Here is a 144,179-nt window from a genome sequence, read left to right on the forward strand (position 1 = left end):
AGAGGAGTGACCGCAGATCAGGTCGTTGGTGCACGGACCCTTGAAGCTGACAGAGAGATTGGGGAACTACATAAAAGAAACGCTGAACTGGAGCAGGAAATCAAAGCCATAAAGTGTGTTCCAAATCGTGCCCCTTTGTATCAAAGCAGTATGTGCAATTTTTTTGTATGTTGTCTTGATGAATGTTTAATATGTATGGTTGGTTATGAAGGCAGCAGCAGGCTTTACCCCGTGATGCTGCAATGGAGGATATTACCATCAGGAACCGATATCTTGAGGAGAGGATTCACTCCCTGGAAAGTCAACAATCCAAAGAGTCTCCATCCAGACCATCTGTAGGTGCAACACTTTCCATCTTGCCATCTTTTAACACTTTTTCATGAATTTCACTCTGCTAATATCACTCTCATGCTTCCTCTCAAACCCGTTTCCTTCTCCATACTTCTATTACATCAATGATAATGAAGGACAAACATCTGGCATCACCATCTCAGCTCAGTTCTTCATCAAAAGTTCGTTCTATGACTTTTGATATCAGTGAAGCTGAGCAAACTCAGTCTCCATTATTAAATGACACAATCCCTGGATCAACTGAAATTGAAAAGGAAGAAGCAACTCAAACTTTCTTCACAAGTGCAGCAGAAGTGAGTCGAGATGAGGAACAAAACAAGGAAAATTGTGTTGTTGATTCAGAACCAGAAGATGTGAATGAAATCGAAAAAGAGGAATCTGTTGAGAAAGAAAAAAACGAATCAGATGAGGCTCAAGGAGGACAAGATATAGTAGTTTCGGAACATGCACAGGAAGAACTGAAGACTAACAGAGAGACAGAAGAGATAAAGTCAGGGCTGACACATCAAGAAAAGGATTTGGAAAAAGATCAGCTGGAAGATAAACCAACTGATAATGGAAATACAAATCCAGAACAAATGTTGGACAACAGTTGGACTCACACAGAGCCAGAGACTTCAAAGGTACAACTGGAGGATGATCCACAAGACAGAGATAAGGAACAAGATCCTGAAGATCAACATATTGAGATCACAGAGTCTTTCAAATCTGAAGGTGATCCAATACATTTGAAAACTTCTGCAGGGTCTAAAGAGGTTGAGGAAGAAGAAACGGTGCTCAGGAGCTCAACCACATTTGATGCCAAACTGATGCCTGAAGAACCAACAATGGAGGAGACCATGTCCTTCATACCTGTGGAAGATGTTGACCCTATTTTAAGTGAGGATGTTAAAGGTTCCTCCACTAAGGCGCTGAACACTGATATTGTTGGAAGTAAACTTGATGTCTTGGATATTCTTCGACCTGTAGAATCAGACTTCACCGTCTTTCATGAAAAAGAGCAGACAATGAAAAGCAAAGTGAAAGCTCGAAAGGTACTTGACGCGTAGGAGTTCCCACTGAAGTGCTAGCACAAAGCTTCCAGTTGTCCGCCCTATAGCAGTGTTGAGCTTTGAGCTTGTGGCTTTGCATTTCCAGAGCTGGAGTGTCGCTGGAGTGTCTGCTCTTGTCCCATAGCAACTTTGTCTTTGTATTGCACCCTCTCCATCTTGCATCGAAAAAAAAAATTTTTGTCTGTGTGTTATTTAGCTATGTGTTTTCTATGGCTTTAACATCTATTTGTTGTTTCTGTAGACGTCTGGCCGTGGTTCTGGTACCCCATCTCAAAGAGAACACGAGTTCCAAAAAGAGAACCTCAAGTTGTCCACTGAAAACCTGGAACTTCGTTTCCAACTGGAGCAAGCAAACAAGGACCTGCCTCGATTAAAAGTACAGTAAAATAAAAATTATTAATAGCATGTTTAAAAAAAAAAACATTTAAACAACCTACCAACTGCATAACATAATTTAACCTGAATTATTATTCAATCTGTTGTACTTACTTTCCTCTCCCTGTAATGAAAGGATCAGGTGTCTGACCTCAAAGAGATGTGCAGTGTTTTGAAGAAGGAGAAAGCTGAAGTGGAGAAGAGACTCAGCCATATTCGTGGGGTTGGTAGCAGCATGTCTGAGCTTTTAAAACACTGATCCTCTCATCTCCTTTATTCATATTTTTTGCTCCTCTCATACAGTCTGGCCGCAGCGGGAAAACCGTACCTGAGCTGGAGAAGACTATCGCACTGATGAAGAAGGTTGTGGAGAAAGTTCAGAGAGAGAATGAGAGCTTGAAGAAGACATCAGAGGCCAATGTGCGGGAGCAGCTTGCCAAACTGGAACAGGACCATGTGAAACTTAAGGTACATTTTTTGAACATGTTCAATGACACACTACCAAGTTGGTAAGATTTTTTTTAATGGTTTTGAAAGAAGTCTCTCATGCTCACCAAGACGGAATCAAAAATACAGTAAAAAAAATTTTTTATAATTTAAAATAACTGTTTTATATTTTAACATATATTTATATTTATATTATCAAAGTTGAAAACAGTTGTGCTGCTTAAAGGGATGGTTCACCCAAAAATGAAAATTTGCTGTTAATTTTGTAATGTTGAAATGTAAAGAAGATTTTTAGCTGAAACCTTGGTTCTTGGTGGTTGATATAATGCAAGTCAATGGCTACCGTCACTTTGGGATTAAGAAAAAAACATACAGGCAAAACCAAGTTGATACCCGTGGCTCCTGATGATCCTTTGAGGTCTTATGATGCGAAACGATGAAAATTTTGCTTCAACTGTTTAATTTGTGGAAACAATACAAGATTGTGATAGTTTTGTATCTGAAGACAAGTACATAATTATTTTCTACATCCTGTAATAATGTGTACCCCAATTTTTTTATTTTTGTTTCAGTCAGAATATGAAAAGCTGAAAGGAAAACAAGAGGAACAGCTAAACGCAAGACTTGAGTCAAAAACCAAGGGCATTGAGAAAATCATGATGGAAAATGAACGCTTGCGTAAAGATATTAAAAAGGTTGTTTTTTTTTGAGTAATTTCCATTACCTTCATGTCAGTAAAAACTTTCATCTATGTGCCTTTAATACATCACATGTCTAAGATACATGATTTTTTGGTAAATTGCAGGAAGCAGAAGCTGTAGAAAAGCTGAGGGTCGCAAAGGCCAGCCTTGAAGTCACCAATGAGAAACTAAAGGCGGAGCTCGAGGAGACAAATCAGAGTCTGTTATTAGCTCAGTCAAAGGGGTCATCTTTAGATGGGGGAGACAGCAAAACCTGGAAGTCTTCAGTTGTGACTAGGTAGTATATTTACTTGAGTACTACTTTATCAATTCCGTATTCATGTAAGGTCATTATTCAGTTTTCCCTTCACAGGTTATTTGAAAAGAAGATGAAAGGTCTTGAGAGTGAAATCGCTAAGAAAAGCTCTAGCATATCAGAACTGAAGGTGCAGCTAAAAGAGGCTAATGAGAAACAGCATGCCACACAAATCACTGTCAACCAGCTGCAGGAACAAGTGAGACACCCATCTGTATAATAAAACACTGTGTCCTACAAGCTGAAATACACTAAAGGTCTTTTGCACAGGTTTTTTATTTGATTTGAGGGCAAAAAGGGGCTTTGAAGGTGTGTTAATGTGTTTTTTTTTTGTGTTCGGAACGACTTGAAAGTCTGGTAGTGTCTGGAAGTCGTCAAATGGATTATTGAGTGTTTTATCTGTTTTTAAAAGCTGTGTAGTGTATTCCAGCTTTAACATGGGCAGTTCCCTTTTTCCCAGAGAACTAATAACCTAATGTGTATCTACAGGTGGAACTTCTTAAAAATATCCCAGTGGAATCGACCATTGACAAAGGGCTTGCCAGAGAGTTTCAGTCAGTGAGGTGAAGCACTCAACAGGCAGAATATCCATAGACTTCAAAGTACACAAAACAACTCAAAACTTATTAATTGCCAAATGTCCCATTTAGATTGGCCAATAAACAACTTGAGAGAGAGAAAGCTCAACTTCTTCGCCAGATCCAAAGGTACGATGAGCAGCTTGGGACCAGCAAAGTAGGACCAGGTAAGATCACCATTGATTTTTTGAAGAATTTCTTCATATTGTACAAGACGACATGATGCATATATCATCAGCCTGGCTCCCGTTTTGTAGGATTCAATGAGCTCCAGGAACAAATTAAGGCCGCAAATACTGAAAAGAAGAAATTACAGGTATCCCTAAATTTTTTTTTTTGAAATCTAAATAATCTGCTGTTTTTAAACCAAGTCACATTCTAAATGCTTTCATTTTAGGATGAAGTGAGGAAACTGACCCAAGAGCTGAAAAGCTTTGACCCGACATTTTTCGAGGAACTTGAGGATCTTAAATTCAATTACAATGAGGAGGTGAAGAAAAACATCATCTTAGAGGAACAGCTGAAGAAGCTGTCGGATCAGTTTGGTGTGGCGATTCCTGTAGACGTGTCTATCAGCTAACAGACATCAGATCATTTTTCAGGTCATTAGATTTTATTGCTACTGCTTATTTAGAGCCAAATATGTACATGTAACAATGTTACTTCACTTAATATTCAAGTACAATTAAGTTGAAATGTTTTATAAGTAGACGTAGGTGCATATTTATTTATTTTTTGTCAAATATTAAGACATTTTCATACAAAGTTAGGTTTTACAGTATTTGTGATTTGTGGCCTTACTAGCAAGAACTGAAACTAAATGTTATTTTTTTCTTTTTGCATGTATAATTATCAATCACTGCCTCATTTTTGAGACCCATTAGATGTAATAAACGTCAGTTTGCTTTGTTTATTTATGTACATATTCCTCAACGTCCTCTTAAACCTATTTAAACAAACTAAAAAAGGAAAAAAAAACTACCATTCTCTTAAAGAAATGAAAAAGTGCAAAATATATAGCAATCACAGCATTCGCATACATCACATACCCAAGTGCAAATATGAGGAAGGTGTCAATGGGAATTCGGAACAGGCAGTTTTGGCTAATATTGAGTGTTAGGAAACCAGTCTTCACTCTGGTTAAAACCAGATGTAGTAGGAATGTTTGGTAGTTATATTTTATGGGATCAGGGTTCAAACTGAATGTCCTGTATGCAGCTGAAGGGTTGTCCATTTATGTTGGAGAATGATCTGAATAAGTCCTTCTCGGAAGCATCTGGATCACATGTTGTATCATCAACGTGGACGACCACTGGTCTGGTGTTCAGGAAGGTGTCACCAACAGGCCATTTCAGACCGAGATGATGGCGGTGTATCTGAAGATAAGATTTAATATGACTTAATCAGAAGAAAATGTGGATAATGGCTAGGGGTGCAACGGATCAAAAAACTCACGGTTCGGATAGTTTCTCGGATCAGAGTCACGGATCGGATCATTTTTCGGATCAAAAAAAAAAAAAAGACAAGACAAATAAACACAAGTTTTGTCTTTTTGTTTATTAACATTTTTAAAATATTAAATTAAAATATATAAAATCAACAGTGGGTGTGCGACGGGTTCATTCCATGAAGCGTGACTATAAACACACTGATAGCGTTTGTGATGGCTTTAGCCCGGTCTGATTGTGCAACGTTGAGCTCCTGTCAGTGAAACACTGAGGTGATGTCGCTTCAAATGCGTGGCCATGCTTGATGTGTTTCCACGGATGTCCCGATACTACTTTTTCACTTCCGATACGATACCGATGCCGCAGCATATCGGCTATTTGCCGATACCGATATCAATCCGATATTTTTATTTTATTCTTGAACTAATACTACTAATAATAAAATATATGGAAGCACTTTGCTCAATTAGCCACATAAAAACATCTCACTCAAATGGAGAACAAATACTTCTCCAGTATATCCACAACAACAGTTGATAATGAAAGACTGTCACCCTTTATTCAAATGACCTTGAGATATGTTTGGTAATTGTAGGCTACCTGAATGAATTTAAAATTAATTTGCTATATTTCAGATCAATATATTTGTTTCCTTAAAATTTTAATTTACTTTAACGTTATTCTCATCTGAATTATAAATCATTTATTTCTGTATAAAATGATACTACCATTAAAAACACATTTGATTTTCTTTTTTAATCAATGTAGAATGTGTAACTTCAAAATAAACAGATTACTCTGTTTGAGGACAAGAAATGAAAACCAATGCAATATAATGTCCAAAAGATGAGATAATTTTTGCTTTTAAACAGCGTGTGTGTGATTGTTCGATCGCGCCCGTGCCTCTCTCTCTTTCTCTCTCTCTCTCTCTCTTTCTCTCTCTCTCTCTCTCTCTTTTTCTCTCTCTCTCTCTCTCTTTTTCTCTCTCTCTCTCTCTCTGTCTGACACACACACACACATTCCAGCATACATCGCAGCCTGTTCATTTTGCCGCGTTCATATTTTTTACAGTCTATGGTTCACACCATACGCGAATAGAGAGTCAAATTCGCGTCTAGTTCGATGCTTGAACAGCTTGAATCCTTTCGCGCGTCCAAAGCGAATAGGACGCGCCGCGCGCGTATAATGATAAAGCGAGCGTTTGAAGCGAAATAGACGCGTGTTCCAGGGAAGCCAAAATGCTCCCATACAGGGGATTTATATGACGCGGGGCGTTCAAGCTCCTCCGTTCCTCCGCTCGCCATGACCACGCTGTGTGTGGACTGAACATGCGCACAACTTTTTTTTTTTTTCATAAATTAATCCGCGGATCACGTGTGTGCCGAACCGAAGATATTGATCCGAACGGATCACGGATCAATGATGATCCGTTGCACCACTAATAATGGCAACAGCAGCAGAATGATGTTTACTTAGGCCTTGTCCACACTAATACATTTTTGTTGGAAGACTCATCTTTTTCTTTTTGGCCTTCCATCCACACTGAGGGGATGTTTACACGACACGGTTTTCAACTAAAAACGTAAAACTTTTTATGCGTTTTGGCCATAAGTTTACAGGATAATGGTGTTTTGCGTGCCTAAAAACGCAAACCTTTGAAAACGGGTTTCAAAGAGCAAGTTTTTGAAAACGGTCTCCGTGTAAACAACAAAAAAACTGAATCTCTGAAAACAATGACGTCGTGCACATGCGTATTACCTGTTCAGTCTATAGTTTTTCACCGCCATCTAATGGCCTGGCAGCAGAATACAGGCTTTTTAGTCGTTTTCGCAGATCCGTGTGAATGGGGATCGTTTTGACAATGGTCTGTACGTGGAAAACTCAAAGGAAAAACTTCTCAATTTTAAGCATATCGTTGTCGTGTAAACTGAGATAATCGTTTTTGTCCTGCGAAAACTGAGATTTTGAAAACGCTTTCCCAAGTGGATAAATTTGTAGTGTGGACAATGAAAACAATGACGCATGTTCCTTTGGCTTCATGCTGAAAATGTACTCGCATTTGCTGTCCTGCGACAAAACATCAGCGCAGTCGCATTATAGACCAAATTATAGTTGCATCTGGAGAGTGAGTGAAACCTGGACGCATCAGTGAATGGTGAGATATTTTGCTGATAGCAGGATAATTTATGTCCGTTCCATCTGTATCATCTCAGTGAGCTTTTATGGGGTGTTACGTATATGCACAGTAAGGTGAATTCAGCGTTTTCCGACGTTTCAGTGTGGACTATAAACTTTTGGAAAACGCTAATGTGGACGGAGGGCGTTTTGAAGCCAAAACGCTGTTTTCAAATATATCCGGATTAATGTAGATGTAGCCTTATAAACCCTTCGTTTACCTTAACCAGCGTCCCGTCATCACAGTGCCAAACAATTCCCTCCACCCGCCCCTCTTGGCATTCCTGAAACCAGGAAAACAGCTGCTGGAATTCCACTGGAGGAGCGTTCCGGATGCGCAGGACCCCGTGAGGCACCAGAACATGGACTGGATGCTTCTTACTTCCCAAACCTACAAAATCCCACAGTCAGTTAAGCAAACCAAAACCCAACAGAATTCCAGTTGGTTTCTTACTTCCTAAATTAAACACTTACACTACCATTCAAAAGGTTTTTGAAAGATATTATTACTTTTATTTATCAAAATTGACAAAACTGATACAGTATTTCTATTTCAAATACTCCTGAAAGAAAGTGTATTACAGTTTCCACAAAAATATTAAGCAGTAGAACTGTTTTCAATAATAAATGTTTCTTGAGCAACAAATCAGCATATTTGATTGATTTCTGAAGGATAATGTGACACTGAAGACTGGAGTAATGATGCTGAAAATTCAGATTAGACATCACAGGAATAAAATACATTACAATAGAAAACATTTATGATAAATGTAAATACTATTTACAATTACTGTTGTATTTTTGATCAAATAAATGCAGCCTTGGTAAACCTAAAGAGACTTATTTCAAAAACATTAACCCCAAACTTTTAAACATTATACTTGCCATATGGATTTCCGTTAACATTGGTCCCGATAAGTTCAAGGGTTTGCTCCATGAGGTCAGCCAGAGGAACGCTGACAATTTCAAGCAATCCTTCATCATCCACATGTGTCTTCAGGACAAGGGCAACACCAACATCATAGTTGACCACAGAGGCGTGCCAGCAATACTGCTTGTTGGTTTGATCCACCGGAACCCAACCTTCATAACAAAGAGATATAACTACTATGCCATCAGCTGCCTTTATTTTCAAGTACAGTATAACACTGCAACAAGAAGATGAGATACAAGAGTGTGTTTCAGAGACACCAACCCACCGGGAATGTGTCCATGTTCGTCAGGCACTGGATGGCCATTCTCATGCTTGACTCTATGAGCAGCGATCCAGGATTCTGGCACTTCTCGGAAATCTTCATCCATGTTCCACACAAATCCTGTTATTTAACAGAGAATCAAAAATATTTGATGTTTAGCTCTTTTCATTCTCATTGACTGCTTTGAGACCGTTTCTTGTTAGCCAGTGAGTGAAAATAACACTATTGTGTTCGTTCTAATATTTATATAAGTTAAATAGCAAGACAAGATTTATAAAAAAATAAATTAAAAAAAACTCACATAAAAATGATTTAGATCGAAATACCTTTGCAGGTCTTCTGTGAAAACTGATACTTTTTGAATCTCTTATCCGCCTGCTTGGTGGGTTTCCGATCCAAGCGAGCCCAGAGATAAGGTTCCCCTTAATAAAAAAATAAGTGATTACTTTTACTTTTGTATATATACAAAACTTTTACTTTTGTACATATACCGATAAAAATAAATGATTACTTTTATTTAGCAAGGAGAAATTAAATTAGTCGAAAGTGACAGCAAAGGCATTTATAATGTTACAAAAGGTTTCTGCTGTTCTTTTGAACTTTCTATTCAATAAAAAATTGGGGGGTGGGGTGGATATTAAGCAGCTGTTCTGACTGTTCTTCAACATTGATAATGATAAGAAATGTTTCCTGAGCACAAAAATCAGCATATTGAAATGATTTCTGAAAGAAGTTAAGATTCAGCTTTGCTATCACAGGAATTACATTTTAAAATATATTAAAATAGAAAAGTTTTTTTATTTTTATAATACTTAGTAGTACTTGTCTTACTGTATTTTTGACCAAATAAATGACGCCACAGGTTATGACTCGTTTATGAGCCAGATTCTACCTTTGTAAGTGGTGACATAGCAGCATGTCCCGTCAATCTTCTCAGTTGCTTCAGCACAGTGAATGCCTGAGGCAAGAGCAGTAGGGTTCACTTTCTCAGTGGCCACCACCTGGAACTGCTGTACGAGAATAAGAGAACGAGAGCATGTACAATCTGATAATCAATTCAATCTACCATACAATGCATGATGACATGTTATGTCATATGTTTTATGTGATTGTATAGCACTTTTAGATCAGCCCGTTGACATGCATTTATAGTTTCGGGTGCAGTTTCTCCCTCCAATGCACCGACTAAAATAATAATTAAAATATGTATGAAAAATTATGACGCTGACAGTAAGCATGCGCCATATTGTGATGCATTTACAATGTTTATAGGGTTTTGGTGATAAGTAACAAAAATGCAGCTGACCTGACAGTCGCGTTTTCTGGATGGTTCGTTTCTCACTTCCGTCAGGAAAACACATGGGATTTTCTGTTGCACGGAACCCAGACGCCGCATTATCACCGCTGTTAATCCGCTTTAATAAGGAGTGTGTTGCTTTACAGACTGAATAGGGACTGGTGAGATCAACACATTATCAGATCAGCCATTTACATGCGCCTAGTGCTATTTTGTTCAGATTTCCTCTCATTCTGTAGAGTTAAGTTGATCTTTGTCGCCATCTATTGGAACGGAGAGTAAACGGTTTGTTTTTTTATTGAGCGGGTTTTAAGGGAATGAAAGTCCGTTTCTGCCTCTTTTTAATATTTTATTTTTAAAACCGTTTTACACAAATAAACGAAGAAAGATTTAAATAATACGCTTTCATCTACATGGAGCGGGTCGTCTCATGGGGGCGCCATGTTGAGATTCACTGACTCTAGTCGGTAACCATCGTACTTTAGCACGAGGATTAAATCAATCTATCATTGCTGACTGAATCAAATTTCTACGTTGTCATTTTGAAACAATGTTTTTGTTTTGACTTCATGCTCCATCATTTCAGTTTTGAACTCAAGATAAATATATCCAGTTTATTTAACCTTCATATCTGAGAAGAATTCACATTCGCAGGCATATTTACGATCCTAACATCACATAATGTTATAAAAGCTTTGAAAGAAAATCTGTCCTCCAAAAGTATTATTTTTAATAAATCTCTTGAGTAAACAGAAAGTGTTTAAACAATTTAATGCCAACAACTTTAATGACATGAGTCTATGGACAGCCTCTCAAGAGCATATGCATGACTTCTCATTAAATAACATTTTATATTACAAAGGCATAATGTTATCTTCTCGTGCCCCTTGAAAGCTCACAATTAAGCCTATTAATATATACACATATTTACCATTGCAGTATTACAGTTTAAAATTTTGTACCATGTAACTTGTTTTAGGCCAGAAAATACCATATCCAGGCAAAGTGCGGTAACGACCAGAGGTGGGTCTATAAAGCACAAGTTAATCAGTATGAACCCACTATGAACTCTATTTTTTCTAACTGATGCCAGATTCTATTTAATGTCTCCATCAGGCTTCATGCTGAAGGCTTCCAGGCGCTCGCTCTCGGGCAACAGGTTGTTGAGACGCTCCATCAGTGGGATCGTCTGGTCGATGCCCATCTGGATGCGTCTCAGAATCATCGACATCTCATTGACCTTTTGGATCTGTTCAGCGTACTTGGCGTAACGCTTTTGCCTCTCCTGCATGATGCTGAATATCGCCTCCACTGACAGATCCATCTGAGAGAGAAAAAAGTTTAGCAACAGATAGCTTGTAAACAGAATAATTCAGTAGAAATAATGGTGAATACCTCTTTGATCCTCTTGACCAAAGCATTCTGGTCAAAGGCAACGGCCTCTGCACACTGGTGAAGATGATCCTGATATCGGACGCACAGTTGCAGTACCTGTGCGGAATCCAGCTTTTCTAAACAGACAGTGCTGGGGGAGGTTTGCCCACTGAGCACACCTAAGATGATGACACCAATATTAGGCCCAAACTGAGATTCATAACATTATTAACTAATGGTGAATTGATACAGATATCATGAATCGATTCGATTCCAATTCATTTGAGTATTTCAATTAACTACAGAGTCCAAATACAACTGCTAGTTAATTTTAGACAAAATAATCAACACTTACATAAAATTATATAACTTGAGTTGTATACAAACATTTTAATGCACATAAGGCAGTTTTTGTATCAACTTTTTAATGATATAATTATGTTCCTATGGAAGCTTATCTCCATCACGGAGTAAAGGTAATTGCAACTTTTTATCTCACAATTCTGACAATTCTGACAAAATTCTCAGGAAGAAAAAATAATTCTGAGAAATTTTTCACAAAATTGTGAAATATAAACTCGCAACTGAGAGAAAATGTCTGAATTGTGAAATAAAAAGTCACAAACATTTATATTTTTATTCTGTGGTGGAAACAAGCTTCCATAGGTTTCACACTCCAATTCGTTATTGAAATATAAATGACTGTGACTGTAATGCTCATTAAAGATTTATTTCAAGATAAAAAAATTTAAATAATGAAGACATCACTAACAGGTTAAGAAAAATAATAATGAATATGTTATATATTGCATATATTTATCACAATGCTCCTCTTTAGATTTTTTTTTTTCTAGTTGACTGATTGGTTAAACTGTTCAGTTGAACTGAGGAAGCTACAGTGATCTGTAAAGCCACATTAAAGAATGTCAAAACGACATTTATTGGAATTTCATGAAAAAATTTAAAGATTTTGGAAGCTTAGACTGTTTTATATCAAAAGTAACAAAGCACAAAGCTTATTGTGATTTATTAGATGGGAGGTGCACTACAAAGTTTTGATCATTCATCAACCGAAAAGAGCATAGACAAAAAAAAAAAAAAAATCGATCTTGGGATTTATAAATCGATATAAGTTCATCAAAATTAAGATAGATTAATCAATATTGTCAGCACAGCCCTATTCTAAACAATTTATTTGCTTACAAAATACACCTAAACTAACAGCGTGGTAGTTAGCATCAGATTAGTTGGCATTTGGACTGCTGCTTACCTTTCAGAAGAGGCTGAAAGGTGGGAATTTCCTGCAGCTTTATTACATCTGGATCATTATGGATATTCCGTAATGACTGAGTTCCTTGGGTAACAACTACTATGTCATCCATTTTGGCTCTTTGCTTGGCTGGAGAGGGTACGACTGAAACAACAAGACAGAACTTACTGACAGGTAATGCTGAGAGAATATACACAACATAAGAAGCATCTCCTTTTTAACAGATTTATATCTTTAATAAAACCTGACAAATTACAGATAATGATGCCATTCCCATGTATAAAAATCAGCTGATATAATGTTGATTACCTGAAGCACTGAAGTCTGAATGTTTATGTTCAGCATCTCCACTCTGTTCAGCACCCATGGTGCACTTAAGAATAAAGACAACACAATTTGATTTATATATATTGTAATATTTACAATATTTAATATATATATACAAGGATAATCTAATAATCTCATACAGAAGTACGTTTTATTTTTTTTAATTACGATAAAGAAACTACATATGCTTTACTTACCTTGATGTTGATGTTTTAGTTGTTTAACGGCTGTCTATACGTGTGGCGATTTCATTCGGCTGACCGTTTTATTGAATTAAAGGTTTGCTAATGTGTTACATTGTAGCTTACGTAAATTAAAGACATCGTGAGATGCCAAACCACAATACTGACTGCAGATAAGGTGTACGTTGCTATATTTTAAAGTAAATAAGGTTACAATCACTGGAGGTACAAATGAAACATCCGGTCTAATAACATGAGACGCGTGATGATGACGTCAGGGGTTTGTTTTCATGTGACCATTCAAGCATGTACGATTTTATTTCACTAAAACCCTTTTCACTTTAAAATAAAAAGCACTTTTCCCACACTTGTATCTCCCTATTAAACTTACAGAGAAAGAGAGAAGAAAAAAATTCTGGCAGTTTAAACAATATGCTTAAAATGACCTGATTTGCTTTTATATGCTTATAATGATGATTGAATTATTTATTTTTTTATAGCCAACTTTATGTACCCAAAAGTGATAATGTACATCCCAATATATATTTAGAATTATATAAATTATATATTACAATTAATCTTTCTAAAACAGATTTTTTTTTTTTTACCTTCTAAATGTATTAACCAGTCATAATTTTAAATTATAATTTTACATAAGTTATTTTTAAACATTCATGTGGTGTGACAAATAAGCTGCATTAATAATACATTTAAAAGAATTAGCCAAATGTTGTTTTCAAAACTTTTTGATGGTTGGACACCTTTCCCTGATCCCGCTTATAAGCAACACAATAAATTATTAAATTACTAATGTGTAGATTTATTTAAAAATCCACCTTTTTTATTAAATAATATAAACTATTAAGAATACTAATACTGTTACATATGGGGAAAATCCTTTGGAATTCTTCCCCTTTCGTAGTTTTATTTGTTTATATATCTTGCTTGTCTCTGCTACCTTTGTTTTCCTCAGGATGGGTTTTGAACACATTCATATTCCAAATGTTAGCTTCATTTATTAAAATTCGGCATTTCTCTCAAATAAATAAAAAGCTCTAGATTTTAAGCATATGATTCTCAACAATCTCATCCATTTTTCCATTAAGCAAGAACATGAGCAAGAACATTAGACAATGCAGCAACATGCGATTGAGAACCACCCCTTACTGGGATCATCAGCCATGTCGGTGAATCGCAATAAACCCTGTCTGATTGGCTATTCTGTATGCCAATCATTCTGCCGTGAAATGTAACCTCCATTCCGATTGGCCAAAATAAGTGCAACTATTTATCCAGAGATCTTATTGGTGGAAAATATAGGTTAGTGGTCCGACAGTCATACGAAGGAAAGAAAAGTAGGTCAGAGACTGATTCCGTTTATGTCACAGTTCCTCACGGACCGGACGTCAAATAACCGAAATAAACTGTGATGATCAGCTATTCCTCCGGTAAGTGTGACGTTTTGACGTTTGACAATTATCTCTAAGTATCGCGTAATGCTTATCGATGTATTATGTGCGGTTTTTTGTCCTCTCGAATATTGATTTCAGTAGGAGGGGCGTCTGTGACATATCTCAGGTTGAATACCTTAGAACCGATGCAGCTGCCACCACAACAAAATCAACCATGGTGTCAGTGATTTAGTAAGAAAGCCAGCAATCATAGCAGAACGCAGCCACAAAAAGACACCCGTCATCGATGTGAGGTTAATGATCTGCGTCGCCTTTAAGTCGGTTGAATACAGGGAGTGCAATTGTGCTTGAGCCTCCTGTGTGGGTTAACGTTAGTCACTTCAAAAGCTATTTGCATTTACATTATGTCTGCTGTATTCGCCTTCTAAATTGGGGCTCTCGGATCCTTATGGGTTGGCTGTCTATTTAGACAGCATTTTGTGAGGCTTAGTAGGCTGTCACAAGTGATGCTTTCTAGGTAGGCAGCTCGCTATATGGGTTGAGTCAGGGCTACATGTTAATCAGTAGCGTCATTGTGCTTCCGATTGCGGTTTACCCAAGTCCGTTTTACTATCGTTGTAAAGAGAGCAGTTTAAAGGTTGTGAGGTTGGCCACCAACAGGTTGTGCTTTTTTAACCAGTCTGCGTAAGGAATAAGAGCTAGAGACAATTGACTTATACATATATATACACACACACACACACACACACACAATATGGCTATATATATATATGTGTGTGTGTGTGTGTGTGTGTGTGTGTGTGTGTGTGTGTGTGTGTGTGTGTGTGTGTGTGTGTGTGTGTACATTTATTTATTTACATAATGGGGTCCAAAAATCCTAAAAAAATAAAAAATCTGTAATTTTCAACCTGGAATATTTAAAGGGATAGTTCACTGAATAATGAAAATTCTGTCATTAATTACTCTCTCATGTCGTTCCAAACCCTGTAAGACTTTCGTTCATCTTTCGGAACACAAATGAAGATCTTTTTTGATGAAATCTGAGCGATTTCTGCCCCACCGTTGACAGCTATGCAACTACCACTTTGACGCTTCAAAAAGTTCATAAAGAGATCGTAAAACTAATCCATATGAATTGAGCGGTTTGAACCAAATTTTCTGAAGAGACTCGATTGCTTTATATGATGAACTGATTGAATTTAGGCTTTTATTCACATTTAAAGACTGATCAGCGAACATAAACAGAAGCTCAACCGAACCTGCTTGATGCGTGAGAACAAACCTCTTGCTGAAGCTCAAACGTGCTGCGTAACACGAGAATGAACCTCATTGGTTCTCATGCGTCATGCGAACATGCTTGAGCTTCCGTTTACCACAACAACTGATGTGTGAGTTGATGAATGAATGTTTATATGTTAATAAAAGCCTAAATTCAATCTGTTCAGCGTATGAAGCGATCGTGTCTCTTCTGAAAATTACCTGTTTGTGACACTGACCTGGTAAACTTATTTTTACAAAAGGTCAGATGTTCTGTGCATCACTCATAGGTTATGTCGGGTAAAGTTTATGTAAATTTTTCAGTTCAGCTTTTCCCTTACATTTTTATGCTGATAATATAATGTATCCCAAAGAGAGGGAAAGATCCGAAATAGAAGTTTGCAAACCACTGTATAGTGCAGGCAGGGCTAGTTGTCACATGTTTGCTTTAGTGAATATTTCTGAGCATGGGTTTCTATTTGAAAGATAATTTCTGTATAGGCATTTAAACTATTAATTATTTTAAATATTTATATTTATTATAAAAAAATGTAGTTAATATATTTGTATTTATTTTGAATATTTTAGAATATTAAATATAGTAGTAAATGTAGTAATATAGATAATATTGGAAATGTAATTTTTTTAATATTAAAAAAGTAATTAATATCGATAACAAATAGTACTTAATGAATTTAAAACAAGTGTGACAACTGATATTTGTAAAAACTACTATACCTTAAAAGACAGTTTGCTTTCAGTCATGACAAATCGAACAAGTTATTATTATGTAAAAGTGCTGCTTTCATATTGTAAGATGGGTGTGCTGCATTCCTAAAGTACAGCATCAAACTCTCATCATTGGGGCGTTCATCACTATTGACTTCCAGTTGTTTTTCCTTTAACCACATCTGGACTTTCTTCCATTCATCCGCACGTCACATTTCTCCTGAATTTGTCTGTAACTGTAAGAAAAACTTGAGGCTCATAATTGGGATGAGTAACACATGTATAAATCAAGGGACGTTTAATATGCATAGTTGGCTTTCGTCAAACTGAAATCATCTTGAATTCAAAGAAACTGAGATGACCTACTTTTATCTTTTTTGCTCGTCACTTTCTTCCTCTTTTTTTTTCTTTTTTTTTTTTCTTTATCTCTGGCAGTCTGAAGGCAAGCCCACGCATTCAAGAAAAGATCATTTAGAGATGGGTAGAGTGCCGGTGATGCATGAGCTATGCATCCATATGCTTGAATAAAACCAGTTTTGTTATATACCCAGTAACACTTTTGTTTAACTATGTGAATTTGAAAAATGACTGATGCGTTGACGCATGTAAAACTGTGCTCTTGCTCCAGAGTGGGCATTTAAACGGCTGATTGAAGGGTCTGTGAACACTATTTCAGCAGAAATTCCCGTTTGAACACGGGGGAGTCCTGTTTCATTTACGGCTGGAGAAAATCGGTCTTCTGGTCCTTTCTTTCTGCCAGTTGCGTTTCTGTAATCTAAATGTGGCCTAGATTGCGAGCTTTCCAAGGGTTTCCTGGCAACCAGAGCAGGTCATTGATGAAGCTCAGTCATTCCTCCTGGTGTGTGTGTGTGTGTGTGAGGGAGTGTGGGAGTATGAGCGAGATTGTTTTTCCTCATTTAAAACAGCCCAAGCTACCTATTAACAACTTAAAGGGATAGTTCACCTAAAAATAAAATTCTGCCATCATGTTTTCACCCTTAACCTGTATGACTTTTTATTTTGAGAAATGTCTGTTTTTTTTTTGTTTTGTTTTTTGTCCATATACAATGGAAGTCAATGGGGTCCAAAACTGTTTGGTCAAAAAAGAATGGTCCTCAGACAGAGTGAAGTCAGCTATTTTCTATTAATGAATACTGACTAGTCTTGACTGTAACTCATAACCTCAAGTGTGACGTCTATGTGAAACTGAAATATAGTTTTTCGTTGTTCGAAACCCGTTTGGTAAATGCAGCTATATTTTTTCCACAGGATCTTGCCACAGGTGGAATGCCATGAATTGAACACAGCTGATTGACTGAATCTGTGCAGTAAGCATCTTTTGTTTTCTATACACACACATTGATATAATTTATAGCATATTGTCGCCATTTTGAAGAACTGTAATGTCATTTTTTTTGTTTTCCTGTTTCTCTTAAGATGATCTAATGGCAGACCAAAGAATGGACATCTCCTCCACGATGAATGAGTTCATATCCCAGAGCTCGGCAGATCTCATCAGCAGTTCCATTGGCACCACGGGCATGGACTACACCCGCAAGAGGAAGGGCAGCACCACCGAATACCAGTGAGTAAACCCTGATGGTATAGGATATAGTAATAGTAAAAAAACAAAAAAACATTTATGGGTTATTGTACCTTGCAAACTAGGTCTAAGCAGTTCCGCTTTTTTTTTTCTTTCTTTTTTATAAAAATAAAATAGTTCCAGAAAACAGTGATGGGGACGTTTTTTAATTATTTACTTGGAAATTAGACAATGTAAAAAAAAAAATGGAGTAATTTTAATATAATAAAGATGTCGTGAGATGAAAAGTGGCCTGTTTTTCAGCACAAGCATCTTTTTTCCTCCAAAATATCTGAAAAAAACAATGTCTTTTTCACTCATTGTCTTGATTATAAATAATATGTAAGTTATAAAATCATTTTATTTTAAAGTAATATATTGGAAACACAGTAAGGTCCCATTAGTTAAATAGTTAATGCATTAACTAACAATGAGCAAAACATTTGTTATAGTATTTATTAGTCTTTGTTAGCGAAATGTACTAAAAATACAGCTGTTCATTGTTACTTCATATTAACTCTGGTCTTTTGATTTTAATAATGTATTATTACATGTTAAAATTAACATTAACTAAGACTAATAAATGCTATAGAAGCATTTTTCCTTGTTAGTTCATGTTAACAAATGAAACCTTATTGTAAAGTGTTACCAATATTTATAAATAATAATGTTTTTTTTTATTTTGTTTTACAGAATTGATGGCTTTTCATTTGAGTGAGTACAATTCTCACATAAACTTTGCCCAACTGAGGTCATTAAAAATAATTTACATAATTTGATGTAAAAGCTTGTTTCATTGAACTCTGTGGTGCTGTTCATTTTCACAGTGATAGCATGGACACAGACAAAGATAAGACACTGGGAAGGTAAACATGAATTACAGTAAATTCACAGTTCTAATACATAACGAGGTTAATACATGAATGATTAATAAGTAATAAATAAATAAATATTTTCTCCTAAATCCAGGGATGAACAGCAGGGCCGGATAAAAAATGCCAGGTAGAGTGAAGATGAGGCTTTTCTCTGCTTAGTTAATATGTTGAATGTAAATGAGATGTGTTGCTTGTATCTTTTCAGCTGATTTATTGTATTTTATTTTTTTAGGGAGGCTCACAGTCAAATAGAGAAGAGGCGCAGGGATAAAATGAACAGTTTTATAGACGAGTTAGCATCGCTAGTCCCCACTTGCAATGCCATGTCTCGCAAGTTGGACAAACTCACTGTACTGCGCATGGCCGTCCAACACATGAAGACGTTACGAGGTGAGAGTTTTCTACCACAGCATGGGCCAAAATGGATCTAAATGAGCTTAAAGTAAACTTTTTCCATATTAATTATGCTTGACTTTTCCCTTTCTTTCTTTTTCTTTTAGGTGCCACCAACCCATACACAGAAGCCAACTATAAACCAGCATTCTTGTCGGATGATGAATTAAAGCACTTGATTTTAAGGGTGTGTTTAAAATATCAACTCCAAGGCTTGCGAGATTTGATTATATGGAAAACTGGTGAGGATCTGTTTTAAAACTCTTCTTCCCCCTCTTTCTACAGGCTGCTGATGGCTTCCTCTTTGTAGTTGGTTGCGATCGTGGAAAGATTCTCTTCGTCTCGGAGTCTGTTTATAAAATTCTCAATTACACTCAGGTATATTTTCTTGACACTGAACTCTTGCTGCTATGCAGTAAAGCTTTTTTGATGTTAATACAAACTGTTTTGTTTTGAACCATCAGAATGATCTGATTGGCCAGAGTTTGTTCGACTACCTGCATCCAAAAGACATTGCCAAAGTGAAAGAGCAGCTGTCATCGTCAGACACGGCTCCACGGGAACGACTCATCGATGCCAAAAGTAAAGTTTGTTTTATTAAGTGTTTGCAGTCATTTGATTCACAGTTAAGCCAAAGGCACTTGGACTGATGTTCAGTTCTCTCTGAAGCTGGTCTACCAGTGAAGACTGACATCACTCCCGGCCCCTCCAGACTGTGTTCAGGGGCCCGCCGATCATTCTTCTGTAGAATGAAATGCAACCGTCCTTCTGTCAAGATGGAGGACAAAGACTTTCCCTCAACGTGCTCCAAAAAGAAAGGTATTACTAGCTTTGCAGTTTGTTTGCATGAGATAAAAGGCATACACACACTCTCTCTCACCCACCGGCCACTTTATTACACCTGTTCAAGTGCTCATTAATGCAAATATCTAAATTCACACTGATCATCATAATGAGGAAGAAAGGAGATTTTAAGTGACTTTGAACGTGGCATGTTGGTTCCAGACAGGCTGGTCTAAAACTTCCTGGACTTCGGCTTCGGTCTATCTATCGCAGTTTCCATGTTCGTGGCGTAAATAAATAGGCTATAAACTGTATTTGCACAGCTTTTTAAAAATAGCAGGTGCCAATGTTTTGCATGCGTTCGGCCAATCAACATACACAACACTGGTAGATCCTATTGTGCTGGTTTAGACCCTACTTAGTCTCAGCTTCATACCTCACGCCCATGGTCTGTAGGCTGAACGTCTGATGCATATGGCACTCTTAACTGGAAACTCTTCAGGATTTTCGAAGTCATCATCTGATTGGTTGAATTCTACAGGATGTCCGGGAGACGTGTGAGTTGCGTTCTTTAACGGTCTACCTGGAGACCAAGATGCCGTGGCGCCAAACTCCCTCATGGAAGAACGCCATCGTGTTTACACCTGTGACAATAAGCGCTTATTAGGATCAACTAAATGCTGGATTTTCAAAAATATGTAAAGTTTGCAGCATAAACTCTTTAAAAAACGTCGTGGAGATTTGCACGCCGGTCTGTTATTTTACCGATGTTACATTTTCACGCCCCTAAACATGACGCGGAACAAAACGAACTGTGATTGGTTGCTTTACATGTCAGTCAGATGGCCTCTGGGCGGTCCTTGGCCAATGAAAGGTGCGATAGAGTCCAGTGCCCGGTTGCATAAAGCACCTTAAGTGTAATTTTCCCTTAAGTTCTTCCTTATGTTTCCCTTAAACCTAAGGGTGTTGCAGAAAAAAACCCGTAAGTGTTACTTAAGGGTTTCTTCAAGTGAAACGTCATAAACACTTAGAATTTCCCTTAAACGCTGTTTTTTCACTTAAGTAATCCCTTAAAAACCATCAAGTGTTGCATAAAACCCCTTAACGGTCATTTCCCTAAGTATAACTTAAGGTTTGGAAATCGTAACCTTAAGAGTAACGCGGACAAAAATAAGACGAAATGGCTGAATTTATGGAACCAGCTGAAGATCATTATGTGCCAAGAATAATTTTTAGGGATAGGGAGAACCCTTTGGACCATCTTAGCGATAAAAAATTGTTGCAGGAATACCGATTTGATCGACGCGCAATATTAGCGGGAGATGTTTTCCACGTGCATAAATCGTCTGTCAGCAGAGAGGTTCACCGGGTTGCGGGGGCTTTCCCGTCATTTAAACGCAACGGTCAAAAATTGTTTTTCTTTTACCATATTTGTCAAGAAGAATGCATTTCTCCTCCTCTGTCCAATTAGGCTCTCTTTTTTTGTTTTCTTTATCCATTCCGATATCCTAGCCTACTTTATTTGATTGCGAAAGTGTTAGTGTTTTGCGTATCTATGGCAACAACAGACTTTTATAACGTGAATCCAGGATCGCTGTCGTGAAACACTTAAATGTTTCCCTTACCTAAGAGAACCGTTTAAGAGATTATATGCAACACCCTTAAGTTATTCTCTTAGGTAAGGGGAAATCGCCCCTTAAGTATCATACTTAAGGTGCTTTATGCAACCGGGCACAGTCCTTCTGCCATTAGTCTGAAGGTTTGACTACGCGAGAATAGACCCTACTCTGAGCTAATGTAGCTCCCCAAAAGGCGTTTTTGTCCCCTCTGTCTGTGCGGATGTCTCCACTCTTTTTTCACACAAGAAGAACATCAACAAGAAGAGAGACAGGGTCACTGAGATAATGATCTGAATTTGGCTTGACCAATTAAAAAGGTGTAATTTCAAGCATTTCCCTGATCAGAGTGGGCTGGCAGTTTTGTGTCCCTTTATACTCTGATTAATATAACAAGCATACAATGCATGTTATAAGGAGGTGATGTACACCAATGTGCCGAGCGTTTAACAAGGATTATTTTAATATGATGCATGCTACCAATAAGGTTTCATTATCTAATAGTTCTATCATAAGGCCCGCAGTATACAAAAACAATAATACTCGCAGTGTCCTGGGGATATGCATGTTCATTCATAGAAGGTTTGTCTATGAATTAGTGGAGAGAAGCCCTTTTTATAAATATTGGGAGTCTGTCTTTGCATGCGGCCACCGTCCCCGACCTGCAATGTCTCTGAGGTCCACTAGTTTCCTGGCTAGTGTCAGCAGGGGGAATAAAAGTTTATAATGATCAGTGGGAGACCAGACTTCTTGGAGCCTGCTTGGACCGTTGTTCTTTTAAATACTTCAAATGCATCGCTTCAAAGACTGATGGGTAAATCTCTCCTCTCTACAGCAGACCGCAAGAGTTTCTGCACCATCCATAGCACTGGCTATCTGAAAAGCTGGCCGCCCACCAAGATGGGTTTGGACGAGGATAACGAACCTGATAATGAGGGCTGCAACCTTAGCTGTCTAGTGGCCATCGGCCGCCTTCATCCGCATATCGTCCCTCAGCCCATGAACAGCGACATCCGCGTTAAACCCACAGAATACGTCTCCCGCCACGCTATCGATGGCAAGTTCGTTTTCGTCGACCAGAGGTGAGAAGATGCCTTTTGCTCTATTTCACATCATCTACAAGAATGGTTCGTTTGTGAGATTTCCTGAATGTTTACTGAATCTCTAATATGCAGTTTAGTATACACTTTTAAGGCTCTTACTCTAATAATGCCTGAGGTGAGCAGATTTGGTTACTCTCTAAAATGAGACTTGAATTGTCACAGAAACCTCAAGGGTCTACAAGTATTGATTTCAGTTCTCACATCAGTGAATTAGCGTCTCATCTAATCTGTTAGCTCATCACTACAATTCATTGTTTCCATTTAGGGCGACAGCCATCCTGGCGTACTTGCCCCAGGAGCTTTTAGGGACGTCGTTTTATGAGTATTTTCACCAGGATGATATCGGTCACCTCGCAGAGTGCCACAGACAAGGTTTCGGTTTTATTTAACTTGATCCTCTCATTCATACCATTTGTAAATAAATGGTTTATTTTACTGTTATAATGCCAGTCAGTATCACATTTGTAATAAGTGCTCACTTTTTTATTTCAGTGCTACAGATGAGAGAAAAGATTAATACAAACTGTTACAAGTTTAAGATTAAAGACGGCTCTTTCATCACTCTAAGGAGCCGCTGGTTCAGCTTCATGAACCCCTGGACCAAAGAAGTGGAATATATAGTCTCTACAAACACTGTGGTTTCGTAAGTGTCGCGACACATTTCAGTTGTGAATGTTTCATTAAGAAGGTGCTAGGCCAAAATGATTAAAACAGCATATTCCTTGAATGCTTTTTAAAGGCAGTTTAAGTAACATTTAACAAAAGATTTCTGATGACATAATGAAGAAAATAATGTTTTAAAATAAATCTATATTTATTAAAAACTAAAAATACTAATATATATATATATATATATATATATATATATATATATATATATATATATATATATATATATAATACTATAAAAATGTTTTGATACTAATAATGTTAATGTGTTAATACTATGATACTAATAAAACAAAAGATAGTATTATTTAGTATTTAGCATTATTTAATTTACTACTTTGTGTGTGTATACGTGTGTATACGTGTGTGTGTGTGTGTATATACAATTTTATATTGATGTTTATTCCTGTTAATGGAGTTACTACTACTACTAATGCATATTATTGATATAATATTACATATATGAATTAATGCAATAATAACTTAATTTATTATTATTAATATAGTTTTTTCCTAATAATAATAATAATGTAATAATTTAATATTATTAATTGTGTGTATACATATAATCTGATATTATTTATTAAATAGTACTAAATATATTTAGTTTTTTATATATATATATATATATATATATATATTAAAAGAAATTCAAATCCTGCTAAATATTGTTTTACACAGAAACGTCTTATTTCGAATGTAAATGGATTTCAAAATCCATTTCTTGTTGACTTTAACACAGAATAATATTGTTGCTTGTTTCAGGGGCAGCATGCTTGAAGGAGCAGATCCTAGTTATTCTCAGACAGCCTCGTCCCCTCAGAGCATGGACAGCGTTTTAACATCAGGAGACGGTGAGATCATTGTCCAGCTGTTTGAACAGCAAACTCTCTTACACGCCTGTTTTTAACAATTGTGTATGTTTATGTCAGGCGGAGGGAAACGCCCTCTCCAGACGGTTCCTGGTATTCCGGGAGGGACAAGAGCGGGCGCTGGCAAGATAGGACGCATGATAGCTGAGGAAGTGATGGAGATTCAGAGGTACTTGCAGCATCTGGCACGTTTAGGTTACACTATCACAAAAATGATCTTGATTCTTTAAAATGATGTCCCGCCCCCAGGATTCGAGGCTCCTCACCCTCCAGCTGTGGCTCAAGTCCTTTAAATATCACTGCCACTCCCCCACCGGACACCTGCTCTCCAGGGGGCAAGAAGGTGAGACACTGTCCTCGTAAATAGGTCCTTGACCACATAGTATAAAGGCCAAGATATACTCACGGCGAAGGGGTAAACAGAAGTTTGAAAGATCTTTGTAGCTGTGATCGATATACTGTGAGCGATGTGTGAGAACACAGAAAGCATCTGATCGAAGTGATGCGAATAGGAGAAATGAACTGGTGAACATTTCCACGTCAAAGAAGGCGGAGTCTCAGAGCCACACCTTTACATAATCGCCATGGACCAATGGCAGTTCGAAGGTTTTTACCAGCCAGAGCGAACTTTCCTGCAATGTTCGCTTTGGCAATTTGTTTCTTCGAATCGGAAACACTTCTTGTTTTTCTTTAGCATTTATCTCTTGTGTTGTAGATTCAAAATGGTGGAACTCCAGACCTGCCGTCAGCAGGAATTGTGCCTGGACCCGATTCGATAGGATACCCATATTCAAATAATTCATTAATGAGTGAGTACACGAGCTTCAATGAATCGCATATAGTATTCTCACGCAAGTGCAATAAACGAATCTCTCCGCCCGCAGGTGATAACTCGCATCTTAGCATTGACATCATGGAAGAGCCCGGATCCAGCAGCCCCAGTAACGACGAGGCAGCCATGGCTGTAATCATGAGCCTCCTGGAAGCGGACGCTGGCCTTGGTGGACCTGTGGATTTCAGTGACCTGCCCTGGCCCTTGTGAAACCGCAGCAGACTCCGACCACAGGATGCTTGTTGGGTCCAGGGCTAAACGGGTCTAAGCGCCGGTCACCACAGCAGAGGCTCATGGGACAGGAAGTGCACCGCGGAGGCTAAAGAGGCTGTTGTGTTAGAAACAGGACCTCATACTCAAAGCACACCAAATGGTTCAGCTGCATACTTCCTGCCGAATGAGGATCTGTGCATTTCCCATCTCACACGGTTTTATTCCCGACCTGCCTGTTCCTCTGTAGATATCGGCCTGGATTATTCCTGTGGTACCCATCAGCAAACATGGATATCTTTCTATACATATATATATATATAAATATATATACCATTTTGTTTGTGTTTTAATGTTTTTACACTACAAAAGTTGTTGAAATGTTAAATATTCTATATGCAGATTGTAACTAATATTGTAATTCTATTATGTAAGATTTCTTTATGCAAAATATATATGGTTAAAGTGTAACGTATCAGCAGTGGATATTTTTAAAATAAAAAAAAATCTTGTCTTCAACAGTGCTTTTTAATTTTTTTTTAGATGGGCACTTTACTACCTTCTATTAATATTATATGATTAATTTTTATCTTGATAAATAATATATATACTGGCTGGCACAGATTATTGATGTTCTTTGGAAAAGTGCTGGAGATTTTTCCTCCAGCTCTTCTCATGCCTGCTTTGGCCAATGTCTCTTTCTCTGCCTTTTGATTGGTCCTTGCCTGGGATATTTTTGTTCTATGTTGCCATCCAGTGGTAAAATCTTTGAGGAAATGAAATGTGTTGTCAGGGGAAAGAGACTATAGCTTGGCAGTTGAGTTCTGGATTATAAAATCAATTAGAGCTATTTTTAATTATTTTGTAGGTCGAGTAAAAATTACGCGCATGGTTTAGAGCATTCTAAATCAATTTAATTAGCATGGCGTTCATTTGAAAGAACTTTAATAGGATTTTTAAAGGTGATTCTCAAAAATACCATTTAAAAAATGTGGGGGTCATTTTTTTTATTATTATTTTTTTAAGAAATTCAATTTATTTGGTTAGAATGCATTAATTTGATTAAAAGTGACTAAATATTTGTACATTGTTGCAAAGTTTTCTGTTTTAAAAAATTGTTTCAACTTTACAATAAATAATCCTGAAAAAATACCTCTCTTCTAAAATATGAAGCAGAATGACTTTTCAACATTGATAAGAAATGTTTCTTGAGCAGCAAATCATCATATTAGAATGATTTCTGAAGGATCATGTGACACTGAAGACTGGTGTAATGATGCTGAAAATTCAGCTTTGCATCACAGAAATAAATTAAAATTTTAAATATATTCCAATAGAAAAAGTTATTTTAAATTGCAATAAAATTTTACTGTTTTGAACAGTAGCATACTTATGTATATAAATATTTTTATTTGTTTTAAATATTTCAGAATGCATTCAGATTCAAGGTGCATTTACACGACAATGTTGTGCTAAAATGGAAAAGTTTTTCCTTTTCTTTTTGTCTAGACGACAACGTTTGTCAAAATCTCCGTTCACACGGATCTGCAAAAGACAATAACGATATAGTTTTCAAAACTTGCACTTTGAAACACGTTTTCAGGCCCCTAAATGTAAATGACCGGCCAAAGCGCATAAAAAGCTCGCCGTTTTTAGTCGATGCTGATGAGTAAACGGCCCCTCAATTTTAAAATGTTTGCATGACATTTTCATGACAATCTTTGCATTACATGAGAATATCAGGGGGCAAATGTGCTTAGTTGTCAAAAGAATGCATATTTTAAAATGGTTTAATTTTGTTTTTGAATTTTGAAAACATACAGGATTCACCAATAAAATTGATAAATGAGTGGCATATAGTAATTTCCATATTTAGAAACAACTCTAATGAACAAAGCAAGCTGATTTCATCATGTTTATTAAAATAACATTTCTCAAGTGGTACACAAGAACTTTTCTCTCGATGCACCGCAATGCAGCTACAAATAACAATAAAATGAAAAGTACGGTACAATAAAAACATGACATCACTTCAGTATCATTCAGAGGAAATGCATCAAAGTGAGGTTCCACAAGTGCTCCGTCACATGACGTAACAAAACCAGAACGCCTAAAGACATTAATGGAAGCATTCTGATCTCATCGCATGATGTCGCTCACTTGCAGGGGTGTTCCAGATGGTTGTGCTCCTTTTTATTGCCAAGTTAAACAGCAGTAGTCTCACAGCACCACAAACATAGTACAATCTATGGAAGCTTGTTTCTGCCACCAGATAAAAAAATAAAAAGGTAATTGTGACTTTTTATCTCACAATTCTGACTTTTTTTGCTTGCAATTCAAAGTTTTAAACATGTAATTGCAAGTTTGCTGTACACAATTCTGACTTTTTCCTCAGAATTCCAAGTTCACATCTCGCAATTCTGTTTATCGTTTCCGCCACAGAATAAAAAAATGTAATTGCAACTCATTTTTCATCTCAGAATTCTGATTTATCTAGTTTATATCTTGCAATTAAGTTTATATTTTGCAATTTTGAGTTCATCACACAATTCTGACGTTTTCTAAGAATTGCAAGCAAAAAAGTCAGAATTGTGAGATAAGTCGCAATTACTTATTTTTTTTCCGTTGGTATAAAGATGCTTCCATAATAATCACTTCAGATACTAATCAAAGGAGTGACTACCAACTTTGAGTGTGTTCTTAAATAAAAAACCTCCTTTGGTCAAGTTCTGTGGGAAAGAAAGGCATAGTGTACAAAGGTCATGTGCTGCCGCAGCGATCAGTTTGACACTCGTAAGGCGGGAGAGGACTTGAAAGGCAACGTGGTCTTGGCTGACCTCTCTCTGCAGTGCTGAAGTGGCGGGTGTGTGTGTGTGTGTGTGGGGGGGGGGTCAGATGGCCGGGGACGAGGCATCGGGGTCTGGCTCGTAATGGGGGCTGGGCTGCGGGTGGTTGGGGAGGATGTCGAGTTCGTCCACCTGAGGTCCAGGGTGCATGACCACCAGCTGGTCCTGAGGAATGTCTGCAGCGGCTGCAGCGAGGTTTGTGATGGACTTGCTTTTCACGCACTGAAAGTCCACGTGTCGGCTTTTGCCTTCCTCTTTCTCCCAGGACATCCGGATGAAGGGCCGCTGGACGTAGTTGTAAATTACCTCCGGACGCCCGCCGGGTCGCTTCTTTACTTTCTCTTTGTAGGTTGGGTATCCTAAGTGCAAACACAGGTGCGGCATTAACAGGAATGCTAATACAAGGGATAGTCCACCCAAAAAAGAAAATTCTGTCATTAAAGTTCCAACCCCGTAAGACGTTCGTTCATCTTCAGAACACAAATTAAGATATTTTTGATGAAATCTTAGAGCTGGATCACGCCTTCATAGGCTTCTAGGTAATTTCATCTGCCATCCCAGAAAAGTTAGAAACGACATCGTTAAAATAGTCCAAGTGACTATAGTGGCTCAACCTTAAGTTTATCAAGTGACGAGAATACTTTTTGTGCGCAAAAAACCCCCCAAAAAAGACTTTATTCAACACACTCTCCTCTCTTCCCTGCCACTCTCTTGCGCTATTCACTTTGTTGGGCTATTCACAAAGTACAACTCTTCCATGTTTTACGGCAGAACCATAGACTGTAAAAAAATAGGGCAGAACGCTGGTTCACTATTGGCTGAGTACAATCACATGATCTCGTGAATCGCGTAGCAGACTGGCATGGAGGAGAATAGATTGTTGAATTAAGTCGTTATTTTGTTTGTTTTTTGCGCACAAAAAGTATTCTTATTGCTTCATAACATTAAGGTTAAACCACTGTAGTCACATGGACTATTTTAACAATGTCTTTACTGCCTTTCAGGGGCTTGACCGTGGTAATTACGATGCAGTCTGTGGATGGTTCAGAAAGCTCTCGGATTTCATTAAAAAGATCTTAATTCGTGTTCCGAAGATGAACGAAGCTCTTACACGTTTGGAACGATATGAGGGTGAGTAATTAATGACAGAATTTTCATTTTTGGGTGAACTAACCCTTTAATGACCATTTTCATTTTTGGGTGAACTATCGCTTTAATGTGTGTAAATGCGTGAACGAGGAGAAAGCAGCCGAGTGAAAATCTTTTCTTACCTTCGATGCCTAATCGAATTTTCTTCAGTCCTCTGTCCTTCAGTACAGACTTGGCAACGTCTCGGTTTTCAATGTATTTGAAGAACCGGTATAGTTTTGTGCTGTATATAACTGCGTTACACAAAAGACACAAAACCATTGTAACCTCGAGTGCAAAAATTACATATAATCCTACTAATACATTCCTTACAAAGCTACACTGATCTTTGATAGAGCCGGTCTTTTCTGGCTAAAGAGAAAAAACTCGCCCTTCTCTATGTTAGCATGTTGCTAGCTTTTGCTTCTGAGAAGTTAGTAGCGTGCTGCCATATGCTATATAATGTTGTTATGCAGTGTTCTATGCTGTTATTAATATTGTAATGCAGATGCTAGAGTGTTCTATACAGCTATTAGTGTTCACCCATTTTATTGTCTACAAGGGCAAAATCTTAACACAAAAGATATCATTCATGCCTGTACAAACACTAGGGTTAAGGTTGTTCAAAAACCACAAGCACACACCACTAATGACCACGAACACTCAGTTCTCATAAATTACCCATAATGCAGTAGCACTGTGATTGACAAATAGGTAATAGTGTGTAATTGAGGTGCAGGTGAAGTAAACTGACTCTGTGAGTATTCCTCTCCCATCTGCGGCGGATACTCCTCATCCCAGTCGACCACGTCGTCATCCGTCAGCACCACCACATGACACTCCCTCTCTCCGCTCTGAGCGCTGGCCACCATCAGGGGCAGCACCATCTCCTCCAGATAGAACTCAAACTGCCGGCGGGCGCCATCATTAGACAGCTCATGCATGAGCGCACCTGCAGTTGACATGTTCCAGAGCGTTATTCAAATCGACTCATTACGATTCGGCAGCTGACTCGCTGATTCAATTTAGCCATATAAATCACACACACAAGATACTTTAAATAAACAAGCCATAACATAAATGCTTACAATGTAAACAGTTCACACTGACAGCGTCTAGTGACCCATCTCTGGCAATCACATTGGATATGGCACTGACCTACTTCTGTTCTCTCGCATCTACCATCCTCAGACATCCAAAATGCTTGGAATAATGTCCAGTTTCCCCGTTGCCGAGACAATCAGAGGGTTTTCCAGCACAAAAAGCCGAATCCGTTTAGTGCATTTGTCATGTTAATGAGTACTCACTGAGGTCTCTGCACTTGATGGTGCTGTAGTCGAAGGCGATGCAAAGGTAGTCGCATGCCTCTCTCAGCTCCGGGATGGATATCCCATCAGGGCAACGGATTATCCCTGATTTGTAGTAATCCTGCCGGTTAAAAGGGAAAGACGCAGAGGAAAAACAAACAGGCGGCCATTACTGAAGCAGCACTTATTCCAAAGATAAGCAAATGGCTCCGATGCCAGAGACACACACACACCCCCCCTGCTTTTCCAACTCTTCACACGCACTGATCCATTTAAAGCCAGCCAAACGTGGAAAGAGCTCAGCACACAGACAGCATGAAAACGCTGAACAAAACACTTCACTGAAAAAAGGGAAAGATTCAATATGGCTGTTATTTCTGTAGTGCCGTCCTGATTTTTCCACTGAGCTGAGCCTCATGGTAGAAGCTTAACTCTTTCAATGCCGCAGAGACAGGCTTGTAACAAATGCCATGGATGTCCAAATAATGCTGGCTGTGACGGTCAACTAATATCCAGCTTATTATTATTTTTATTATTATTATTATTATATGCAATAGTTTATTTATTATTATATTTATTATGTTAAAATATCTTTACACAATGTAAGATACTATATATAAAACGTCAATTCAGAATATGTAAACATATATATATATATATATATATATATATATATATATAATATGTCTACAAAATAAATTTGATAAATTTAACATATTTATAGTTTATATAAAATTTTACATGTATTTTTCTTTAATCTGACAATCCTGAGATTAAGAAACTTTACTATCATAATTATTACAATTATCAATATATTATTCATAAATCACATTTTAAAACATTATACACAGCTCTATGCTAACTTTTAGATAGGGATGCAAGATATATCGGCCACCATAACGGTATCGGCCGATATATGTTCATTTTTAATGTTATCGTTATCGGCCCGATAAGAAAAGTTGGACGATATATTAAAGCTGATAAATAATGGATTATTTCCTTCAGCTGAGACACTTTAGATGCGCGCTGTTCGCCATGATGATTTTGAATTGCTTGAAATATGATTGGAATCACTTCAAAAAGGAAAATATAGTTAAGTGCAACATGCAAGTCTGACATATCGGCTATTAAAATTATAATGAGAACATTATAATTGTGTGCTTGGGATGTGGTTTTTAATAGTGAGACTAATCAGGCTCTCAAAAAATTTTATTTATCAGCCAATATATCGGTTATCGGCTTACAAATATAAAGAATTATGCCCTAAAACCTCTGAAAATCTCATGCAAATACCACTTGTGTTGGGAAATTTCAGGAAAGCGAAAAAGAAATTCAGAGTATTTGCAATATTTCCCAATTAAATTCATCCCCTTTAGAAACATTGCCCCACTACAACCTTCGAAAAATCGCTTTGTAACTTTTTTAATAAACAAAACAATTAAGGCTCACTGCTCAAGTCCTGAATGTTTCTATTATTATACAGAATACATTTGTACATTTTTGTGAGGACCGTGCTAGTTTTGTGCAATAAATAGTTATATACTTATTTATATATAATTAATTTGCTGAATTTCTGTCAGTTACAAAAAAGAGCTGCATTTAGTGTCCATCTGTCTGATAGTGATGAATATAAACAACTTCAGACAACCTTCAACTACTAGTGGATCTTGAAAATGTGTAGTTTTGTACATTCATAATATAAAACCCCTGCAATTTCTTTCAAGACCAATAATCATCCAGGATCAGAACTATTCGTTTTATTACATTTTAATCGATTTTAAGGTCCGTAAAGTGACGAGGCCAGAAAGGGGGACTAAACACTTTGAAGATAATAAAAGAAAGCAAAGAAACCAGACATTCTGCTGAGTTGTCATTTCTATATGTGAAATATATCTTTAACAAAACAGTACGCTTTATGCTGAAGTCACGTGAATTTTGATACTGCAGTCTAATACAACACTTAATCAATATGTGGTACACTAGGCCAAATATATATTTATAACCTCAATAAAGCTTTTAAAGCATAGTGCACTCACCAAAATGGCTCTGAACATGGTGGAGCTGATTCCCTCAGCAACCTCATACTCTCCCTTTTCATTAGGACGTGTGAAGTTGTGTTCCCGTCCAGATCCGAACATCCTTCAAGACAACGCCCACCAGTTACAACATTGACACAATATGTCAAAATGAATGTTTTTATATTTAAGTAATAACAAGCAGACAAATTGAAAGAGGTGACCGAAGTTTATCCTAACCTGCCAAGCATAGTGTTGGGTTGGGCAGTAAAGATGGATGGGTCGACCACAAAACGTGTGTTATCTACAATCAGAGTAACTCTCTCGGCAGTCCTCAAACTGCGCGGTCCCTCCTTGACGTTTTCACACACGTAGATCATGTCAGAGCTGTGGGTTTTACCGTGGGAGTCGCCATAGAACAGGATGGAGGTGCATGATTTCTGAGGCCTGGGACTCGTGGAGCGCGATGAGCAGCCAGAATCCCGTTCACGGTCTGAGGAATCAATGTGAGATAGACAGGAGTCAAACAATATCAAGTGAACCTTGCCAATACAGACTTAAGTAGGAGACGGCATTAATAACAGACGCCGACCAACAAGGACAATCACCAGATTACAGTATGCCACTTCTCAGACATTCCACGACCCGACAAGTGCGGATTCGATATGTTCAATCAGCGAAAAAAAGCTCTGACAGACTCCAGGAGACGCCGGGTAACAAGTGGTAACAGTGAACTGACAAAACCCAAAGTGTCTGTTGTCGTCTGTCTGCATCTTTCAGTGCAGTGTGAATTGGCTTTTATAATCCGTCATGTATACAAACAAAACAATAATTCAGTGACAATTTTTCATAGTTGTAGCTAGAGATTGTAATAATCTGATGAATCGGATTAAATAAATGACAACCATTCAAAACTCTGGAGTTGCTACGTTTTTTTAAAATTGTAAATTAATACTCAATTGAGCATGGATGAATTAAATTGATCAAAAAGTGACAAAGACATGTAATATGTTACAAAAGTATCCAATTCCAATAATTTCTGGTCTTTTAAACTTTCTATTGATCAAATACTCCTTAAAAATGTATCACAAAACTTATTTTAAATAATGTTCCTTTTCCTTTGTGTCATGGAGATTTGATTGACCTTCTCATTGATAATGATAAGAAATGTTTCTTGAGCAGCAAATCAGCATATTAGAATAATTTCTGAAGGATCATGTGACACTGAAGACTGGAGTAATGATGCTGAAAATTCAGCTTTAGCATTTTAAAATATATTTAAACAGAAAAGAGTAATTTTAAATAGTAAAGATATATTTGTTTTGATATTTTTGATCAAATAAATTCAGCCTTAATGAGCATAAGGTGCTTATTGAAAATACTGAAATGCTGTAATGTGTAATACATATATACATACTCTTTATTCTGTTTTAATTCATTTGTATTACAGAGAATTCATTATCTGTCAGTGAATTTATAAAACATGTATGTATGTATGTATGTATGTATATATATATATATATATATATATATATATATGTATGTGTTATATGTATGTGTATATATATATATATATATATATATATGTATGTGTATATATATATATATATATATATATATATATATATATATATATATATATATATATATATATATATATATATATAAATTCACAGACAGATAATGAATTCTCTAATACAAATGAATTAAAACATTATATATATATATAATTTATTCATTCATTCATATTATATATGTTTAATATTAGAATAATAAAATCAATATATTTTGATAGAGTTTGTAATAAAACTCAAATGCATTTAAATTGGTACAGAATGAGGAAGCTAAAACTCACCAGTGAGGTGCTGGCGTATGGGCGAGGTGACGTTCCTGATGCAGGGGGTCAGCTGTCCTTCACCTCTCTCGTGTGAAGAATCCCTGGAGCGATCTCCAGAACGCCGCCTCTCCCTGGGGTGGTCCAGGGGTCCTCCGCTGGCTCCATGCAGGCTCATTTTCACCAGCTCACCCTCCAGCTGAGCTCCACGCGGCTGACCACTGCCAGGAAAAGCCAACACACAGTCAGACACACACGTGAGCATTTCGACTGCTGAGGGAGGGGAGGGGTGGCCCGATCTCCGCAACGTGAGGAACTCGGCAAGCGCTTACAACAAACTTGGATGAACTCTGGGCTCTAAAAGAGATGCTGAGTGCAGGAAGTGTGATGACAGCAAAGCGCAATTTTACACTACTTCCTTAAAAAACAGAGACAGCAGCGCAGGTCCACTTTCAGCACAGACTCATCCGTCAACAAGCCACGGTATTGACCCGTGTAATCACAGAGGATTCATTCCCATTTGTCTATTTCATTCACCTCACGTGCCGTGCTTGTGAGAAAAAGTCACTGGGGTTTAATTTTAACCAAATCCCTTCAGGTGATTTTTAATACATAAAAAATTCAATACTTCATATATAACTGAATTTGGAAATCCAGGACAAAAACGGTGCTGAACATTTGTATATTAAAACTGAACTATATTAAATAATAATATTAAAACAATAATAGCCGCCCTATATAATACAAATAAATCCTTTATAAACACAGACTGTATCATCCAGACTGCTTATGACCAGACCAGGTGCTGTTAATTTTTTCTCATTCCCCAGGGGGCTGAAACAGGATCATTACAAGACAGATGCCCTTGAAGCAAGGAGACTGGAGTACAGCATAGACCAAAGCAGAAAACACGGTTTTAAAAAATGGTCTTCGCATGGAGCTGATATGCCTCTTTCTTCCCCTGCACTAAAAAAAACATAAAGGGTCCACTGAAGCGTGCACAGGCAGAATATTCTGTTTGTATAAATGATTAATAGGCTGGAAATAGGGCTTGATTTATCCCAGCAAAAGTGCTGCCCAATTTGGACCCCTCGATTCATTTTGACTGTCATGACTGTACCAGCCAAGAGCTTTGTGACCCCATTAACCAACTCGAGCGTGACCAGTGCCCACAGCACCACCATACTCAACAGCAGCAACAAATTCAATAAGTTGTGCTGCATCTGTTTTGCTGCAAGTTCCATTATCCCACATGCTTCAGAGCACACATACAATGACCTATAGTATCCCACTGATAAAACTGAATAAAATCAGACTGTTTCTCCTATTCAGTGTAAAGTGTGGTCACATTAGTCTTTGAGCATGCAAAATTCCTCAGGTCCAAGAGGTCACTATGTGATGTTTAGATGGTTTTAATGGTCAAAAGTCTTTTGGGAATCTTTAACGTCTTTGCATGTGCTTGTATTTCCATAAATATGCATAGAAATTGAATGGACCGCAAATAATAGTGTGTCCTTCACAGTCCCTGTCAAACATAGATCATTTTACAGACACTAACACTTCTCTATTTAATCTAAAAACACCGACATCATGGTTTCTAAAGAACTGCACACTGTGTTTACAGATAAAGTAACTTGTTTCATGTATTGTTTGCATAATTAGTGATAACTATTTATTCTCAAAATAAAAGAGTAGACTTTTTTACATATATAAAATAAGTTATTATTATTATTACTGAATCAATTAAATAATGACAATAACAATAAAATATTACTAATATTGGTATAATATAAAATGTTTAAAAAATTAATGCAATTATTAGTATTTTTATAATTAAATAAATAATATGAGTAAATAATAATAGTAGTAATAATAATAATAATTATTATATTACTATTAATTATATTTTTATTACAAAATGGTTATTTTATATACAAACTGCGTTGTTTTACTGCTATAGTCTACAGATTATTTAATTGTGCAAAACAGAATAAAGAGATTAAACAAATCATATTGTATATATAAATAATATAAATAAATTGTAGAGAATACAATGTAGCAAAATAACTAATGCTATACTATTAATAAGTTATTATTATAGTATCAATTAATTAATAATAAATAATTTGTATTATAATGGTGATTATTCAATAAGAAAATGATGATGATTATTACTAACATTGTTATTATTAAATCATTATATATACAAAACGCATTAATTTATTGTTGTTATAGTCTTAAGATTATTTAGTTGTGCAAAACAGACTAAATGGTTAAAATAATGGTTTTGGATATTGCTTGTAAGACACTTCAAATACAACAAAAATCATCTGATTCGTCTGTTAAAAAATAAATAACAGTCTGACCTCTAACTCCTATGCAAACAATTGATCTACCAACACTTCTCAGCAGCTTCCTCAGTCCTGCTGTCTGATTGATGTTTTAGCACAGCCATTAATGTGATGGTGAAACCTGAACTTCAGCTGCAATGAGCATCTGAGCAGTCTGACAATTCCCTAAGCGGTTCACACAGAAATTCATTCAGCTCACAGTCTCGCATTCATTCAGCTTCTGAGTATTGTGCTGCGTAGAGATCATGCATCCACTGCCAATCATATCCACAATTCTCAGCAATATAATTACAAGTCAAGATCTTGTTTTGCTTCTCTATTGCATCAGCCCATAAATGTGCCAGGCAAAAGTAGCCCACAATGAATTCGGATGAAGGCATGTCTGTGGTGGCACCGGACCCCTTAGGGGACAAGAACATGTTCTTGACAAGCCAAGCCAATTGATGATATGTCTTTCTTCATGACAATCAGCATGAATAAAAAAAGACCAAATAAATGCATTTTTAAACTTCCAAGTTCCAAGTAACTAACGGTGCACAATCCGTTCTGTTACTTACAGAGAAAGTAGCATCAATAATTCAGTGCACTGCTGACACCGCTCCTCTAATGTTAAACAGCAAGACAATGCGTTTCTGAAGGGCACTGCATGCAGATACGGTTAAAATGACGCATACAACTCATTTCTAAACGATAGAATATTGATGAGGGAACTGCATCGGGAATATTCTCTACAAATAAGACTTGTTACGCAGAGGTAACATTTTCTTATAATCTCACGACTTCCTTTCTAAAGCGAAGCGACACTCTTTTGAGATTCAATCACACAGAGAGGCGCGTATACGTACCCGCCTGTCTTTAAAACAAAGCAGAAGGGCAGCAGCTGATGAATGAACGCACAAAGGATGCGCGCTCCTTCGCACAACGAGGGCTTGCCAGGCGACTTAGCATCCTCGGGCATTACTTTCAAACTTCAGCATAATGCGAGCACTCCGGTGTAACTTATTCGCTGCGAACACAGCCTGTAAATGCTGTTGTCCGGGAAGAAAGGACGCCCTCAGGTAGCATCGGCGCGAGACACTGCCGGACGGTAGCATAGTAACCTGACTGAGACGTTCGCGCGAGCATGAATGGCTGGTCGCTTTTTCCGCTACTGTGGCACGCGGAGGCTGCCTCGATGACGTAGCCCGACCCTTATAATATCTCCTGATACTGTAGATTCTCTCACGCACGAAAACACAATAGGCTGATGAAAGGAAAAGCGTGATGGGATGGAGCACGGCAGTCATGCCAATGCGAAACGAACTCAGTGAACCTCTCCGCAACCGCACGAGTGTCAAGGAAGGTAAAAAGTGTTATCCAAGACTTATTATTACGACCTATCCTGGGTATATAATAAGCAAATTTAAAGGTGAAGAAAATGCGGGTGTTGTAATGCACAATCTGCTATCAAGTAGACATAAAATTAATCAAAATAGTACTTTGATATAACCTTTGTCAATAAATGGTGCTCTTATAATGAAAATTAGCATACATATATACATACATATACATATATATAAATATATATATATATATATATATATATATACACACACAATTTATAGAGAGAGAGATTTATATATATTTACATATGTAAATATATATAAATCTCTCTCTCTCTCTCTCTATATATATATATATATATATAAATTGTGTGTGTGTGTATATATATATATATATATATAGAGAGAGAGAGAGAGAGAGAGAGAGAGAGAGAGAGATTTATATATATTTACATATGTAAATATATATAAATCTCTCTCTATATATATATAATTTGTGTGTATATATATATATATATATATATATATATATATATATATATAACACACAGGTACGAATACATAATCTCTCTCTCTCTCTCTCTCTCTCTCTCTCTCTCTCTCTATATATATATATATATATATATATATATATATACACAGTTTATATATTCATACGTGTGTGTGTGTGTGTGTGTATATATGTGTGTGTGTGTGTGTGTGTGTGTGTGTGTGTTATACATCATAATGCAAAGTTCCCTATAGAAATCAATATAAACACTTAAACAACCAGCTTAATGCATTTAAATATAATATAAACTAGGACTTTTTTGCTTTAAATGAAAGTTCGTAATGTTGTATATATAAAGTGTGTGTGTACACACACACAGGTACGAATACATTCTCTCTCTCTTTCTCTCTCTCTCTCTATATATATATATATATATATATATATATATATATATATATATACACACATATATATATATATATACACACATATATATATATATATATATATACAGTCGTGCTCAGAATTAATCATACCCCTGGTAAATATGATCAAAAATGGCTGTAAAAAATAAATCTGCATCGTTTATCCTTTTGATTTTTCATTCAAAAAAATTTGCAAAAATCTAACCTTTCATTGAAGTAAAATAATTGAAAGTGGGGGGGAAATCACATTATGAAATAAATGTTTTTCTCCAAAACACAATTATTCATACCCCTAGAATTTTTTATGAATAAAATATCTCTGAAGTATATTCCCATTAATATTGACCTTTTTTAGCACACCAGGGTGACTAGGAACATGAAATTGTCTAGCTATGACTTCTTGTTTCACAGGAGTTTAAATATGAGGAAACACAAAGGCCAAATTCCCTTAATCGTCCATCACAGTGAGTAAAACCAAAGAATATAGTTCTGATGTGCAGCAAAAGATTGTTGAGCGTCACAAAATAGAAAGTGGATGTAAGAAAATAGCTAAAGAATTGAAAAATCCTCATTTTGACCATCAGGGCAATAATTAAGAAGTTATAACCAACTGAAGATGTTACGAATCTGCCAGGAAGAGGACGTGTGTCTATATTGTCTTAATGGACAGATAATCAATAATCACAGATGGAGAATTGCAGAGATTAGTTGAGTCTTGGGGTCAGAAAGCCTATTAAAAAATAAAAATAAAACAACCCCTACATGTTGTTCAGGAGGTTTTCAAGAAAAATGCTCCTCGCTCCTCCAAAAACAAACTCCGGCATATTCAGTCGTCAGACACGACTGGAACTTCTAACAGCACAGGATTCTGTGGTCAGATGAAACAAAAAAAATAGCTTTTTGGCAGCAAACATGCTAGATGGGTTTGGTGCACACAAGGATAAAAAGTACCCCATGTGTACAATTTAATATACCATTGGATCTTATATGTTGTGGGCATATTTTTCTGCTGGAGGTCTTGGACTTCTTATTCAGATACATGGCATCGTGGATTCTATCAAATATCAAAAGATAAAAAAATCAAAACCTGACGGACTCTGCTAGAAATCTTATAATGGGCCGTGGTTGGATCTTCCATCAGGACAACGATCCAAAACAAACATCAAAATCAACACAAAAATGTGTTAGGGAGCACAAAATGAAGCTTCTGCCATGACCGTCCCGGTTCCCTGACCTGACCGAAGAGAAGAAGCACCAACATGGATCTGGGAATCTGAAGGATCTGGAGAGATTCTGTATGGAGGAATGGTCTCTGATCTCTTGTCAGTTATTCTCCAAACTCATCAGGCATTATAGAAGAAGACTCAGAGCAGTTATCTTGGCAAAAGGAGATTGCAAAAAGGTATTTAATAAAAGGGTATGAATAATTGTGGCCAACGTGTTTTGGAGAAAAACATTTATTTTATAATGTGATTTACCCCCCACTTTCAATTCTTTTACTTAAATGAAAGGTTAAGATTTTGCCAATTTTGAAAGATCAAAAGGATAAACGATGCAGATTTATTTTTTACAGCCATTTTTGATCATATTTACCAGGGGTATGAGTAATTCTGAGCACGACTGTGTATATAATATATATATATATATATATATATATATATTATATATATATACACACATATACACGCCATTGTTTCCAATTACATCTGACAAGCTGTCTATTTCTCAACGGCCAGCAGGTGGCTCTGACACATAAAGACATGCAAGTTGTACATTATGTACAGAGGTGCTCTCAATCCTTTTTCCTCATTTTTTTTTTTTTTTTTAAATAATAGTTAAAAATAGTAATAGTAAAAGAAGCATGACAAGAAAAGAAAAGTTTAAAATCACGTACACTGGCGTAATCATATCAGTGGCGTATAACAGCCATTTAATTTTACATGGAGCGGGTCAGCTAATGAGAAGAAACCAGATGAATACTGCAGGCTTTCGGTCACTGAACATTTGCTAGTATGGTGACAGTGAATAGTGTATTTCTCCCATGGAATTGCCCATTTTTTTATTTTGCATGATGCAGCATGAAAGTCACTAACAGGGTCACAAGATGATCAAATAAATAAACATTTAAAACGTGTCAGTCATGAAAACTTTTTTCACATCAAAAGTAACAAAGCTGCAATTATTACATATTTTTGTTCACACATCAACAGTAAACAGCATAGAGGAGGACCAAAAGACTGATTTTGGAATTTGAGAACAGACCTCAAAATGAAGATCGATTAAAATCAATGAATTCATATAATCATCAACCCAGCCTTAATATACAGTGGGGAGAGCAAGTATTTGATACACTGCCGATTTTGCAGGTTTTCCCACTTACAAAGCATGTAGAAGTCTGTAATTTTTATCATAGGTAGGTACACTGAAAACTCTTCTCTTCCGTGAGCACTTAACCTCATAAATTATTTTTATTTTTTTTAATAAAAAATTGTTTTTATATATATTTTTTTTCCTGTCAATTCTCGCTTATCGGGCTTATGCTACTCTGAATAATGCCTGAACTTCGTATTTTGAGCACTTCTTGCGTTGTTTTTTGCCTCTTCACGATAACTTGCTTAATTTAGTCCCAATTTGTAAGTCGCTTTGGACAAAAGTGTCTGCTAAATGACTAAATGTAAATGTACACTTCAACTGTGAGTGACGGAATCTAAAACAACAATCCAGAAAATCACATTGTATGATTTCTAAGTAATTAATTTGCATTTTATTGCATGACATAAGTATTTGATACATCAGAAAAGCAGAACTTAACATGTGGTACAGAAACCTTTGTTTGTAATTACCGAGATGATACGTTTCCTGTAGTTCTTGACCAGGTTTGCACACACTGCAGGAGGGATGTTGGCCCACTCCTCCAAACAGACCTTCTCCAGATCCTTCAGGTTTCGGGGCTGTCGCTGGGCAATACGGACTTTCAGCTCCCTCCAAAGATTTTCTATTGGGTTCAGGTCTGGAGACTGGCTAGGCAACTCCAGGACCTTGATATGCTTCTTACAGAGCCACTCCTTAGTTGCCCTGGCTGTGTGTTTCGGGTCGTTGTCATGCTGGAAGACCCAGCCACGACCCATTTTCAATGCTCTTACTGAGGGAAGGAGGTTGTTGGCCAAGATCTTGCGATACATGGCCCCATCCATGCTCCCCTCAATACGGTGCAGTCGTCCTGTCCCCTTTGCAGAAAAGCATCCCCAAAGAATGATGTTTCCACCTCCATGCTCCACGGATGGTTCAGAAAGCTCTATTTTTGTCTCATCAGACCACATGACCTTCTCCCATTCCTCCTCTTGATCATCCAGATGGTCATTGGCAAACTTCAGACGGGCCCGGACATGCGCTGACTTGAGCAGGGGGACATGCGCTGACTTGAGCAGGGGGACATGTGCTGACTTGAGCAGGGGGACCTTGCGTGCGCTGCAGGATTTGAATCCATGACGGCGTAGTGTGTTAGTAATGGTTTTCTTTGAGACTGTGGTCCCAGCTCTCTTAAGGTCATTGACCAGGTCCTGCCGTGTAGTTCTGGGCTGATCCCTCACCTTCCTCAAGATCATTGATACCCCACGAGGTGAGATCTTGCATGGTGCCCCAGACCGAGGGAGACTGGCCGTCATCTTGAACTTCTTCCATTTTCTAATAATTGCGCCAACAGTTGTTGCCTTCTCACCAAGCTGCTTGCCTATTGCCCTGTAGCCCAGCCCAGCCTTGTGCAGGTCTACAATTTTATCCCTGATGTCCTTACACAGCTCTCTGGTCTTGGCCATTGTGGAGAGGTTGGAGTCTGTTTGATTGAGAGTGTGGACAGGTGTATTTTATACAGGTAACGAGTTCAAACAGGTGTAGTTAATACAGGTAATGAGTGGAGAACAGGAGGGCTTCTTAAAGAAAAACTAACAGGTCTGTGAGAGCCGGAATTCTTACTGGTTGGTAGGTGATAAAATACTTATGTCATGCAATAAAATGCAAATTAATTATTTAAAAATCATACAATGTGATTTTCTGGATTTTTGTTTTAGATTCCGTCACTCACAGTTGAAGTGTACCTATGATAAAAATGGATTTAAAGGCACAGTACATAAGTTTCAGTGCTTGAGGTCGCTTATTAAAATCAATAAAGGCACAGCTTTATGGCGCCGTGAATGAGCATGGAATCATGGGAGTTGTTGTCTTCACCTCCACAGTCGATGGAACCGACAGGACTCAGGCAGAAATCATGTTCATGGGTAAGCTAATGTATTGAAGTTTTATGAACGTTACTATCGTATGATGCAGGGCGGGCCGAGAGTCAGAGACATTTTTACATTGCTGTTTTTATTATGCTTATATGCCATCTGTCTGCCGCTGGCGCTCATTTTGCTTTGTTGTTGTTTATTTTATGATTAAAGTTAAGTTTAACATCCGCTGCCTCCTTCTCTGAACTTGAACTTTGTTACAGTTACTTTTTATCACTTCAATGCACTTTTTTTAAAATTTCATTCTAGTGAAACAGCCGCAAGTGCTGAATTACTACAGGTCAGTTTATTTGACGAATTAAAATTGTGGGGTAATGCAGTGCTGTACATTTGAGTGTGTTGAAAGTTGTTATAACATTACTCTCTGCTATTAGACACTTGTCGCACACTGCACTAAGCTAGGTTGATATTAGAATATCATATTAATAAAAGCTGGATGACTTGTGTTGCTTAATGGCATGCAGTTCATTTTAAAATATATTGTATGGTGGAAGAAATGCTCTATTACAGTTACTACAAATAAAGTTATTTCTAATTTAGCCACTTGACCAAAAAAAGTATTGACTCTGAGGCATGGTACAAACATGTTACTCACGGTAAATCAAGAAAACGAGATTCAAACAATAAAACTTACCGTTTTGAGCTGTATAACACTAGTTTTCTGTCAATTAAGGTATCAAAACAGAGTAACACTTTATTTTACAGTGTCCTTATTACATATGTTACATGTACATACCATAGTAATAACAGTAAATTATGCATAATTACATGCAACTAACCCTCAACCAAATCCTAATCCTAATCCTACCCTATACCTACCCTTTCCTAACCCTATAGTACCGGTAAGTACATGTAGTTGCTTAATATTACTCGGTACTTAAATGTATAATTACACTGTAACAATGACACCTTAAAATAAAGTGTAACCCAAAACAGTTCCTCACCTGTCTAATAAAACACATAATATAGGCTATTAAAAGTGTCTTTGGTGTTTCCGTGGTTTTTACAGAGGTAAAACCGAAAAACAAGGGTAACGCAGATATGACGTCATTGACAGGCGACGCAATGACACGGGTCATCAAACTGGTTAAAATTGCTGATTTCTCTGGATTTTTAATTTTTGGGACATTTGGGAGAATGGAAGTACACAAGTCAACTAAGTATATAAAATTGTTCTAGTGATTTCTAGTGAAAATCTTACATATTGTGCCTTTAACATTTGAATTAAACCGCAATGGGTTTAATTGTAGAAGAAATTTCAAATCCAAATATTAAACTCCAAAAGCATCTATTGACGCTAATATAGTAAACTAGATAAACTATAGGAAATCCATGCAACAGATGGACACTCCTATGACTGGAAATCTTTGTTATTATCCAGTATTACCTTAAGTGTCAGCAGATTCTCCCAGACCGACACGCTGTCCTTGGATCCCAATTTTCTGAATCGCTAGAGTGGCTGTCATAAGAGATAGGGCATGCATTTACTTGAGTTGATATTACTTGACATATATGCCTTCAGATCTCATATCCTAACAAAGCAAAAAGAATTTAAAAAAGTAAAATAATTCGTTTTTGCTCTAACTGTTCCAAAAATGTACCTTTCCTTTTATTAATTTCTTTTTTTATGGACAAACACACACCTTTTGACATTGTTGACACACAAGCAGAGTTTTGACTTATGAACCTTGAATACATGATCCTTGCCAATTGGATCCTAAAGGAATATAATAATATAGCATAATATAATATAAGAAGAAGAAATATAATATCATATAAGAAGAAAAATCCTCTAAAAATCAAATAAGATCCAACTGGATAAAGTGAGATTTCTGGGATTTTGATTTGATTGCTTGAGCCCTACTGGATATTGCGTAATGATGATAAGAACTCTAACGTTACTTCTGTACGGGAATAATGTTTAGCTAATGGACAGTTAAATGAAATGGGACCTATATAGGCAGTAAAATAAAAAAATTGTCTCATATTTTCTAATAAGAAATTATTACTCTATAAGAAAAATGATATCCTAGGATCCTTCTAGTTCAATATTATGCTTATGATATTATTTTTTTAAAGAAAGGGAAAAAAATACAATGGCATATCCGGTTTAAAAGTAGAACAACTTCACAAGTGTTCACTTGCTTTGTTTGAGGTAGTATGAATAAAATGTTCCAGAAAAGCCCACAAAACTGACAACGTATTCCAACTTTGGTAACCTGATTCACAAAGCTATCTAGTTAGCTTATCAGTTAGCTTTTAAAAGTGGACGCTAAACAAACACAGACGATCTCTCACCTGACTCTGCTTAACGCTGAACTTCCTCCGCGATGTGTACGCTTGTGACTCTCAGACCGAAGTTAATAGCTAGCATGAATTTACTTAAGTTTGATCTTCACCGTTCACGACGGGATACGGTGTTGACATACTTGGAAGCTACATGGCTAACCAAGTAGAAGAGAGTGACTGTGAATTATCGCGAGAACACACGAGACGTCGCCGTAGAAACCACCTTGCGTCCAATCAAATGGTGAGGAGAATCACGCTGCTTTTGAAACATTTACATTGCTGCCATACAAGGAGCCACACAAAAATAGAATGCAGAGGATGTAAGCTATTGAAATCATGTTATTTAAAATTATAATAACAAGAATACAACAAAAACGATAAAGGCCATACATAAATACACATTTAAAGAACAAAACAGATACGCAAGAACAACGATTTTTTGTTTTGTTTTTATTTTATATAGTCATCAAAAATAGAAAACACCTAGAAAATTTACTTTTTCTCTATTTTCTTTTTAAGATTTGGTCCTCGTTTACATTTTTCTTTTGGGTTCAGTTAATCTATGTTACAATCAAATAACTCATAAATACATAGAAGTGCTTTGAGCTTTAATGTTACACGGCTTAGCCGCCAAAGAAAACTGGACAACTACATCAAAAATATAAATAGTTTGTGTATAGAAAAAATAAATATTGTTAATAGAATAATAAAAGCTGAACAGAATGGCTTGCTTTCAGTCCCTGAGTGAGTATAGTCCACATTAGGTGTCAAATTCAGTTTTTACGATGGGTTCATAAGTTTTTCCAAAACGGCAATGATGTCTTCAGCTTCCCTTGGATTTAGATCCTTGAGATTGGGGAAAATGTCTGGAAGAAGTGCTGTTCTCTCTGCGTCTGTGTTCTTGATTGCGGCCGTGTGGATTTCCCGCAGTTTCGTCTGAAGCCAGTCTTGCCTCAGTTCAACATGTTTATGCACCCCGAGGTTATGCATAAGTTGGACTTCATTGATAGCCCGTTTGCTTTTGAAGAGAAAAAAAAATACATTATAATACAATCGAGCAACAGGGAGAGAAAAAGATGGGGGGAAATATTCAAGTAGCGGCTACTTACCTCAATGGCTTGCTATCGGCATTTGTTGAATAGAATAATATACAGATGGAGAAAAATACAGCTGCTTTCTCCAAAAATCCAAGATTGATGCTGGAAACCATTTTATGAACCTGTGAAATAAAAGATAAATGCGCTTATGGTAATCATAATTTTGCAAATGCAACGAAATGACATTGAACTAAAGATCAGTAAGATTTGAAATAAAGCAACAACGCAAAAAAAAAATACTCAACTCACCTTATTGAGTAACAGGTTGCGGGAGTTCGAGCATCAGAATATCAGTTCATTAGAGTTGGTTCACAGTTGACAGGGTGAGCTCCCTTTATACCCCTGCGCCCATTGATGAGACGCCTTCATTATTGGTGATGATGTCACCCCTTGCCCTGATGAAGAATGCGCGTGACAACACCTCTACAACAGCACCTATAATTCACTATTCATTACCTCTCTAGAAATCCCGCCCCTAAAATTTAACTTCTGTCCGTAAATTAGGGAGGTACAATATCCTTAACAACAATTAGCCTATACTCAAACAAACAAATAATACAAAAGAAAAAAAAAAGAACAACAAGAAAGTTGTTAATAGCAAAAGACAACTGAACTGTTAATACCAAAAGGAAATAGAAAGAAAGCTTGTTCATACTAAATCAGGTAACAAAAAAAAAGTATGATCATTACATTACATTACATATTACTGTATATGAATCTCAATTTCAGGAAATGTAATTTGTTAGTTGTGTTTTATTAGATAAATTATGTAAAAAAGCTGACAAAGTTTTGAAGGATATACACACACACATACATATATGTATATATAGGCTATATATATATATATATATATATATATATATATATAATGATTTTGTGTGTATGTATGACAGGCAGACAGACAGATAGATAGATAGATAGATAGATAGATAGATAGATAGATAGATAGATAGATAGATAGATAGATAGATAGATAGATAGATAGATAGATAGATAGATAGATAGATAGATAGATAGATAGATAGATAGATAGATAGATAGATAGATAGATAGATAGATGAACAGATAGATGAATTTTCAGAAAAGAAAATGTAAGAAAAGACTGTTATTGTAAAATAACACTTCTGAAATATACGCTAGCCTATATATTCATATGTGTAAATTATATATCTTTTTCAAAATTATCGGTTGCATTTGTGTTATCATTTTCATTTGTGTGTGTATATAGGCTATTAAATATATGTATATATATATATATATATATATATATTAAAGACTGTTATACAACACTTCTGAAATATATATCATATTTATATGCGTATGTGTGTGTGTGTGTGTACATACTGTATATATATATATATATTTTTTTTAAATGAATCATTTGTATTTGATTATCATTTGTGATTATCATTTGTGTAAATAGGCCTTTATAAAACATACACACACACACACACACACACACACACACACACACACACACACACATATACATATACACATACACACACATACACATACACATACACACACACATATATATATATATATATATATATATATATATAAAACGCAAATTTCTGAAATAATTATTTTTGCATTCACATATAGACCAATAAAAATATTTCCCCTGAGACAGAAAAGGTATACATTTATAGATTGCAACTATATGTCATAGCAGCTACTCCATGTTTCCTCCATCAGAACGCTCCAGTCACAGGTGTCCAGAGAGGCACCCGGAGAGCCTACTTTTATGGCCACAGATGACAGATTAGGTAACTATGAGCGAAGTTTTCTAAATGTGGCCCATGGCTATGTCATGACACAGAGAGTGCTTTTGAGCACCTAAGCAGGTCTGACCCGGAGATCTTACCCCGTGGTGTGGTTAGGGTTTCTCTTCAATCTATATGCCTACAGCTTCATGACTCCAGAAAAAATGGGGCATGACGACAGGGAGCAGGCAGTCTGATGACACACGAGGCAATAAGCATCTCCTGAGTCTGTAAATTAGAGAGTACATGGGAGATCATTACCCAATATCTGTGTTTTAATGCATTTACCAGTAAAGTGCATGTAAGCTGTATCCAATACTGCTTATTCTGAAGATGCCCACTACATCTCATGCATTGCACCTGTCGGTGAGAGTACTGTTTCATCCTCTGGCATTCTGTAAAACAAACTTCACAGGTGGCAAGCAATTAAAGTTGTTTACATATTTACAAGATTTATGGCTGACAAGGCCCGCGTGTTGGAGATGGTTGACCTGGTTCTGGTCTTTTGCGGGACTGATATGGGCCGAAGTGGGCATGGCCTGTTTAGATGAAACCCACCAAACAAATAGACCTTTGACCTTTGCATGGGATCCCTAGCACAGTCCAAACAATCTTAAGCAATATTTAGACCCTTTAAAGGCAGGAGGGGGGACCTTTCAACCTGAGAACTGTAGTTCTCATTACCTCATGCTTTATCAATGCAGATCATGTCATCGGCAGTGTGTGTTACCACTACACATGATTATTCAGGAGAATTCAGGGGGAGAATATCAAGTCACCTAAGGACACCCAATGCAATCAATCCACAGGTGTAAAAGCCATGTAGGTCCTCAAGACACAGTGAATTGAATCTATATTAGGTGTCACCATGTGGCTATTTTTGTTTTTTTCTCAAGGTTTATTACGTGACAAAATGTTTATTACATGGGCTGACTTGAAAACAACATCTGACGACTAAAATGAATGGCATCTGACAACAGGTGAAATATTCAAGTCATAAAAGGGTGTATTTGCATGAAACATTGGTTCTAAAGATAGCTTAAGATCTTATGTTATTTTATAAAATGTAATTTGTGTGATGTGTTTTTATAGTGATTTTAACAGTTTTCTGATGTAGCACATAAAAAAAAATCATTTCATAGAACAAATTTTAAAATGTTAAAAAGACTGTAAGAGCAGAACAGAATAGAACAGAACAGAATAGAATAGAATAGAATAGAATAGAATAGAATAGAATAGAATAGAATAGAATAGAATAGAATAGAGACAGGGCTAGCATGTATTTCTGTATTTGCTATATAGTATAAACAGAATGTATAGGCTAAAATGTATTATAACCAATGAAAATAAAATCATACTACTCTAAGAATGAGCAGTATGCAATGCAATACACAGAACAAATGATGAATAAATCATATAAAAATCACAATAAATAAATACATAAAAAATCAAATTAAATGTATTTTAAAAGATTCTGTGAAGAACTGAATCCAAATTAATGTCGTTTCTTATGCGAATACACCTTGAACTTTGTGACCTTGAACAAGTGACGCTGACTGAGTCAACCTTACGTGCCTAAACACATTAGTAGCACATTTAATGCACGTTCACATGCGATATTGCCATTGGACCATAAAAAGAGTAGCAGTAAAAATCATTTTAGCTACTGTTTGATGACGCCATAGACCACGGAAGCTATTTCTTACAAGAAAAGCTACAAAAAGCGCCCTTTATGTGAGAAAGGGATTTCTCCAGCAGTGAAAATAGTTGCCTGACAAGCCGAGTGACGCACAGAGAAGTGATGCTTATTCATGAATGGACTGAAGATATAAAGGTTACGTAGCTCTTCGTCTCACAGCAACGGTGTGATTTATGAAATGGCACATTTTCAGGACACACTACTGTGAACAGTTTTTTTATATGTTTTTCTTCTTCAGTGTTTTATACGTCGTTTTTACAAGATAATTTTGTTTAACGATAATTTTGTTAAGTTTTTCGAATTCATTTAATAAAATCGCGCATGCGCAGTGGCGCAATGCACTGAAGCAGTAATTGGCGGAAAAATATGAGAGCGTACTTTGTTAATTGACAAAACAGGTAAGTACATTACAGTTTTCCTGTCTACTTTGGGCCAAAACAAAAAAGTACATTGCATATGTATTAAATGTACTGAAATGTCAAGCAATGTTGCTTAGGAGGAGCAGTTGAACAAGTTGCTTCCTGTAACAATGTTGCCGAAAATCTGTGGAAAATGACGTCGCGTTACATTGTAGAAGTCAACTTTAGCTACAGTGTTTCTCATGTTTTACAAATGTAAACTCAATAATGCCCTTGTACTTTTAAGGTCCATCTCTGTTGAGAGAAAAGGTGACCAGCTGAATCCCCAGAAGCCTGTCAGGTAAGAGGTATACACAATTTGGCACATAGGCTAGTTGATAAAATTTGATTCCATACAATTGAATTAAATGCATATTATCACATCAACAGATGTTATTTGGGGGAAACAGGACAAATAGGACACATTACTTTAATGAAGCATGTGAGTATTCATTAACAATTATACTAAAACTTGGTATAAAATTCATGTTTTTACATCAGGTTACATGGTGGTTTATGGTAACACTAATGTAAAATCCGTTAATGTTGGTTATTGCATCAACTAACATGAACTAACAATGAGAAATACATTTTTGATTTGATTTAATAATGTATTGGTTAATGCAGAGGTGTGAATACTACCTGAAAACCATACTTGAGTAAAAATACAGATACCTTACAGCAAGAATTCCAATACTACTTGAGTAAAAGTAAGGATTAAGCCAGAATAAGTTAAATTAAGTAAGTAGCTTTTAAAAAACAATCCTTAGAATAAAAACCATTTCCGGTGTGCATCTTGAGACAAAACAATGGCACTGACATATTTTAAGAGATATCAGTGCAAGTTGCTTTCAGTTAAAACAGCTCAAACATGCATTTTAGTCTGGGACTAGGCTTAAGCCTTGTCTGTGAAATCAGGGGTTAATGTTTCTGATTTGAACAGTACTTAAGAATTTTACTCGTACTGAATGTAGGCTCAAAGATGCACTGCAATATTGCAATAAAACAAGGTCGACACAACAGCTTCTTAAAGGGATATACTTCAGGATTTAGCATTAAGCTTTGTATTAGTAGAAAACCTGTAGTATTTTCGAATTACCGTGCTTTCTACCCTCATATCCCCCTGAGATGAGAGATTTATGTATTTTTTGTCTGGAAAAAATCCTCCGATGACGCAAAAATCGTCATTTTGCGTCATCGGAGGATTTTTTGGCCAGAGGCAAAAGACTACAGCCAGTAGGAGGAGCTGTCCCGCATGTTTTCAACCCGCCCATAGAGGGTGGGATCTCACTCACAGAATGTACACATAGTATCAGCCGTCTTTCTTTGGAAGCTAAGCTAGCAGGCTCTTGTTCTGTGGAGAAAGCTGAGTAGTAGGAGAAAGCTGAGTATTAGGGGTTACCATCCTCTTTTTCCCGGACATGTCCGGCCGTCGAGATCGTCCAAAATGTCCGGGATTTGGCTTTTGCTTTCTGCAGTCGCCATTCATTGTTTACATGCACACCTTTTGTTTCAATCTAACTGCTAACTGAATTCATTCCGATTGGTGAATCTGAATGTAGTGTTTACATGAACGCTAAACAAGTGATCGGTTGATGTGCGTTTTAACATTGCTAAGAAAATTCCCGCTCCTCCGTGAGAGATAGGAGACCGGTGCGTCTCAGTAATCACACCACCAGCCTCGCGCTGTTCTCCCGAAGCCCTCAGTCTCGTCCTGCTCGCCACAGTAAACATAATGAATGGCGACTGTAGAACGCAAAAGCCGAATCCCGGACATTTTGGGCGATCTCAAAATCCCGGGCAAACTCGTCAGAGTCTCACTAGTAGCCTAGCCTTGTTGTTTTCAACTGCGCTCTCTAAAGGCCAATTTATACTTCTGCGTCGAGTGTACGCCGTAGTGTACGTCGTAGGCTACGCACGTAGGCGACGCCGTCGTGAGCATTTATACTTCTGCGAATGTCTGTGTTGCTCTGCAGTTACACCGCCGAAACGCTAGTTGGCGCGGGTGGGTTTTAATGTTCCACTGTGTTTACATTCCTCGCGGCTGTTTTGAGTTTAGGTTTCTACGAGCAATGGCGACTGAAGGAGTCATACAGATGGCTGTATTTCCGCACTTCTGCAAGCAATCTCTCGGTTTCCATGGCTCTTCACTGATCTTCGGAATTTAAAAATGGCGGGCGGGCGGTGCAGAGTGCAGAAGATCATTCCGGAAATGCGTAGGAGGAAACGCGATGCTATCCAGCCGACCAATCACAGATCTTGCGGTCCGCGTCGCCGCGACGCGTAGTTACATTTTTGAGGAGGTGCGCGTCAGGGTACGGCGAAGGGTACGACGTATGGTACACGTCAATGCGTATGCTACACCGTACCTTCTACGCGCACCCGACGCAGAAGTATAAATTGGCCTTAACCGGTAGGCATGGCTTGGGAGTGGCCTCCTAGGGCAGCAAAGCAAGTGCATTCTGGGAGTTGTTGTCTTTCATCCACATAAGCCAAAAATACATTTTATGGCTTTTCTCAGTCTAGAAAGCTCCAAATTAAAAAATTATTTCACATTTCTTCTACATAAAATACCTATTTTAAATACACATTCATCTTTCCAGAGGTGAATTATCCCTTTAAGGGATTGTTCACCCCAAAAATAAACATTGTTGTCATTATTTACTCACCCTCAAGTTGTTCCAAACCTGTATGAATTTCTTTCTTTTGTTGAACACAAAAGAAGATATTTTAAAGAATGTTAGTAATCAAACAGTTGAAACAGAAAGCCATTGACTACCATAGTAAGAAAAAAATACTATGGAAGTCAATGGGGTCCATCAACTGTCTGGTTACCAACATTCTTCAAAATATCTTCTTTTGTGTTCAACAGAAGAAAGAAACTCATACAGGTTTGGAACAAATGTCTACAGAAACTTAAGTCTCAGTTTAGCTCAAGTGCTCAAAAAGGGCATAAGTAAACAAATATTCTTACAAAAGATCTCTTCCATATAATGGGTAAATAAAATAATGTTAGGTAAATTTAAATAGTGAAAGCCTACTTGCTCTGGACGTGCTGGTTTCAGCCTCATCACCAGCAGCAGCCATGTCCTCATCTTCAATGAAACATCTGTGATTCACATACCTGCTAATGCACTCATAATCATGTAAAGTACTTGCCTTGTTGACAAGTTGGTGTGAGTAAGCGCAAAACACATATGGCGAGATCACTTCTTTTGTAGCAGAAATAAACTGCTGCAGAAAACGTAAGGTGGAATGCAAAATGTAACAAGTCATTGCATTACTCGTCACAAATGTTTTGGAATAAAGAGTGCATATACTTATTCAAAAATGTAGTCAAGTAGAGAGTAAAAGCTGCTAATATGTTTGATACTCAGTAAAACTACAAAGTACCCAAAGTTCATTGTTAGTTCATGTTAACTAATGGTAACAAATGGAACCTGATTGTAAAGTGTTAGCGGTTTATTGCACCAGGCATATAGAGCATGTGTGTATATAGAGATAGATATGTATTATGTAATTATATATTTATATTTAAACAGTTGTATATACGTTCACATCTGTACATAGGGATTCTATGGATTCCCTAAAGGGACATGGTGGTGATAAAAATTTGGGATGGAAGAAAAAAAATGTGCGTTCCCCCCCCCGAGAGTTTTTTGCGTTCTCTAGTAAAACTTTTGCGTTCCCTCGCTAAGATATTTGCGTTCTCTCGCAAAACCTGTTGTGAGCTTGGACAAACACTTCCTGTTTAATGTCCCACTGGCAGTGTGTCAGACAGCTCCGTACGTTAAATATCCGGACTCAAATATAAAGAAATGCGGTCAGTGCTTAGTTTAAGGAGTTCAGTAAAGTTGGCAATATATAATAACAGATTCAAACTTCTTGGATCAATAACTTGTGAGCTAATGTTGTTAAATCACAAATGACACCAATTTCCAATCATAGTAAAGTAGACGACGAGCTACAACCCAATTTTCCTCAAATGAGCTTTATAATATTAATTGATCTCGATGTGCAGGAGGGTGAGAGACAAGTCTGAAGGGACCGTCTGCAAAGTACAAAACCCCAAAAAACTTTACTATAAAAATAGTATTTAACTTCAATGTTACAAACTGTAGTGTCACCAAATTCAGTTAACATATCAATGGTCTCCTACTGGTCATACTACAACACTTAGTTTGATTAAATGCTTTTGCACATTTTATATTATGAAAAATATTCAATAACTTCACTGTAACACACCAAATTCACTTATATTTAATAAATAGGCCTATTCTTTAGACAAATTATGTTGGTACGCAGCTAACATAATAGTTACAACTATAGCTTTTGCATGGTAATTTGCTTACTGAATTTGATGGTATTACACTGCATTTTTAAAGAACTAAGTAGTATATACACTCACCTAAAGGATTATTAGGAACACCATACTAATACTGTGTTTGACCCCCTTTCGCCTTCAGAACTGCCTTAATTCTACGTGGCATTGATTCAACAAGGTGCTGAAAGCATTCTTTAGAAATGTTGGCCCATATTGATAGGATAGCATCTTGCAGTTGATGGAGATTTGTGGGATGCACATCCAGGGCACGAAGCTCCCGTTCCACCACATCCCAAAGATGCTCTATTGGGTTGAGATCTGGTGACTGTGGGGGCCATTTTAGTACAGTGAACTCATTGTCATGTTCAAGAAACCAATTTGAAATGATTCGAGCTTTGTGACATGGTGCATTATCCTGCTGGAAGTAGCCATCAGAGGATGGGTACATGGTGGTCATAAAGGGATGGACATGGTCAGAAACAATGCTCAGGTAGGCCGTGGCATTTAAACGATGCCCAATTGGCACTAAGGGGCCTAAAGTGTGCCAAGAAAACATCCCCCACACCATTACACCACCACCACCAGCCTGCACAGTGGTAACAAGGCATGATGGATCCATGTTCTCATTCTGTTTACGCCAAATTCTGACTCTACCATCTGAATGTCTCAACAGAAATCGAGACTCATCAGAGCAGGCAACATTTTTCCAGTCTTCAACTGTCCAATTTTGGTGAGCTCGTGCAAATTATAGCCTCTTTTTCCTATTTGTAGTGGAGATGAGTGGTACCCGGTGGGGTCTTCTGCTGTTGTAGCCCATCTGCCTCAAGGTTGTGCGTGTTGTGGCTTCACAAATGCTTTGCTGCATACCTCGGTTGTAACGAGTGGTTATTTCAGTCAAAGTTGCTCTTCTATCAGCTTGAATCAGTCGGCCCATTCTCCTCTGACCTCTAGCATCAACAAGGCATTTTCGCCCACAGGACTGCCGCATACTGGATGTTTTTCCCTTTTCACACCATTCTTTGTAAACCCTAGAAATGGTTGTGCGTGAAAATCCCAGTAACTGAGCAGATTGTGAAATACTCAGACCGGCCCGTCTGGCACCAACAACCATGCCACGCTCAAAATTGCTTAAATCACCTTTCTTTCCCATTCTGACATTCAGTTTGGAGTTCAGGAGATTGTCTTGACCAGGACCACACCCCTAAATGCATTGAAGCAACTGCCATGTGATTGGTTGATTAGATAATTGCATTAATGAGAAATTGAACAGGTGTTCCTAATAATCCTTTAGGTTAGTGTATATTGTAGTATAACCAGCAGGATAGCAGTGATATGTGAACTGAATTTGGTGACAGTATAGTGTGTTACAGTGAAGTTATTGCATATTTTTCATAATATAAAATGTGTAAAAGGGTTTTGCACTTTGCAGACGGCCCCTTCGGACTTGTCTCTCAGCCTCCTGCTCATAGAGATCAATTTATGTTATATTATAAAGCACGTTTTGAGGAAATTAACAATGTTTAGCTCACAAGTTATTAATCCGGGAAGTTTGAATCTGTGAATATATTGCCAACTTTACTGAACTCCTTAAATTAAGAAAACAGGAAGTATTTGTCTGAGCTCACAACAGATTTTGCGAGAGAACGCAAACATTTTGAGAGGGAACGCAAAAGATTTGAAAAATATTTATTCCTCTCATCCCAATTATTTTCCACCACCATGTCCCTTTAGCGGCTCCGTAGGATTCCGCTTACTCTCTAGATGTGTATTTCTTCAATTTTTCTATTTTCTACTATTTCCTTGTGTGTTTGTGCACACTTCTAAATCTATTTCTGATGCATTGCATCTTTCAAAATTTTGGTCAAATAACCCGTTCTTTGTTGTTACTCTCTGATTTTGTAGAGGAAATGGCTTCGTTCCCAACAAAGAGGATTTTCCCCATTGTTGAAAATGCTTTTAAAGCATCGAAGAAGCATAAAAACAAGAAAGTGAAGAAAGAAAAAAAGGATAAGAGCAAAACCAAGTGTGCGCCCAGCTTCTTGTTGCATGATGGCTGCTGTGAGACAGATATTCCTCAAAAGCAAGTGACCAAGAAAAGAAAAAAGGCAAGGAAGAAAAACAAACGTGAGGAAGACTTCCAGAAACCTAAAATCAAAAAACAGCCCAACAAACCCGAAGATACGCAACAAATTCAGCCCATTATCTTCATCTCCCCTGATCAGGTGACAAAACGACAACATTCAACTGAGAACGATTGTCGTAGAAGAGTGAAAGAGACAGGGAAGATTAAAAAGAGAGTCATCTTCAACTTGCCAACTGAGACAAGCCAACCTGCAAGGACAAATTACAATGAATTCGGAAAGAAGCAGTTTGTGGGCGAAAGCAGCTTGGAATCCAGTACAGCTGAAGAAATGAACAGCCAAGATCTGTTTATCACACAGAAATCCTTCTTGGATCCATATGTGGAGATCTCCAGCAGCTCGAGCTGCAATGAAGCCACTATTGTGAAGGCTTCACCAGAGAAGAGTTCATGTAGGTCAACAGCTGAAGCGACCACTCAAACCGAGAACTTCTTTACCTTCCCAGCGCTCTCCAGCTCTCTCAGGTTTCAGCAGCAGCAGAACACGGCCATGTGCTCGGAGGAACCGGTGGACCTGAGCTTGCCGAACAGAACGAGACGAACGCACAGGTCTGTGAATCCCACCAAGCTGAAGATATCAGACACGTCAAGCGAAGATGGTGATGCGGGATCCAAGAGCAAAGGTGATCTGCTCCAGCTGAAAGTCGTTCAGACTCGCTTGAACGAGTCTTTCTTTTTTAAAGTGAAGGGCGAGGATTCACCAAAGCCCATGTGCCCTTTGATGAAGTTCACGGAAAGTGTTGAGAAAAGAGGGAAGAAGTGAAATCGTAGCAAGCTAAAATGTTACAGATTCGTGATGGGGAAAAAAGTAGAGTTCTGTGCACATTCAAACTAAGACACAAAGCTTTGGTATTTGCAGTTTTATTCTGTATTTTTACATTGTTCGCTTTGATGTTAACATGTTCTTGTATATGAATCTTCAATGTCTATTGTTTACAAGCAAACATTGTTCACAAAAATGCATAACATTAAAATAGTCTCATGTTGTCTGGGAAAAAAGGAAACTACAGTCTAATTGTGTCTAAATAATTTGATTCCCATCCACTTCCAAAGGTGAAAGAAAACATAAACAGGAATAGTTACTGGCAGCAGCAGGCTGTAGAAACACACACTGCTTGCACTCGTGCAGCCTTGTGGGAAATTTTCATCCACTGTCGCCGAGTAAAACAGTCCAGTCAAGGATATCAGCGGCACGAGAACAGTTACAGTAGACAGGGAGAAAAACATTGTGGCAGAAAACTAACATTTGCTTTATAAACTTAAGATTCAGTGGGTTTTTCAGTCGTATGGATCATTCGTGCATCCTGTGGGATCATGTTAGGAATACCATCAATGATAGGATATGCGATGCCGAGCTCTTCGTTTATTAATTCATTGCTCTTTTCATCATACCTTGAAAAAATAAAAATAAGAAGAAAATATATGTATTAGTATTACATATAATGATAATATGAACATCCCTTTTGCAAATTTACCACGTTTAACAAAGTGAATGACAAAATACAGTTATTATAAAAGCATACTTAATTATGGGACCTCCATATAAAGGAGGATGCTTTGTTTCATACATTTTTTGTAATCATTTTGTACCATTTTTGTCTCTATTTTGGAAGTTGCGATTAATTAAAATGACTAAATTAATTTTAAAATAATAAATATTTAATTCTACGCATTATATCATACATTTATTTGAACAAAACAGTCATTAACGTGATATTTGTTAGTCGCAAGGAAAATTATCAACCGGTGGTTGTATAACATCAACACTGCTATTAAACTCCTATGATAACTAGCATTACATACTGTAATACTATTATCCATGATAAACAATCATACCTCAAGGGGTTTTTGGACAGTGGACACACAAGAAACTCGAGGAGGGACACGTCAAACGCCTGACTCTCTCTGCCCTTCACTCCATCACTCCGACTCCTCTGTTGTCCTCGGATCTTCACAAGACGCAAGAGTGGCTGGGCGCTCACAGATCTCTGCACGCTAAAAACTCCAGTGGCAAGTGTCCTTAATGCATGAGACATATCCTAAGAGAGATATATGCCTGGAAAACTCGAAAACTAAACTTGTTTCACCCGCTTGACAGATGTCAACAGTGAACCGGAAGCGATAACTTCGCGCGTCTGTAAACGTGTCCCCTGGTCTTTTGCATTAGTGAGAGGTTCCGATGACGAAATGTAGCACAGATTAGTTTTTTTAAATGTCATACATGCAAGATAATAATCGTATATGTGGTTTCATCTGCTCTGCACGTCACGTCACGTCACAAAGAATATAATATATGAATATAATAAAATATATGGATATTAGTAATAATAATAATTCAGTCGGCATTGAGACATTAATCTAGATTTAGAACAGACATAATTACCAATAATTGTGAAATAATGCCATTGTTATACAACTTTTTCTTTTGCATCACTATAATAATAATAATAATAATAATTATTATTATTATTAACTGCACTGATCAAATTAATAGTAAAAAAGTCAAATGTGGCAAATACGATAAATGTAAATGAATAATCTAAACTACTACTACTACTCATAATAGTTGCCAGTGAGCTATTAATTTAGATTTAAGGTAGAGTATTTCACAATAATTGTGAAATAAAGCCACTATTATATATTTTTTTTCTTTTGAAGAACGTGTATTTTATTATTATTATTGTTATTTACATTGATCAAAGTAATAATAAAAAAGTAGATGTAATAATATTATATAATAATCTAAACTAATAACAAGACTAATCATAAAAATCATAATCAAAATAATTTCGATTTTATGCAAAGAAAAACGAAAAATATTGTGCAATAGTCAACTTAATTGAAATGATTAACAATAGACAATGAATTATGTCAAATTAAATTAAATTAAATTAAAGGCTCATTGCAGACTGAATTAAATATAAATTATATCAGAAACAAATCAAGAATGATAGAAATAACGTGTTGGTTCCAAGAAATCATAGTGAGGGGAATGTATTCGCATTAAAAAATATATTTATTGGATAGAATTGTGACATTTTATTTATTGGATAGAATTGTGACATTTTATGCCTCATTAAACAAAATAATTTCATGAACCCAGTTTGTGGCGCTCTTGCCTAACGCAAAACCAAACAGAACCCAAACATGTGACACTGAAGAGATTTCTCATGACCAGCAGATGTCGCCAGTGAACCGTTTGTTAAACATCACACACTCTTGCAGCAGTGAAGAAACTTGACTTTTAAGAGCTTGTTGTGAAAAGAGCGGAGACTTAAATCATAGGCAGAAGCTTCCCCAGGAGTGCATTTAAAAGTAATACAAAATATAGTATACAAATATTGTATATTGTCCATTTGACAGAGCCTGTGATTTTGAGTGGAAGAGAGCTCTCAGAAGCCTTACTCACACAAACAACAGCCTCAAGCAAAAGTCAAGCGTTTGACCAACCTCTTGATTTCTAGAGGTGACCAGAACCTCCTCAAAACTGCCCTCTTTATTTTATGAGCTACTCTCTTGAAGAGCTGTGGTTCTCTCGCCTATCAATCCTGCTTGTTTTCTCAAGACTCGACCAGGTTTTTATCAGCCATTCATCTTTTTGCATGTGTTGTTGAGGCAGACCTCTTGAGGCTCGAGGCAGATTAGGTGTGCTCAATGATATGGAGGAGGCCCTGTTGACCATGTTTGCAAATTGCATGGATTTCCATGACCACTGTAAACATCAATGGTACACACTCCCCCCAATATCCCTAAATATGAAAGCCGTTTCTTGTCAATATTTCTGCTGTTTTGAGCTGATGGTGGAGTAAGAGGCTCGGGAGCTCCACAGAGCTCAGTTCACCGACCTGCCAAGCATGTCAAATGAAACAAACCCGCTCAAGGACAGACTGGCGCTTTCTTTGTTGCATTGAATGAATCGATTGCCTCTGCTATGTGAAATCTCAGGCCTTTACTCTCTTGCTTTTCCGAAGATGTTTACTTCTGTGTCTGGGACCTTAAAGCTAATCACTGGGAAAACAAATATAGGCTATAGGCTAAAAAAATATATTACATTTTCCTTGTATAGGTTGGTTATGCTTAGTTACTGCTAAAGTAAGATATTCCTTGTTAAACATGTCCTCTATGGTTCGGAAAAATGTTTTGAAAGTATGAAAACCTGAAGTCGGTTAATGCAAATGTCTGTGTAAGCCGAAAGGTTCTTGCCTTTGGCTGGGATTTTTTATCTCCGTATTAAACTGTGTCAGTAATGTCTGCTTGTAATTCTCTGGTGAGGTCTTTTCATCTAAAACAGTTTGTTCTTCGTCAACCGATGACAATTAGACAATTTCACTATTGGCTTATGATTTCCTGCCAGGAACCTTCACAAACGGTTTCACAGTTGCTAGTGAATCCATTTAATCAAGCTTGAACTCTTTTTTGCTCCATTATCCACCACAGCAGGAACGCTGAGCAACATATGATTGCATGTACTGTCATTATTTCCTTTCTTTTCGGTTTCCGTTAATGCAGATGGTGCCAATAGCGGGATTTACGATTGAACAGCAATATGCTTCTCAAAATGTGCGAGTGGGCCAGCACACACCAGATGGGACTGGCTAATTTCTCGCACACCAAAGAATTAAAAACCATACGCTTTTACCTCATTTAATTCAGCTGAATTTAAGGATTCTAAATCTCCTTGTTTTTTAAATAGGAAACATCTTCATTATTAAGGTTACACATTTAAACACAGTGATAACACACATACCTATAATCACACATTAAAAACTCCAGGTATATTAAAACTAAGTGATACATTTTTTTTTCATATTTTGGCATTTGGAATGAAATTAACATTTGCTAATGATCAATTAAGCAACATAAGGTAATAATATTAGTTAATGTTCTTAATTAATCTTAATCTTAATTAAAGTTATTATAAAGTGATACTGAGAAAGTCTTGTTTTTTTATAGGATTTTTTTTATAGTGGTCAATGGACTGAGGAGGATCCTGGATCTTAGCTTCTGCTAAGAAAAAATAATCAGGTAAGGTCACAAAATTTCACGGGCAAAAAAGGTCAGTTGTCCATTGTTAAAAGTGTAGCAATGTGTGAATCAAAACTCAAACAGGATTCACTTTTAAACCAAGCAGCTTTGTTGATCAATGCAGTGAATCAGCATGACCAACTTGTACACATTCCGAAATCTGTGTGGGGAAATCTTTTGTTCTTGTGCAAAATTCCAGATCGTGTAGAATCCTATTGAAATTACTGTATTTTGCCCGTGAAAATTCAATGAAATTCAGTATATGCCGGTTGGCTGGTCTTTGCTGGTTTAAGCTGGACGTAGCTGGTTTAAACTGGTCGAGCTGGTCTCCCAGAATTGGTCAAATGCCTTCTAAAACCAGCCTACTAAAAAAAGCTATGAACAGGCTGGAAGACCAGTTAAAACCAGTCAACCATCTTACCAGTACCAGTACGTTTACACGACAACGATGTACTAAAAACGGAAATGTTTTTTCCTTTGCGTTTTTTGCTTACAGACGGCAATGTTGTCAAAATGATCCCCGTTAACAAGGATCTGCAAAAACGATTAAAATCGCTGTATTCTTTATGCCAGACCAGTAGTTGGCAATGTCACTGTAAAGAAAAACTATGCGCCTAGACTGAACACATGACTTCACCATTTTCACAAATTAGCATTTTTGTAGTTTACATGGAGACAATATTGGTATAGTTTGCAAAAGTTTGCGTTTTCAAGCCCCCAAAACACTGCTGTCGTGTAAATGAATGGCCAAAGAACGGTGTAAACAGCCTTTTAGGCAATTTTTTTTTCCAGGAGAGATGCCCTTTGAGGTAATTTTCACTACATTCGATTACCAAGGGGCCACTTTCACGAAACTGACGCATATATCCGAGCAAAACGGCTTCTCAAACAAGAAAAAACAATAGGCCGGGACTTGATTTTGTCCATGGGGAAATTATTTGATGGTTGTGGTTTACTAGACCTTATTCAGAGCAGTGCCATGACAGGTCTGAAAGCGAGGCTGTGTGGGATAGACTTACCATGTTTTCAATGGCATCCGCTGTAAAAAGCTGTATAAAGCTCCTAGATCCTTTTCCGCAACTCATTTTGTCTGGTTTTTCTCTTTCTTTTTTTTTTTACTGAAATTTCTTACTACTGAAAAATATTTTCGCAGTGTTTCGTCAGCAGAACAATCCAAAAACATATTAAATAACAGTACAATGCACTGAAGAATATGTCTATCCCTCACAGCCTTGCTTTCATTCCCCTAAAAAAAAAAAGAAGAAAAAAAATTTCAAAGATGGCGCTGCTTTGAATAAGGTCTATTGCCGTGATCTCATGCGAGTGACAGGTTGTCCTGCCCTCACGCCAGTACACACATCTTCAGAGAAGATAAAAGATGTCTCTGTAAGAAGAGGGAGGGGGGAATGCGAAAATGAAAGCGAGGCTGACATCTCTTCAGTGAACTGTTGTTTTTGGATTGTCCTGCTGTTCTACGTAGATTTTTTTCTTGTTTGAGAAGCCGTTAATTTCCCTCGGATATACTGTACGTCACAATAAGAGAAGAAAGGTCGATCGCAACTTCCATTTCATGCCTTCTGTTTATGTGGTGTCAATAATGTAACTGGCAAAAAATTAAAAAAAACAATTCCCTGTTCACTATAAGGTTGAGATAAACAAAATTTCTCCATGTTCAGTATTCTTATTGTTTGCCACATTTGAATAACACTTGTAGAAGCACTATAGCAGATAGTGGAAGTTTGTTTCCTTATGGGAGAATAGAGTAGGCCTAATTGAATAAACTCAGAGGGATTGGTTTCTCAGCCTGTGGGATTATGAAGTTCAGAAGTGCTAACCCCACACTTTTAAGACCTGATAACAAGCTCTTGAAATGCTCTGGGCTTCTCACACTTTTAATACTCTCATCAACAGACAGTGAAGCGGGGACAGTTCTGCCTTAATACCTTTGATTAATGATCATGCTCAGAATTTATACTGCTAAATTAATTCTTCTGGTTACTCAGCAGTAAAATACCGCAGGGGAAGGAGAGGGTTTATCATCAAAGCCAAATTTATGGATGTATTACACCATTCACTACAGACTACGGTGTTATTACATTAGTTTTACAGTCTAAAAAATTTTGAATAACAGAAATAGCAAACCCTACCTCTTCCTTCACAAATGTGCTGAAATATTCTTACCAAACTGCATTCACTCAGATATGCATTTTTGACATCATTGTCTTCCATTTCAGGCCAAACAGATCTTGTAAAGAACTTTTGTGTACAGCCATTGTGTTTCCAGATATAAAATATGTTAATTTTCCCGCCTCAGAAGGTCATTCGGAATAGGAGTTTTATCATAGGAGGCAAACTGACAGGTCTGGAAGTGCAGAGAGAAATAGAAAGAAGATGAGAAATTGTTTCATATGATCGAGTGTTGATGTGTGTCTTTTTCTTCCCTTCTTTTAAAAAAAAAATCAATACAGACTATTTCAAGGATGCAGGTATATTTGAGACTTCCTGACAAATGCACTTCTAAAACTAGATTTCCTATCTCAGGGGATGTAGGAGATTCATTCAAGTTGCTTTACCAAGAGATTGTCACAAGAATGTTGAGACACTTCTGTGGCTTAAATATAGCAAGCCATGATCTTCAGTTCCAACCCGATCTCACGAGAAGACATTATTTTACAAGATCGCAATTTCACATGAAAAAGCATGATGGCCCACTCCTAACCATTAAAGCTGTGTCAGTGTCAGTGGGGCGTAAGAAGATTCATGCAAATTAGCCACCAAGTCACCAAAATGTAAAATAGTCGCATTTTCATAAATGTGTTTGATTGTTAGGAAAAATAGTAAGCATGAAGGTCCACCATGTCACCAAATTGAAAAATATTGGTGATTTCATATTAAATTGTACAATCAATGTTACTTCTATAGTAATATACGGGGAAAAAAAGTAAGCATGAAGATTCACTGGTAAGTTGTGGTAACCTTAACCGTCAATGGGGCGGAAGAAGATCGTATGCATTGCCATATGTGTGTTGCCAGTTGTCTTCGGAGTTCCAGCGTTTCCAATGTCCCCCACCCCACCCCACCCCACCCCACCCCACCCCACCCCACCCCACCCCATTTTTTTCTAATAAACCTTTTTAAACTGAACGACTCGTGAAACTGTTGTTCCTTGTTAAAGCAACGTGTGTGTCTGCGCTTTAGAGATTTGAGGGATTTGGATAGCTCAGAGCTCAAGTGAGTTTGTCAAGTGTTCCTGACTTTGATTAAATGGGTTTTGTCCCATGGTAGACGGTAAGACAGAAAATACGAGTTTTTCTCAAAAGCAGAAACTGTGAATGTGGAAATTAAATTTCTCTGAATGCCAGAACTCTCTTTAGATGAATAGAAAACCATATGAATAGAGATTTCTGCATAAACCTAAATCAAGTTTTTATGCCATAGCATACGCCATTTTTTCACCATAGTTACTTTGATAAAACCGTGTTTTAACCAGCTTTAGGTGGTTAGATGGCCTCCAAGCAGGTTAGACTTGTGTTTTAGAGGTTAAAAACACTGAGGCTAAACCAGCTTAAACCAGGAAAAACGTTTGTTTCATATGTAAAATTCAAGCATGAAGAGTTAAAAGTTTTTAATATTATTTATAAAGATTATTTACATTTATAAAATATCCTTTTCCACATCAAATAATCACAACCATCATTCACAAACTTGAGAAAAAGAAAATCACTTTAAATCAGTGCTACACAGTAGCAAAATTACTAAAAAGACACAAGCGCCAATCATACAGAAGAACATTTGAACAAATTTCTGTCATTATTAACTCATCATTAAACCCTCATGTCAATCCAAACCTGTATGCCATTCTTTCTTCTGCAGAACACAATATTTTGAGTGTCATTTTTGTTTCTCCATACAATGAAAGTCAATGGTCAAAACAGTTGTTTACCAACATGATTCGAAATGTCTCCTTTTTTTTGGTTTGCAGAAAAAGTAAGTCATGTAACGTTGTAACTCGCTGTTTAACTACCATAGTACGGTACATTGTTGAAGAAATTAGCTAGTTCCGACTGTTTCCCGAAACCATATTGTCACAAAATGTGTCCTTCAACCATGTTGGTTAATAATGGTGGAGTAATAACTTCTTTTAATTAATCAGTTTGAGATCGAATTAATGCCAGTTTTTGCCATAAAGTATGGACATGGCATCATGGCACATGCACACTCTTCAAAAACGCACTTTAAATCTCTTGACAAACTAAAAGACGTAAATGAAATTTGCATATATTCAAAACGAAAGATATAGATTGTATTGAATGTAAGCATGTTTATTTTGCTCAATATAAGGATTTATTAAGCCCACATGTCATGTAAACAAGAAACTATGCTTCTAAACTCAGGTCAACCACACAACTTTACGATGCTGTTTGTGAATGTTCGTTGGAACTATGGTTTCAGGAAACACCGACTCGCTGAACTATGCTGATAGCAACGGAACTTGCGACCATGGTTGGCTAACAATGCTTTTGGGAAATGCGCCCCAGGTTTGGAACAACATGAGTAAATGATAAAATAATTTTCATTTTTGGAGAACTATCCCTTTAAGCATTAGTGTTTCTAAACCAACAATCTCTTTTGGTCAAAATTAAATTCAGGAGACGTTCCATGAAGTCTTTGAGGTCCGGCACAAGACATGAAGATGTTTACAGTGTTAAATAACAGAGAACAGCACCCTGTCCTCCAGCTGATGACACAGCGATGTGTGTAAAGGGACACAGTATATCCAGTGATATGTCCCTTAAGACACCATGCCTATAGAACTTTCCCAGGCAATATGTTGGTAATTGTCCATTTTTGATTGCTGCACTTCTGAAGGGCCAGCTGGAATCCATGATCCACTTCCACACTTTCCACCAATTCCAAACATCGATTCGACTTCGTATTCTGAATGGAGCCTCCCTGCAAGACACAAAACACATCAAAATGAGTGAACAATGACAAAGTTGTGTCAGGACCAAATAGGATGTTGATTTAGGAACATTAAGCAGGATACTTCTCAGAAAAAAAACAGGTTATATGATTCATGAATTCTTAAATCCCTCAAGACTTAAAAGCATTGCAGAATCCAAGTGACTCTTAGGTGAGAAATCAAAGCTACATTTACACCTGAAGAAACATTCTTCTTTTAGCCAGTAAACAGTATGAAACGCAACACTAAAGCCCAAAGCCTTTTAGAACAATGTCAAAAGGAAAGTGATGTTCCTAAAGTGGTTGCATCTGAAGAAGAGCCTCAAGGATTCGGAGTCTTACAGTGTTGAAGGAGGCTCCTGAGACAGCTGAAACATGAAAGAGGAGGCCGTGGGCAAAGTGTTGCCATCGTCCAATCATCTGCTACCGTATGAAATCCAACTCAGACAAGTTGAATGAAACGCCAAATGTCTCGCTTCACAGGCTAAATCATATTATTGAAGATACACAGTTGAAATATTTGTTTCTTTTGTGCCGCTTAAGTTATGGAAGTTTGCCATGGCAAACATTTTGAACAATTTAGCCGGTAGAGTACAAAGTGCATAAATATGTCCAACTTTAGACACACTATAACAAAAAAAACGATATACTATTGAAATCTCTGAGAATATAATTTTTTATTCAAGTAGTATAACTCATTTTTCGTGGTCATGTAGATTATAAACCAGGCATTATTAAGACCGCTGTAATTATAAAAGAATCTGGCATGCATCATTTAACAGGTGTGTGTCACCGATAGGGACCACTACATCTGCTTCAATTATGTCCCTGAAATAATAATATCACTGTTTTCCCCCTGACTGCTGGTGGTGCCAAATGCCCTAAAGAGCTAAATTATATATTTCAGCTGGGTACATGTGTCAGGTAAGCTTAACGGCGCATTAATTCACGACCTGCCAAGTGGTATCCTGGATACAGACAGATTGTCAACAGACAATGTGAGTCGATAAAGACTTAATTAAAGCCATTTCTGATGCTCTCCAATGAGCCAAAAGCCAGTTCACTCTTTCACTGGCTTTGTCATCAATTATTCATCACATCTAAAAGGCCACAATGGATTTGGTGCACCTGATTCCATTTTAAGAAACTCCTGGGGAAAAAAAAGTGGCCGCCATAAAGCCTTTATCCCACCGAGCTCATCTGAGACATAAAACCACGTCCCGAGGGTTTGTGTGAGAATTGATATCGTTCATACTCTTACACTTTTCTCGATAGCGCGTTTGTTCATCTACTTCGACATCTCTCCCAAGGGGTTAGCATTACCCTTTCCTAATAACCTGTTCTGACATTTCCATCACACTTCAGCTAAACCTTTTAGATGACACTGCCTGCTGTGACATATATTAATTCATCCACCTTTTAATAGAGACGCATTCATTACGCGGACCGTGTGCAGATGAAATCAAGATGTCTGCTACAATCCAGAACAACGCTTGAACTGAATTAGGAGAGCTTTACAGCGCGCACACACACACACACACAACTCACACCTCTGAATTATTAATGCTCAATATCCAGAAAGTGTCCATTGCAGTCACACAGCCAGAGGGCTAACAGATGCTGCAAATTGACAGCGAATTTTAAGGGAAAGTTTTGGACTAGCACTTATATGTTCACAGAACTTGATAAAAACAGTTTTGACATAGGCTTTAAAGGCTCTATATCAGCAAGCATTGTTTCTGAACTCCCTGAAACACGAACAAACACATAAATATTCCTCATTTCAATAATTGTAGCATTTGAAAAAATCTGCGGTCTGGTTGAGTTAGGTTAGTAGTGTAGTGTGTTGAAACTCATGGTTAAGGTAAGGCGGTGACATTTACGAAACACACTGAAAGCGGTTGACCAATCGCAACACACTGGTCCAGCTGACCAATCAGAGCACATAGCGCTTTTCAGAAGGAGAGGCTTCATAGAGACAGGAACTAAACAGAACATTACTGACAGACTGGAAGAGAGGTGCTGCAACAATGTCAAATACGTGAAAAATAATGTTTTCAAGCATGAAAGTCGACTCCAAAACAAAATCAAGACTTAGAAAAGAGGCATAATAGGTCCCCTTTAGTTGAGCTGTGCAGTAAGGTCTATGTGCAATAAGCTGTGTGTAGAATGTAATGTCACACTATAAAAAAGGGAAGCTCTTAATGAAACTTCATTCAAAAACAAACCAGACAGCACAAACTGACCATACTCATTTAGACTCACCAACCAATAGTTAGCATAAAAGAGTAATTTATGTAATCATCATACAATTCATCTAGCATATTATTACTTTACAGAGCATGAGAATAAAAAAGTTTTTGAGCATGTGATTAATTGTTTCCTTTGCATGTATACCTGAGTGAAGATCCAGGAGAGCTTCATGTGCTTGTTGTTGGCGTAGCTGCATTCCAGCAGTCGCGGCCGGCCGTTCACGTCCACCAGGCACTTGTTGTCATCGTCGTCGATGGTCGGACTCAAGCCTCCGACATGCAACTGCTGAGAGCTTGAGTAGTACACATTCTGAAACAACAGAGTAGAAAAACAACTTTTAAATTATACATGTAATGTATATAAGTGTATAGAAATATGTATTAAAAATATGCTAGGCTAATAAAAAGTGTAATAAGCAAGAGCAGGTGTGATTATATATATAAAGGCAAAAGTTTCCATGGAAAATTTAATGGAAAAGTAAAATACAATGCTTTGAAATAAAAGAAAATATAATTCACAAATGGAAAGTATGGGAATTATTCAACTGTTCAAAAGTTTGGGGTCAGAAATATATTTGAAAGAAATGGATATTTTCTTAAATATATTTTAAAAAATACTAATTTCTATTTCAAATAAATACTGTTCTTTTGAGCTTTCTATTCATCAAAGAATAAAAAAATAAATAAAAAAAACTTCTACAAAAATATTAAGAAGCACAACTGTTTTCAACATTGCTAGCGTTCCATGATCCTCCAGAAATAATTCAAATATTATCAATGTTTTCATCCACCTATTTTTATGTGCATTTTGGGATGTCACATAAAAAAGCTGGATGGAAACGGCAAGTTGCGCATAAATAAAATAAATAAATAAAAACTTAAATTGAGGAGGATACATTGTTTTATCCAATGAGAATACATGCGCATAAACTACGATAGAGACACATTTACAAAATAAATCCCTCGATGTTGTTCACATTGGATAGAAATGGTGCTTTATTTGCAAATGTTTTACGTGATATTCCAATTTTGCACAAAAGTTAAATTCACAACTTTGGATGGAAACATAGTTATTGAAGACTGGAGTAATGGCAACTGAAAAAAATGGTAGTAATATTGCACAAAATTGCTGTTTTTACTATATTTTTGATCAAATAAACGCAATCTTGGTAAGCATTTAGGACTTATTTCAACAAAATTACAAAATCATACCAATCCTAAACTTTTAAAAGGTAGTGTATGACATCACTTTCAATTGTTTGTACAATTAACATTTTCTAAAAGAAAGTTTTGTAAAGAAATTTGTACATGAACACTTTAGTCAACAAAATTTTAAAATGTTATTTTATTAAAAGCATAAGCCTGAATTGCAATAAGAAAGTTGTAATGCCATGACACGTTTCATCATTCTGATTAATTCATTTGGGCCGTCTGAATGTCTGTTTGTAAATCGTGCGTTATTCAACTCTGTATTACATAGGCAATAGAATCAATTATTCATGTTTGTTAATTGTGTCTTTCCTGTGAAATCTCTAAGACGATATGGCTCAGTTTAGTTCCAAATCCCAGTGTTGATACCTAGTATTGCATCTTAATGGGCCCAATAGGGAAGAATAACTTTTTTTAAATCAAAAGACTCTCATTTATTAATTTCATACACCGTTCAAACATGGGCTGAATGCCAAATGGCCACTTCTACAGAGCATTTAAAGTGTGTGTACATCACTGGTGACGGGAAAGGACATACTTTTAAGCATGTAGAAAGAAAATCTGCAAGTAATGTGACATTTTAATATTGCGCCTTGATAACACAAACCTCTTTGTCATGTTCTGTTTGCATTTCTATGCAAGTATTAACACTAGATAAATGCATTTCTTAACTAAAATTAACTGTTACTTTTGGGTTTATACATTTAAAACTCCTCTTCGGTAGTGCAAGGATTTATGGGTAATATTAGCAAACATTAGCAACATTAGCAAAAAGCATGCTTCACAAGTGCACTAGAAATAATACACCACATTTAGCAAACTATTTTCATCATAAGATGATTTGGCATCCACTAATCTCAATACTACATACTATAAAATATGGAAATTATTCAGCCCTGATTTTCACTTATCACTCTAGCTTATTTTCATTTATTTGTACCAACAGCAGGAAACTGACGTTCTGACGTATTGTGCAAATAAATGTTCTACTTGCAGAAACATTACATTCACAATTGTTTAAAATTAATTTATTAACGTTTAAATCACTGTTTGATGGCATGTGGGGCAAATGGAAAGACCTCATACAAGCAAAGTCCCTGATTTGAATAACTAATGCACATTTTGTTGGAGCAAGTCCTAAATCAATAGCCCTGATACTTGAATCCCTTGCCATACTGAAAAAACAAGCATTTTCAGAAAGAATTCATTTCATGCAACATGCCCACAATTTTCTTCAGGGTTTGGATGGATTGATACACTGCATGAGATATCTCTAATCAATAATATTGTTAGCACTTCTCCAAGCTCTGGCTTTTAAAGTGAAATATCAAAGAAATGCATACTTTTCTCAAAAACATAGATTCAATTGGTTGTTTACCATCTAAAGCGATTTTGGCAATCCAAACTTGTCAGTTCTAAAATATCAGATGCAGAACTAGGCTCTTCTCTTCAACGCCAAATCAGTTCTGGTCTTTTATGAGAGCTACCATTGCTTTGTGTGTGTCAATACTTTTCTTTTCTCTCTTATTTTTCTGTAGTACACCTGAGCCAGTAAAATGAAATCAAGTTGTTTGACTTTGGAACGGCACCAATGCAAAACAGGCTCAAACTTTTGTGAGGCACCTTGAAATGAAAATCTCTGTGAACACAAAGGCTGAACAGGCAGCAAGTGTATCTCCACGGACACGTAAAACAACTAATCATTCATTCACAATGGAAACAATGCATATCCTTCGGGATCCTTTGATGAGCACTGGAACTGTGACGGGACGGAATGGAGGGCTAAAATGGGACGGGGAATAATGTATGAGAGAAGGAAAATAAGGACTCAACTTGCAAGGGACCCATTTAGCACTGTTTCTGCTTGAAAAACCTTGCTTTTTATTGCTTGGAAGATTTATGGCTGTTGTATGGGAACAATGTTCCTTTTGCTGAATGAATGGGAGATAACGCACTGAAAGAAAGAGTAAGCATGTCTATGCTCCATTTCCAACATGCTCAAATCCCCGAGCAACTGCCACGGTGTTAATACGCTTAGCTGAGGTATTGTCTACCAGCCCATTAAAGATAAAACAAATCCAGCACCACAAGTACAGAGACAGTGATATCCTATCAGAATGCTTGAAATTAGTTTTAGTGTGCAAATAGACATGAGATGCACTGTAACTCAAGCAGAAATATTCTGGCTGGTGGAGAAGTTATATGTGTATACTGTATGTATACATGTGTACTGTAGATACACTGTCAAACATTTCATTTATTTAAAATAAGTTATGACAAATATTTGTTTATAAGTTATACACAGTTCAACTCATTAAAAAAAATAATCAGTTTAATGTAATTTAAGTTCAAATTACTTTAGCATCCAAGTTCATTGTACTTAAAAATTTAAGCCAGCAACTTTTTTAAAAATTAAACTGACTTCAAGCATTCTGATAGCATGTGACCAGGACATATACACATATATACTTTATTTTATTGTAATTTTAACAATATATACACATATAAAAATAATTATTTTTAGAACAATTATATAAAAAAACATCCATTCTCCAAATTGCTTATCCTCTGTAGGGTCATGGGAATTATATAAAATATTTTATATTATTAATAATAATAATAATAATAATAATGTTATTATTTAAAATATTTTATATATACATTATATATGCATTATTGTCACAGTGGCTGTAATGATGCGCATGACGAAGGAGTAGACAAACAAAAAACTTCAAATCAATAAATCCTTATTGGAAAACTCAGGAGATAGCTGGAGAAACAGTAAGCACAACCACTTCTAACATAGACAATACCAGACAATGAAACACAGGAAACTGAGGGCTTAAGTGCACAGAGGATGATTGACTGAAACAAAACATGAGTTATCTAATTAAGAACCAAGGAGATTAACAAGGAACTAAGGAAAACAGGAACAGTATATTATATTAAATTACGTATTATATTATAACATTGTACAATAATAGCCGTGGAGTCACTAAAATGTCCTATAATTAGCAATAGTGTAATTTTGATTTCCTCAACAGATTCTAGAAAGTTTTGAATCAGCAAAAATAGAAACATTACTGCATTGCTTGGCACCATTGTGTCGTTTCCAATAAATAAGGCGGAAGCACACACTGATATGATTTCAGCAGGTGTAAGAGACCTAACTAAGTAGTTAAAATCATGCTGACAGTGCTGTTCTCTCTCTCTTTCCCTCCCTCTCTCTCTCTCATTTATATATCTCTGACACACATTCACATTCTACAATTCTTCCTCACCTAAATGATGCCTGTGGTGGTGAAACAACCCTCCCTGCTTGTGTTCCAAGTCATTGCTCTTTATTGAGATTCATTATAGTGACTATAGCCCTGGAATCTGTCTAAATCTGAAATCCCCCGGTGAGTCGATGCTTTATGGAGAAAGCTCCCTATTTTTACAGTATTTTTGCAGGATATCATTTGTTGTGGAACCTGGTGGTGTAATACACCAGGAATATGAAGGGAAAAAAAAACTAAACTGGATTGCCTCAAGCAGCCCAACTGCTTTAAAATTCATATTTCGGGCATCAGCACAAAATAATGAAGAGGTTTTATGCAATATAATGACTGTTTTATGGGTTGCAAAAAAATTGACAGTCTATCACTGTGAAACACTGAGCTCAGTTGTAACGAGAAGATGGGAAAGCACAAGCCAAATCTTCATAAAAGAGAAATCTTCATAGAGGAAATGACTCACATTTTCACCATGAATTAAACAACTGAAGTGTGCAGAGCCTTTGTACAGTAGATGGGAATAAGGATGAATGATATAGCTATAAAAAATTCAATCTTTATATTTTCAGGCTTTTGATATCTCAATATTTATGTATTCACTCTGAAATGGTTTAAGATATAATTTTTTTCAACAGCCGTTGTTGTCAAATAGATTCAACGTTTTTAACCCAAGAGCTAAAATACTGTGAAACAAAATTGTTAAAATGAATCAAGACATGTTTTCCACACTGTTTTCACAAAATGAACTGAAGGAAGAATCTTTTTAAATATTTACATGTAAATTTGGTAATACTTTTAAGTAATACATTTGTTGCAGTATTTATTATGTTAACATTAGTTAATAAAAATATTAGTTCATATTAGCTTAGGTCCACTAAATAATTTTAACAGATATAAATTTTGACTAAGATTAAAAAATGCTTTAGAAGTATTTTTCATTGTTAATTCATGTGAACTAATACAAATGGAACCTTAATGTAAAGTGTTACTGAACATTTTAATAACACTTTTTGATTCAAAGTTTCATTCGATTCATTGGAATGGACAGTTTTAACAGACCCACATAAATTAATTCTTTATATTTGAAATCCGATAACCGATATATTGGCCGATAAATCTAAATCCTAATTTTTATATAATTTTTGAGAGCCTGATTACAAAAACAAAAGTCTCACCATTAAAAGCCATGTCCCAAGCACACATTTATAATGTTCTCATTGTAATTTTATGTAGCCTATATGACTAGACTTGCACTGTACATGTAGCACTTAACTGTATTTTCCTTTTTGAAGTGATTCCAATCATATTTCAATTCAAAACCATCATGGAGAACAGCGCGCATCTGAAGTGTCTCAGCTGGAAGTAATAATACATTATTTATTGGCTTTAATATATCGACCAACTTTTCTTATCGGGCCGATAACGATAACATTAAATATGAACATATATCGGCCGATTCCGATATGGTCAACTTGTTACATTTCCTGATCCTGTTTAACACATTATTTCCTGTTCTGGATCTCTAGGCCAAAAATAAGATCTTAAAGATGTTTCATTTCACATACTGTGCTGACACAGTGAGAAACATGGAATGACAGAACAGGAGACTAATGGAGTAAGACATGAGCACTTATAAATGAATTACACACGCTCTGAGGGCTGAAAAGTATGAAAGCCAGAAGGTGCAGTGGACTGGACACTAACCTGAGGCGTCAGGCCATGGCAGATGTACAGGATGGGAATGTTGTCGGAGTCCGGACCTTGATCCACACACAGATCCGGCCTCAGGCTGTTCCTCAGCTACATGCGAACACACACACACACGCACAACAAAGATGAACTAAATGGACCGCAAAAACCGCTGCAAAAACCGCAGAGGAAGAGATGAATTAAGATCGCAAAAACCATCTTTCTTCCTCTGTCTGCTAATGGCCAATGTGTGTGAAAATGGCCTGGAGCTCAGCTTTCTTTTATCTTCACAATGGAGCTGTTAATTATGCTATTCCACAAAAGAATGCCAATTAGGAAAACCACTCTGTTGGCCTCGCATTGTGATAAATGATGAAACAGCAGGCCATGAGAAAGAAAAATAATACTCAGTACAAACTATTTCTATAACTCAATATTATGAGAAACAACGCCATCTATCAGATATAGTGATGTCATGTCTCTAAGTGCTAATAAACTGCATTGTGTTGTGTCAAGCTAAATTAATAAATTTGTTATATAATTATGCCATCAGAACGGTAACCGAGTTTTACAGTTTAATTTGACATTACAAGCCTCGTGAAATGACAAGATGTCTCTTAGAAAAATATACATTATATTTATACATATATCTACCCAATGTATTTGAATATAAAAAATTATGATAATATTTTTGTAGATATCGTATAACCCCCCTAAGATATAAAGATAAAATATTAGTGAGACTTGTCTTAAAGTAACTGTATTCTATTTTAATATATTTTAATTATATGCAATGTTAAAGCTGAATTTTCAGCTTCATTACTCCAGTCTTCGGTGTCACATGATCCTTCAGAAATCATTCTAATATTCTGATTTGCAGCTAAAGAAACATTTCTTATTATTATCAATGTTGAAAACAGTGTTGCTGCTTAATATTTTTGTGGAAACTTTTTTCTGGATTTTTTAATGAATACAAAGTTCAAAAGAACAGCATTTATTTGAAATAGAAATCTTCTTTCATAATTATTTTTACTGTCACTTTTGATCAGTTAGAAACATCCTTGATAAAAGTATTAACTTCTTCAAAAACAAAATCCAATCAAAATATGCATTTTTGCAAATACAGCAAAGGTAAGTAGGAAACACAATTAAATGAATATATTCTAAAAATATAAATATAAATTGAAAATAAAAAAATAATGTATTTCTGTTGATGTGTTTAGAAAAATGTCTATATTTACACATAGTAAAAATTGCCATCATCTATTCATTGGGTAATATTTAAACGAGGGACACAAATGACACCGGTTTTGTTGACTACTATTAGAAAAGAAGTGAATACATACTACACCAAAAGCGATGGTGTCTGTGTAGGTTCTCATCTCAGAATAAATATTCTTCAGGAACCAGCTGAAGGGTTTACAGTGGAGTCTCTCTCTGAGAGATTTTCGGTCTCTGATATCACCAATATCGATCCCTGAGTCCTGCACACACAAACACATGCAATCGTGAACATACAAGAATTCATTTATAGAGTTCAGAATCGAATGGCTGCTAGAACATGAACATTCTCATGCATCTATCTCAGCCCTTCAGGTTCAGACACTTAAGCTGACTTTAAGTGAAGTGATTCTATATGCAGCTGCATTTCAATGCGTCGTGTACAGCTCAGAAGTGAGAGCTCATTAAAAGGCCTTAACGCCTACTCTAGCTTAAATTATTCACGGTCATTACATCTCAACCCATTACATCTTAACTCAAAATGACAAACCAGCATGTGTCCTTTAACATTCATCACATTCATGTGCTGATATAGAACTGTAAGCCACTCAAGGCCGTGTGTCTCTGAAAATCTGCCATGGTTAATGTGTGTTGTTAGGAGCAACGTGATGCAGAGTGCCTAAATAATCCCCTTTAACCATAGTCAAAATCTAAGTGTCGTCTTTTCATAGAAGAGGCCTTTTCTTTTAATAAAACAGTGACTAATGAAACTAAATGAAATGCAATGGATAATTACATGTACAGTAACTGCATGCCATGTATGGTTGTAAAGCAATTTAGCATATTAATAATATACAGTAGTTTAAAAAAATGGAAATTGTTCCATCTTGCATTTTCCTATTTTATTCGCTACTATAATATTTTTTACTTTTAATAAATTAATACCAGTGCTATTAAATCGATTAATCGCATCTAACATAAGTGTTTGTAAATATGTAATATATAATATATATCAGAGACCGAAAATTTTCAGGATTTTCAAATTCTTTAAACGTGGCCCATCCAGTCAACTATTCATAGGTTTAGTACCTGTTGTGGAACGTTCCAGGCCATGTAAACGTGGCTCTTGAACTCGTCCATCCAAACCTCGGCCACTCTCAGAGCGTTCCTGCGTACGTGAGTTGCCAGGTCCTCCGTGTAGGGCTTGTGGGCGCGCTCGATATGAGCTATTCTGGAACAGGGCATGACCTCCACACTTCCTCCGCACAGCCATACCTGATTACACACACATGAATGGAAGGACAAAGAAAAATTTGCTTTGTAAAATGCCCTTTAACATCCATTAGGCAGTCTACAAAAACAAATACGCCAAGTTCTTATGATTCATTAGGGAGGATGTGAGTCCATTTAGCAGAATAAACCAAATTACTGGAAAAAAACCCCACATAAATCAAACTCCACAAGGAACAAAAAGCACTTTTGTACCCAATTAGAAAATTTATAAAGGGCTTGTAGAAAAAATAAGCTAAACAATACACTTCAAATCAAGGATGCTCATCTCCTACAATTATCATCTAAAGGTTACTCATTTCCACACAGCGGAGCTCTTTGTTCAAACTAAACTCACTAAACTGCTCTTCATTTAAAAAACAATACAGAGGCTTTCTAATGCATGACAAGAAGAATATCGAAAAAACCTATTTGAAAGCTCAAACAGACCATTTCATTTGTTATAAGTGAACATATTTCCCTGACATGTAACAGTATAACAGTGCAGTAACCGCCTGTTGTGTCAGTAAAGAAAAACCACAAACCACTGCTGTTTTCCTGGAGTGCTTTCATATACAGTAATAAACATTTGTTCAATGATTTACCCTCAATGAGTGCATGTTATGCAGCTGAAAATGGAGAGTGGCAGCTTATTTGTGTGCGTTGGTTTGATTCCTTGTTTTTTTTCCACCCACTGCACTCATGCAGAGCTTCTAAACCGGGAGCATCTCTCTGTGCTTTGTACATCTCTCTAGTAAATCTTCACTCGGGATTATATAGGCCACATGCCAGCATGCTGCACTTCATTCAGACATTCACACCCAAACACTTGCATTCAGGCCCGGTTTGGTGAAATATGAAGTGCAACATCTGGCTGGGACATATGTCAGGGTCGTTTCAGTGCAGCAAGCTATTTGAACACGTGTTGCCGATATTTAAATGCATCTAATTTGCATCAAACAAAAAGTTGGTTTATCAAGAGTGTATTTTGAATATGATTATTTGTTTTAAAAGGAAGGGGGGTATCACATTTGCTCTGTCTGATCTGCTTGTTTGGCAGGCTTTTAACGCCAAGACTCGTTGGGCGGGATTCAACAGGAAGTGGACAGATGTGTGTTGTTCCTATTTGCCAGGAGAATGATTTATATGCATAATCATTGACAACAATCCCAATGATCCATGACTGAGCCGTCTGTTCTCCCAAAGCATTAAAAAATAATTTCTCACATTTGCATACAATACCTGCTGCAGACGGAGATATTCAGACCGTAATCGCACAGAGGCAAATTTTGAAAGCATGAAATGAGAATCAAACCGGCTTTATATTGTCTGGGAGACATTTAAGACTTGGTCTCTTTCCCATTTTTTTTTTACTAATAGTGACCTAAAACGAAGAAGAAGAAAAAAGAAGCTAAAATGTATATTAAATATTCTAGTTTTATTCTTTTTTTAGACTAAAAATATAATTATTATTTTCAAAAATAATCAAAATCAACACTGGGTTAAAAACTGTACATAACTGATAACATTTATAATAATAATAATAATAATACTATTGTTTAAATAACAACAACAAAAAATTAACACTAGGTGAAAAAAACTTATTTCATGATATAACCTATTCTCTGAAAAAAATATATATTATTAATATAATAATAATAATAATAAAATAAAAAAATAATAAAATCAACACTGGGTTAAAATACTTATTTCATAATATATTTTCCAGGAATTGTTTTAATAATAATAATAATAATAATATTGTTGTTTAAATCATCATCATCATCATCAACAACAACACTGGGTGAAAAACTTATTTCATAATAAATTCTCTGAAAATATATTATATTATTAATACAAAAATGATGATAATGTTTAAATAACAACAACAATGAAAAACTGTATATAACTGAACAAATTTGAAATAATAATAATAATAATAATAATAATCAAAAATAGTCAAATCAACACTGGGTTAAATAGCTTATTTCATCATATATTTTCTGAAAAAGAAATAATAATAATAATAATAATAATAATAATGTTTAAATAATAATCATCATCACTGGGTGAAAATAATTTCACGATATAGAAAAAATTATATTATTAATATAATAATAATAATCATTTATATTTATTTTTTACCTTGTATGTGTTCAACACTCATCTACCTTGACTAAATTAACCACCAATAAACATGTCGCCCAAGGGACATTATTGACAAAGTCATTACTCTTTACCTGGAACAAAACTGACATGCTATGGCAACAGATTGCAAATAAAACTATGCTGACGTCTAACATGATCAAAGACAGTATTCATTCTCCATCACTGATAAACAGAGCCTTTTAGCGAGGGCTAAGAATAGAAGAGCACAGATGAGTTGACCTTTTATTGAGTGTGCACCCTTTCAAAAGCGCAAAATAACTCCCGTCAACACAATGTCAATGAGGGCCAGCAAAACGGGACATTTTCTTGAGTCAGACAGCGCCTCCAGCGTGAGTTTGACTGACAGGGTAAAAAAAAAAGTAACATCTTCATCTTCAGAATCATTGTATTCTTACTCATAAGATTCATATTATTATAATATTTCAAATAACTTTTATTTTAGAAGCAAAAATTTTAATTACCAAAACTTTGTAATTGATTAAATGTATTTGTCTTACAGTTACAACACTGGCAAATTATTTCTTCTTCATTTAAGCATAAAATAAAAACTTTTGAGTTTTATTCTTTAAAAAAATAAATGTACCAATGTTGTAAGAAAAATAGACCATTTCCTAATTTGTAAGTCACTTTGGATAAAAGCATTTTCTAAATTAATAAACGTAAATATATATAGTTTTAAAAATCAAATGCAAGATGCTTCTCAATTCATTTTATCTTGTATTTGATGTATTTAGGCAAGAGGCTTATCAATTAATTTGATCATGTTTTTAGGTATTTTCACTGTAAAACAAGATAAACCAGGGAAAGATTTTTTTGTGGATTGACTTGCATGGATGAATTGTTCACCACAACACTAGAAATGTGAGCTAAGAAAGTAAATATAGTCCATTTTATATTTAAGACTAAAAATATATTATTACAATAATAATTCATTCAGTTTTTAGGTACTTTCGCTATAAAACATGACAAAAATACTGATTTAAATTTATTTTTTGCAGTCCATATAGTATTTGTTGATCTAAATAGACTAAAAACGCAACTGAATGACATTGAAAATTCATCTCAATATCTTTCCTTTTGGGAAAGTCTGCAGGATTGCAACATTTGTGCGATGTTGCATTTGGAGATTCGGAGGCACAAAGGAGCTTAAAAGATGAGAGTGAGGAATTAGGTTGTAGAGACACAGCTGTATGAACAGATGTTAAGAGCCATTATCCGAATCCCGCCGCACACATGGTGCCTACGTCTTCCTGAGACATTTCCATTTCCTCTCTGCTCATTGAGGCCCTTAGTGATGAAACCAGAAAGAAAAAAAAGAAGAAAAAAATTCATAATAGGTGTCTGTGCGTGTAATGGGGGGGTTTGATCCGCTCTGTATTGTGAAGGTGCACCCCGTGTGGAGTGATTGCAACTTTGCTAGGCCAAATCACAGTAAGAGCAAGTGGCTGTGTGTCCGCTGGCGAGCTCCATTCACAGCCTGGGCTTGGATTCTGGCTGCGGAGGCAAATTACAGTGCCGCTGGGCTTGATGGGAGTCGGCAGAGGTCTCAATGGGACTCTGTACATGTGTAATACTGAGAGGTTAGGACCCCGCCAGTTTGGAGCAAAACGTCTGTATGGCAGGTTATCATTAGCAAGCTGCAGAGAGCTCCACTTTAATTGTGTGTGATGATACACACTAGGGCTGCACAATGTCGGAAAAAACATTTCTCACACACACACACACACACACATGTACACAGACACACACCAGAGGCTGCAAACCCCCACATATTCATCTGCCCTCAAAGAACAACCCGTATAAAGCATCTTTTCATCAAATGAAACAGCATTATTCATTGGCATGCGTCTACTTGTCTACTCAAACTCCAGACATCCCGGCAGTCTGAATAGCTCTTACCCTGATCCCCAGCTCCACGTTTTCCCCTCCATAAACTTCCATCCCTTCATCCAGCAGACCAATCTCCTCAAAATACTCCCTATCGACTACAAAGCAACCGATCAGAGCGGGACTCCTGCAGAGAGAGGAAATGCACACGGCAACAATGAACTCAAATGAGTTATGAAAACATATTTTACTACATTAAGGGTATATAGTCATTTGGAATTGGCCATTAAAAGTCACCATTTAACAAAGGAAACAGGTTGTTAAGAGGGCAAGGAGAGTGATTTAAAAAAAATTAGTGCTGTCAAATAGATTAATCGTGATTAATCACATCTAACGTAAAAGTTTGTTTACATTATGTATGTGTATACATATTCAATTTATATATATTGTATATATGTATGTGTGTGGATACTTTAGTCGGAATGTCCGATTCGCTGTCAAATGATTCTTAAGAATTCAGTCAAAACTAAAGTGTTCATGAATCCATGTTAAACTTACTTATGAGTTTGAATCAGACTGACTCAGCAAGTGAATCAGAGCCATTACGGAGTTCACAATTGACTCCTCCACTAAATCATTAGCCAGTTTGTGGTTATGTCTTAATGGAAATGAACCAGGAACCATTACTCTGAAATTTAACGTTATATTTTAGTTTAGGACTTGCATAAGTCTATTTACTGGCTGGTTGTTATAATATTCCAACATGTAATTAAATATATATATTCAAATCTGATAATCTGGTAATCTAACAAGGCATTCAGATTATATTTGACAAAATTTACTGGTTATTGATTAGCTGTAAGGAAACCTAAACAGTAATTCTGTAATTTGTCAAAAAAGGTCCTAAATGATTTTTTTGTTTAAAGGCCTGTCTTAAAACAAGAACTAGTTATAGATAGATCAGAACCTGTCTTTGTAGAACCATTGAGCTGACACTGATTGAATCTTGCTTGAATACCTGATTGGTGCAGTTTGATTCTTCTGTATCCACCAGGATTTGGGAGGGTTTAGATAGCGACACCAAAGCTCCCAGTCGAATCCTTGAGCCGAGAGGGGATATTCTTCGATCTCAAACGTGTCGTATTTGATGTTGTCGAATGATGGCGAGATGACCCGGGTTCTGTCCTCTTTGATTCTGTGAAGGATTGGTTCAGCCCTTAGATCAATAGAAATAGAACATGCTTTAAGTTCAAGGGCAGTAGGTTTTTGCTGGATCTATCTAATTTTGTCTCTTGGAGCTCCGAAATCGTAGAATACAATGTTTAATGAAGCCCCTTTAATGCCACTGCAACTGAAAGGTGATTTCACACTTGATTATTAAAGCTGATTGTAGTTTCCAGAACCCATCGATCTAAAACTTAAAATGTCATTGTCGGAGATAATGGTACTTTAAAAGAACATCTCAAAAGTTGTGAAGACAGGCATTAGCGCTGCATTTGGACTCGGAAAATAGCCTCAGGCAGGCTAAAAGCTGTATAAAACTCTATAAAAACCACATTGAACATCAGAGAAACTTCCAGATGCATCCATGGACTGATGGAACGCAACATGAATTTCGAGCAGGAATAAGCATAAGGATATCATATCCATAAGATACATTTTGGTCGCTATCTAAGCCCTTTAAGAGGGTTTTTTTCGACATGTTTCACTGAGAATAATTAACAGGTATGCGAGTTGACAGCTGTGCCTAGAACAGTAATTGCAGTAGACAGGCACTTCTGCTAATATTCCTGGCCTCACACCCACAGGGAACTCACACCGCACAGGAAGAACAGCATTTCCATCCACATACTGTTGGTCTCCATCTATATTTGAACAGTTACACTGACTTAACGTGATTTGTTAAGCAAGCAATAATTTGAATTCACTCGTATTGGGGGTCAAAAGAGCAATGAGGGTCACAAGTTACAACGCTCTATACAAACAATGATCAAAAACAACATTATGCAGAAGGCCTATTCACACCAAATCTGAATTCTCAGCATGAAAATGCCTGCACGACTAGATTTTAAATTAAACTGCATGTCTATGAATTTCCTTGCAGTAATCTTTTTTTTTTTTGGAGGATAGATTGATTTTCTATTTGTTTGAATGCCAAACAGAGAATGGCATTCTCAGAGAAAACTGTGCAAATAGTTTTGTTGCAAAACTTTATGAATATTTTGTACTTTCATGCTGTTTAGTCATATCAGACTGGGTACAAATAAGCTGTAACTGAAAACTGGACGTGAAAATGAGATTTATTCAGAACCTTTGGACCTCTTTCATGAAACACATGCAAATTGTTCAGTGTAAATTGTTCCTAAAGCCATTGTTACATATATTGCCTTGATCGATTCAATGTGGCAATTTCCATAATAATGGTTTTATGAACAATTTTCACTGATTAGAATTTTGTTTAGCATTTTCTACATTTTTGTTCATAGCCCACATCCTACTAAAACTCTGCCATCATTTGGTATAATAAAAATGAATATGTGCCAACAGTATCATCATTAAAATATTTACATCAAGAAAAATGTGATCATAATATGCTAATTAACAGTGTTTGGTCATGTTTTGGTCTAAATCAGTTTTACTGAACCATTTTGATCAGCAGATAAAACAATATAAGGAAATGTAAATTTAAATACTTTAAAAATCAAATCCTTCAATTCAGTCATACTACTTTATTTCATAAGTGGTGATAAAATTACACCTGATCCGTTAACCAAGACAAAATTGTACGTCAGTGACAGTTGGTGTAAAATTTTAACCAACAACCTGGAGATTTAAATCATTTAAAAAAGTATATATATATATGTATGTGTGTGTGTGTGAGTATGTGAGTATATATATATATATATATATATATATATATATATATATATATATATATATATATATATATATATATATATACAGTGAGGAAAATAAGTATTTGAACACCCTGCTATTTTGCAAGTTCTCCCACTTAGAAATCATGGAGGGGTCTGCAATTGTCATCGTAGGTGCATGTCCACTGTGAGAGACATAATCTAAAAAAAAAATATCCAGAAATCACAATGTATGATTTTTTAACTATTTATTTGTATGATACAGCTGCAAATAAGTATTTGAACACCTGAGAAAATCAATGTTAATATTTGGTACAGTAGCCTTTGTTTGCAATTACAGAGGTCAAACGTTTCCTGTAGTTTTTCACCAGGTTTGCACACACTGCAGGAGGGATTTTGGCCCACTCCTCCATACAGACCTTCTCCAGATCCTTCAGGTTTCTGGGCTGTCGCTGAGAAACACAGAGTTTGAGCTCCCTCCAAAGATTCTCTATTGGGTTTAGGTCTGGAGACTGGCTAGGCCACGCCAGAACCTTGATATGCTTCTTACAGAGCCACTCCTTGGTTATCCTGGCTGTGTGCTTCGGGTCATTGTCATGTTGGAAGACCCAGCCTCGACCCATCTTCAATGCACTAACTGAGGGAAGGAGGTTGTTCCCCAAAATCTTGCAATACATGGCCCCAGTCATCCTCTCCTTAATACAGTGCAGTTGCCCTGTCCCATGTGCAGAAAAACACCCCCAAAGCATGATGCTACCACCCCCATGCTTCACAGTAGGGGTGGTGTTCTTGGGATGGTACTCATCATTCTTCTTCCTCCAAACACGTTTAGTGGAATTATGACCAAAAAGTTCTATTTTGGTCTCATCTGACCACATGACTTTCCCCCATGACTCCTCTGGATCATCCAAATGGTCATTGGCAAACTTAAAGGGATAGTTCACTTTGAAATTAATTTTTGGTATGTTTTAGCTTACCTCAAGGGCATCCAAGATGTAGGTGTCTCTTTTTCCACAGTAGTTTCAATTTTGATGTTTTTAGGTCAAACCGTTCTTGTCTGTCAGTCATATAATATACACAGCCATGTCGAAGTGATCTGATCTGACGTGTACGCAGACTGGTGCATAGATATATACACACTAGATGTCGCCTTGTCTACGGCAGTTCATTGGAACGAATGTCTTTAAGGCGACATCTAGTGTATATATCTATGCACCAGTCTGCGTACACGTCAGATCAGATCACTTCGACATGGCTGTGTATAAGACGTAAAAATGATATAAATACTGTTCGTTTTCTCACACAAACCGCTCGTTTCGTGTCTTAGGCCATCAATGTGTACTTACGATGGGGAATTGTTTAATTTGGACGACGGGGAATTGTTTTAATTTGGACTCTGTGCTTGTGTTTTGAGACAGTGACCATCGACCTGCATTATATGACTGACAGACAAGAACGGTTTGACCTAAAAATATCAAAATTGAAACTACTGCGGAAAAAAAGACACCTACATCTTGGATGCCCTTGAGGTAACCTAAAACATACCAAAAATTAATTTCAAAGTGAACTATCCCTTTAAGACGGGCCTTGACATGTGCTGGTTTAAGCAGGGGAACCTTCCGTGCCATGCATGATTTCAAACCATGACGTCTTAGTGTATTACCAACAGTAACCTTGGAAACGGTGGTCCCAGCTCTTTTCAGGTCATTGACCAGCTCCTCCCGTGTAGTTCTGGGCTGATTTCTCACCTTTCTTAGGATCATTGAGACCCCACGAGGTGAGATCTTGCATGGAGCCCCAGTCCGAGGGAGATTGACAGTCATGTTTAGCTTCTTCCATTTTCTAATGATTGCTCCAACAGTGGACCTTTTTTCACCAAGCTGCTTGGCAATTTCCCCGTAGCCCTTTCCAGCCTTGTGGAGGTGTACAATTTTGTCTCTAGTGTCTTTGGACAGCTCTTTGGTCTTGGCCATGTTAGTAGTTGGATTCTTACTGATTGTATGGGGTGGACAGGTGTCTTTATGCAGCTAACGACCTCAAACAGGTGCATCTAATTTAGGATAATAAATGGAGTGGAGGTGGACATTTTAAAGGCAGACTAACAGGTCTTTGAGGGTCAGAATTCTAGCTGATAGACAGGTGTTCAAATACTTATTTGCAGCTGTATCATACAAATAAATAGTTAAAAAATCATATATTGTGATTTCTGGATTTTTTTTTTTAGATTATGTCTCTCACAGTGGACATGCACCTACGATGACAATTTCAGACCCCTCCATGATTTCCAAGTGAGAGAACTTGCAATATTGGCAGGGTGTTCAAATACTTATTTTCCTCACTGTATATATTTATATATTATTATAATTTTTTTATCTCCAGGTTGTTATATATATATAAAATATTTAACATGTAAATTGTTTATAACTTTTATATTATATGAACTCTCAATCATATTTTGAATACATAAGAAAAAGCAAAAAAAAACTTTTTAGCATTTTCATGCTAAGTTCTGGCAGAAAATAACCTAAAAATCAAGTTTCACTGACCATCCGATGTTGAACTCCACGTGAGCATCAAACAGGGCCACGATGGGGGCAGTCGCAACTCTCCAGCCACTGACCCGAGAGCGAATCAAGCCCTCCTGTTTCTCATGCCGAACCACTTTGATGAAGTCGGGACGCTGCTGGTTGGTCTCATCCACAAACCTCTGCAGGTTTTCCGACAGTTCAGCTTTGAGTCAATGGAAGGGAAAGAGGGATTAGTTGAAAAACCTGCAATATAAACACTCATACCTGCGGTTTACTAAATCACCCTTGTGGCCTCTAAGAAGGTTTCAGTACTCGCGGGAAATGAAGCGGGAAGACCCTAGTGACACCTGCACCTGACTTTATTACATTCTAATCAAAATTCGTTTATATAGACTCCCCCCTCGACCTCTCAGGGAATTACGAACATGTACTGAAGCGCTGCAAACATCAGACACTAATATTTGCCATGGGTCTGTGATATTTGGAGTCTTCACCGCTGTCTGCTGGTGATTACTCCCCTCCCATCTGTCTCCCGTGCTGTTTGTTTTTATTAGAGAGAAAGCCATCATCCTGTCTCACCATGGCAACCAGATGGTGTGACGTGGGGCCACTGCCAATCTGTGAGAGAATGAAATGTCCAAACCTCTGTACCTCACGTTAACCCCCCTGCCCCCTCGCTATACCCCACACACGCAGAGTAAAAGGTCACTGTAGCATTACCACTGTGAAGTCATTATTCTGGAAAAAACAAATACTCTAGAGGTGACTGGGAGCAAATAAAAAGCTTTACTTTCTGATGTGCCTGAGATAAACCCACCTCAGTGGTGTACTTTAGCCCACAACAAAGCAGTTATCTTCAGAAAATAATCATTATTAAGCCAGTATTCTACACCAGGGGTTTTCAAACACTTTAATGCAAAGGAAAAACAAATCATTGATCCCCTTGCTAAAATATAAAAGCATACATATATATATATATATATACACACAGTATAAAAGGGTCTATTATACTGTGTGTGAAAAATAATCAGTTCAATACTACATGTAGATATCGGTTTTATTTTTTGAAATGTTTTAAATACTTAATTGTTATCACTTTTACTAATATAAAAATATATATCTGTAATATAAAATACAATCTGTATAATGTTTTAATAATTCTGTATTAACACCTGGTGTTTTTATATATATATATATATATATATATATATATATATATTTTTTTTTTTCATATTTTAACTTGTATTACATTGACAGTGTATTTTATATTTCATAATGTTACATAATATTAAAATATTGCCAGTAAAATATGAATATTATTAACAATAATTGTTATTAATATCTTTAAAACTTAAAAAAAATATTTTTACTTTTAGGTCACTGTCTCGTATATATTTTATATGATGATTATGCAATATTAAAATATGATCTCTGAAATATTAATTATTATTGACAATTGCCATTTACATTTACGCATTTGGCAGACGCTTTTATTTATTATTATTTATTTTATTAAGTTGACGGCATATATTTTTCCACCACTATTAATGTGAACAGAAAATGATTTGTATAACAAATGTATTTGCTAAAGCAGCTTTACAGAAAATGTGCAAGTAAAATGTAAAAATAGTGAGGAGAAACTCACTATGTATGTCACAATATGTAAGGAGATACATATGTAATACATCATTTTTTCCATAAGGGTAGCTATGCATTTTTATGTATACAAACCCATTTATACTGTATGTGCTTTTATAATGTCCTTGCAGGTTAGTAAAAGCTACTTAAAGCTACACTGTGTAATTTTTTTTGTTGATTCTTAGCAAAAAACACTTAGTTCTTTCAAAAATATATGTGCTCATTAATGTATATTTACTTCTTTCAAGTAATAAAGTATTCTCGTAAGTTTATAATCTGCCATTGAAAGTACATACGGGTGAGGGGTTCGAATGCCGGTCGCCATGTTTCCCCTCCATCTTGAAACTACATTAGCCAAAGAGGGACATACCTGTAAATTCAAGCTTTGCCTTTCGCGCTTTACACTCAGTGACACCGTGACGAATGCGAGGGGGAGATTACTCGCGACTGCCGGCAGATTTGAAAGATTGCTGATGGAGGATCACGCCTATTTTCGAGGACATGTAGCAGAGTCGCCAAGGAAGCGAAAGAGAGAATTAAAACGTCAACGCGACAGGCAAATCAGCAAGACCAAAGTCAATATTGGAGTAACTTTTCCCAGATGGAAAGAGCTCGAGGAGCAAAGATTTTAAAACGGACGCCGAAGTTGCCTGCTTTCCTCTCGAGAGGTAATCCAGCCTATTTGTGTAAATTCAAAGTTTTATAGTTGCTTGTCTAACCATAGCATGGTTGTGCATAACGCCAGAACGACCTCTAGTATAACTTGCGTTACTTTTCCTCATGTCAATGGTGAAAAAGTATTGTTTACCTTGTAACATAAATCTGAGCTGCGACGGATCACAGGTGATAGTTTTAAAGGTGCAATTGAACGAAGTCGAACTGGAAGCCATGTTAATCTTGAAATAATACGGCCACCGTAGGAGTTAAAACGCCCTCGAAATTGAAAGGAACAGAAACTAATATTCACTGGGTAGTCATATACAATTTCACCACAATTTCACCACTAGATGGGGGAAAATATCACACAGTGTAGCTTTAAATATCCTAATCAAACTAAGGCCTTGCTTATTCTAAGCCCTGTCTGTGAAACCAGGCCATAATGTGCAAGTTGGCACACTGCCTTAAATAAAGATTTTACTTGATTAAACTGGTTGCTTCAAGACCAGAACCAAAAAAAGTCTCGCTTCAGACGCCAAAGCTGCTGCCCATAATCCCCTAGTCTTATCATGTTACAGACCTCAGATATCCTTTCCACATGAATCCACATTCATATGCATTATTCATCGTAATCTGTCATACAAGAATCAATCCCCACTGAAGGAGTCCCTGTCTGCCTCTGGCAAATCAAAAAAGCAGCGCTGGGGCAGCAACAGGCCCTCACCGTTGTTGCTGTTGTCATCCACGAGGATTATCTCCTTGAGCAAGTGAGAGGGCGTACGATGGATCACCGAATGAACGGAACGCAGGATGACCGACAGCGCCTCATTCATAAAGATGAAGATGATGCTGACTTGGGGTAGACTGGAGGGGTATGAGATGTTTCTGCACCTGCAGGAGGAAAAAAACAAACATAAATAGAGGATCACACACCTGGAAGAGAAGTCTTTCCATGATTAAATATCTTATTTTTCTCCATACAAATTTACGTTACAATTTATATACATACTGTTTCATATAATTTTCTGTATGCATATGCATTTATTCTTGGCTTATCAGTCAATTGTCTATGACAACCGCCTGATATAAAATATATAAAATAAAATTATAAACTATTTTATTGTTTAACTTTCGATTGGGTTTTATTGACCAGACTGTGACCATTTATTTAATTTTTAAAAAGGTCTGATGATTTATGAGAAAATTTGCATATCTTCACTTCTTCTAAGTGATTTCTTTGTTTTGTTCACCATGACCGAAATGATACAGAAAAATCAATGTTTGCAAAAGAACAAAGGGTGAGTGCATATACAGTATATGCTAATAAGAGTGATTCATTCACCCGTCTGGCCTGAGGTCTGGGATGGCTCTGTCTAGAGAAAGCCTGTCGCTGAGGTAGCCGTTGTAACCGTAGTACTGGAACTTCTTCAGGGCCACCTTGCGGCTCTCTGGGCCGAGGTCATGACCCCAGCGTGCAAAAAGAGAGTCTGAGAGGGACATGTCGGCGGTGTCGTCTGCATCTTTTAAAGGTTTCTCTAGAAATTCAGACAAAAATAAGTGTTAGCAGTGTAAGCCCAAAGGCTTCTGGGTAAGGGAGGTCAACACCCACTCACAAAGTCTTTAACATTAACTCATGTTTACTCATGCTGAGTTTGTAAAATCAAATAATGTACAAATTGCAAATAATTCATAAACTACAATAACAATAATTTATTTAAAAAAACAATAATATTATTAATTTTCAACATTTTATGTTTTAATATTTGAATAATTTTATTATTAGAATTAGTATTAGTATTATTATTGCTCTAGCTGGTAAATAATAATTAAAATATTTACAAAGAATAAGTATTATTATTATTATTCAAACATATTTAAATATTTTTTTACATAACTATTTAAATTATTATTATTTTATTATTATTCAATAACAACAGTAATAATAATAATATTATAAATTATAATAACAACCGAAATAGTATTAATAATAATTGACATATTCAATAATAATAATAAATATGATTAATATTAATAAATATTATTAATATTAATGCATACATATTAACAATGCTATAAAAAATACATTCTAATATAATTAAACATATTACACACACACAAATCAATCAATCAATCATTTATTTATAAAGCACATTTAAAAACAATCAAAGTTGAACAAAGTGTTGTACAATGAATGAATGAATAAATGAATAAATAAATGAATCAATAAATGAATCAATAAATGAATAAATAAATGAATAAATAACTAGTATGAGGAACACAATGAAAAAAATACCATGTTTTTTTAAAACATGATACTATAAGGTAACATCATGTGTTTTTACTATGTACCATGGTAAATCCATATTTTTTGGACATGTGACAATATCATACCTGGGAGTACTATATACAATGGCATAATTTAATACTATGGTATTATGGTACGATAACACCATGGTACGATAACACCATAGTACTTCACAATGGAAGACAGCCAGTTGCAGTTTGGAAACTATTGCCACGAAAAATTATGATTCCATTACTTCTGTAACTCCCATTCATCAACTTGGAGATCCCATCAAGGTCTTGAGGAAATCTAATTCTTCTTGCAGAAACTCTCCATCAAGCTGCATAGACAGCAAATATCTACCTTCCACTACATCAAATTCAAAAACTAAGAAAATATGACAGGTTGTAGTGCTGAGTACGCAGACAGAACAGAGGGAAAGAGCCCTGGCGATGCTCAAAGAATGATGAAAGGCCAATGGAGGTAATTAAGGAATGCTAATTAACAGCAGAGGTTATTTAATTACAGCCACTGCAAAGAGCTGGTCTGGTGAGAATCATTCATCTTTGCCACTGCAGACACTGACAGTTTGAAACCAACTTCACAGCAGAAGACACTGCTTTCACAAACTATAAACGCCTTTTAAGGGGCTGTCGTGTAAATATTTAATTTTAGGCTGCCATTCCTTTACATTTACATCCAAAATCATAAATAATAATCATTTTAAAAAAGAAATCTTTGATGGTAATCTTTACACTTTTTATTTCTAGCTTACTTTGTGACCATTATCTTTTTTTTCAATTATTTCCAAACAGCATCAGCGATCTCAACATAGGACTGTGGCTCGAATGAGTAAAATAGAAGGCTAGGCATTCGCCTCGAGAGTCACTTTTACAGTAAAATAGAGCTTAGCCTCGTTCCAGAGCTATTCAGCATAGTAGCCTACATTCAAATAGAGCCAACAAAAAACAGGCCACAACGTTTTACTGGCTGGGAATCAAGCTGCAAGATGAATAACAGTATTTATGGTCCAAAAAGCCTCCATTATTGTGTTTAGAAGTTCAGTTCACCATGTTATTCAGGTAGTCTCAACATGACCACACTGATATGCAGAGTAAATACTCTAAATAGGTGTCCTCTGTCGTTGCGCTCAAAATTACTTTAGATTCAGACGATAATCAAAGCAGTTTCAATGACACTGTTGTTTTGTATCATGCTAAGAAAAGAAGAGAGAGTCAAACAGAGACTGAACTGCAGAACCTGACAGATCAGTGGGAGTAGGTTGAAAAAAAAGGATATTTTCTTCATATGATGTGAACAAAAGGAAGAATACTTTAAAGTTTGCTTATATAGTACCTACTGTGATATTCATTTTAGCCTTGTCTTTTGGACAGCAGTAGGTATATGGAAATCACACTGATAATAATTAAATTACATACAGAAATGCTAAGCAACAAGCCAACTAAAGTTAGGGACCAAACATGCTAAAATTAACTTAGCCATTAATTTTCTTTAAAGAGGTGGTATTTTGCGCTTTTCACAAGATGTCAAATAATTATTTGATGTCCCCAGAGTGTGTATGTGAAGTTTTAGCTCAAAATACCCCACAGATATTTGTATATAGCATGTTAAAGTTGTCACTTTTTGAGGGTGAGCAAAAGGCACCATTTTGTGTCTGTTCCATGCAAATGAGCTGATGCTCCCGGCACAGGGGGCGGAGCTTCAATAGCTTGTGTCCTTTTACCTCACACAGACATGCACTGAAAATTTCAAAAACTTTTAGCCTTTTATGTTCAAACTGGAGTCAGAAAGATGGAGAGACTCAAGAAGAAGTGACAACATGTAGACAACATTTCTGAATGGTTAGTTGATGAATTTATGTAGCTTATGTGTAGTTATCTTCTAGTCATTGGTTAGCATATTCTGTCTTGATAATCTATAAATCACGTTCCCGGGGGCGGGGTTTATGTACATTTTAAGGTTAGTGATGTCACTAACCCGGGAGGAAGTCCCTACCAGCCATTTGTTGTAGTCCTTAAAAAAAACGATTTCTTTAAAAGAAAATATCTCCCTTTGCTTTGATCTTTGAGCGTTGTAACTTTGCAGATGTTGTTTATGCTCAAACAGCAACATTACACACTAACTCAAGTTAGAAAAGTGAAATCATATTCAACCACCCCTTTAAATCATCACCCTTTCTGACATTTTGTTCTTATTTTTGTTTGGAATAAATACAGGTTAAAAATGTATACTTGTGACAATCAAATGTTATGGATATGTTCCAACTGGGCTAATAAACTATTCTATATTATATCACAATAGCTCCTATAACCCAACAGACAAAAGCCCCAGTTGTCTTTATATTATTATCATCATCATCAAATAAATACGCATTTTTTCATCATCATAAACTTTGCACACAGAAATACAATAATATAAAACATATCAAATAAATATATAATACATAAAATAATTATAAAACAAAAACAATCCTTCTAATTAACATAACTTTACAACCTCCTGCAGAAACACCCACAAAAAAATAATAATGCAATAACCATTTTCAAACTACTTTGTCAAAGCAGTATGAAATAAATTGCTAATAAAAATATGAATTCTTGCCAAAGTAGTACTAAGATGGTCTTAACTCACCAAATATAGAGCTAATTATAATCAAGTCCACAAAAATTAATACATATTTTTTCCACCATCATGCATCATCCTTTATATTTATTTATTTATTTATGATTTGACACCATCAGCAGCAATGGCTATATTCATGGCAAAATCAACATTCTTTCAATTCTAAAAAAAACTATTATGATTACAATATAATTTTTTTATTATATTAAATTCTTATTTTTCTTGATCACACAATTTGCACCCAGCAAAACAATAGAAAATCAAAAATAGAAAATAAATATTTAAATAGCAACATTTAAAAGACATATAGCTTTGCAATGACCTCATGCAGTGACAAAAATGCATTTGATTCTAATGCAATAACCATTTTCAAACTACTGTTAAAAAAGACTTATTCAATGCAGTATGAAATGAGTGACTAATAAAAATATTCATGCTTGCCGAAGAAGTACTAACATGGCCTTTACTCAGCAAATAGAGCCAGTCCACAAAAACTATAAGCTCATTTTACAAGGTTGTTTGAAATCAATTATTATAATCCTTAACCGCTGTGCTCAGTAAAGTTGATGAGACAAACCCCGGCACTACACACCATGTATGTACTTACAGCCCCGTATTGTTACTAGATTAAGTTCTCACTGCTAAGTAAATTACTTTTTCATCTCTTTGGCTATCAACAATATAAAAAAAACACTAAGCTACAGATTAAATATTTTAAAAAGGGTAGCAGACTCAGGTAGTATTTCCATTAAAAATATCTCTTTACTACCAAAACCTGGCTTTCTTTTTTATCTGTGGAATGCCAGAGAAATTTTTGAAGGCCAATCTTTTCAATATAATGAAAAACAACGAGGACTGGGACTGTGAAGCTTCAAAATGACAGAAAAGCACCATTAAAGTATCATAACAGTGGTGCACCATATTACAAGTCTTCCGAAGTCATATGCTATATAGCTTTGAGAGAGAACTATTCCTTTAAAACACAGCTAGAAGAAAGGATTGATGTGGTGAGAGAAATATAGTAGGAAGGATCCAATCCAAAAGAAAGTAGTTTCTCCTTTTAAAATGCAAAGCCTGGGGAGGGTTGCGTCACAACGGACGGCTAGCATTTCTGACCTCGTCTGTGGCATGCCGTCTGACTGTCAGTGCCAGCTCTATGGAGCGAATGTAAAACAAGACACCCAGCATGTAACCCAAACTATTGAAGAGCGCATGCAAACAGCCTGCAAATGCAAAAACATCATGTCCTTCTGACATTTCGGAGAATGTCTTTGCCACAAATGAAGGGTTCACATGAGCGCACATGTCACTTGTGGTTTGTGTGCATGTGTATTTTTCTGAAGAGGTCTGAGGATGACTCTGACTCACAGACCCAAGATGACATCGAAAGCCAAAATATAAGAGCACTCACATGACCCTAATGAGTTACATAGCTGACCTAATGTTCGACTGTCAAATCCATACAGACCGATGAGACACTGAAACTTTAAAACTGTCTGGGAAGCTTTATTCAATGCTTTCATTATTTTTGTACTTTTCAAATATATTTTATGTAAAGATTTTTATTGTTTTATTGTTTTAACAGACCCAGATTTGACCATTAAAAGTGAAATAACTATTTAAATGAACACTATATTTCTTGAGTGAAAGTGATTTTTATGGAAAAAAAATTGTAAAAAAACAAACAAACAAACAAACAGACGTGGTGTCGTTTTCATCATGACAAACTTCTTTTATTTTTCAAAAAGTTAGCGTACTTGCTTACCAAGGAGACAAAAGACAAGTGTAAAATAATGCATGCTTGAGAGGAGTATAAATTAAAATATATCTAAAATGAATATAAACTATATCTAAAATAAATATATATTATATAAAATAATTCAGCAAAATAGCTGAAATAAAATAAAACAAATATTAGATGATATCTAAAATGAGAAAAAGTTGCCTTGAAATAAAATAAGTTTAAAGGGATGGTTCAGAGTAAAATCAACCTAGGGTCCTTTGCACCATGACCTCGAGCCAAACACTTGATTTTACTCCGAACCATCCCTTTAAGTACAGTACAAAAATGAATAAAACTGAAATAAAAATAAATGAAAGCTTAATAGAAATTAAAAAAAATAAAATGGCAAAAGCACAAAATTACTACAACTTTAAAGTCCCCCTGCAGTCAATAAAATTGTATAAAGGTATTATTTTAGAAAACGATACACAATGACAAGTTGAAATATTGGTTAAATGCAGCCATATATGTTTGAACCCGAAACTGATTCAGAAGAGTGAATCATACAGGGTCGTCTAAAAGTCGATTTATGTTTCGCTCTCTACAACGTAGGACACCAAACGGTAATTAATATGATTAGCCTTTGGCTTGACTTCGTTCTATCTCAAACAGCTAATAATGTGTTACATATACCATGTTCCCCCGTTCGCATCTCAGAGTCAGACAGCTTTGAGTCAGAAACGCTTTGAACAGAACATCAGTGAGGAAAGGCATATAGTTCATCATAACATCGTAATATACATAATTTACATAATTCACTCACTATATTGTTACACTATATTTTACCTGTCCCTTCTTAAAGGGATAGTTCACTTTGAAATTCAATTTTGGTATGTTTTAGCTTACCTCAAGGGCATCCAAGATGTAGGTGTCTTTTTTCCGCAGTAGTTTCAATTTTGATATTTTTAGGTCAAACCGTTCTTGTCTGTCAGTCATATAATGCAGGTCTATGGTCATTATCTCAAAGAGCATGCACAGAGAAGTCCAAATTAAAACAATTCCCCATCGTAAGTACACATTGATGACCTAAGACACGAAACGAGCGGTTTGTGTGAGAAAAAACTAACAGTATTTATATCGTTTTTACCTCTTGAACACAGCCACGTCCAAGTGATCTGAGAGCGCGGGCGGGTATAGATATATACACTAGATGTCGCCTTGGCTACGGTTTCCAATGAACTGCAGTAGCCAAGGCGACATCTAGTGTATATATCTATGCACCAGTCTGCGCACACGTCACACAGCAGGATGCGCCCGCGCTCTCATTTGGACGTGGCTGTGTTCAAGAGGTAAAAACGATATAAATACTGTTCGTTTTCTCACACAAACCGCTCATTTCGTGTCTTAGGCCATCAATGTGTACTTACGATGGGGAATTGTTTTAATTTGGACTTCTCTGTGCATGCTCTTTGAGATAATGACCATAGACCTGCATTATATGACTGACAGACAAGAACGGTTTGACCTAAAAATATCAAAATTGAAACTACTGCGGAAAAAAAGACACCTACATCTTGGATGCCCTTGAGGTAAGCTAAAACATACCAAAATTGAATTTCAAAGTGAACTATCCCTTTAAAGGTGTTCTTGCGTTCACTGTTGAAAAGTCCCAGCCTGCACGTTGACGGGATTGGTTACATGTTTGTGACAACAGAAACACCAGCGATTTCAAACCGCATTTTTGAGACTCTTTAGATCACTTCAGTTTTAAGGAGAAAATACTCAGCAAAGGTGTTGACTGACTAATTTGCACATGGTTTGTCTTAAAGCATATTACAAAACGCCACATAGATTTAAAAACTCTTTAAAATAAAAATAAAAATATAAATAGTATAATAAATAATAATGAACAACACTGCGGTACCATGTTATCAGAAATATTAATAAATATTTAAATATCATTAAATATAAATTATTTATTTTCTAATCCATTTAATTTGTTAGTAGACAAATGAAATCAGTTAAACAAAGAGTGAAAAGTGCATTTTAAAAAGAGTTATTTCAGAAAGTACACAGGACCAAAGTTACCCATAGTTATCCCCATAGAACACTCGTAATAAATAATGCATGTTTTCCACCTGCATCTCCTAAGATACATTAATTATGTGAAGATGCAAAAATAGTTTTAAAGCTCTGACATCATTAACTTGCTGTAAGAAAAGAAGTGCATGACTAAGAGGTAACAGGATACTCTACTTGATTAAATTAGCCAGTAGTGCACAGCTCTAAGTGAGGTGAGACAACGATTTTTTCACATTGTCTAAAAAGTTGAATATACCGTGAATAAATGATGCCATACTACATGCACAGTCCACTGTCTTGAAAATTTCATGCAGCAATTTAGACCATCGGACAATGTAAACAGCTCTGAACACACTTCTGTTTATTGTTTGTAGCACCACAGACCAATTTCGTTCAAGTTATTATGCCAGTGCAAATATTTGGCACAGACATGATCATAAAACAGTTTATTGCTTTCTGTCAATGCAGTGTATCTTAATCCAAATAGCTCTTGTATTTCAACACATCTGAAAGTCTCTCTTGCTGTTTTGCACGCATTTCAGTGCCGGATCGTCTCTCTGCACACTAACAGCGTCATTATACATTCAGGCCAGTCAAGAGCTGCTAGAAAAGCTTCACAATTGCAGAACAAAATGACCAGATGCCCAAAGCCATTTCCACAAGCTGTACTACACAGCAAGAGCATCTGTAACCATGACAGATAGTGCTGTGAATGGCTCTGAAATGCTCCATCAATTCTGGTATTACTCGTTGCATAAGGGGTCTTTTATACAGCATTCTTGTATATATTATTCCATACACATCATAATATTTTGTAAAGCCTTAGTTATTCCACGACCATCATACCTTCAACGTTATTAACGGATTTGTATATTTATATCACTTTTGTATTATACTTGTACTTTTTTTTATATTACTTATATTTCATGTCGGTACGTGTATTTCCTTATAGATTCAAAAGTTTATAGAGTCAGTAAAATGTTTAAGACTCTTATGTTCACCAGCAACCATTACTACAGTTTTCAGTGTCACATGATCCTTCAGAAATTAAAAAGTAAAATAAAATAATATATAAATAAAAATCTTATAACTGTACAATGACAAGCTTGAATTTACTTTTTCCAAGGACAATGGAGGTCACTTTTTAGCCACGTTTGTATTTCCACAAAAAAAATAGGTATTAAGCCATATATCTTTTGCTGTAGTGTGTCAGTAGGAAATATAAGTTTACATTTCCAAACATCCTTTTTGCCATTAATTGTAAAAATCCAGTGAGATTTTTGTATGTACAAGGAGTCTGACAACAGCCGATATGATCTGATCTCACCATCAGCGAGTCCATAGTGTAAACAACTGCCTTAAAACCCTTTTTTTCGCTGAAAATACTAACATGCCTAAGATTTTTCCACAGTACTGTATATAAGCAGATTCTTGTGCTATCTAATATGTTCATGCCACTTTGCGTTTCCTGGATCTCATAGACCTGTTATCTGGCTTCGTCTCTTTTCATTACACAGTTTTCAAAGTAGACTAATTATACTGATATGGGTCAGACCGACCTTATTCCCCTCAAAGCGATTAGGCCTATATTAAGCACATATTTCTGATGAAAGACATGAGAAGTTAGCGAGCACTCAGCGAAATTCATGTTTCCGATATGTTTGTAATTACTTCTGCCCTTTCCAAAGAGCAAGAGTGAATCACATTTAATTGTTGATTTCTTGTGCATATTTCTTACACAATGGCCACTGGAATATTTTAGAGCTTCCCTTGCTGAAATTTTTTAAAATACACAATTCTTCCATCATAATAATTAAACTAATGTTATTTCCAAGCAAGTAGAAACCTGCATGCATTAATATAGGATATTAGTGGTGTAACAATACCCTCATGTCACGATTCGATACATATCACGATACTGAACTCACGATACGATATTATTGTGATGCTCTAAGACATGGTGAAAGGTTAACAAAAAAAAAAAAGTACTGTTGATTAAAATGGTTAAATTTGGTATTACATTGGGGGTGTAAATGAATAGGCTTGGACTTGGTGCTGGTAACCCAATGCACAGGACAATGTTGACACCAGAATACAAATATTCATGATTCTGAAGCTGAAAATACAGAATTATTTTAGATGAATTGCACTCTGTCACTGACTAGATATATTTCAAATAATGTAGGCTACTTTTTACTGGTAACATAAGATATTTGGCATTATCAGGACCCACAAATATTCCCCCATTGCATTATTATACATTATATTCAACATTATATATAGTAGTTTAATATCATACTGACACTAAAACTCTGAAAACTTTTTTGAAAAACTTTCTCACACAGTAATTTTCATTTTGGGTGAACTATTCACAATACATATTGTCACTATCCACAATACATATTGTTGCATTTTTGTATTGCGATATATTGTGACATGATATTGTTACAACCCTATAGAATATGCAATATTAGGTGTACACTTAGTCATTTTAACGATTAAAATGCAGCTGATCCATTCCAGATTCACTTTATTTATTAAGATTAATATTTCCAAAAAAACTCATGGAGATCTTTTTTTATTTTTTAAAGAAATTAATATTATTATTTAGCAAGGATGCATTACATTTCTTTAGAGTGACAGTAAAGATGTTTATGATGTTAGAAAAATGCTGTTCTTTAGAATTTTCGGTTTATCAAAGAATCCTAAAAATATTAAGCAGCACAACTGTTTTCAACATTGATAATACATGTTTCTTGAGCACCAAATATTACAATGATTTCTGAAGGATCATGCGACACTGAAGACTGTGATGCTGAAAATTCAGCTTTGCCATCACAGGAATAAATTACATTTTGAAATACATTAAAATAGAAAACAGTGATTTTAAATTTCACAATATATTAGCCAACAACTGTTTTTACTGTAATTTTACTGTATCAGTAAATGCAGCCTTGGTGAGCATGAGAGACTGTAAGAGGACTAAAGAGGAAAAAGGAAGAAAAACAGTGGGGGAAAAGGAGGTTTGGTCTTTAAAACCCAGATATTCATATCTATCTTCCCTGACCATTAATGCCAGACCATAACTGCCAAGCAGCATTTTTATTTATTTATTTTTCTGAGTATAGGACATGAATCCCTTGAAAGTAGGATGGCTACAGGGCTAATGTCCCATCCACCGTCATTAAACAATATTGTGTCCTGAGACAGGGCAACCCAAGACCACAGAATGCGAAACAGAAGGTACGTGTCCTGACAGTTTAAACGCTCCATCTGCACACATTCGCCTTCCCCTCCATCACACTCTGTGCAGCTTATGGAACAGGACGGCTTGCTGGCAAACCCAGGAAATATATTTTATTAAATTTCTCTGAGAGTTTTTGCAGCCTTCAGGGGATGGTGACATAGAGAGCAAGTGAGGCTGGATTCAATGACCTGGCTCAGCCTGGAGCCAGAGCCGGTCCTGAGGAGAGCGAAGCAGAACGTGATCCGCCGTCCAGGCCGGCCATCTGTCTGACCACAGGAGAGGCAGAAAATGGGCCACCATTGAGCAATTGCATTGCTAAAGGGTTAGTTCACCCAAAAATGAAAATTCTGTCAGTAATTACTCACCCTCATGTTATTCCAACCCCGTAAGACTTTCATTCATCTTCGGAATACAAATGAAGATATTTTTGATGAAATTTGAGAGCTGGCTCACTCCTTCATAGGCTATGTAATCGATATCTGCCTGCCATCCCGGAAAAGTTAGTTAAGACATCATTAAAATAGTCCAAGTGACTACAGTGGCCCAACCTTAAGTTTATCAAGCGACAAAAATACTTTTTGTGCGCAAAAAAATCCAAAAATAAATGACTTTTTCAACTTTTTTTGTTTTTGGCACAAAAAGTATTCTCGTCGCTTGATAAACTTATGGTTGAGCCACTTTAGTCACTTGGACTATTTTAAACACTGTCTTTACTAACTTTCTGGGCCGGCAAGTTTTAATTACATAGAAGCCTGTGGAGGAGTGAGCCAGTTCTCAGATTTCATCAAAATATCTTAATTTGTGTTCTGAAGATGAACAAAAGTCTTACGGGGTTGGAACAACATGAGGGTGAATAATTACTGACAGAATTTTCATTTTTGGGTGAACTAACCCGTCATTTCGAGATGAGATCACTTCAATTAAAATGCAGCATTAATGCAATCAAATAATTGGCCTTACGGGATAATTCACCCAAAAGTGAAAATTCTGTTCATTCATCATTTTCTCACCCTCAAGTTGTTCCAAGCCTGCATGAGTTTCTTTCTTCTGCTGAACACAAACGAAGATAATTTGAAGAATGTCAGTAACCAAACAGTAGTATTTTTTCCCCATACTATTGAAGTCAATGGGGCCCTAGGCTTGTTTGGCTCCTTCCATTTTTCATTCATTAACATTTATAAAATACTGACAAAACTTCAACTACAGAATGTCATTTGAACAACCAGTCAGTACTACTGATCAAAATCTTACAGTTAGTTAACGATGTAGGTGTTTGACTCACTAAACAAATTGACTCAAGAGTTATTTGTTTAGGAATTGGACCACACAATTTTTACTCTATGTTTTGGATTCACAAAAAAAAACTAGTTCACATGAGTAATTTGTTGAGAAGTCAGACTACACTGGTTGCACTGTATGTTTTTGATTCACTAAAAACAACAGACTCATAAGAGTCATTCGTTCAAGAGTCAGACAGCAGGCTGCGTGGTGATTAAAAGAACCATTTAAACCAAATGAACCATCATTTTGGTTGCTCCATTTATTTTCTCAAAATACATGCCTTTGCAATATGTTCCTTCGCAACCAAAGTTTCAGAAAATGTCTTCCACAAATACAATGGACAGAAGACTGAAACCATCGTACACTGACCCCAATTAGGCACTGAATACAACTGACGACAAATGTACTACTGACATCCTGCTCCTTCAATTAATTGAATCCAAATGTCTACCTCTCAAAATGTCAGGCCTAATCAGATCACATAAAGCTGTTAAGAGTGCATAGGTGTTATATTCACAACAGTGGAAATGACCAAGCTGCTAAGTGAACCACTCACTGGTGATGAATGCCATTTTGGCTGCTCTTCTCATTAAGAGCTGTTATGTAAGCATCTGCTGGGTTAAAATGTCCTGTCGGCGCCATGAGGACAGCAGATGAGACATCCAAGTTGACAGATCCTGTCGCCTTCTTTAAGGCACATTAAATACCCAACTGAAGCTACAAGACACATAAATTAATAGATCAGACAATGGCCGTGAATGTCCTGGCAACCAAATAATCAATGAATTTTTTATGATCTGCCGTGGGATATATTACACCCGAGTGCATGCTAAGTACCCCACTTGAGAGGCGCGTATACCATTACGCAGCAACAAAGTCGGTTTCAATTGGCGTGTTGCTATGAATATCCCATCTCCACAAATCTGAAGTGTGTCAGATGTTAGAAGCACTTGATGCCTCCAAGATGCCACTGATGTAACCGAAACGCAATGGTTTCAAACTTCACAGAGACACGTTTGAGCATGTGAATCATACATGTATGCCAAAGTAAGCCTTACTCAGAGACACAGCTAAAACATCACAATCCAAACAGCCCCATTCTATCAGACTGTGATGATTTGCAATCATACTCTGACAAGACAAGAGCACAAATACTATAGAGACTTAAAAAGATAGTTCTGAGACTTTCTGTTATCAATTGCTCACCCTCATGTTATTTCAAACCTGTTTGACTTTCTTTCTTCAGTGGAACACAAAACAAGCTGTTCTTGGAGTATTCATGACAATTACTGATGAAGGAATCATTCTTTGCTGTCAGATATTCTCAATGAATCAGTCTGATTTAATCATTCAGTGAATGATCTGGTTACTGAGTTCAACTTAACACGACACAATGATCCGGTCGGAGCAGTAGTGAAGAATAATGACTTGGATTTCAGTATATTCCTTACAGACATTTTAAGGTGCTTTTGCATCCTTTTTTGATGTTTGAAAGCTTCAGTTTTTATTCATTATGTGTGCATTAAAAATAAACAAGCACGGCCTTCCAAATTTCCACAGGAGAAAAAAGCCATAAAGTTTTCAATCACCATTAAGGAGAGTTAAATGGTAACATGAAGTCATTAGGTTTTAAAACAGCATTAAGGAGAGTAAACTGGTTAGCTGACAAATTCAAAAGGGGCTCATTGGAAAAAATATGCTTCCACCTACATTGTTGCAAAACTCCAAAAATGTACCTATACACAATTCACTGCCGTTTCCAGCTGAAATTAACACTAGTGGCAGTAAAACTTTTATTCCTTTTCACACAAATTATGATTTAAAAAGACTTTTCACGTAGTTCCTTACACTATTCTATGCTATGATGACCTCAAAATACTTTGACCATAGTGCTTGATTTGTAGAGATGTGAATCTTCACGTGCCTCACGATTCGATACAATTCAGAGGGTAACGATAACGATTCGGTTATAAAACGATTCTCAATGCATCACGATGGATCTTTTCCTCCAATTCTTTTATTAATAATAATGAATAAATAATAATCGCATAGTTAGTTATTAAAAATAAGAACAAAGATGCAAAAAAAAAAAAAAAACAGCAGAACAAATACAAAATAAGAATGAAATATAAATTAACAGTACTTTATATTTATTTTCATTTAGGCTAACATCTATTTAACAGAAGCATTCCGGTAAGAAATAATACAGAAATGTAATTATTGATCAAATGTAAAAATAATTAAATATGTATTAATAACAAAGAAATTGATTATTATTAACACTGCAAAAGTTATTTCGTCAAGAGCAGTGAGTGATTCCCTCTTTCCTTTTGTTGCTTGATCAACATTAATAACAGTTTTAAACAGCAGGTTTATTATATTAAGACGTAATTCATGGATCTAATAAAATGTTACACATTAGATTCCCTCAAGCACACTAAAAACTGAATTCAAGATCGCATGCTGTCTGACAGGCGGCTTTGGCTGAGTGTCAGTCAGTGCAAGTAAAGCATTGAGATCTTTTTTGTGGCTTATTGCGCTTTATAACATCCTGCACTTTTTCACATTCATGCATGATCTTTTCGTAAAAATCTAAATGGAAACATCAGACAAAAGTAGAGTGGAGTTTATTTCCAATAAATCAGCTCATTAATAGGTATTATAGGCCTCTTTAGTTATATTTGTTAAAAATCGATGCATTTGCTTTGATGCAGAATCACATCAGCATTGCGATGCATCATTTAAAAAATATATATTCCACACAGCTCTATTGATTTGTAAACTAATACATTTTGACATCAGATTAGCATTACATAACCTGCTCCATATGTTTGGTTTTTCTAACGTAGTGTGGTAGTAAACTTACTCAGTAGCTCACGTGGTACAGCACTGCACTTGAGATGTGAAGTATCACTGCGGTCGGTGACAAGCGCTAGCTTGGTATCACGTACATTAGCCTCTTTAACTGGAGTGTGCTAACAGCCTTTCAAAGTCAAGCCGAAGCTGTCAAACGACACAGCTGCGAGTTCAAGCAACCCTGCAGAGTGTGAACTGGAGGCAGGTCTCACAATTATCAGTTATTCTGGGTAATTAAAACATTTGAGTCACTGGTGATACCTCCATGCTAGCTTGACATGTTAGCTATAGGCAAACTGCTATAATGTAAATGTATATGAAATGGTCTCTCTTCCTATTCACTTATAGAATAGCCTACAGCCCACTGTGCTTTCAGCAGAAATGACTTTAAAACTTTTTTGTAGCTAATAATTTGGTGGGCCTGCTGGTAAATGCTGGCCATGATGTGCACCACACTGAGCTCAATAATCATCTGTCAAAGCATTTCTTAACCCATTCAAAGAGCTTGTGAATAATCATAATAACTAACAGGACTTTAAGACACTGTAGGGAAGATTGCTGTTCTGAATGGACTCTGACACGGACAATTATTCTTTCATTGGCAAAAAGAAAATGGTGGTTCTTTGGGCGATTTTCAATATGTCTTGCTATTAATCCATGACATTGAGCAGTGAATTATTCACGAATTTCAGTATTTCCACAATCACTTTCTCATTAAAGCAGAGTGCTAAAAGGAATGAATGTTACGCAGAACTGAGGTTTTTAAATGCTCAGGGTTGTTTTATTAGAAACCTTATCATGTGGGACTAAATTAAGTTAATAAAATAATTTCTTTGAGCATGTTTCACAAAGAAAACTTTTAAAAGTAAAAAACTAAAGGCAAAAAGCTGACTGTTATTGTGATTGTTGTTATTAATAAAATAATGCTTATTATTCGAGCACAACAGAAATATTTATTTTGATGATGATAATTTTCTGTAAAGCTGCTTTGAAACTATGTATTTTGAAAAGCACTATACAAAAAAACTTGAACCGAATTAATAATTATCATTAAAAAAAATATTTTTTTACATTTATAATATTGTCAACCAATCTTGTTTATTTGCAGGTTTAAATTAGATAATTTAACAATAATAATAACCAGAACATAAAATTTAAACCTGGTATAAATGAAGAAGAATATTTTCAGGCACCCTCTTCCCACCCATAAAACCTTTGTAAATGTTAGCACCAGTTCTGCTATAAAAATTAATTCAATTCATTTTATTGCACTCACAATCCTTGAATCATGTCAGAGTCTAACCAGTCAGATATCTTGTTTAGCCCTCTGTCCTTGACACCAGTATTACAAAAGGCCACAAAAGCCCATTTTCTTTTTGCTGCATCTTATTAGACTTCCTGTCACACTGATAACATTCACTGGCTTGTATTAAAAACTGTAGAAAATTGAAGGACTAGCAACAAAAAGATGCTCCAAGAAAACTGGGGTCTTTCGGTTGCTTTGAAACTGAGCTAGTTAATGCACGCCTTGCACGGCCTTTTGTTCACATGGCCGGCCGTGGGCTGTGCTAGTAATTGCATTAGCAGGTGACCTAGAAGTCGCCAGGACGTTCATACGAGTGAATGTGCGGCCTCGGATGGCCATGTTAATCGTCAGAAGTTCAGAACACCATTAGACACAGGCTTACATGGCAGTGAATGTCCCTCAGGTGATATAATGCATTATTATACGTGGGCTCCAAATCTCAAATCTGTGTCTGAACCATTAACAGGCTTTGCATTAAGGCAAGAGTGGTTTTTTTCCCTCTAGAACAGAATGTTTGTTGATTTCCTTGCAAAATGAATGACTTTGGCCGCATAAATCAAACGTTACAGCTCATTGCCTCTAATTTCTACATCCAAAACACAATCCTGGAGAGAAAAAAAATTATGATTACAGCCTCATCCAGCTTCGCCACTTCTGCCAAACAAATAAAAGCACAAGATGCTCTAGATGAAATTACTGTAGTGACCTTGCAGAAAACATAAAGTGCACTCAAAGGCCAACAATTGCTTGAAATAAAACCCACAGGGAGAAACACAATTACGTGACATATTTCGAAAATTTTTGTGTTATTTTGTAGAACAGTCTATTCATGTTCCTAAAGGCCGCATTATATAAGAATAGATTAATAAGGACTGTAAATGTATTAAAATATTTAGTTAAATCAAGTACACAATTTGTATATTAATCAGAATAAACTTCATTGTATATCAGCAAACAGATTTTCCAAATTTGTCAAAGGTTTCTATTTACAACATGTTTTTGCAGTGTTGAGCTTTGTAGCCAATCAGCAATGAACGCAACGGCCAATCAGATGTGTTTAAGTTAGTCAGAATCTACTCAATGCCACTCAGAACGGCAGAGTTTTTGTTCAGCGTGAGTTCTGCATGCTCACGAATCCTTTCATTACAACAAAGTATAAATACGATGTCAATAAGAGATTCATTTCAAAGCTTCATTGATTACGGGGAGTTTCCGCAAGAGCGCAGCTTTGTTTACCTTGCGTTGTAATTGATAGCTTCAGTGATCATAATGGCAGCAATCTTTGCTCGCTTTCTGTATATAATATTTTTAGTGCTGGGCAAAGATTAATCGCGATTAATCGCATCCAAAATAAAAGTTTGTGTTTGCATAATATATGTGTGTGTACGGTGTATAATTATTTTGTATATATAAATACACACATATGCATGTTAAATAAATATTTCTTAAATAAATACATGCATATGTGTGTATTTATATATACAAAATAATTATACACAGTACACACACATATATTATGCAAACACAAACTTTTATTTTGGATGCGATTAATCGCGATTAATCTTTGCCCAGCACTAAATATTTTTCATGCTGCTAACTACACATTGCAAAGTTTCTGGATTGGAAACCTTATTTAAATGCACGATTGAATCCGATTGACAGTGATAACCATAGCAATGGACAGAGCATTTTTAGGAGCATGGAGCAAGTTGCTTTTTTAAAGTGCAACTGAAATAATTCATCAATTACATGCTCTTCCTCACTCTCATGTCAGTTTATTAACAGGTGGCCTAATACATACAGTGAGTCTTGACAGCCCAGCACAGGTCCCTATCACACATGAAAAAAAGTCAACACTCCACAATCTGTGATTCTGTTGAGCTACTTATTTATTTAAATAAAAACATGTTACATAAATGCCAGATCAGAGAGTGAAATGTAACAGAAAAATAACTCCTAGGGGCCATGTTTATAAAGTGTCTGCCAAGTACTGACTTACAATACATTTTCCAGTCACAAACATGACAAATACGACCGACCAAAACTCATATGCGTGTCATTTACACCCATTTTGCCATGGTTTATTTTGTCCCTACCAATTTCTATAAAACAGCTTGCAGCTGGGATGTGTCTAATACAAAGGAACATCTCTATTGTTGAGCAGAACAGAAGTCATAATTTATGTTTAGATCCATAAAAAAAACCTACAAAAACCAGAGACAATATAAGAATATATAAAGATGAAGTTATAAAACTGAATAAGAACTCAGTGCAGGATGTGGTTTGATAGTTCAGTTAAAATTAAGTGCATGAATTTGAGATTCCAGCTCTAAAATGTAAGCTGGAAGCATAAAAAAAAGGTAATTGTGTCTTTTTATTTCACAATTCGGGGTTCTTTTCCTCACAATTGCAAGTTTATATCTCACTTTTTTCTCAGCATTGTGAGTTTTAAACTCAGAATAGTGAGAAATAAAGTCAGAATCGTGAGATAAAAAGTACCTTTTTATATTGTGAGTTTGTAAGACTTTTTTCAATTCTGACTTTTTTCACACAATTGTGAGATAAAAAACTCGCAACTGTGAGTTATAAAGTTACAAATCTGAGAAAAAGTCTGAATTGTGAGAAAAAAAGTCACAATTACCTTTTATTTTTTATTCCATTGCCGAAACAAGCTTCCATAAAAATCTGATTGAGCCACGTATGTTTCTGTTAAATAGCCTTATCCAAACATGATGTGAAGAAACATCTATTTTTGTGTAAGCAATCCGCATGACATTTCCAAATGCATCAAGACAGTCATACAGGTCTTTTTGCAGACACAATGGCTCTCCAGCTTTAGCACCATGATAACAAGAGACAGCTCCACTGATCTGTTTTCTGCTTCTGTTCAGGAAGCATTATTGTCCCGATGCACACAACTTGAGCACAATTGCCAGGATGCTGCGTGGCGCATATGTGATTAGAGTTTTAAGATGCAGCTCCTGCTGTGGGCGATATACTCTTGCACTCTCTAACCAGTGCAAAGGTTAATAAAGTCACAGAGAGACATTTGAATTCAGTCCCTCAGGTGCCCCCGCTGGGCGAGCCACGGCCCAGTCTCTATGAAATCCTCATGGGTCAGTGTATGAGATTGTCCAGCTATGACAGACAGTCGCCATGGTTTGTTTTCTGCTCAATGACGAACCTAAAGGCTCTTTCATTGTTTTAGTTGAGTAGCCAGTGTTTGCTCTTTTCATTATGCATGCATAACTACAATTATATCTAAAAGCATACACAATAATAATGTAAAAAGTTTCAAACAAAATCAATAGATCGTGGTCGGTAAGATTTTTTGATGTTTTATGCTCACCAAGGCTATATTTATTTATAAATACAGTGAAAACAATAAGAATAACATTTTTTGATATATTTTAAAAAGTAATTTATTTCTGCGATGCAAAGCTGAATTTTCAGCATCATTACTCCAGTCTTCAGTGTCACATGACCCTTCAGAAATCCTTCTCTGCTCAAGAAACATTTCTTATTATTATCAAAGTGGAAAAAAAGCATTTAAAGAATAGCATTTATTTGAAATAGAAATCTTTTGTAATATTATAAATGCTTACACTTGAAATCAATTTAATGCGTCCTTGAATAAAATGTGTATGTATACAATCAATTAACTCAATAGACGTTATATAAGCTTTATAAATTATAAGCTTTGCATCAGGGTTTATTTAGCTAAAATTACCAAGAAAAAGTGTCAATCTCTCCATAAACAAGTTTAAAGAGTTCTCTAATAGTCTCATTTTATTTGTTGCCGCCAAGTAATAGCTAGAAAAGCCTCAGGAGACTTAACATTCTACAGGTTCTTTGAGATATTCAGGAAACTGTCATTCATTCAAGCAAGGACATCTCAGCCGCACACAGTATTTGGTCTTGCTCGGTTAGTCAAGGGCAGCTGATTCAGTTTTTCACCCTGGGTCATTGGCTCAGTGAGTGTTTCTGCAGTCGAATGTTTGCTTGGCTAACGGCATACAACAAACAAACATAGAGGACAATGAATCAACTAAGGCTTCTTTCTAACGGATCAGATCACTGGACTGAATCATAAGTCACCTCACTGTAAGTTTGTATCTGCAGATTTCAGTAGATGCAATCATAAAGACATAACTTTGTCATTCATTCCAACCTCCTCCCTCAGCTCACATCTGACTGGACGGTGGAATAAAGCTGAATGGTTTCTCTGAGGATTACTGAAGCTCTAGCTTGATTACGGGCTGTTCTCCGAATGACAGACATACGTGAGACAAGCTGACAAATCAGTGCAGTCGGATGCACCCTAAACGGAGCTCACTGACAGAGGGGAAGAAACGTGTTTTATCAGGAGCTGACCCCATCATGACAGGCAAACAAAAGCTACAAAAAACTGAATCAAATGGAAATGCCTTCCACGCATTATGATTAACCATAATCTTGACCCCAAACATGACTTAAGGGCACTTTACACGCTTATCTTGTGATATTGCCTCCTTTCGTGTACAGGCGTTTTCCTGTTGAGCAAACACAATGACGCCCGCTTCAAGATGATTAGTATAAATAATGCATTCTGTGTTGCATGTAAGTGATAGCTAATATAATTAACTCTAATATGTAACCTTTAGCCAATCTCAAAATGAAAATAATTTTTTTTATACTGTACGTTATAATGTTGTGATGCCTAAATTCACTTGTAGCATTCATTTTTTCAATTCAGACAAATTAGAATTTTAATATCCGCTAAATTAATAAATGTAAATGTAATCCACCATGACATGAAAATAATTACTGGCTTAACGTTAAAGTCGCCCTCAAACACTGCAGTTGTAGCTGAGGCCTGAAAGAGTTTGGTTCATGCTGTCAACATGTCGAGAAGACGCTGTTCTCTGCGCTGTGAAAGCAAATTCACTTTGCATGCATTTCCAAAGGATGAGGACTCAAACTGATACAGTAAATCCGGTGTCATAGTTACCGTCCATATCACTGTGTATCCAATTGCTGAGGAAGCCTTCGATACTTAAAAGTCCCCTTGTAGTGAAAATCCAGTTTTTAATGATGTTTATATATCTATGTGGTGTTTTTAATATGTTTTATGACAAACCATGTCAACCAAGTCAACACCATTGCTGAGTCTTTTCTCCTTAAATCTGCAGAAAAAAAGAAAAAAAAAGAGAGAAATCGCCACGGTTTGAAATAGCTGGTGTTTCTGACGTCTCAAACTACATTGTAACCAATCACGTCAATGTGCCAGTGGCTTTAGCATATCATTAACTGCTGGGAAGCAGGGGAGTCTCAAGAGAAGCCAGGTTGTCCCAGTATATTTTTCTGATGATATGAAAAGTTGGGTACATTTAGCAATATAGTGGGTGAATTATGTATATAATGTATATTATGATGTTATGATGAACAATATGCCTTTCTCCACTGACATTCTAAATTGTTCAAATTCAAAACGTTTCTAAGGATGCTGATTTTTAGAAAGCGTATTGAGAGGGCGAACGGGTATGTAACATTAGCAACACATTAGCTCATTATTACCGTTATGTGTCCGACGTTGTAGAGAGTGATAAATAAAACGCATTACCATTCTGATAAATCGACTTGTATACGACCCTGTATGAGTGAGTTGAGGCGGGGCTCATTTTCATAATCATGGATTCATGTATACTACATGAAGCAAGGGTGTAGAGTTACTTTCAAGCTATTTTAAGGCATGAGTAAAAAAATAAAATAATAATTCACATGAAAAAAAAAACTTTAAATTTGTAATCTTGGTGATCAAAGATGAGTTTTAAGGGATAAAATTATTGACTACAGGGGGACTTTAAATTCAGATATAGTTTTGTTTCCGACACATGCTATAAACTGTAGACAATTACAACAGACTGGTTCATCTAACCAATCAGAGCAGAGTAGACTCTCTGACAGGAGGGGTTTAGAGAGACCGAATCCTTGATCGAATCATTTCAGACACTGTGAGAAAAGAGGGGATGCTGCAATGTATATTATGAGGAATATGTTGATCTTGGATGCATGTAAAAAAAGAAAAAAATGTAGGAGACCTACAAAACAAAAATTGGATCCTTTATAATAGTATAATGGGGGCACAAGATACATTCAGAAAATAGATAGGGTGAATTTCCATTTCATAGATCTTTAATATTGGTGCATTTCATAGATATTTAATATCTGTGCATCCCTACTTTTATCTTGCTTGCAGTTGTGTACAACAAATCTTTCAGTGGTTACCATGTACCCTGATCATAATTTTTTTTTATGTTTTTTCACAGCAAGACTGCAGTAAATGAACTGCTGATAATACATTTTCACTGTCTAGACTGAGAACGCCTTGCCACCACAGAGACAACTCATTTAATTATCAAAATCTGATTGGTGTCTCAGCAATTACTCGCCTTTAATTAAATACAACACATTTAAAGAGCCAATCAAGACATTCTGAATCAAATTACAGACTGAGGAAGCAACTTTCCACAGCGAAGTCTAAACGCTCCTTGTGACCTCAATGTTATCAAGTATCCTCTTCCCACTTCACTCCTTCCCTTTGGCATTTCTCCTTCATTTCCCATCAGCAAGTGAAGCGTAGTGTTAAAACGAGCCCTTGTGTGTCCTATCCTTTAGTTTAATGAGAGAACCGTGGACAAAAACACCTTTGATAACGATAACAATCTCAGGTGGTATTTAACAGAGGCGGTACGACAGAACAACACATGCCTGCGGGGTGTGCATGCAGAAACATCCAGCGTTAATTGTCAGGCAAGCGCACCGTAATGAGACAGTCCAAAATAAATTAGCGGGGTAACACTCGGCTCGAAAGTGTGACTCGTGAACTTATGAACTTGTGAATAGGCATGGAGAAGAGAAGACAATAGTATGAAGATGGTATTTTTATAGCACTCAGACACCCCGCTGATCTACAGTGCAGAGCTGTGTGAAGAACGGGTAAGTTACAGCACTGCTGTTCAGATGTACAGAAAAACTCAGCAGCTGTTTGCACATCACCCATGAGCGATCGAACAAGACTCTACTGTACTCGCCATAAACTGGATCCAGTTCTTGGCCATGCTTTTGAAGGCTTTAAAGAGGAGGGAAGCATGTTTAATTGGCCATGAGCAGGTGGAAACTGTGGACTCACATTTTAAGCACTGATTTTGGGTGGGAAATCTGTGGAATGGATTTTACTGTGGAAAGTGTGTCAAATGAAGCTGTACTACATTTCAAAATTTAATTAAAATTGCATTACCAAATTGTCAAGCAGGTTTCTCATACACGCTCCTTGCTCATCCAATTTGGTAAAAAAAAAGCCATGTGATAAACATGGTATTTCCGCAGTGACCTTCCACTAACCAAAGTTCACATTTGCTAATTGAAACTGGGTTACAAGGGAAGAATTGGCTACATTTTTCTCAGTAAGACGGCGCATCAACACCGTTGCTCATGCCAACCCAAACTGAAGGTCTGTTTTCAGTCTCTGCCAATGACAATGCAATCAGACAGTTCAGATGGGCGTGAAAACCGGACTCTTCCCTTTTAATGGATTTTGGAGAAATAAGACTCTCCGGCAGGAGCCACTGACTCAGTTATCGTAAAACTGGAGGAGACTGCAAGCAAATCAGAGGCGCCTTGATTACCTATGACTTATGTCTTTGACTTATAGTACAGAGGAGCTGAACTTATGGTCAGCCCTTTGAACTAAAATATAAATATAAGTAGCCCCCGATATTTTAAAGGGTTAATTCGCCAAAAAAAAGAAAATTCTGTCATTAATTACTCACCCTCATGTCGTTCCAAACCCATAAGACCTTCATTCATCGTCGGAACACAAACTAGGATATTTTTGATGAAATCCGAGAGCTTTCTGACCTGTTATCGGGCTAATCAGGAGGCTCAATCAAATAGCACAACATTCTGACAGGACCAAAGAAGAGCCACAATGTTTACACTTTTTAAGGAAATCAGAGGATGAATGGCCATGGTTTTCTCTGTATAACGTTTTAAAATCCAAAAAACACATTTCACTTAAAATAAAATACTTAACGTCAAGCTAGGAAGGCATCACAATGTGATATCTTCTTGTGAAACCGTAGCATGACACACTCAATTGCTTAAGTGTCTTACCGTGTAGGTGTGCAGGGTATATTTTGATTGACATTTATGGCTTCACTGTGACTGCTCTGAGCAAGCAAGCTTTAAGACCTTGAGCTCAGCACAGGAGCTGTATATAGTACATGCCAACATATCCCATAAATCCAGTCAAATGCTTCTCAACAAGATTAATGCATGCATTAATACATTACAGAAATACAATTCCTCACACAAAGCCTGTTAAGGCATATATGTGAGTTTATTTAGGACACAACACCCTCTTATTTGAATTCCAAGGCCAGAATTTATAACACGACTGAATCAGATTCACATCAACAGTACACTAATGATGATTAATCATCCAGGATGAGAGGCTGTTCAAACTCTTGCAGGATATCATCACTCCCCAGCTGTCCTGTTTGAGTCCAGCAAAGCAACATGATGGCACCAGCCGCAGGACTGATGTTTACGTGAGGACTTTGCCAAGTGCTAAATTTATGCCCCCCTCTCTAGCTACAATAAACCTGAGCTTACACTGCACCAGCTGAATACATCTGTTAGGAGACGAATTAGTCCAGATAGAGGTGCTATAGAAATATGATCAGTATCTCAAGCTATTTGCATCTCCACAAAAATATGATTCATGCATATGGATGAATAGAAACAGAGCCATACAAGAGGCTCATCAGCATCTGAAGTGCAAAGCCCCTTTAAACCTGTATTGATTTTCATGTCTACTGAAAGTACGACTGTGCTGAATAAGCTACTGTAAAGAGAGAACATGCAATTATTATAAATCATAGGATGCCATATACAAACATCATTACCTTGTATGTGTTGGTTAACAACACTCTCCAGCCTGTCCAGTCTCTCAATAATCCTAAGGGTTTCTCCTCTGTTGTCATCATCAAACTTTTTCTCATGCGTCCTCCCTGCAACTTTGACGTTGCCGTTATTAGACACATAATTGGTGATCCATCCGACGTAGAGCAGACACAAAATATTGGTCATGCCGCTTAAAATCACGCACGTGGACACCAAAGTTTTGGTTCTCCTCGTGCATGCCATCGCAACATCCCCACGTGCGCAGCGCGCGCAGAAACAGGCACAAATCCTTTACGCGTTTGTCGGCGGTTTTGCTCTCATACAGCCCGGCGGAATGATCTCCCGTATAACGTTACGGCTTTGCGTGTCCAGGACATCTTATGTGACAGGAAGCGGCAGCTGTTCGGATAGGCGCTGATGTCTCTCGCGCTCGTCCGCACTGTTTGACAGCGGGTTTACAGCTCGGCAACACGCGCACGGCTTGCTTGACAGCGTCATGAGCCAGGGGTACACGCGCACCATGTAGCAGCGCGCGCTGCTGTTGACAGCCAATGAAGTTCAACAGCAGTAATGGAACTGGTTTTTACTCAGATTTTACATTGGACATACAGTGAGGAATAATACCAAATTGTTTACTAGGCAAAAATGTCGTTGGTCAAACATTGAAATGTATGTTGTTATGCTATTTTTTATTTGCCTAATTTGGCTAGCTTATTTCAAGCGCCAAAATGATTGGACGCACGGCCTTTGACTGGCAACAAATATGGAACAACAACAGGAACGTCTTCTCCTCTCGGCAAATATTTTTGTTTTGTAATCCTACCAATATTCATGATGAAAATTTATATTCATATTTTCTTTCAGTTTGATATCATAAGTTTACAGATTGCTGTGGACGGGCCAGCTTTGTCTGCAACAATCATGTAATGTCTTTAATCCTTGTTTGAGGACCTTTCTCACCAAAATATGCAATTCATTTGTCATCATATCATGCAATTATTTGATTTAAATTTCAAATGGTTTGCATTTTTTATTAGCATTTTTCCCCTATTATCCTTGCAGACCAGCAACTTATTTTTGGATCCCAACACATCAGTTGAGATCACTGATTTGACTCACACTCCATCTGCTCCACACTACAGCAGGAGTTATTTTTAACGGTTGTTGAGATGTGTTGTAAATAAAATCATCAATTAAACAAAAACTAAAGCATTCTGATGAAAGTTTTAATTGTGATCCTACTTACTTTATTCATGCACATTTCTGAGCTTATTGTGGGCAATTCATCTTTACAACGTTATTCCAAAATAATAATAAAAAAATGCTTGTTTCTGAAATTATTCTCCTTTAGATGACATACCTGAAGAAAGCTATTCATTATAATTTCCATTGATCTCACCTGTCTTTTCTCATGGGAACCACCACACCTTTATTGACTCCTTGTTTTGGATGACGGGAGGGATCACTCTTACTTTTCAAGCCAGCTGACTCCATTCCGGTATGGAACTAAATTTCTACAATCCAATCAATTCCAGATGGATAAAATCAAGTCTTTCCCTACATTATTTCTAGTCGATTATCCTTTATCATACAAATACAAGTTATTTAAAGATATTCTAGCGTATATATAGGAAGCCAATCAAGCAATCTTGACATAATATCTTGATAGATGCGCAATATTTTTGTGACTTACTGTTTTAAATATCTGACAGTGCTCTTGTGATTATTTTCTTATAGAGATTGAAGGCATTTTAATGAATGCCTTTAAATATTTAGAGGGTTTCTGATTGAAGACAAGGGAGGCCAAATTCCCTTAAACGGTCAGGTTGTAACTCAAATGAAAGAGTGCAATCGAAACAGCCTTCAAAGATGCTCCTCATCAGCCTTCCCTATTCAGGGCTTTCAAGCTGATCAAGCGAGGGGAAAAAAGCATCAGAGAAACATTACATTAACAGATGGAATCAGAAGCAAACTACCCTGAGGTGCTGGCTTTGATCTTTGTGTTTGGCTTGCCAACTTACTCTTTCACCTGTTTAGTTTACCCAAATGTACACAGAGACACCAGATCATGAAATGATGCATGAAATATGAATGGACACTGAAATATTAAAGGATAGAGAATTTCTCGGTAGAGACTTAGGCCTAAGTAATTACTTACTAGGGGATCTAGACCAAAGGTCTATGAATGACTGATCTTAAAAGACAAAATGCCACGGTTAGTTTTAGATTTAACGAAAGCATGGTGAAAAAAGAACTTACAGTGCAAGGACTTTGAGTCTTTATCTACTATGCTCCACCTGCTGAAATAATCGTATCGCTTTAGAGAGCTCCTACATTTTTTGAATCGCTATTCAGACTTGTTTTACACTAAAATGGTCTGATCATCCTTAAAACAAGATAAATGTACTCTGCACCACCTGGTTACTGACACATCCAGCCGTGACTTCCCGTGGCAATGTATTTAAGCATGGAGCCTATGACTCAGCTATACATAAGATCAATGAGACAGAATACGCTCCGTTCTGTCTGCCACAGCCCCCACTGCAGTGAGATATTATTGGGTTGTAATTTAAAATGAGAGGTCTAGGGTATATCGGCTATGTAACAGAAGGAAGGAGACACTGCCTGGAATATCAATAGCAATGGTGGTTCTTGCCCAGAAGAGCAATGTGAAATTTCCTTAATCAGAATCCCTAGTCCTGATGCAGAGCATGCGACGGTGCATTAATCTGATTGCTTTTCATGAGAACTAGTTGACCTACTTGGTGAACGTTGGAACATGTGGAGGATTATGCACTGCATGTTTTTTCCCCCTCGAACCAGTCTCTCAGCCGATTCAAAAGAAACCATTGGTCATCACAGTACTGATTGAAACAAATACTAACCCCATAACCATAATCTTAGTTAGTATAGCATTGTATCCTAATATATAGCATTACTGTTTCCCATGATCAGATCCATCCACGATTTCTTTCTGAACTCTTGACAGAAGTCTGAACTTTTGCTGACCGACTGCATTGAGGTGATCAATGAAATCGGTCACGGGGCGGGTTTACGTTATAGTTTTGGGGGGAAAATCATGGAAATCCTCCTATTGTTTTTAGGAGTTGTTGTTTTACTGCTGTTTTAGCTTATTCTTGAGACAAATGGTATTTTGCATTGACCCTTCATTTTGACAGACGTTATAGAAATATTACAAAAAGTGTTCTCTTCGCTTCATAACAGCGGTTGAACCACTGTAGTTATGTGGACTATTTTAAAGATGTCTTTCCTAACTTTCTGGGCCTTGAAAGTGGTAATAACGTTGCATTCTATGGGGGGGTCAGAAAATTGTCGGATTTCATCAAAAATATTTAAATTTATGTTCCGAAGATGAACTAAGGTCTTATGGGTTTGGATCGACATGAGGGTGAGTAATTAAGGACAGAATTTTCATCTCTGGGTGAACTATTGACTACTGAAAACTCTGTTTCCAGGAATCTGCTGTGTAATTGGTTTGAATCAAAATATGTTTTGAAGATATTATGAAGGATTTCTGTACTTTTTGCTAGAAATAAATTATTGACAATACCTCAAACTGTTTAATTCATCTGTACAGAAAAGATGCTCTGAACCTCAAGTTCAAGTGTAAAACTGTTCACTTGCAATTTTATGTTTCAACCACAGAGGGTGATAGAAATCCCAGAATCCCAGAGTTCCGTTAAAGTCACAATGAAACAGGAGTAGCAAAAGATTTTTTCTTCCATATTGTGGCACATCCGAGTGTAACAGATTATCGAAAAAGAAAAAAATGAAGGGCGGGGACTTCTGGGTTCATTGGTTCTGTGCATTGGTTTTTTATTGGATGTGGGCATTGCACTCAAAAATATAGACAGATGAATGTGAGCTTGCAGAGATGGGGTCTAAATGGATCAAATGACTGCATATACATCACAGTGTTGTTTTAGTATTATTCGGATAATATTATAGTTTCATTCATGTTTTGAATTTTTTTGTCATTTTTATTAGTTTCTGTTTTTTACAATGTTTATAATAATTTTATAAATATTCATTTAAAGCATTTTTTTTTAATAATTGTAAATTTAATTTGAGTTATTTTAGTAGTTTTGTTAAACTAAATAAAAATGAGAAATATAGCTGAAATGAAATCTGTTTTTAATATATATTTTATTTTATTTCTGTTAACATTTATTTCAAAGAAACACAATTGTTTTTTAATGGTTTTAGTTTAATATGATAACCCTGATTTAGAAAATGGAAGTACAGTACAGGTACAAAAAAGTACAGGCTATACATCTAACAGACATGCAGTCCCATAGAAATGGAATTCTCTCCACTAATTCATTGACAAATCTGTCTATTAAATGAACACGCATTTCCCCAGTACATTTTTGTATATTATTACTGTTTGTATATTGCCTTTTTATATTGTATAGTGTCCTGATGATAGAACTACTAGTTAATGTTGCCCCATCTAGGTGGTCTCCTCAAAATAATCCTTGTTTAATGACTCACACTTTGGTGGACATTACCTTCTCATAGAATGCAGTGTGTGTTTGTTATATATTTATCAGAGTATAAATGGACACAAATGACCAGCTCAGCTTTTTAAACAAAGGAACTTTCCCGCTTGAAAATTGCACCTTTCTCATTGGTCAAGCCAAAACGTAAAGGTGTGACCTCTGTGGAACTTAAAAGCCAACACATAGGCTGCATCCGAAATCAAATACTTCCCTACTATATAGTATGCTAACAGTACGCCAACAGAGTAGTATGTCCGAATAAATAGTATTCGAAAAACGAAAAGTCCCCGGGTGACCTACTACTTCCGGCGAGACTCTGAAGTGTGAATTCGATGGACACTTTACTATCCCATGAGGCCACAGGAGAGGATTTATGAATGTCAGTGAAGCGACACAACTGACACTGGTAGGTTGTGTTACAGTAACAGCATGGAGGATGTACGTCCGGATTACATTCATACTATATAGAACATACTTTTTTAACTGTTGCGAAGTAAGATCAAATTCAAATGTAGTTCAGTACGTGATTTTCAAATTGTCAAATATACTGCCCCCCACTTTATTATTTAGTTTGATTAAATTCCTGACTACCTGAATTTGCTGATTGTTATTTTTAGTTGTTATGCATTATATTTTTATTTATTATGCAACTGTTGTGATTATTCTATGATTATTTTAATTAATTTTCTATGTAAAACACTTTGAATAACCATTGGGTATGAAATGTGCTATAAAAATAAACTTGCCTTGCCTTACTTTTTCATAGTGTATAACATGACTAGTTTAACAGCTTTATATAATGATTAGCCTGGCAAGATACAGTTTTAGCTCCTCCAACACTGAATTAGATGTCATTTTAGATAATGGAAGGGTTTGGGATTGCAAATGTGGACTTCACATTGCAAAATCAATTGAAAATGCTAATGTTGAGTCATATTGTCCTGCGGAGAGATTTTTAGTGAATTAAATCAGATGGTGGTCGGATCAATTCAAAAGCGGCTGAGCTTATTTAACATTGAAAGATTGTCCATACTCTGATAACAGTGGGAAAGCAGGCTCAATTCCATCGAGAACACGACATGCTACTGATAATAATCTTTAGCTACAGTATGTGTTTCAGTAATGCACAATACAGTGAGACTATGTCAACATACAGTTTAATTTATGAAACGCATTACTTCTATTACAGATGCAAACTTGTATCATATTCAGTGAATTATGAGACAGTCTCTGTTGTGCGAGTCTGTTCTCTGATATGAAAATCTGTGTTTAGTTTGTATTCATGTTCCTGGCAGTTTTAAGATAAGGGAATGTTAGAAGTTCCTGCCTGAGAATCATATTTCCTCAGAATCCATTAAACACAGAGAGTCCGGCTTTCATCCCCATTCAGACGATATGATAACACTGTCATCGAGGTACAGCAAGCTTTGTGATAGGCCATGCTGTATAATTTCACGCTTTCTAGGAAAAGCTAGGGTTCCCTAGGTAATTTAAAACCTTAATTTTATTTTTAATTTGTGATTTCGAGTCCTTTTTCTATGCAACCACGAATAGATGTGTACTGTGTGTCCTTCAGTAAAAAAATCAGCTGATTGAGGTTGAATATTTTTTAGGCAAATGTTATTGCAGTATATTTTTCAGTCAAGTATAGCCCATATTTTTCATCAAGTTCATTTGGTTCAAAGACATTGCAGATACATTATTTATGGGATGAGGAACTCAATAAAACTTCCACTTTGTGGTAATTTACTTTACAAGTGTACGGGAGAGCTAATGCGTTTAATCAAGTGAGGGCCAAATGTCGAAACTAAAATAAAAAAAATGATAAAATGCATTCAACAGAAAATTATGCACTTAAAACACTGGCACAATTACTGAAAATGAGTCAGTGAATCATAACATAATCCGATATTTCAAGGCTCTTCTCATCTTAAACCATGCATCACTAATCATCAGCGAAAGGATATTTCTGCCTTCATTTGTGAAATGCTTTTTCTTTCACATATTATAATGCAGAAAGCAACAAATAGCTAAATGTTTCCCCCTCAGCCAAATACATCTGGCAGAACTGATTAAAATTATTTTAACTCCAAAAGCCATTGTTAATATGAATTATGAATTACAGTTGAATCACACATGTTGAAGGAAAAATGTAGGCACTGATTGTTCAGTGATTACGTATAATGATGACCCGATTTCATATATGCTATTTATGGGTAAACTGCTTCCTGTGAAAAGCGTAGCCTTTATAACAAATGAAACTAAATAGAAACACTCAGCAAGCACTTTAAAAACCATGTTGCCACTTGATAGAAAAAAATCAGAAGCCATTCAGAATCATATTCCACGCCAGCTGGAAGACTTTATTGGGTGCTTTCTTTGTCTCACCTCATAAAGTGTTGCAGAGGCATACCTGTACATGTCATATTTGTTCGGCTTTTAGTTTCAATCTTCCACTGAAGAAAGAAAGTTATAAAGTTTTGAAATTACATCCTTTTTCTACCCTGGGTTCTCTTGGAGAGGAGTCCTGTCATAGTCTGTGTTAGTTGTGATACTGGAGACTTACAATGCTTTGCCTTCACAGTTTATTTGCTGTAAGTTCTGGCATTTTTATAATAAATTCCACAAGTAAACATCCTCTGGACAATTTCATCCATAATGGAGAAATTCAGGGGGTTTCTGCTTTGAAATTCTGAAGCGAGACAGACATTGGGTTCTTGCTTCTGTACTAACATCTTATGTGGTTGAGAATATTATATGTGCAGTATTGCATTGCGCCTGCTACAAATGTAAGATAGCCATGTAAGATACATTTGAATCATGATGGCATGCTCAGTCCTATAGGGCAAAGCCTCAAAAACCTGGCAGAGAATGATGTCCAGTGTCTCATCCACTTCATGGGATTGTTACTGCTCAGCAGAGCATTGTTAGGAACAGAAAGCTCCTGCTATGGTGAACAAGGGAACTCTTTCACTGTTCCTTGCTCCCTATACTGCCTACAGCAGGAGTCTTGGTTCCTTTACAACTACAACAGAGAGAAGGAATACAAATATTTACTCTGAAAATGATTTAGTAGATTGAGATTCTTTACTTAATGATGTGGTGAATCATAAAATCTGCAAACCTCTTGATTAGGTTTGTAATTATGACGATGCTGATGAGCTACTGGGCCAACATCCACATCCGTGATGGATTAAGGACTCAGAACTACCTCAGTTGGACTAGAAAAACTGCACCTCCAATGAGAAAAATATTTATTTTTGTGCAATTCTAAGTTCATATTAATACAACTGTAGACCAAAGAAATCATGGACATGATTTGATTTAAATGGTCCTGAAAATTTTTTTCACACTTGTGCTCCTCGTGGTAAAAAATGACCGCATTGGAAATGAATGGGAAACAAATTTCATCTAGTGAAAAGGTTTGGTACTGCGCCCAAACAAAATCTTCCTGAAAGCTCATTTTCTGAGATGTCAACCTCAAATTTGGAACACAGATTGTTTATTATGGCTTTGATTGTCTCACAGTTTTAGACTGTTCACTTTCTTAACGGCTTACATTCACTTTAAAACATAACTGTATTTACGTGAATCCTTTCCAAGCAAGGCATTTTGACATTATTTACTGTTTAAGCGCAATAAGCAGCGAAAAATAACTCAATTTAGTACTGAGAGGCAGCTTTATGCATGTGCACTTTGGGTGTGAGCACAAAATGTGCAGTAATGAGCAAAATTATGCACAATATGCTCAATCCCAAACTGAAACTCTTCACTGCAGAAATCCACCCACATTTGGCGGGTTGGTGGGTTGACGGGTGTCAATGAAAAGTCCTGTATATATATATATACATTATATATAAATATATATATATTTATATAAGAATACAATCATTTCACTTAATAGGTAATCTTCATTGCCATTTAAGTGAAATTATTGAATTTAAATATACGAGCTTGATAAAAATGATCATTCTATGAGAAAATTTCAGATGGCATTTAGAGGCTTTTGCATCTGAACTCTTCATATATATATACAGTGAGGAAAATAAGTATTTGAACACCCTGCTATTTTGCAAGTTCTCCCACTTGGAAATCATGGAGGGGTCTGAAATTGTCATCGTAGGTGCATGTCCACTGTGAGAGACATAATCTATTAAAAAAAATCCAGAAATCACAATATATGATTTTTTAACTATTTATTTGTATGATACAGCTGCAAATAAGTATTTGAACACCTGTCTATCAGCTAGAATTCTGACCCTCAAAGACCTGTTAGTCTGCCTTTAAAATGTCCACCTCCACTCCATTTATTATCCTAAATTATATGCACCTGTTTGAGGTCGTTAGCTGCATAAAGACACCTGTCCACCCCATACAATCAGTAAGAATCCAACTACTAACATGGCCAAGACCAAAGAGCTGTCCAAAGACACTAGAGACAAAATTGTACACCTCCACAAGGCTGGAAAGGGCTACGGGGAAATTGCCAAGCAGCTTGGTGAAAAAAGGTCCACTGTTGGAGCAATCATTAGAAAATGGAAGAAGCTAAACATGACTGTCAGTCTCCCTCGGACTGGGGCTCCATGCAAGATCTCACCTCGTGGGGTCTCAATGATCCTAAGAAAGGTGAGAAATCAACCCAGAACTACACGGGAGGAGCTGGTCAATGACCTGAAAAAAGCTAGGACCACCGTTTCCAAGGTTACTGTTGGTAATACACTAAAACGTCATGGTTTGAAATCATGCATGGCACGGAAGGTTCCCCTGCTTAAACCAGCACATGTCAAGGCCCGTCTTAAGTTTGCCAATGACCATTTGGATGATCCAGAGGAGTCATGGGAGAAAGTCATGTGGTCAGATGAGACCAAAATAGAACTTTTTGGTCATAATTCCACTAAACGTGTTTGGAGGAAGAAGAATGATGAGTACCATCCCAAGAACACCATCCCTACTGTGAAGCATGGGGGTGGTAGCATCATGCTTTGGGGGGGGGGGGGGTTCTGCACATGGGACAGGGCAACTGCACTGTATTAAGGAGAGGATGACCGGGGCCATGTATTGCGAGATTTTGGGGAACAACCTCCTTCCCTCAGTTAGAGCATTGAAGATGGGTCGAGGCTGGGTCTTCCAACATGACAATGACCCGAAGCACACAGCCAGGATAACCAAGGATTGGCTCTGTAAGAAGCATATCAAGGTTCTGGCGTGGCCTAGCCAGTCTCCAGACCTAAACCCAATAGAGAATCTTTGGAGCGAGCTCAAACTCCGTGTTTCTCAGCGACAGCCCAGAAACCTGACTGATCTAGAGAAGATCTATGTGGAGGAGTGGGCCAAAATCCCTCCTGTGTGCAAACCTGGTGAAAAACTACAGGAAACGTTTGACCTCTGTAATTGCAAACAAAGGCTACTGTACCAAATATTAACATTGATTTTCTCAGGTGTTCAAATACTTATTTGCTGCTGTATCATACAAATAAATAGTTAAAAAATCATACATTGTGATTTCTGGATTTTTTTTTTAGATTATGTCTCTCACAGTGGACATGCACCTACGATGACAATTTCAGACCCCTCCATGATTTCCAAGTGGGAGAACTTGCAAAATAGCAGGGTGTTCAAATACTTATTTTCCTCACTGTATATATATATATATATATATATATATATATATAGAGAGAGAGAGAGAGAGAGAGAGAGAGAGAGAGACTCTATCCATTCATTTACATGTGCACTGTTCAAACACTTTCACTTGTGACGTATTTGTACCTTAAAAAGTTATGAGATCCAGTAAAGATGAAATAATCCCAGATCAGTGTGGCAAAGTCGTTTCTTATGTATTCTGAGATCCAACTGTTTTTGTTGTTATTTTTTATCATTTTCTTATGATGAGTCCGATTCCTGAGGCATAAATGGGCATCAGAATCTCATCACAGTCAGAGCCGAAGCAACGGAGATTAAGATGTGGCGTTTTGTATCTTATTACCTGATTTCACAGCTGCTTGTGGCCTCAAACACACGAAACACAGGGCAACGAGTCCTCAGGATGGATTAACTCAGTTCTGCCTCTCTCATTAACTCCATCCCAGACAGCAAGGCACTGCTTCAGAAAAGGGCTCCGAGCTCTATGAAGCCATAATTATCATCTCTACAAAGAGATTATGTGCTGCATGCAGAGATGGGAGGCAATGGGCTGTAAACTCAAATCATTAGGCAGGCAGAGAGAACCTGAGGAGTAATTCAGAGACCCAGGGAGAGGGTGAGCTGTCTCCAGAGCCCACACTACACGTACACACTGAACTACACGCACTTACATGCAATTCCCTCCCTCTGAGAGGTACACACAATACATTATGCTGAGAAAAAAAGAAAATGGAAAAATAGGGTTCTTGCACATGTCGCCTCCACCCACCAAATGCTAGGAACTTGATTAATTGTTCTCACAGCCACTTTTGCTGTATTGCAGATTGATTGACCACATGTGGAGAGCTACATCTAAATCCACTCGACTTCTTCTCCATAGTAAAGCCATTAACACACTCCAATCACTACGGAGACCTACGACCGGCCACCCGCAGGTACTGGAAAGTGCTTCAACAGTGTAGAAAAATGTCTGGCCATCTCTTGATGCATAACTAACTCTATTATTACTAGCTTTCTAAAATCTTTTCAATTTGAAGTCTGAATCCCTGGAAGACATTTAGCATTTTCAAGCCATTTTCGAATGGATTTTTACAATGGTGGATTTCTAGCGCTAATACAATGTAAGTTTACATTGAAGTGTTATGTAGCATTGCTAGAATGTTAACAACTTTTATGCTGTAGAACTAAACTGGAAAGTTTCTTCTCTACATATCAGACAGACCAGCTTGTTAGCCATTTTAAGCAATGTTTTTACGTAAAAATTCACGTTTGGGGTACAAACTATGTGTCATTAAAAAAGTTGTACCTACAGGCCATTGGAGTCCTTCTGTAGCATTGTTAGCTTGTTAGCAACGTTTTTAGAGTGCAAATTGATATGTGTCCCACTGTATGGTTTTATGCTGTAGAACAAAACTGGAAAGTTTCTTTTTGACAAATAGGACAGGCCAACAGTGTTTTTAGAGTGCAAATTCACATTTGAGGTATGGCTGTGCATCATTTATGCTGTAGAACAAAACTGAAAAGTATCCTCAAGTAAAACCCTTATTTTACTTATAAAACGAGAATTGCTAGTCTAAAAACACATTTGAAATCCTTGAGTCAGCTGAGTTCATAGCCTTCAGGTTGGACAAGAAATTGAGCAGCTCTTTTTGAATACAAACAATGATTGTACTGTAATATTGAGGATAACTTCACAGGTCCAATATTAAATGTTCTGAACACGTATCAGTTTGATGTGGAAGCTCATTGAAGCTCCTAATACTGAGGACATCAGTACGCTTGTTTGAAAAGCAAATGTCAGAGGAAAACATGTTTTAATGACAATACTGGCCAAATGGAAAAAGGTCACCACAAAAGGTCAAGAGACAGGGATGTGGGATGAAAGGAAGCTTTGAAGTATTGTTTTCATGCCTAAATAAAGCATAAGAAACCCAAATTGGCCAAAAGGCAGCTGAGGAGAAATAAAGCAGCGCCTCCTCAACAATATTTCACAAGCAAATGTTATTTAAATTCAGACTGATGATTAAGGAAATGTGTTCACTCATAACATTTGCAATGACACTAATACATTCTCTGAGCAGTTTTAAATGGCAAGCCTGTGTCAACTCTTATAAATGACCTGAAAGATTTAAAACATAAATATATTACCCCATGCATTCTCCATGAATGATATGCTTGCTTTGATCTTTAGTCATTACTTATGCCATACCATGTTTTTGGCATTGCATGGGATCATTAAAAACAAATTAAATTACTGTGGCTTTACTTTTACCTGGTACAGAGACTGTATCAGCATATCACCCTGTGTGTGTGCGTGCATGTGTGTGTGTAGCATTTGAAGTTCATCCTCTGACATGATGGATAATTGCTATAGAACGAGTGTTTATAGAAAGAGTTGATACACGTCCTGAGAGAGAGAATGAGAGAAAGAGAAAAGGATGGCAGAGTGATAAATTAGGCTTATGTGAATGCATAAATATGTTCAGTACGCTCTTCCCATCCATTAATGACGGTCAATAAATTCAGGTAACGACGCCAAGTCAAGACTTCGGCAAAGGTCATCTTGACTTTAGAACTTTGGAGCCTTATAAAGCACAAATATAACACATTGTGGAGGTTTTTGTGAGCTGTTTATTTTCTTTAGCAACATTTTCTTAGGTCAATGATCATTTCATCCCCACATGGTATGGGGACAAGATCCATATCTAGAGACCAAAATATAATAGACTTGGGACGGCATCCAATTGGACAAGAGCAACACCTTGGAAACTAGCATCATGGCAGCAAGTTTTCTATAAGCACCATTCACATCTTAGAAGAATAGTTTTTAATATTCAGTAATTTCCTCCATAATGTCTTTAGGAAGAACAAATAAACATATGTATTAATATTTATCATATTCAAATAAAATATGTCCTTACAGTCATTTAAGTTCACATTACAAGCATGTGAATCACTGACTTGTTTTGCCAATTTCGGACCATGATTTAAACTGCACAGGACGGTTGCCTCACTAAGTGTCTCTTGCTGTAATGCAGATCTTCTTATGGATCTGAAGAATTGTGACAAATTGTCTGAATAATTATTCTGCATAGAAGCACCACAAAGCCATTCTGATGTATCTGTGGGCTTTGCTCGCTGCCCCCGTCATCCGTATGGCAATGCTTTCCCGGTGTAATGGTCGCAAATATATCACATATTTATTCAAGCTCTGTTATATCAACAAGACAGCGTGGATCACTGCAGTCCTGTCGACCCTCAAGATGAATGGTTTCATATGAGCAGGTAAAACTCACACATCAACAGAACAACAACAAGAGACTAGGCCAAAAATGTTTAGAAAATCGCATAACATCAAGTTCTGCATGAAATAGTGATATTTCATTCTTGACATTTTTCCTGCATATTAAATACATTTTATATCATGATCCAATTTACAAAGAGCAAAGCTAACAAATCCCTGTCAAGCGCATTTCCTTGAAATGGAAATTGTCAGATAACTTTTTTTTTTATCCTGCTGTGTATACAGTGAAACCTAAAACATCCTCCATTTCAAATGAGTGAGGAATAAATGACTGAAGCTTATTGAAAGAGTGGCTTTTTAAGTTAAGTTGATGTAATATACTGTATTTACTTAAAGTTGTTTATTTCATATCATGTTTAAAGCTGTACAAAAATGCTTTTTAACAGATCAAACTTGAAAAGGCACCTGTTTAAGAGAACAATCCATTTATTTTATCTTCTTTTTGTGTGCTGTTGGAAGCCCAGGGCCTGATTACTTATGGTGGAGTTCAGCTGACTCATATTAATTATTCATGAGCTTTGGGCATTTCTTAATACTTCTGTTTGTGATGCTTTATATTCACACAGGAAATATGAAACAAGATATTGACTCAGACACATTGCATGGGTATGCAAATTAAACAAGCATCAGTCAGAAGACACCAACATATTTTGTCAGTAAGGAAGGCGCCACAGTAGTCATGTGAGATGCCTTAAAATGTAGCATATAAATATATCAGATTTTTCAATAATTGTAGTGCACCAGAATTTTAGTATGAAGTAAATGGGGTTATGTGGGTTGAGGGCAATAGACAGGTTGTTTACATGTTATTTCATATTTTTATTTATGTATTCATTTTGTGAAGGTGACTTACAATAACACTATACAGTTTTATAGTGGAAACTATAAAGAACTTATTAAAGAACTACCTATATAAAGTCTGCTCCCAGCAATGTTATGTATAAAGAGAACAGAAAGAGTCTGAGTACCAAACCTTGAGGTACCCCAGCAACAAGCTGATGTGATTTTCACAAAGCCTTTCCTCAAGACACCTTGAAAGATCTACGGGTAAGGTAGGACTCATACCAGCTTAGTGAAGTTCCTGTGATGCTCATTGTCAAGAGGATGTATAGAAAAGGTATAGAGAAAAGACATGTTAATGCCACTGAACAATCAACTAACAATGTATATGTCATGATATCCAGTCACCTCACCGTTACCTGTCCCCTTCGCACTACATTTTCCATGATCCCTCCTGACTCCCACCTAAACACACTCCTCAATCATCCACACCTGCCATTATTCACCTTCATCAACTTCACTCCATTTAAGCCTGCGCCACACACTCATCAGGATCTGGTCTATGACTGTCAAACAGTGTATGGTCTACTTACCTGTATCTTCATCTCTGTTGTATCTTCTCCTCTGTTGTATCTTCTCCTCTGTTGTATCTTCATCTCTGTTGTATTATCTCCTGTCTCCAGTTCCTCCAAGGGTAATCAGCAAAAACTTGTAACGGAAAGTGTAAGACTGTCATTCAAACTATTCATTGAAAATCATTTCAAAGCGTGTGTGTGGTGAAACTTATCTGGACTGTTTGCAACCTCCTCCTCTGCTCTGTTGCCTGCAAAACCCTTTACTCACCTTGTGCATGTTTGTTCATCAATAAACCACATTTGTGCTTCACTGTTTATCCATGAGTCTGTGTTTCCTGACAGTTTATAGTCACAAGAACAATATTATACTGATATCAGGTACAAAAATGTTTTTGTTCAAAATCATTTTCTAATATGAGTGAGTTGTAAGCCATAAATTGCTATTCAAAAAGCACTCTCTATATAATTAAATATTCATTATACATCTGTGCATGAGTGATTTAATTGGCTCACAAAAAGAATAAACAGTTTTAATGAGGAAAAGATAGCCAGAGGCAGACTACATCCAAGAAAAAAAACAAGACTACTATATGCTGGACATCTATGTTTGAACAGATGTCCGGCTCATAAATTTGTCTGCCAGAAGAGATATTCCTGCATATCTTCCATACATGCAAGATTCAAATTCTACTTGCAGAAAAATTGCTCTGATTTTCCGGTGTGGTGTATGTCAGTACAGTGTGTGTGCCTACAACTGTCAAACTATATAACCGCCTCGTTGACACCGTATGCTTTAAATATGCCAACAGCTATTTAAAAAAAAGTGTTATTGTTGCTTAGCCTATATCAAATATCTATTGCTAATTAAACCATGTTAGCCTCCACTTTCAGCAATCAATAATGTGCTGCCTGTGAATGATTTTAATTGTAATATACACTTATCTCGCTGCTCCTCTGTTCCACTCTTGTAGCTGCGCTAAAACGCAGTGAAGTGAAATGCCTGTGCACTAAATCATTTTTGACTAGTCAATTTCCTTTAATTCACCTCTTTAATGAAGATAAACAACTTTGGTGTTGTTTGGAATTCGTAGCTTAAGTAAACCGAGCTGAAACAGATCTGCATAACATTATGCAAACTGAAAATGTTTCTCTGTTCTTTTCCGAGCTAAGCTTGTCAGTGGCACTAATGTGTAGGAGTGAATGGATGAGCGATATAGAGACAGAGAAATACTCTATTTGAGGTCTGGAGGATCTAAATCCAATCTCTCATGGAAGAAGTCTTTTCACAGATCAGGGCTTTTTGACTAAGGAGCAAAAGTTCAGAGCCCGTCTTTCTGAATTGTGCTGATTGAAAAAACCGCCCACAAAACCTCGCACAATACAACTTTAACATCATAGGATGTCCTGTTACTTTATCCTCTACAGTAAAAGACCTGGGTGTTATACTCGATTGGAACCTGTCTTTTGAAAATCATATTTCATATGTTACAACAACAGCCTTTTTCCACCTTAGAAACATTGCTAAGCTACGTAATATGCTATCAGTTTCTGATGCAGAAAAGTTAGTTAATGCATTCATGACCTCGAGACTGGATTACTGTAATGCCTTATTAGCTGGTTGTCCTGCATCCTCAATAAACAAACTACAGTTAGTCCAAAATGCCGCCACTAGAGTTCTTACGAGATCAAGAAAATATGATCATATAACACCGATTTTATCATCACTGCATTGGTTACCTATAAAGTTCCGTATTAATTACAAGGTATTGCTACTGACTTATAAAGCCCTAAACGGCTTAGCTCCAGTCTATTTAACGGATCTTCTATCGCCCTATAATCCATTGCGCTCTTTAAGATCACTAAATTCAAGGCTTTTGGTCATACTTAGGATATCCAGAACCACCAAAGGAGGGAGAGCATTTTCACATTTGGCTCCAAAACTCTGGAATAGTCTTCCTGATACTGTTCGTTGCTCAGACTCGCTCTCCCAGTTTAAAACTAGATTAAAGTCGCATCTCTTCAGCCAGGCATTCATATAATCTTATAGTTCAAACTACAATCCGGCCTCTAGCTCATAAATGCCAGAGGAGAACTGGCCCCCGACTGAGCCTGGGTTCTCCCAAGGTTTTTTTTCTCCATTAGGTCACCTGATGGAGTTTTAGGACACCATTAGGTCACTTGATGGAGTTTTTCGGTTCCTTGCCACTGTTGCCTTTGGCTTGCTCAGTTGGGGATATTTTGGGGATATTTAATTCAATTTTATCAATCAATAAATTCCTCTTGAAACAAACTTTGTTGTATTATTTTAATTTAATACTGTGAAGCTGCTTTGATACAATCTGTATTGTGAAAAGCGCTATACAAATAAACTTGACTTGACTTGACTTGATTGCAGTTCTGTCTGTTTGCACTCAGCTGACCACGGATATGATTTCTCAAGCAAACAGCTCAAAGGCAGTTTGCTGAGTCTATAGATTTTTTATTTGAATAGAGAATGTACTGAGAAATAGATGTATCAAACAGGCTGTGGAAATCATAATTGATAAGATAGCCTACATTTATGCCCAACTTTTATCCACAGAACACAAGTTATTCAAAAATTGCAGTAAATGTATTATTGTTTTGCTATACTCAATCAAAATACCTTTTTATTATATAAATAATAAATATAATAAATTGTTAGTCAAGATACTCAAGCTCAGAGGATCATATCGCTCTTATTTCTTGACTTGTTTTAAATCGGACACACTGTAAAAAATTATGATTAGTAAGTTGAATTATCATAATAAGTATGATTAATAAGTTGACAACATATGTTTTTACATTGCTTTAACTCATCAAAATAAGTTGAGTTATACAAGACTCAACTCATTTTTTTAAAGTCAGTTTAAAGGGATAGTTCACTTTGAAATACATTTTTGGTATGTTTTAGCTTACCTCAAGGGCATCCAAGATGTAGGTGTCTTTTTTTCCGCAGTAGTTTCAATTTTGATATTTTTAGGTCAAACCGTTCTTGTCTGTCAGTCATAATGCAGGTCTATGGTCATTATCTCAAAACACAAGCACAGAGTCCAAATTAAAACAATTCCCCGTCGTCCAAATTAAACAATTCCCCATCGTAAGTACACATTGATGGCCTAAGACACGAAACGAGCGGTTTGTGTGAGAAAACGAACAGTATTTATATCGTTTTTACCACTTATACGCAACCATGTCAAAGTGATCTGATCTGACGTGTACGCAGACTGGTGCATAGATATACACACTAAAAAAAAATGGTTCTTCAGCGGTTCTTCAGGGGTTCTTTGCGGTGGTTAAGGTGCTATATAGCACCACTACCATTTAAAGAACCTGTTAAGCCCAGTTTGGTTCTTCAGCGGTTCTTTAGCGGTTCTTTGGGGTGGTTAAGGTGCTATATGGCACCTCTTATGGTTCTACATAGCACCATTTGACAAAGGTAGGTGCTATATGGCACTTAAAGTGGTTCCCCTATGATTACAAGCCAATGAACCACTTTTAGTGCTATTTAGCACCATTTTTGTTTAGAGTGTATACACACTAGATGTCGCCTTGTCTACGGCAGTTCATTGGAACGAATGTCTTTAAGGCGACATCTAGTGTATATATCTATGCACCAGTCTGCGTACACATCAGATCAGATCACTTCGACATGGCTGTGTATAAGAGGTAAAAACGATATAAATACTGTTCGTTTTCTCACACAAACCGCTCGTTTCGTGTCTTAGGCCATCAATGTGTACTTACGATGGGGAATTGTTTAATTTGGACGACGGGGAATTGTTTTAATTTGGACTCTGTGCTTGTGTTTTGAGATAATGACCATTGACCTGCATTATTACTGACAGACAAGAACGGTTTGACCTAAAAATATCAAAATTGAAACTACTGCGGAAAAAAAGACACCTACATCTTGGATGCCCTTAAGGTAAGCTAAAACATACCAAAAATTAATTGCAAAGTGAACTATCCCTTTAAAGTCATCGCTGGCAGGTATCGGAGCACGTCTCAGATTCTTTATCAATAAAACGTTTTTTGTTATAAATTGCAGCATTGCACACATTATACAGTATAATGGACAAGATAAACGATGTGTTTCCAACTATTTCAGTCTGTGTACGTCTACGTTATTTTCTCTTAACTGAGTTCTTTTGTGATTCCTTTGCATGTCAACAAGACTAAACCTTTGAGAGAACATTGCTGAGTAAGTCTCTGAAGATCAGGTAACAAAGAAGCTGAGACTGGGGAAAGCGAGCGGTTCTCTTGCACCTGGTTGATCCAGAGCCAGAGTTTTGTCCTAGGAACAGTCATCCTCTTAAACTGGAGAGGTGGCGAGACGTGTCTGTTTACAGAGAACAAATGCAGTCTTTTTCCTCATGCTATTATACCTAAGAAGCACCTCAGATGTGCCACGAATTCAAAATGAATGAAGGAAACATTCTTATATGTACTTAGCCACATATAGCGATATAAAGCAGAACAATTGATGTTGTGACATTATTTGACCATATTTGATTGTTGTGTTTTTGCTTCCTCTTTGCTGAATAGTTTTTAGTAAACAAGTCTCTGTGATGAAAAGTACTCTTGACCTTCTTCAGTTTAAGTTGATGGCATGATTAGGTTTCTAAACCAATCAAGCCCAGAAATATATTCAGTTTCTTTGACAAAGAGATATAAATGTCCTGTCCTCCAGTAATACTGAAGTGAAGCTCATGAATACACAAGGAACAAAAGTTTTTTTTCTTTCTTTTTTTCATAATCTGTTTTCAAGAGCATTCACTCCATTTCATTACCTAGTGCATCATCACTAGGGAATCATGTCAGTATTCCTATTTGCATATCTCTGTAGGGAACAACACAATGTGGAGATTGAATGCGGCTGCAGGGGTGAATTGTGGAAATGAAACTCCTCGAAATCTATTGACTTGCCTCAGCATGGGGCTTTGAGTTTTGTAATCGCAACCTGGTGGCACAGGGGCCAGGATCCGCTCTTGTGTCTATGAGACCCAACTGATTCTGATTTACATATAAGTGAACCTCAAGGAACATATAAAAATATATAAATATATATATATCAATGTCCCATTCCTTTAAGAGGGCATTTCACGTCGTATTTTGCAGTAGTTTCAATTGTTACCCTTGAATTATCTGTATCTTTTTTAATGAATAATAACTTATTAACAAATGATGCCAATAGCTATGTTTCCATCCTATTTTTATGTACATTTTGCGATATTGCATAAAAACACGGTGAATGGAAACGCCATGATGCGCATACATTCTAAAAATGCGCATAAAAAACGAACACGCTCAATTAAGGCTTATAAATGTTTTATCCGATAACGATAAAAAGACGTGCATAAACTATGATGGAAACACATTTACCAAATAGAGTGGTGCAGGTATGATGTCACTTTGTAAACCAATCGGCAGTTAGCATCATAGATCCCTCGACAAAACCCAATAGGATTTTCCCATAGGCTTTTGGATTATGGCAAAAAAAAAAAAAAGTTTATGATATTTACACATTTTGTCCATCAAGATAACTTTCACAGATGAACACAACTTTTATTAATTGTGAAGCCTAAATGCAGTCGCCAGAATATGTAAAAAAAATCTATGGGCTATAAACGAACTACACCACGGTCCCTCGAATTCAGCGTCACCAAGCTTCCGACAACTCTTTCAGTTTTACATTTTCCAAGTACATTTTCCCAGAAAGTTTGAGTTAGAATACTTTATAAGAGCACAATTATAAAAAGACCTTATTTCAGCCATTTAACCAAAATCCCATTCAAAAAACCCATTGACTACGGGACGATGGAACCGGATGTGCTAAAATGCTAACTCGCTTACTCGTTTTGGCTAATGATGGCTTGATCATTCTGAAATGCCTGAGCCAAAGTCTGTCATCAAAATGATTTGGTTTAATTCCCTCCCAGAAGTGTCTCATTCGTTCCCAAACACCAGCATCCGAAAGCAAAATAACGTGACAACGTTTATTCGTTTCATCTGCACGCTCTGAGACGCAAGGAAAAAAGAGCTACAGTAGCTTTCCCGATTGCAGCAACTTCCATTTTATTACAGATATTTTTCACCAATTTCCCAGGAAGTGACGATTTTGTTCTCTTGAACACATGGGATGGAAACACTGCTTTATTCGCAAATGTTTAATGCGATATACCAATTTTGTGCATAAGTTAAATTCGCATCTTTGGATGGAAACATAGCTAATGTCTCCGTCCATTTACCACCCAGTAGCCAACATTCATCAAACCTTGTTTTATGTTGCACAGAAGAAACTCATACAGATTTGAAACGATATGATGGTGAGTAAACAGATTTTAATTTAGTCAAACTTCATTATCATTCAACATGCTACAAGAGTTCTGCATGAATATCACTTCTAATCTTTATTTGGCAATGCTAAGTGATGTTTAGACTTTAACAACAACTGTTTCTTTAAAAGGTGAAAAGACTAGCTGAATTAGGTCTACTGCAAGGCACTGCAGATTTTTTCCCGAAGAAACCTTGTGCGTCTAGAACGAGCTGAGATGTAACAAAATGAAGTATTGACTGCTTGTCAGAAAAAAGAACACAATCATTTGTCTCCACTGAGAGGCAGGAACCAATCTTGAGAATAGAGGCCAAACAAATGATGGTGTGTTTGTCTGAAATAACGGAGTTTCTGTCACAGCAAGGTGAATACTGCAAACAGTGAGGAGAAAAACTGTTTGCAAACCCTCTCTGGCACGAGATTCTTCCATTGGATCATCAGGAAGCAACAGAACTATACGCAGTTTGCCGTGCCACATCTCTATAAATAATTATTTATTGATCATTGAAGGAACTATGGTTTATGAAACTGCTAGCCTAGACAAAACCCTCCATCATTGAGTCATTATGATTAGTATCAGAGCAGGGTGAAAATGCTGTGCCAAGCCTGGCAAGAAATATAATCATTTTCTGTCATTTATTCGGCACATGATTTAAGAGACTGCTGCAAGAGGATCCTTGACTGCTTAATGCAGGGACCGTATTAGGGAGGAAGTCAAAAAATTAAATAAAGATGGCATAAATAAACATTAACATGGCACAAACAAAAGTCTTGCACTGCCTTATTTTGTGTTCCACGGAAGAAAGTCATCCATGTTTGAAACAACATTAGGTTGAGTAAACATTTACTTACCCTCATATTTTTTCCCTTATCAAGAAAGATGTTTTATGAGGCAGAAATTTCATATAACTTGTATTGATGTGACTCAAAGGTGGTTATTTCAATTTCCCAGACTTCTCAACTGTGAAAGGAAGCAGAGATAAAGCAGTCAGTGTTTAAAGTGGTCATGTCGACTCTGATCTGCTATAAATAAAAGAGCAGTTTTTGATTATTTCTGCATCAGTGCACAATTATTGAACGCAATATACAAAGGTTCAGAACTATTCGTGTTACCTTTAATAGTTTATCTTTTGAATCTATTAAAATACTTCTGTACAAATAGAGCATAAAAAACGTGCTAAGTGTTTTTACAGGTTTTACCGTTTTCTTTCTTTTTGAAACAGGAATATTGGCCATGGCATATCAAAGGGCTTTTTCTTTATTTCTTCCTTTTTATTCTTTCTTTCTTTCTTTCTTTCTTTTAAAATGGCCAATAGCCTGCAGATACATTACCGGGGGTGGGGGTCGGTGGGAGCATTCTCATTTTATAGCATTTGATTGGACAAAATATTGTGTAGTGCAGGATGAGTCATCAATATTTTTTATCCAGTTTCCCAGAAGTTACAAACATTTTTAAATGTATCTATCTCCTAGAACGTAATGTTTAGGCGTACACTTGTGGCTTCATTTAGATTTTATAAGCTCTGTGAAAGTTCCGATTTATTTAACCTTGATTGTTTTATTGTGTAGCCTAGGCCTACTCTCAAACTATGCATGAAAATTAAAAAAGACATGATACAAACAGTATTAATTAAAATTATGCACGGCACAGTATTTTCAGACAGTTTTATTAATCTGGAAATAAACAAACATTGCATAACTCTGAGCAGAAAAAAAACAAACCGTTTGCCTGAGGGCAGCAGGGAAAGTGGGAACTGGCTACAGGGTCATTTGTCATCTCTGTACAAAGCAAAAGCCCCCAGGACCTTCATACTGAGACACACTCATATATAAGGACTTGCTCACAGTGAGAGGATCCTGGAAAGCAATATACAACAATTCTCATTCAGACAAAGCAAGATATTGCCGCCTATTAATCATCTAAGGCCTGGACAGAGAACAGCAGCTTTTCTTTGAGCATGTCTCCTATTGTCAAGTCAACCTCTTTATGGGATTTGGAGGAAATGGGTAATGACTTCCTGCGCTCATTTTATAGTTGAACGATCTCACCTCCAAAGGTGAGGTTTAACAAGAACTTATGAGCCTGTGTGTGGGGAACATAAAGTTTGAAGGGAAAATTCTCCAAGAGAGGCTGGTATAGGGCCATTCAGGGTTGGATTTATAGGGTGCTAGGGTGGGCTACGCCTCCAAAATTTCTCAAAATGAAAATCGTTCAAATTATTATTGTTAGCGAAAGTGACACAGGATTGTGTTATTCATATTCATTTAGGAGTGCGTATGCATCTTTTCTGACTACTGATTTGATGTCATGTCTAAATTCATTTGAGTTTGTTTAATGTCGGCATGAAGATGCAATAGCCTTGCAATTTTTCATAGAAAATGAGAATTGTCCATTTTATTTCATGGTAACTTGATTTTAATAATAATGAACTGATGTTATTATCATCTCAGTCATAAACAAAACATTTGGCCTCATTCACTAGCAGTTTAATATAATAGGCTATGCCTATGTACGCAGAAAAAAGCTGTCACACAGATTTGAAACATACAGTATGAACATTTGTTTTTACCTTTGTTCTAATGTGGATGATTTTAAATAAATGACGCATGTCCGGAGCTAACACGTCCATATAAGGGTTTTCCGTACAACCTCATTTTTCATCTCCTGCTCGCTCGTGCTCGGGCAAGCTCTTTAAGTTTGTTTAAGTCAGAATGTGCCATTCACAAAACCAGTTCAAACATGATAAACAATTTTCGTCTATGTAGACTTTATCATCTATTTCATCTATGTCTTGGCAATCATGTTTCGGATCACCCATTTCCCAGCTGCATTTTGTCATGTAGCCTATTTTTATACTTATATTTTATGTATTGTTATTTTGAAATACTTTTGTAGCCACCTAGCAATTCCATTTTAATTAACATATGTTTTTAAAAATTATAATTTAGTCAGAATTCAGGGCTACTTTTGAATAGAGGAATGATTTGGAGAAAGATTTGTTTTGTTTTTTTCAGAATGTAGTTCCATTATCTTACCAGTAGGGTTAAGCAGATAAACCCACCTTGTTCACATCAGTCTACATCTAGATTTCATTCATCTTCAATACCAGTCTTTTCACCACAAGATCGGATTAAATGCAGTCTGAGAGTGTTGCTGAAACTCAACAAGATGCACCTGACAGCCTGAGGAGTGGGAAATGATGAATATCTGAAGTTTTCTGCTCCGCCAGAACAGCAACACTGGAGGCAGTCTGAACCGAGCAAAGGCACAGACAGAGAACAGTTGCATACGGCATATCAAAGATCATCTCCAGCAATCTATTATTAATCCAATATCACTGATAGGCCTCTGGAGAATGGCAGTTTTCTCATTCTACTATTTGTCTTATGTCCACACTTTCATCTAGGCATATGCACTGCCTAAATGAGTCAAAGTTTTGCTAAAAATCAGTCAAGTGAAGCTTTCGTTCACTCTAAATTTTTGTATTTCCCTTTTCCTTTTTGAAGTTTTTAATGGAGTGCATTCTACAATGTCCCTAGAGAGAATCAGTGTGTGATAAAAAAAGCCCTAGTGAGCCAATTAAACCTTACAGAGCAAATAACAAACATAACATAGCATGCGTAACAATCTCCACATGGAGTGCATGACTTCAGTTAACTAATAAATGTTTTATCAAACCATTTACTCTGTCATTCTCTATAGAGACTTTCTCTCTGCACTAGCCTACTACTGGACTTTTCATTGTTTTTCTATTTACTATTCTGTCTGTGTAGACTGCAAATATTGCTCTGAACATCTGAGCCACTAATCTTGAAGTTGATCTGTGAATGGTGATACACGGTTTCTTATCTTATATATTAAGTCTATAATGGTGTTTTTGCCTTTATCTTGCAGCCTACTCTTAAGCAGAATATTAAAGAAAAAGTCAACTTGACCTTGTTTTATTCCATGCTCGTAAAGTAGAAAGACAATTCATTGACCATAGGAAGGCAGAGAAATGTTATAGCCTACTTGCCCTGAGTTTTAATTGTTGGTTCATAAATCAGTGGTAGCTGACGTACAGGTAGGCTAGTTAAACCTTCATTTGTGTGCTGCCTGATTGAGATAGTTTTGATAGAATTGTTGGGTGGGAGGACCATGTTTTTGTGTCCAGTTACCAATACGCTATAACTTTTTCTGTAGTTAAAAATTAACCAAATTTAAATTATGAGATCGGCTACATCATCAATTCTTCTTCCAACACGTGTTTCTGTCTTAAACTGATTCACTATGCTAAGCCTATTATTCATAAGTGTTTATATTTTGGTTGGTTTTCGAAATAAATTGCATACAAATGTCACTCGCCTGTGCATGGGGTCTCTGCGTGTCTCTGCCTCGTCATATCCGTAAATAGAGAAAAGTTCCGGCTACTTTGCGCATGATTGGTGTGGGAGTGGCACAGGTTAGCGAGAAGGGTTGACATGGAGCAGCTATCGCACACCTCGGTGGAATCGCACATTTAAAAAACAACAACACACCGAACAGAAGAAAGTCTGAGAACGCGACAGAGTAATAAGACGAGAATCAACATTGGCTTGGCTTTTCGGAGATGGCGGGAACTGAGGGATTTGAAATGTTGTAAAAGCGACACGGTGAGTATAAAATATTTTATTGAACAGCTACAACAACAACAACAACAACAACAACAACCTTTATTTATAAAGCACATTTAACACAATAAAAATTGATCCAAAGTGCTGTACATAGTGCATAGCAGGACTACACTATAAAAAAAAACAATTACAAATTTCCAAAAGCTAAGGAATAAAAATGTGTTTTCAGAGTAGATTTAAAAATGTCCAGTGAAGAAGCAGACCTCACATGATAAGGGAGAGCATTCCAAAGCTTGGGCCCAGCCACAGAAAAGGCCCGATCACCCTTTAATTTGTAGCGACTTCGTGACACATTTAAAAGCAAGTGATTTGAAGATCTAAGTGCCCTAGCAGGACAGTATGGCACAATAAGATCACAAATATACCTTGGTGCACAGCCAGACAACGCCTTAAAAACAAACATAAGGATCTTAAAATCAACTCGAAACTTAATGGGAAGCCAGTGAAGGGATGCCAAAACAGGAGAAATATGATCCCTCTTTCTAGACCCAGTCAACAGTCTTGCAGCTGCATTTTGAACAAGTTGTAATCGAGATAGTGAAGATTGAGGAAAACCACAATAAAGAGAGTTGCAATAGTCTAATCGTGTTGTTACAAATGCATGAATTGCAACTTCTAAATCTTTGCTTGAAAGAAGGTTCTTCAACTTTGCAATAGATCTTAAATGGAAAAAGCTTCCTCTAATAACCGCACTAATTTGTTTATCAAAGAATAGTGAAGAGTCAAAGATCACTCCAAGGTTTTTGATTTGTTTGCATACATTTGTTGAGAGAGGACCTAACTGGGCTTTCAGAGCAGGAGAGGAATCTGCCGGACAACCCAGAATTAAAACCTCTGTTTTATCCTCATTTAGCTGCAAAAAATTATTTGTCATCCACCTCTTGATATCATCTACACATTCCAATAACACATCAAATGGAGCAGTGGTGTCAAGCCTTACTGGAAGGTAAAGCTGAGAATCATCTGCATAACAGTGATATGAAATGTTGTACTTCTGAAAAATGAGGGCCAAGGGGAGCATATAAAGTGAAAACAATAACGGTCCCAAAATAGATCCCTGGGGCACACCAAACAAAACAGGCGCAGATGGCGAGGAACAATTTCCTAAATTTACAGAAAAAGTCCTCTTTTCGAGGTAGGAAGCAAACCATTTTAGTACAGTGCCCTTGACACCTACCATATATTCTAGCCTTTCAAGAAGAATGTTGTGGTCAATGGTATCAAATGCAGCGCTCAGGTCTAGCAAAACCAGCACAACACAAGAGCCTGAATCTAGAGCAAGCAAGATATCATTTGTAACCCTCAACAGAGCTGACTCAGTGCTATGTAACAATCTAAAGCCAGACTGGAACATGTCCAAAATATTAAAAGAATTCAAATAAAACTGGAGCTGCGAGAAAACCACTTTCTCTAAAAGTTTAGAGATAAAAGGCAGTTTAGAGATCGGTCGATAGTTACTGCACATTTCTGGATCAAGTTGAGGTTTTTTCAACATAGGTTGCACAATTGCATGTTTAAAACTAGCTGGAACGACACCTTTGGCTAGAGAGCTGTTTATGATAGCGGTTACCATATGACTATAATGGTAGAGAAAACATCCTTAAAAAGACGAGCCGGAATAATATCTAACTTAGAACCCGAACACTTCATAGTAGAGATAATATCAGCTAGCTGAGTTGGAGAGACAGGTTTAAAGTTTGACAGACAACTCATAGGACAGGGCAGTTGCAAATGACATGGTTCAGATGGAACAATGGAGCTTCTAATATCATCAATTTTTTGAGTGAAATGTTTAAAAAAATCTTCACAAAGCTCAATAGAGGCCTCAGATAAAATATTCGTGGTCGGGTTTAGAATAGAGTCAATCGTATCAAACAGGACTTTTGGTCGCTTAGCGTTGTCAGAAATTAATTGAGAAAAGAAATTTGATTTTGCCTGTTTTACTGCCGTTTGATAGTTGAACAGACTTGATTTTAAAATGTCAAATGAAACCTGTAGCCTATCTTTTTTCCACTTTCGCTCCGCTTTTCGACACTCTTGTCTGAAAGCGCGGGGGTGTCATCATTTAACCACGGCTGGCTAGCAACCTTCATCTTTTTACGCTTAATCGGAGCAACAGCGTCCATAGATATAGAGGATGCTTTATAAAATATCTCAGTCAAGCATTCAGTATCTGTTTCATTCAGAAAATTATTATTAAAATGTGAAGAAAAATGTTCCGAAAACAAATTTGCAGTATTTGAATGAATAGCTCGAGAGAGAAATG

At 36.6% G+C, this 144,179-nt stretch overlaps 8 protein-coding genes across 9 annotated transcripts in view; 3 read left to right on the plus strand and 5 right to left on the minus strand.

The window, feature by feature from the left end:
• cep290 (centrosomal protein 290) overlaps positions 1–4,745 on the plus strand; it is a 30,498-nt gene extending 25,753 nt beyond the window's left edge. Inside the window, exons 41-52 of the mRNA XM_082158934.1 lie at positions 1–113; positions 212–335; positions 1,645–1,779; positions 1,915–2,001; positions 2,082–2,246; positions 2,798–2,920; positions 3,031–3,203; positions 3,279–3,420; positions 3,711–3,784; positions 3,872–3,966; positions 4,057–4,115; positions 4,197–4,745. The exon at positions 1–113 is cut by the window's left edge and continues 43 nt beyond it. Of these exons, the coding sequence (XP_082015060.1) occupies positions 1–113; positions 212–335; positions 1,645–1,779; positions 1,915–2,001; positions 2,082–2,246; positions 2,798–2,920; positions 3,031–3,203; positions 3,279–3,420; positions 3,711–3,784; positions 3,872–3,966; positions 4,057–4,115; positions 4,197–4,379 (1,473 nt within the window). The 3' untranslated portion in view covers positions 4,380–4,745. The remainder of the gene's footprint in view (positions 114–211; positions 336–1,644; positions 1,780–1,914; positions 2,002–2,081; positions 2,247–2,797; positions 2,921–3,030; positions 3,204–3,278; positions 3,421–3,710; positions 3,785–3,871; positions 3,967–4,056; positions 4,116–4,196) is intronic.
• rlig1 (RNA 5'-phosphate and 3'-OH ligase 1) lies at positions 4,498–10,132 on the minus strand. Of its 2 annotated transcripts, none has more exons than XM_082159433.1 (7): positions 9,925–10,132; positions 9,511–9,625; positions 8,945–9,040; positions 8,622–8,738; positions 8,308–8,505; positions 7,644–7,813; positions 4,498–5,175 (listed from the first exon to the last, which is right to left on the minus strand). In XM_082159433.1, the coding sequence occupies exons 1-7, from the start codon at positions 10,012–10,014 to the stop codon at positions 4,987–4,989; spliced, it is 975 nt and encodes a 324-aa protein (XP_082015559.1). In that variant the 5' UTR covers positions 10,015–10,132; the 3' UTR covers positions 4,498–4,986. The 2 variants fall into 2 exon arrangements, with proteins under 2 accessions (XP_082015559.1, XP_082015558.1); XM_082159432.1 differs by having other exon boundaries at positions 9,511–9,628; positions 9,925–10,131.
• A 537-nt stretch (positions 10,133–10,669) lies between these two features.
• On the minus strand, positions 10,670–13,329 carry borcs5 (BLOC-1 related complex subunit 5). Its single transcript, XM_082159435.1, has 5 exons — positions 13,084–13,329; positions 12,869–12,932; positions 12,560–12,703; positions 11,311–11,468; positions 10,670–11,239 (listed from the first exon to the last, which is right to left on the minus strand). The coding sequence occupies exons 2-5, from the start codon at positions 12,924–12,926 to the stop codon at positions 11,012–11,014; spliced, it is 588 nt and encodes a 195-aa protein (XP_082015561.1). The 5' UTR covers positions 12,927–12,932; positions 13,084–13,329; the 3' UTR covers positions 10,670–11,011.
• A 1,058-nt stretch (positions 13,330–14,387) lies between these two features.
• Positions 14,388–25,920, plus strand: bmal1a (basic helix-loop-helix ARNT like 1a). Its single transcript, XM_082159425.1, has 19 exons — positions 14,388–14,516; positions 17,736–17,794; positions 17,904–18,051; positions 18,742–18,762; positions 18,876–18,914; positions 19,018–19,050; positions 19,156–19,313; positions 19,424–19,503; positions 19,602–19,694; positions 19,781–19,898; positions 19,986–20,135; positions 22,551–22,797; positions 23,084–23,190; positions 23,311–23,461; positions 24,253–24,341; positions 24,420–24,528; positions 24,609–24,702; positions 25,075–25,168; positions 25,244–25,920. The coding sequence occupies exons 3-19, from the start codon at positions 17,912–17,914 to the stop codon at positions 25,399–25,401; spliced, it is 1,881 nt and encodes a 626-aa protein (XP_082015551.1). The 5' UTR covers positions 14,388–14,516; positions 17,736–17,794; positions 17,904–17,911; the 3' UTR covers positions 25,402–25,920.
• Positions 25,921–28,155: 2,235 nt separating this feature from the next.
• Positions 28,156–38,345, minus strand: btbd10a (BTB (POZ) domain containing 10a). Its single transcript, XM_082159600.1, has 8 exons — positions 37,728–38,345; positions 34,553–34,752; positions 32,938–33,190; positions 32,719–32,821; positions 30,683–30,803; positions 30,130–30,327; positions 29,519–29,629; positions 28,156–28,606 (listed from the first exon to the last, which is right to left on the minus strand). Exons 1-8 carry the CDS (start codon positions 37,838–37,840, stop codon positions 28,293–28,295), a joined length of 1,413 nt encoding a protein of 470 aa, XP_082015726.1. The 5' UTR covers positions 37,841–38,345; the 3' UTR covers positions 28,156–28,292.
• A 17,351-nt stretch (positions 38,346–55,696) lies between these two features.
• On the plus strand, positions 55,697–58,084 carry LOC309490868 (uncharacterized protein). Its single transcript, XM_082160151.1, has 2 exons — positions 55,697–55,708; positions 56,881–58,084. Exon 2 carries the CDS (start codon positions 56,886–56,888, stop codon positions 57,879–57,881), a length of 996 nt encoding a protein of 331 aa, XP_082016277.1. The 5' UTR covers positions 55,697–55,708; positions 56,881–56,885; the 3' UTR covers positions 57,882–58,084.
• Positions 57,964–58,481, minus strand: LOC309490869 (phosphatidylinositol N-acetylglucosaminyltransferase subunit Y). Its single transcript, XM_082160152.1, has one exon. It carries the CDS (start codon positions 58,343–58,345, stop codon positions 58,130–58,132), a length of 216 nt encoding a protein of 71 aa, XP_082016278.1. The 5' UTR covers positions 58,346–58,481; the 3' UTR covers positions 57,964–58,129.
• A 7,272-nt stretch (positions 58,482–65,753) lies between these two features.
• On the minus strand, positions 65,754–116,549 carry galnt18a (UDP-N-acetyl-alpha-D-galactosamine:polypeptide N-acetylgalactosaminyltransferase 18a). The gene is made up of 11 exons (XM_082160056.1): positions 116,086–116,549; positions 91,058–91,250; positions 90,440–90,606; positions 87,439–87,622; positions 83,035–83,232; positions 82,089–82,203; positions 77,841–78,026; positions 76,877–77,014; positions 75,546–75,641; positions 69,503–69,667; positions 65,754–67,096 (listed from the first exon to the last, which is right to left on the minus strand). Exons 1-11 carry the CDS (start codon positions 116,324–116,326, stop codon positions 66,950–66,952), a joined length of 1,830 nt encoding a protein of 609 aa, XP_082016182.1. The 5' UTR covers positions 116,327–116,549; the 3' UTR covers positions 65,754–66,949.
• Positions 116,550–144,179: the final 27,630 nt, after the last annotated feature.

Source organism: Leuciscus leuciscus, assembly GCF_965113295.1.
Source record: "Leuciscus leuciscus genome assembly, chromosome: 25".
NCBI lineage: Eukaryota > Metazoa > Chordata > Actinopteri > Cypriniformes > Leuciscidae > Leuciscus > Leuciscus leuciscus.

Bases quoted from the DNA above. Each gene is read 5' to 3' on its own strand.
- rlig1 (XM_082159432.1), bottom strand. From the start codon at position 10,014: ATGCGGCGTCTGGGTTCCGTGCAACAGAAAATCCCATGTGTTTTCCTG. The intron at 9,629-9,924 runs GTCAGCTGCATT...ATTCTCGTACAG, and splicing joins CCAGAAAACGCGACTGTCAG to CAGTTCCAGGTGGTGGCCAC. The intron at 8,739-8,944 runs GTATTTCGATCT...GTTAAATAACAG, and splicing joins TTCACAGAAGACCTGCAAAG to GATTTGTGTGGAACATGGAT.
- borcs5 (XM_082159435.1), bottom strand. From the start codon at position 12,926: ATGGGTGCTGAACAGAGTGGAGATGCTGAACATAAACATTCAGACTTC. The intron at 12,704-12,868 runs GTAATCAACATT...TTGTTGTTTCAG, and splicing joins TTCAGACTTCAGTGCTTCAG to TCGTACCCTCTCCAGCCAAG. The intron at 11,240-11,310 runs GTATTCACCATT...TTTCTCTCTCAG, and splicing joins TGGTCAAGAGGATCAAAGAG to ATGGATCTGTCAGTGGAGGC.
- bmal1a (XM_082159425.1), top strand. From the start codon at position 17,912: ATGGCAGACCAAAGAATGGACATCTCCTCCACGATGAATGAGTTCATA. The intron at 23,191-23,310 runs GTTTCGGTTTTA...TTTTTATTTCAG, and splicing joins CGCAGAGTGCCACAGACAAG to TGCTACAGATGAGAGAAAAG. The intron at 24,342-24,419 runs GTGAGATCATTG...TGTTTATGTCAG, and splicing joins CGTTTTAACATCAGGAGACG to GCGGAGGGAAACGCCCTCTC.
- btbd10a (XM_082159600.1), bottom strand. From the start codon at position 37,840: ATGCCCGAGGATGCTAAGTCGCCTGGCAAGCCCTCGTTGTGCGAAGGA. The intron at 30,328-30,682 runs GTGAGTACTCAT...TGTCAACTGCAG, and splicing joins CATCAAGTGCAGAGACCTCA to GTGCGCTCATGCATGAGCTG. The intron at 29,630-30,129 runs GTCAGTTTACTT...TGTGTAACGCAG, and splicing joins GGGAGAGGAATACTCACAGA to TTATATACAGCACAAAACTA.
- LOC309490868 (XM_082160151.1), top strand. From the start codon at position 56,886: ATGGCTTCGTTCCCAACAAAGAGGATTTTCCCCATTGTTGAAAATGCT.
- LOC309490869 (XM_082160152.1), bottom strand. From the start codon at position 58,345: ATGTTTTTCTCCCTGTCTACTGTAACTGTTCTCGTGCCGCTGATATCC.
- galnt18a (XM_082160056.1), bottom strand. From the start codon at position 116,326: ATGGCATGCACGAGGAGAACCAAAACTTTGGTGTCCACGTGCGTGATT. The intron at 91,251-116,085 runs GTAATGATGTTT...CTGAATTTCTAG, and splicing joins TGTTAACCAACACATACAAG to AGAAACCTTTAAAAGATGCA. The intron at 90,607-91,057 runs GTGAATGAATCA...TTCCTCCTGCAG, and splicing joins CCAGACCTCAGGCCAGACGG to GTGCAGAAACATCTCATACC.